Genomic DNA, 144,179 nt, shown 5'->3' on the forward strand with positions numbered 1-144,179 from the left:
AATTTTCGTCGAATGAAGAGGTGATTGCCGAAACTGAGGCCAATTTCGAAGCAAAGAACAAATCATACTAAAACGATGTTATCGAAAAGTTGTAGAGTCGCTATAATCAGTGTATTACACTTAAATAGAACTTTGTTGAATAAAAAAAACGACATTTTCCAAAAAAAAATTCTTTTGCTATGGTATACCTTTTAATTAATATTCTAAAAATTATAAAATTATAAAACTTTTTTGTCTAATTAAAATTAAATGATACTCTGGTCTCACCTATTTGGAATTTGCCACAAGTGAAACCGGCATCTAAAGGGAGTTACTGAATTGAACGTTTAATTCTAAAATATTTTCCGGTGAGGTTTTTTAATTTTTTATAGCCGGCATAACACAAAAATGCTACAATTTTGAGTTTACCACAGCTAACCTTCGAGTTAATAGCTAACCGCCAACAAATAAATATATCACATATTTAAATTCAGATCAACAATGACAACTCATCGCATTAACCACAAACCACATTTAAATCGAACAATTTATATGCACTGTAATTCAAAGAGATACATACGTATATAGACTTATGCACAAAAATATTTCTAATTTCAGTTTTTAAGAAAAAACGGAAATATCCGTGAGTCACCATAATGAATGAATTTCGCTTTCCTACCACAAAATTATTTTTATATTTAAATACAAGTACATACGTATGATATCATTACGAGCATTGCCAGCGCTGCTTTGCATACTTACTGTGGCTTTCATCTTTGTATCTCACTTTATTTTATAACAATTTATTTTGTGGCAACGAAATGCCAAACGCTATAGATTTCGCATTATGATAATTTCCTACCTTCACATTGTGGCACTCTTGCAGAGTAATTGGCTGAAGGTGGAATCAGCTGCATAACGACCGTCCGTGCAGTCATTTATCATTCTTTCGTTACAAATATTAGGGGATCATGATCTGATTGAGAAAATAGCTTTACTAAGGTAGAATGTACGTGGATAATTTTGAGGTATAATTAATTCGATTTTCTTCAAGTTTTCTTATTGCAATTGCTGATTGTAGGTGGTTTTGCAGATTTCTTAATATGTTTGAATAAATTTTAAAATGAAAAACAGTTTTATAATTCAAAATAATTATTTAATATTGTAATTATTATCATCAGTGATATTTCAAATGAAATAGGCGCGTTAAAAATTATTTTGAAAATATTCAAAACATAAATCATTACCATTTTCAATGCAAAAATTATCGAACATTACAGCAATTAACGCATAGATAATAACAATTCGCTTGTCTGTCAATAACTGTACTTAAATGTTTAAAATTAATGAATAAACCGACAAAAGCAATTTACAGAAAAATCACACATATTTACATAAACAAAGTTGCAATTATGTCGACTATTAGCTGACTCATACATGTGTATTCATGTGTATCCGACATACATATGAGTACGTATAGGGTGGGCACGAGGCTGCAGCTCTCTGGGTGGTTACTGAAAATATTTCAAGATTACAAAAAAGTGCAGCGCTTTAGAGTATTATGGCAAAAAGGGATTATTCTTTTATATGAGGATAAGACTATCCAAAACGATATATAAATCTTCAATAGAAGCCACAATACAAAACAAATATCATAACTAAAAGAAAATCTTCTACGAAATAATTATTTTTCTAGGTTGGTATGGTTTATAAGTAATAGGACTGAGCCGCTTAAAAAAAATTATTGAACCAATCGTTACAATTCTTTACAAACATTCAAAATAGGCTCCTTCTGCGTCGATGCAGCGCTGTCAGCGTAATTTCCAAGCATTGAAGGCGTCACGGAAGGCATTCTCCCGAATAGGCTTGAGAGCCGAGGTGCATACTGCTTAGATCCCCTCTGTCGTCTCAAAATGCTGGCCTTTCATCGGCCTTATCAGGCAAGAAAAGAAAAAAATCCGGTGTGCCATATCTGGGCTGTAGGACGCCTGCAGAAGCGTTGGGATGCCGGCCTTGGTTAAGTGCTGTTCACAAGAAAGGCGGTGTGAGCCGGGGCTTTGACGTGGTGCAAATTTCAATCGGCCGCGTTGTCTTGTCGGACCCGATTGAGCCTTCCTTTGAGTCGCTTGAGGACTTCCACGTAAAACTTGGCGTTGACGGTTTGTCCAGGAGGAAAAAATTTATAGTGGGCGATGCCCTTGATGGGAAAAAAGACAATGAGCATCGTGTTCACTTAGGATTTGGATGTGCTGTAACGGACGCTGCATTTTCGGCTTACACCACTCACAGAAACACGTCGAAAATGTTTGTCCTGACTCTCCAAGTGCTCGGAGACAACTGACCAGACGCTCGTTCGTTAGCTAGGAACGCCCTCTACCGAATCTAGTCGGTGTGCGCACGCTCCGAAGTACAGGATCGGCGGAAGAAAATCATTTATGTGTGCGGAAATAAATTTCTGATGGCGAAACGTTTCGAATTTTGGAAAAGGCCTTCGGCGATAATTGTTTTTCGCGAGCTAGTGTTTTTGATTGGTACAAAGTATTCTAAGAGGCCATCAAGAAGAGATCAGGGAAAAGCATTTTGAAATATTATTTGGGCCTAAGAAAAATGAAAGCATGTTTGATTCCAAAATCACTCAAATTTTTCGAAAAACGTCACGTTAACGTTTGTGAAACAATACTTTCCGACTATCAGGATGTCATGAACCCGGACGACCCGGAAACAGACGATTAATCGGCCGAATATGGTGGCAAAGGTGAGCCAAGCCGAAAAACCAAGTCGATTCAGGTCAAAAATCAAGGTTATGTTGACAATTTACTTCAATTATCCAGGTGTGGTGCACTCCGAATTCCTTCCAACTGGCCAATTTTTCAAGAAAGAATACTATTTGCGCGTAGAAAGAGGCCGGAGTTATGGAACGACAACTTTTGGTTATTGCATCACGATATGATCCGTCGCAAGCTGCATTAATTCTTCGTCAAATTTTTAATCAATCAAAATCAGACGAATACGGTGGTTGCTCCGTTTGACTTTTGGCTACTCAGCAAACTCAAACAACCGCTCCAGGGAACCCGTTTTGAGTCAATTGAAGACACTAAATGAGTCTCACTATTTTTCCAATGACAGAATTCGCGTTTTTTATATCATTTTCAATTATAGCCAGTTTGGACAAAATAATAAATTTTGAACGTTTGAATTAAAACACAATTCAATTTCAGATATCAAATAGCCGGTTTTCATGGCGCGATAACGATCGCACACCAAACCGTGTTTTTTTCTGTATGAAATAGCAACTCTTGAATCTCTTCAGGTTTATCTTCGTCCCAAATGCGGAAATTTTTCTTGTTTATATATCCATTGAGCCAGAAATGGACCTCATCGCTGAACAATATTTGGCTCAAAAACGTCGGTTCTTCTTGGAATTTTTCAAGAGCCCATAGAACGAAGCGATGTCTCTTTGGATAATCGAGCGGCTTCAGTTCTTGCACAAGCTGTATTTTGTACGCTTTCGTTCCATACGTCTTCGGCGCCGAATAGACTCTCCACGGTCTTCATGTACTCTTTTTCAGTCGCAAATCTTTCCATGATGAAATGCCAAACAATACTAAACAAAAATAACTTGATAGCTTGACACGACTGTTATCTTTGATGAAACCCGAGGAACATTCTTTTTATGTGTGGCATGGTAATAGTTAATAATTAGAATCGGGTCGGTACTACCCCAACTACCCCAACTGTACTATGTATAGTATAATGATTTTCGTTGTTCTTACATTATTCCTTATGCCGAATATGCCGGCCAGTGTATGAGTTATATATAGCATATGTATATAAATAAGATTTCAATCCACTGGTTGACGTTTTACACCTTAAGGTATTTCCCTGGTTTTGATTCTTGCAAGAGTATAAAATGTTCGGTTAAACACGAACTTAGCCCTTCCTTACTTGTTTTGGTTGGTTTCTCAACTACTGGAACTCTTATGCAAAAAAAAAATTAAATAATTGAAGAAAGGTCATTGACAACTTAATAAAACTTGCGTCAGCTTCTGAGCACCAATCCTAATAAAAATATTCAACAACTATTTTAGTATAGTTTTGTTACAATTTTAACTAAATTCCAACATAATTAATGGATAAGGCTTTAAACATTTTGACGCATATTTAAACCCGTTATGTTATGCTCTGCATCCATACCACAGGCGAGTATCGATGTTGTTCTAGATATGAGACGTCCTATTAATAATCTAAAATACGCGATTTGCTCACGTACACATATTTTCGTAGATAGGACAAAAGGGAGAAAAGTATGAAATTTCAAAATCTCAAGGTCAATAGAATATCAGGTTCAATGCCCGAACATTTACGTGATGTTTGAAGTTCGAATGACACACAACTTTGCTTTGTTTGCTTTCTTTTTTTTTGATAACTTTTTACCTTACACTTCTTTCGTGACATTTATTTATGGTTCAATTTTAGTTAGCAATAAAAGTGGTCTGAAAACTAAAAAAAAAAAATTCCATTCGATTTTAAATGGAATAAAAATTTACATAGCGACTAGTTTCGAGCCTATTGTTTCGCACAAAAGATGAAAGCGAATGAACGAGACCACTTAGCACTCTCGTAGATAGAATGTGGTTACTGTAAATTTAAATAAACTAAAAATAAAAACACAAATGAATTTCATTTCGAATGCAGAAAAAAGACCATAGATATTGTCATAAAGTTTTTTAATTTATTTGAGGTCATATAGCACGTTACACGTGTATTTGCAATTCGGATTTCGAAAATTAAAAAAAAATTAATTTACAAAAGGTTCAGTATTTTTTTAATATGATTATGAGACAATACATACTTGTATATGCAACATCTGATCGAACTTAATCTGGACTGGTCCATTTAATTTTCTCAGTCAGTATTAGTAGTATTTTGGGTGCCGTACTTAATGGGAAAATATTCTATAAGCATCGTGAGATCTTAGAAAATTACGCAAGTAACCTGTTTACAACGATGTTTTTTTTCTATGTTAAGTCAAAAATATCGTGTTAGCATAAAGATGTCAGATCACGGATCAACACAATACATTTGATTCTCACTAGAAGAAGAGGTTGATTTCTCAGGTCATCAAGTCCGAAAATATTTGAAGCTCAGTGCTTGATTTTATTAGAGTATTGGTGCTGGATAACACATTGGAAAGAGAAGAAGGCAATAGATCACAGGTCACAGTACAAACTTCAGATATATATGTATCTATCTCTATTTATGAGTTACCTGAGCCGGGTTATATCCACTTGTAAGTCAGAAAAAGCGCGATTTTTATAAATGTTTCTTAAAGAATCATTTTATCTAATACATAAATGATATGCGATTGCTTTTAAAAAATTTTGAATTCCCTTGATCTTGTAGCCGATCTTCAGGAAAACCTCCTCCCAGAATAAAAAAGTTATTACAATAGGTGAGTACAGGTAATGAAGGACTAGAGATTTTCCTTACCACCTCTAAAAGCGGAGTTTCGAAAAACAGTCTTTAAAGTTTTAGGAGCCAATTAACGGTTTTTTCAATAAGAGCACTGCAAAAGTTTTTTTTAATAAAGCAAAAATATCCCAAACAATTTTTGCTTTATATCAATGAAATTCTTTAATCTTGTGAAAGTACATCGATGCCATTACGTATGGAAGTCGTTTTTTGTTTTTTGCATGGCCACCGCGGGCACGCTTGCAGAAGTCCAGATAGCCGATACTGCTGCATTTCGTATGAAGTTCATAAATCGCCGCTGGCTTGTTGGCATAGACCATAGACTTGGCATAGCTCCAGAAGTAATAGTCTAACGGCGTCGAATCGCACGACCGAGCTGGCCGGCCATTTCGTGAGATAACACATTCACCAAACTTGGTTTTCAATAAATCGATTGTGACATTCGCTGTGTGGCTTGTGGCGCCGTTATGTTGGAACCACATATTGGCCAAGTCCATATCATCCAATTCGAGCTAAAAATATTCGGTTATCATTGAGTGGTAGCGACTCTCATTCACAGTAATGTGCCGGTCTTGATCATCACGGAAGAAGTACGGCCCAATGGCACCGCCGGCCCGTAAGCTGCACCAAACCGTAACTTTTTCGGAATGCTGGTAATTCATGGAGTACGTGTGGATTGCTGCCTAACCAATAACAAATTTGGCTTATTGACGAAGTCATTCAGCTAGAATTGAGTCCCATCACTGAAGATGATTTTTCGTGGAAAATCCGGATCAATTTAAGTTGTTATTCAGCCCAATCCACGAACATACGACGATTCTGGTGGTCAAACGGTTCAGCACTTGCGACTTGTTAGGATGTGGGCGAAGATCTTTTCGTAAAATTCGCCACAACGAAGTCACAGAAATTCCCAACGCTTGAGAACGACGTGTGAGAGACTGATTTGGGTCGTCCTCAATTGATGCGCTAGCGGCCGGAATATTCTCGACACTAAGGGCACTTCTTTGTCTCACTGGCACGGGCACATTTTGTGCTTTGCCTGTGGGTTCAAATTTTTCCACTAGATGCTCAATTGTTGATCCGACAGGACGATTATGAGGACCATAAATTGCACGTAGCGCTCTTAAATTTGAGGCCACTGACTTCGAATTTCGGTAGTAAATTTTAATAATTTCGACTCGTTTTTGGATCGTACATCTTTCCATGATGAAATGGCAAACGTTTCTGAAGAGAAATGGCAAAAGAGCGAGGAAAAATACGGCGTCGTTTGCTGTCCCTATCGGTTTATTTTTGTAGCGTCCCTATTGAAAAACCCGTTATACTAAGTGAAAAAATTCTAACAAATATGCTCATGTCTTCTATACTATTCACCGGACCAACTAGAAATTTGTTGATAATGTTGGTAGTCGAAAAATTCTTTTCGCATTTCTAATCAAACTTCAAGCCATTTTCTTTCAAATTTATGTTCATTCAAAATTTATGCAAAAATAGAAAAATAATTTTTGAAATTCACAAGTGGTTGGAAACCCTTAAACTAATTGAAGAACTATTTATACAGTTACAAAAACAACATTTTATTCCGATTACATATTCTTATGCAAGGTATACGTTTTCTTTGCTTTGTCAAGTTACTTCATTTTTGATAAACGGAAGATTGATTTCTGAAACGAAACTATATTTCGTAGACATATTTTTTATATGTTTACATCCACACATGTGTATATACAACGTACATATTTGTGTAAAAACATACTAAACTTATTTATAGCTTCACAAGCGCACCACTTATTCATAATTGAAGCTGTACCATTAATCAAAGTCAACTTAGTATTCTAATTGGTTGAATTTGTTGACTAATCTCTGCACAAATATCGAAAGCAACAGGTGCGAAGAACATAAATTTTAAAATTGACGTTTGTCCGAAAAAAGGTGTGTAGTAAGCGCGGCATAAAGCTTAACAAGTAAGCCACCCGCAGCAGCGTATTAAAACAGGCAGCATGGTAACGAAGGAGCGGTAGCAGTGTGAGCCATTTCAGACATGTTACGATTAGCCAATGAGAAACAAGATCAGCATCACTCTAGCTGCTGCGGCAATGATCAGTATGCTGGGCATGAAACACGTCAGTTTGTTTGTAATTTGCACATTTTAAATATTAAATAGACACAAATACATATGTATGCCCATTTAGTAGCTCAAGGAAGTATAATAAAATAAGCATCAAGCTATTTTAGCACGCTTCACGACAAATTCCATAATTAATCGGTACTGTTTAGCTTCAAAACCTGAAATTAAATAAGATAAATTGTGAATGTGGTCAATATTTCAATTCTGTATCTACAAAAATGACTTATTAGAGAGCTTTCGGTATTAATTCTAACACGCTGTCGAAATAAAACTCTACGAGGGCGTTCTCGACAACAACTCGATCGACGTTGACACTCGCAAGTTTATTAACTCATTTTTTGTGTCTCAAATAAATAAATTAACATCCGGTTATCAACCGTTGAAAAAAAACTTATATGCATTTCTTAAAAAAAAAACATTATGAAATTGATTTTGAAAAATATTTAAGCATTCAGCTACTGAATTATATAACAAACGCTCCTACAACTACAAAGTTTTTGTGTGAAAAAGACATTTTCAATTTAAAAATTTATTAATCACAATTTGATTTTTTGGCAACAGGCGGAAATAGAAGACGCAACATCCGCATATATACATACATATGTATATACCATTATGTGTGTTACAAAAACCCTTTCGCGGTGGCCATTAATACTTCAATAATGACGTCAGCGTTGACCATAACTAATGGCAAACTGTGAACATCTAATTTCAAAAAATCGTTACTAACTTTTTATTTAAGTAAAATTACTTTTAGCTTAAAACAAATATTTTAAATATAATACTAGTCTCAGGAAATAGCTTCGGTAAAAGTGCTTGTAAAACTATATTAGCTAAGAAAATTGGAAAAAGTTGCTTTTTAGCAAATACACAAACCTTTCAGACAGATTGTATGCTAACTTCAACAAACAGAAATTAATTTATGTTTGGATCAAGAAAAAAATATTTATAAATACAGTTTCATAATTTACTATAAATTTTTTAAACATATTCGTTATAAAAATTTTTAAGTAGTATTTCGACAAACTCAATAAATTAATTATTAAATAATTATTTATTTATAATTAAAAAATGTAATTGTTATGTTAGTGCAAAGCAACTCTGTGGTAAATGCAACCATATGAATGCTTTTTGACAGCTGCCAATTGGTAGCAACACAATCCACCACTCCCAAAAAGAAAATACCAACAGTGCATTAATCAAAACAATTTTTCGGTTTGCAAGCTAAAGCATGCAAAAATCTTCGCATATCGCACGCCAGGACTCACAAGAACAATTGCCGACCACACACTACAAAGTAGTTGTACCATCAATGAAGCGTCGTACATTGGCAGGCACCTGTGGCGTTGGTGTGTTTGTGATTGCATTCGTTGCGATTGTCATCTCATTCGCCACACCCAATTGGCTGGCAAGTGATGACCGGATAACTGGTGCTAAACTGAATCGTCTAGGATTATGGGTACATTGTTTTCGATCACTACCCGATGTGAATGACGATAGTCAACGCCGTTTCTTCGTCGGCTGTCGCTGGGTGTATGACCCCTTCACAACGGGTTACGATGAGATTCGAGGATTTTTACTGCCTGCATTCATGATTGCAACACAATTTTTCTACACACTTGCATTTATTGGAGCGCTAGTATCATGCGTAGGCGTCTTGGTATTCTTCCTCTGCGCTGGACCGGACCAAAAACACTTTGTAACTCTTATAAAGTTAATAGGGTATGTAATGTTGGGCACAGGTGTGAGTGCAGCTATTGCTGTAATTGTTTTTGCTTGTTTTGGAAATCGTAATGGCTGGATGCCGGAACACGCCAACAATTGGTTCGGTTGGTCATTTGTGTTAGCGTGCGTTGGAACAGTATTTTCTTTAGTGACAGGAATTCTATTCCTTACGGAACAAAACGTACAAGCGAAAAAGCGCAAACAATTCAAAGAATCTCAAACACGTTTTGAGTTAGTGCAAGGCAAAGCCTAGTGGTGGAGTCATCTTTCGACAGAGGAACTTAGTTTGCTAATGCACAGGAGCAGTCGCGAAAGAAAACGATTGCGCGGAAAAATTCAACATAGTTCTACAAGTTTTACGAAAGAAGTGTAAAAGTATTTTAAGGATAAAAAAGACACGACTTCAAACATTCTATATTATTTAATCACGAAATCTAAGCATGCAGCAATGCATGTGCCTAAATTCCGTCCATTTAAAGGAAATAACGACCAGTTCTAAGTTAAAAGTTTTTTTTACATATATAACTTCAACTTTTTTGAAGAGCTCGAAGCAATAAAACGCGAAATAATAGTCGTAAGTTTATGCAATTCACACAAGGTTAAATCGTATAGTTATAAAAAGTTCTCATAATTCAGCACAAATGGCCAAAAACGCAGTTGGTACTTATGACATGCATTTACGTACATATTAACTTGCAGTATATTTATAGTCACTTAAGACTGCCTTAAAGAAGAAAAACTTTTGCATTTGTGTCCAACAACGAATTTTAACTAGAATCTCAACTTGCAAATATAATTTTAAAATAAAAAACGAAAATAGCGTTAGCCGTTTGTACTGATTGTGTGTATTTGCACAATTATAATTTGGAAATTCACAGTAGAACGAACCAATTGTAATATGAAAACACATGTAAACAAACATGCAACACAATTGCTTTTAGAACAATACATATCTCTCTATTATCGTCCACGAATATTAAATAACCATGTGCCTTAAGTAAAAATTGTTAAATGTAGTATATGTATCTAAGAATGAAGTAATTAAGAAGTATACGCGAATTGTGTGCGTCGTTCTCCTACAAAAATTGCATAAACTTTCATTGTTTTTTTATGTTTGCACAACATATTCATAGGCATATAATTAAATATAGACATATAGTAAGTAGACGGTTGAATAAGCACAAATCATTTTAATATGTTGCAACACAAAATTGTTAAAGCATTGGAGGCGCACAAAGTAAAAATCGACATATATAGCCTTTTTTGTATATATGTATCAACAAATAGTGCCTTAAAAACAATATTGTACAAATATACAAGTAATTAATACCTAATAATCATTCCAAATTTTCGAAAAACATACCTATGTGTAAATTGTTTTGTATCTTTTAAATCGTAATAGAAAGTTTAAATGTATTTAAATTATTAATGCAGAAAAATTTTACATCTACACAATAAAGCATCCATACGTAGTACATTCTATAATAATATACATATATATACAACTATAATAATATATCATGTTTACGTCTTATAAACCGGCGATGTCACACTTCGAATACGATATCTTCGCAAAGTTTTTTGTCCATTTTAAACTTTATAATTCGCTTCTACTTGATCATTAATAAAGAAAATAAAACTAGTGTTATTGTGTGATTTTTCATTGTTCTTTATATTTCCACTACAAAAAACAATTTACTTGATTTATATGAGAACTTTTAGTGGGAAGTTTATAAACAGCGTGAGATATTAACAGTACACAGATAGTAGGGTAAACATGAATGGTAAGTACATACAACCCTCTTTTTTTAATAGCTGGCTTGTAATTTAAAAATATGTACGTTGGATATTCAAATTTTTGGCCTTATATACTCAAAAGCCTTGGTCCATAAATGACCGAAGTAAGCACTCCCTGTTAAAATCCTGCTTTGGATCGTAGGCTTACAACCCAGGCCAGTTAATTATAATAACAATATTAAAAGCATATTATTGTGTTATTTTTATTATCGAAATCATTTTCTTTAGAATTATGCTTCAAATGTTAAAAATATACACGGCAACTTTTTTCCACACTAGTCTATTCACCTATAGATGTCGCTTTACTGACATTTCATAGAGCTGATTTCATAGCTGCTGCATTTGTTTTGTCCAATTCGATTATTGCAATTAAGAACTACAAAAAATTATGGAATTTCCACCGTGTCCAGCATCTTTAAAACAAATCCAGCATTTCCTGAAGATCGCACAGGAGCATGATTCGCGTGATATTGTTGTGGCGTATTGGGCGCGGCTCTACGCTCTACAAATTGGATTAAAAATTTCAAAGCAGCAACCAGATGAAACCAAATTACTATTGGGTGCGTAAATTTTGTGCAAGGGGTGTAGAGGAGATCAAATATTGACGTAAAAGTGACTCACTTTTGTTTTGATTCTAGCAATAATGGATTGGTTGGAAAATATGAAGAAGCAGCAAACGGAAAATGAAGCAATTACTAACGAGGTAGCGGCACAGGCACATTTAGAAAATTATGCTTTAAAATTATTCCTTTATGCTGATAAACAAGACCGTGACTCAAATTTTGGCAAGTGAGTTCAAGTAGTGCAGTAATATAATTAAGGAAATTTTTAAACAAAGCTTTATTCAATTCAATATTACTTTTATAGAAATGTGGTAAAAGCATTCTACTCCAGTGGTGTTATCTACGATGTACTGCAAACATTTGGTGAACTCTCCGAGGAATCTATACACAATCGGAAATATGCCAAATGGAAGGCAGCATACATTCATAATTGCCTTAAAAATGGCGAGACCCCCATACCCGGTCCAATGCCAGATGGTGATGATGAATTCGCAGCTGAAGGTGGTGCCATAGGTGGAAATGGTGATGGTGGTGGTTCAGCTGATGGTGAAGGTGATCCTGAAATCACTGCTATACCACAAGATCCACCAGCCGAGGAAGAAGTTGGTCCAGCACCGATACCAGATCCTTCACCACCGCAAAGCCCTCCACCTACCGTTGATGAGGTTCTGAATAATCCCAACAAATTACCAAGCCCACCAGTCGATGAAGAGAAACCTGGTGGTTTCGAGCCTTATGTACCGCAAGCGCAGCCAAGTCGAATATACATACCTCCAACACCAGTCGCCGATTTGCAATTAACACCAGAACAAATAATGAAAGCGCAAAAATATACGAAATTCGCTGGCACTGCTCTCAATTTCGATGATGTGAAAACAGCTATTGATAATTTGCAAAAAGCTTTAAAACTTTTAACAACGGGTGAAGATAGTTAAATTATTGCAAAAAAGGTATTACTGCTTTACAATTAATATATACATGTAGTTGTGCTGTGCTTATATGTCATATAGCTAACGAAATTCACTAAATATGTTTATATAATACCGCTGTAGTAAGTACTAAAAACCAATTATTGTATGGAATAAGTTACAAATACTAAAATAAAATTCAAAGCTTTTAATGCTCAATTTTTACTACAAAAAATAGATGTAAGCGAAATGAAGTTAAATAAGCTATTGAATACATTTCTGCTACACAGATTTATAGGGAAGCGTCCATACCATCGCATTTGGACAAATTTTACTAATTTTTATTGTACTTACTGCAAATAACTTCACATTATCACCAAAAAAAATGGTTTTCAGTTTGAAATTTTTATTAAAATTGCGTGCGAATTTCATTTGAAAACAAAAATCGATGAATAAAATTTTAAATGATAGATGAAGTTCCACTACATCACATTTATGAATTAGTTTATTTCAATATTCATTAAATTGTGCGGTTAAAAACGTTCATTATATGATAATTATGTGTATATATTTACTGACAGTGTGTTGAGCACATTTCATGGTAGACTTTTGGATTTACAACGGGTTTTACTTTTAATTTCAAAGAAAACATTAATTTATGATACAAAATGGTGACTGTGCAGTTATGAGAATATTGAATTAGAGATGTTTACGAGATTTCTTATGTATGATGTTATGAATGGTTATTAATGTTTGTCACTTTAATCATTGTTGTAATTGAATTGATTGCTTTGATGTGCAAATTGCACTTATGTGTGTATGTTTATCTTAAGTCTGATGTGATGAGATGTGATGTGCGAGACCTTTTTTCTCATAGATAATTATGCGTTATATTTTATTAAAATGGATTGATTGTGAATATCTGCTTTCTACGATGTCTTATTGAGTTCTTAATCCTGTTTCACGCCATTCGTTTGTGGTTGTGTGGCAGCTGCTAATTCACTGTCTTTCCGACTTGTCTGTAATTTGAATATAATGTTCTAGTGTACAATTCGAATCTCTTTATTTGAGTTTTATATACCTGATACCATACAACAAGTCGTCCGCCTAGCATGAATGTAAATACGAGCGCCGGTCCAGATCGTTCGAATGGATCACTGACCATCCAATGTTGGTAGACACCCAAAATCATTAATAGCAACAGAGTTACATTGGCAGCATTTTTTACTTTATCTGCAATTTCATTTATTCATTTATTTAAAATGTTATTTAATTACTTAAAGTGTTTCGATAAGTCATTATGTATGCGTTTATTTTTAACTTACGATATGGAATAAGTGCCATAGCCAGCCCGCAAGTTATTTCCAGGATACCAACAGTTCGACGATACCACTTCGAGGGCAATTTGAAGCCAAACATTGTGGCCAGCGGAAAAACTTTGGCATATTTAACATATTCTGTTCGCTGTAAAATATAAACAAATACAATACAAATTAACAATAACCTTAAATATTAAAAAAAATATATAAAACTTGATTATTTAAAAACATAATAGTAATAAATTTCTAACTTTTTGTTAACAATTTGAAATTCTATTAAATTTTCTCAACAAAAAACAAGAAAAAAACGTTGACTTCTCGAAGGTATAATACCTCACAGGTGCATATTTTATAGCCAAAAGGGTATAAAATGGTTTGTAAATTGATTTTGATCGCTCAGTCTATATGGCAACTATATGTTATAGTGGATCGATATCAATGGTTTCGACAAATGAGCAGCTTCATATGGAGAAAAATACGTTTGTAAAATTTCGGAAATATATATCAAAAACTGAGGGCCTAGTTTGCTTATATACAGATGGGCAGACAAACATGGTTAAACCGACTCAGCACGTGACGTTTATAATTTTATTTTCGACGTTTCCATTCTGGATGTAAAAACTTCGAGGTAAACTTAATAAATCTTGTTTAGCGTATAAAAAACGAAAATTTCATTATTTAAATGTTGTCACTCTTTGTTTCAACAATTTGTATTTACAATCATTTTACTCAGCACAAAAAAAATACGTATATTTTAAGTTTTAGAGATAACTTGTATATAAATATTTATTTCATGGGCGAATGTGCTTAAAAAGGGCTTAAGAATATCTGGTGTGAAAATTGATGTAATAAAACATATCAGAGAGAGCAAACAAAGTATTTTCGTATATGATTTTTGTTCAAAATTGTTTTTGCCTACACACATGTATTTACGATTTAAATCTGCATACATATGTAGATATGTATATATGTAAAAAATTTTATTATGAAATTTATTAGCGCTTTTCGCTTTCACACTGTAAGAATTGGCATTGCAAAAGACCATCAAAATTTCAAGTTCAAAACAAAATATTTTATATTTCTATGATATGGAGGTATAAGAATATATTTACAAATTATTGCACTTTTTATATTGAAATATGTATTTACGTTAAGAATGTTTTCTCTTTTACATACATATAATTTTATATGTATTCAACGTAAACATTTACAAACGTTACGTATGGATGTACATACACTTATGTAGTTATCTATTGCGTATATTTGTATGAATATTTCACATCTTTGAAATACGTATTTAAATTTATGCCATGTGTTGTTACTTGTGCTTGAGGAAATACTTTTGTTTCAGCAAGTAAAATCGGAAGTATGCATATAAATTCAGACATATGTATATACTTACACATATATACAACGTGTATATTTACAATTTTTTTTACAATGTAGAGAGAGGCGTCATGATAATGACCTCGATTTAGAATCTATGAGGACAGCATTGTTTCTGGGGCTATAAAAACCTGTCATAATTTGCAAAAACAGTTTTTGAAAACTCAAACGAAGAAAAAATGTTTTACATCATATTTTTTATGCATTATGTTATTTTTTTTTCAGAAAAATACTTATTTTGCTTATACTATAAAATTGTATACATATGTACATATGTATATGTACGTCATGGACAAGCGTCACAATTTTGAGCGGAAAATATCGCTAAGGCAGCTGCCAAAAGCAGAAAATGATGAGCTGGTTTCTTCCTCCACATACACCACTTAGATTATAAATAAATAAATTATAAGTAATAAATAAGTTGTATGCGGTTTTTGTATTCAGGATTTTGAAATATATATCCGAAAACTAATATACAAGCAATAATGTAAAATTATTCGTACTTAAATTTGGTGTAAATATTAACAGCTATAAACATTCAATTTTCACCTTTATTATAAACTATGTACATACATATATACAGTATTTGATGCGAAATACATATATATCCATACTGACATTTATCTATTATCCGCTCGTAATTTTCGTTTTGCAATTCCATATTCTTCGATAGCGTTTATTTTGCGGGAAAAAAATGTTTATTTGCTTTATTTCGTGCCGCCAAGTAAAAGTGTTTCAATAAAACTTTGTTTACACAGAAAATTAATTGTACAATTACGTTGAGCGCTTCATGAGTTCAATAACATAAATTAAAGTCGGTGTACTACATGTTTTCGGCTACTTAGAAATTTTCAAGTGCCTCAAACTAGGTAAATAAATAAATGGTTGAGTATATGCTCAGCTGGAAGTTGTATTTCATGATCAATAATAGGGATTATTGGAACATGGAAATGGACAATAAATCAAACAGAAGAGGATTCGCGATTAATGAGCTTAGCGAAAATTTTTAACTCATTCGAATACATTCATGAATATTCACTTATCGCTCAATAAAGCAGAAATATATTTATAAAATATGACATAATAGCCAAATCGCAAAAGTTGTGAGAAACCAAGCTGTGGTATTTAAGTGCTGGACACCAATGTATGATTTAAGAAATTTTATCTTAAAACCTTTGTAATCATAACGAATAAATGATATACCATTTGTTTTCTCAATTTCCGTTTACGATCACGAAATAGTATAGTACAACTCTCTTGTGGAAAACGTAGAAAATAGAGGAAAACATGCTTCATTATTTACATGCATAAAACTTCATAAATCGTCCAGTAAGAATTTTTCAAATTCGGTCACAAGATGAGTTAATTATAAAGTTTTTTTTGTTATGGACAGGTATGATTCTAACGATAAATAGTCGATAGAACGATCATAATGAAGTTATTTTATGGAAACTATTTTTTTCGTGAAGGGTATTTTAGCTTCGAAGTTAATTTGTTTTATTAATCAGACCCAAATATCTTGTCTTTAATTTTTGGAAGGCATTCAAATAGAAAAAATCAATAATTCCTGGTACATCCTTATGGATTGCATATGCAATATACTTTACAAATGTACAGCAGTTTTATGTGTACATCGATAAGCATACAAAATCATATATTAGTATCTCTCAGATATACATAAATACATGTAAGACACATGTATGCATATAATTATGGAGGCTTCATGTATCAACAGAATCATTGATTTTTCATTTAAGAAAAAGATACATGGTTTCACCTATATACATTCTAAGAATACACATACATATGTGTTAACTAAACTTAACTAAATTTCATTTAATGCTTACCAAGTCCTTGAATAGATCCTTGCTAATAGCTGGTGTCAACTTAAGTAATCCCACAAAGATGAAGAATAATCCGAGCAGTATGGAAAGACTCTTCAAAACTATCGTATTCGATGTGGTCATTTTGAGAATTATATGTATAAGTATTTATTTTTCAATAATGTGCTTTTTCTTTACTTAATTTACATATATCTATATAATAGCGTTTTTAAAATTTTCAATCTAATCAACTAAATATACATACAAATGTGTATAAATGACACAAGTTCATTAAATTCAATTTTTTGTTAGCACAAATTTTGCTTATACATACATACATACATATGTATGCATTTGCAAATGTATGTATAAACTGGTGTTGTTGCTATTCCCACAAAGCGCCGCACTGCAAATCCCTTATACACGTAATAAATAGACAACCGTTTGGTCTATTTTTAGTGTTAATCGTTCAAAAATTTTGTTCAAACAAAAATTTCATATATGCTATATTTTCACTTTCTTCTTATTTTGTATTTTAAATACATATTTTATTTTACTCTTATTTGTATTTTTCTTTTGGTGTTTAGACAACAACCGGCCCGGCGCGTTTATTTTTATTGAAACCCACGGCGCTCATGTTCGAAAATGACTGAAACGGTCGGTCAGTCGGTAGCTCGCCAAAAGTGGCAAATTGCTGGTAACGAAACTAAATGTTTCTTGGCTCTACGAAGGGCGGTGGATGGTAATATAGGCAATGCTGTTGACTATATAGACAGACGCTATTGCGGTGGTTGTTTTCTAACGAAGCCATCTTCGTGATGTTTGCAGCTTCCTGTAAATCGATTGACACACATATTCATACACATGCAAAATCGTTAGTGACTGTTTTTGCAGATAATAAGAAAAAAGAAAAATAGTGAACACAAAACATCTTTTATGTGGACAAGCAGATCCTTAGAGTTAAGAAATCATAAATTATAGAAATAAATACAACTAAATTCCTAGACATCTAAAGTATAATGAATTCCGTCAGTACTAGTAGTTAACAACTTCCTTTTCCGTTTTGGAGTCAATGAATGTTATAAATTTGGTAATTAAGAACTTGAGTAATGGACAAACTTATAATGTGTTTCCACTTTTAAACTTTTTAATCCAAATTTAGTTTTTTTGAAAGTTTTAGTTTGTGTTATTTCTATCAAATTTGTGGAATTTATGTAAAGCATTGGTAAATGTGCTGAAGATTTCGATTATAATTTTATATCTAGATTTAAATAATTTTTTAATACTGTTTTTTATTACCAACGTTGCGCAAACACATTTTAGAAATGCATATCTGTATACATGAACCACCAGCTGTTCATTCTGCTAAAATTTGTCGTTGTAAACAATTTGTTCTTAATTACTTTGTGTAAATTTTCCAATTATAACGTTTTTTATTTATTCAGAAATGTCTTTAGTTGCTTACGCGGCCAGCAGTGATGAGGATTCTGACCATTCCGAAGAAGAAGAAGTTTCCTCTTCCCACACTAAAACCAAAGGACGAGTTGTATCGGTGACACCTGTGGTCAATGGTAATCTCGGCACAGGCACAATAAGCGACGACGAAGATGATTATGCGCCAACCGAATATACAGCAATTTCAAAAAGTAAAATATCTCAAAGTCTTTTATTGCCCCAACCAAAAAATATAATTGAAGTTAAAGCACCAGAAGAAGAGTTCGACCTAACGCCAATTTTTGCAAAACTTCCATTACCCAAAAACACCGTTGAAAATAATGCAACTATCGAAGAAGAAGACGATGAATTTTTACATAAAAAGGCGGTAGCACCGTCTGAAGAAGTTAAACCTAAACCTGTGCATGTGGCACCCAGTAAAGGTCCTGTTAAAATTACAATTCCATCATTGAAAGATTTTAGTGACGTTGAAAAAGATATTGCTAGAAAAGGGAAAATCAAACAATTACCCGAAGGACAGAAAAAGTCTAGTTTATTAAGCATGCTACCACAAGCGAAGTCAGAGCAGAATTTTGCTAAGGCTGCTCCTAGCATCGCGTCAAATGATATTACACCTCAGGTGAAAAAAACTCCATCACTTACAAACAACCCATTTATTCCGGATGCTGTAAAAACTCGACGTCCCGCATGTAACACCGAAGGTGTTGATGGTATAAAAAAACCAATAAAGAAGCACAAACCCACCGATAAAGCAAAAATATCTTTGGTCAACTGCAGTGACAGTGACGACAGTGGCGATGAACCCGGTGATTTCTTCTCCCTCAATTCCGAAGACAAACTACCGGAAGTTAGCATTAACGAAATTAATGCTATGGTCGCGGAACGTGCTGTTAAAATGGCAAACGTAACGACAGAATTCTTAAGAAAGTTTTCAGAAAACAAACAGTCTGGGGAAGAAAATGTAGAAGTAGAAAACGAGAGGCGTTTGGCAGAAAAACGAACTGAGCAGCCTGTTTTGGATAAGACTGCTTTGCAAGCACTGACAGGCACTAGTTCCAAACGAAGAAAAAGAGAAGAAAACATACAGGTTGTGGATATCTCAAGCGCCGAAGTACTACCAAGCAGAGAAGAATGGATGCGTACAGCTTTAGCGTCTTCTACTGCCTACCAACCAACTGGTGTTTTAGTTGATGAAGAACCGGTAGCTGGTACTAGGCGAAAACATCAAATCACCTATCTGGCACACAAAGCGAAAGCCAACGAAGCTGAATTACAAGCAATGTGGTCTGCGAATCGTCAAACTCGGAAGGCAACCCAAAGCAAATACGGGTTTTAGAATGTATTCTTTAATTCTTAACTATATTTAGTACATAAATGTGTTAATTTACATTTTTTAAACAAATAGATTGTATAAAAATAAAGTGTAATTTTCACCAAGATTCAATTTTGTTCAGTCGACCAAACACGTAAACAATTGATGCAGAAAGCAGTATCCATATGGGTATCATTGTCACAAATATTGATATCTCCCACTGCGGGTATTCTAAACGCAAACAAATCATAAGCTGAGAAGCGATTTTCAGCAACACACCACAAATGTACCATTGGTAATAAATGAGCAACTCCTTGAGTCGTTTTAAATTTCTCCATTTGCGTATGATTTTTATAACCACGTAAATTATTAATATTCCGTCAAATACCCATAGCGGAATGAAAGTAACAAACCAGCTCCAGTGTGTTCGTGGATCCAATCGGAGACATAGCAAAATGAGGAAGACTAGCACAATGAACCAAGTAAATAATGCACGATGTGCTAAAGTCATTATTACGTTTTATTATGTGTTAATTGCCAACATTATCATATATTTAATAACTTGTTTAGCACTCAGATTATTTTTCAATTGATCAAAATAATTGTTGAGAATCTGAATGGGTGAATAACGTAAACTTATCCGACAGAAACAAAACAAAAATAATTTCTAAGAGTTGCCAATTCAAATATTAATATTAGTTCGAAGAGGTTTTCTTCAACTATAATTTTTAATAAAATTGTATTAATTTAATTTTATAACAAATCATCACCGTATTTATTAATTTAATTTAAAGTATTTTATATTCAAAAATAAAATATTATTTCTTAAATAAAAACCAAAACAGTACGCTAAAAAAATTTATTTTTTTCTTACAGCTGATTCTTGAAATATTGTAATAGATGTAAAACGTTGAGTAGTAGACGATTAATAACTTGACGTGTCACTTTTTCAGCAAAAGTAGAATTTTGCACATATTCCAATAATTTTTATAATTTTACCAAGTATTCAGTATTTTAGTGGAATCACTTGTGACTCTAAAAGTTACTATACTTAATTGCTACATGAAAGCAATATTTTGGAACTTTAAGTAGTTATATTTACGATAAAATCAAAAACACACGACACAGCAAGTAACACAAGAGTAGTGAATCCTAACCATCACTGCTTCGAAAAGTTCGGAACGATTTATATATTCCAAAATGCTGACCAACTTTGAATCAAAGTCAGCACGTGTTAAAGGTTTATCCTTCCACCCAAAACGACCATGGATTCTTGCCAGTTTACACACTGGTGTAATTCAACTTTGGGATTACCGCATGCACACACTGCTTGAGAAATTCGATGAGCACGATGGACCGGTGCGAAGTGTCGCCTTTCATCAACAAATGCCACTCTTTGTATCTGGAGGCGATGATTATAAAATTAAAGTATGGAATTACAAACAACGTCGATGCATTTTCACTCTTTTGGCTCATTTGGACTACGTACGTACAGTTGCATTCCATCATGAATATCCATGGATTTTAAGTTCATCAGACGATCAAACGATTCGCATATGGAACTGGCAATCCAGAAATTGTATTTGTGTGCTTACTGGACATAATCATTATGTTATGAGTGCTCAGTTCCATCCGACAGAAGATCAAATAGTCTCCGCTTCTTTGGATCAAACTGTACGAGTGTGGGATATTTCCGGGCTACGTAAGAAAAATGTTGCCCCTGGACCCGGTGGATTGGAAGACCATTTGAAGGGTCATCCTGGTGCAACCGATCTCTTTGGACAAGCTGATGCTGTTGTCAAACATGTGCTTGAGGGTCACGACCGGGGCGTGAATTGGGCAAGTTTTCATCCCACTTTGCCACTCATTGTTTCAGGCGCTGACGATCGTCTTGTCAAGTTATGGCGTATGAACGAATATAAAGCTTGGGAAGTCGATACATGCCGAGGTCACTACAACAATGTTTCCTGTGTATTATTCCATCCTAGGCAAGATGTAATACTTTCGAACGGAGAAGATCGTAGCATTCGAGTATGGGATATGACAAAGCGCCAATGCTTGTATACTTTCCGACGTGACGGTGAACGTTTTTGGATACTCACAGCTCATCCCACATTAAATCTGTTTGCTGCTGGCCATGATGGCGGTTGGTACACTGAATATAGCAATTTATTATTATGCGCACATTTACATAATTTTTTTTTTCTTATTAGGCATGTTGGTATTCAAATTGGAACGCGAACGTCCAGCCTACGCCGTTCATGGTAACTTACTTTATTATGTGAAGGACCGTTTCCTGCGCAAACTTGATTTCACAACTACTAAAGACACCGTTGTAATGCAATTACGTGGGGGTGCTAAATCACCAGTACACAGCATGTCTTATAATCCTGCATTGAATGCCGTGCTCATTTGCACACGAACCAACAATCTTGAAAATAGCACCTACGATTTATATCAAATACCTAAAGATTCTGAATCTCAGAATGAGACCGAATCAAAACGTTCATCTGGCATCACCGCTATCTGGGTAGCGCGCAATCGTTTCGCTGTACTCGATCGCAATCAACAGTTGGTAATTAAGAACTTCAAAAATGAAGTTACTAAAAAAATTCCAACTTTCTGTGAAGAGATATTTTATGCTGGTACAGGCATGTTATTGATACGTGACCCAGAATATGTTACGCTCTATGAAGTACAACGTTTAGTATCCGTGGGCTGCATTAAATTGGCTAAGTGTCGTTATGTTGTGTGGTCTGCTGACATGTCATTGGTCGCGTTGCTCTGCAAGCACTCTGTGACTATTTGTGACCGTCGTTTGCAATATTTGTGCACAATTCAGGAGAATTGTCGCGTCAAGTCTGGCGCTTGGGATGATTCGGGTGTATTTATTTACACTACAAGCAATCACATAAAATACGCCATTACCAACGGCGATCATGGTATTATTCGCACCCTGGACTTGCCTATTTATTTGACACGTGTTAAAGGCAATCAGGTGTTCTGCCTGGATCGCGAGTGCCGAACACGTGTACTACACATCGATTCAACGGAGTACAAATTCAAGTTGGCGCTCATTAATCGTAAATACGACGAAGTTTTGCATATGGTCCGCAATGCACGACTAGTGGGTCAGAGCATTATTGCCTATCTGCAGCAAAAGGGATATCCCGAAGTTGCGCTACATTTCGTAAAAGATGAGAAAACGCGTTTTGGGCTGGCTTTAGAATGTGGTAATATTGAAATCGCTTTGGAAGCTGCCAAGGCACTAGACGACAAAGACTGTTGGGATCGTCTAGGTCAAGCTGCATTGCTGCAGGTAAGGATACAAATTTATAAATTATATACATACACATACTGTATACAATAAAATTATTATATCCAATTATTTTAGGGAAATCATCAAGTGGTCGAAATGTGCTACCAACGCACAAAGAACTTTGATAAGCTCAGCTTCCTCTATCTAATCACGGGTAATCTGGAAAAGCTTAAGAAAATGAATAAGATCGCAGAAATCCGCAAAGATGTGTCAGCTCAATACCAGGGTGCCTTGCTCCTAGGCGATGTTAAGGAACGTGTAAGCATACTGAAAAATTGCGGACAACTGTCATTGGCCTACCTCACGGCAGCAACTCATGGTTTACAAGAACAAGCAGAGCAGTTGGAAAATGTTATCACACAGGAAGGCAATGAGTTGCCTGTTGTCAACCCAAATGCAACATTATTACAGCCACCGGTACCCATACAGCAAGTAGAAAGCAACTGGCCATTGTTGACTGTCTCAAAGGGCTTCTTTGAGGGTGCAATGATAACACGTGCTGGTACCAGTGCCACAGCTAGACAAGCGCTTAATGCCAATGCTGACGCCGCTGTCTTGGATGATGTTGGCGCAGGTGACGGCTGGGGCGCTGACGCTGATTTGGGTCTCGGTGACGATGGTGATGATGAAATGCATGATGCTTTAGATGAACCCGGCACTGAAGGTGTAGGCGATGAGGGCGCCGGCTGGGATGTTGGCGATGATGATTTGGTGGTACCCGAAGAACTTGCATCGAAAATTAAAGCCTCAGCTTTGGACAACGGTTTCTATGCTGCACCAAATAAAGGGCTTTCGGCCGCACAACATTGGGCTAACCATTCACCACTTGTATTGGACCACGTTAAGTCTGGTTCATTTGAATCGGCATTCCGCTTACTAAATGACCAATTAGGTGTTATTAACTTCAAGCCATTCAAAACCCTCTTTCTGCAGAATTACACATGTGCACGCACCAGTTTTACAGCTATGCCTAATTTGCAGTCATTAACCGCATATCCACTGCGTAACAGCGGCGAGACCAATCCTAAGAATCAACGACCAGCTTTGGGTGTAAAATTAAATGATTTGGTGCAGCGTCTGCAGGCCGGTTACCAATTAACTACAGGCGGCAAATTTACCGAAGCAATCGAGAAATTCCATTCCATATTACTGCACATCCCACTGTTGGTGGTGGAAACGAAGCAAGATATTGCTGAAACCCAGCAATTGTTGAAAATCTGTTCCGAATACATACTCGGTTTAAAGATGGAGACCGAACGCAAAGGTATGCCAAAATCTACGTTGGAGGAGCAGAAGCGACTTTGCGAAATGGCGGCTTACTTTACACACTGCAAACTACAACCTGTCCACCAGATTCTTACGTTGCGCACAGCATTAAATATGTTCTTCAAACTCAAGAACTATAAGACCGCTGCATCATTTGCACGTCGATTGCTTGAGCTGGGACCACGCCCGGAAGTGGCGCAACAAGTGCGCAAAATATTACAAGCATGCGAAGTCAATCCCGTTGATGAACACCAACTGCAATATGAAGAATTCAATCCATTCAATATTTGTGGCATAAGCTATAAGCCGCTGTATCGCGGCAAGCCAGAAGTGACATGTCCCTTCTGTAGTGCTGCTTTCGATCCACAATATAAGGGCAACCTGTGCACGGTCTGCGAAGTGAGTCAAATCGGCAAAGATAGTATTGGCTTACGCATATCGAATTTGCAATTTCGTTAAATGTTAGCAAAAAGTTATTTGTGAATAGATTGCCTATAGTGGCTTTAAGCGGAATGTCAATTGCTGGCAATCAATTCAATAAGTTTAGTTGATAATTTTACACAAATCTATATTACGAAAATGTGTTTTGCCAATTATATTATATTATGTATCTATCTATGTACGTCTTTCATGTAATCCCAAACATGTCATTCAAATGGACCTAACCAAAAAAAAAGTTCAATAAAATTACGTATATTTAAAAATATAACTTGATTTTTAAAATAATAAATGTAATATTTTTCATTGTAAGCTCTAATTTACCGTGCCATTGTTGTAACTGTTCAACCGCAACCTTGTTTAACCACACGTGAGAAAATTTATATAAATAATGAATGTGAATAGGGTTTTTCTAGCAAAATAATTTGGACTATGACTTCGTTGATAGAAGAGTTCCTTCGAATTATGTTTAAAATTTGATAAAGATGTGCGCAAAATTCAAGATCGATATCGCAAAAACTGAGGGACTAGTCGCGTATATATAGACAGATGGAAATTGACTTCGGAAACCTTTGCAATGACGATATAATAACTATCTGTTTCATATACTTGTAGTCTGATGTACATATATTCGCCAACTAGTCAGGAAAACACATGCGAGTATAGTAATACTTTTTTACCAGGTGGAAATTTAATTGATATAAAATTAATACAATTATTAGTATTGGACGTAATACATATTTTGCACAAAATAATACTTAATTTTGAGAAAACCACCATTATTTATGCTTACAATTAACTAATTAGCATATGTAGAATAGAAATTCGGCGTGAATACAACTAAGGGGCTGATAAAGGAGGTTCTTGATTTTAAAAATTAATTTATGTAACTTTTCGGTATATAATAAATTTTACACTTACACAATGCACTCTTTTCTTTTATTTTGCAAAAGAATTAAAAAATTAAACAGAAAGACCCTTCTATATCAGCCTTTACCCCGTATCAGAGTAATTCTATTCTAAAGTTTAGCCCGCTTTTCTTTCTCCCCAAAGTTAACGTCTCCACATACTGGCACCAACTCCAATACCACCTGAGGGTACACCGCGGCGTACAGCTTCCATATCAACTTCTGGTCGGCTATCACGATATGCTCGTTTGGAATCCTCGAATTCGCGAAGCCTCAAATTATATCGTTCGATTTGTTCGCGCAATATTTGATCTTCGTGCATTGCACGTCGTTCATCGAACTCCAGACAGCCCGATCCATCCAAACGTTCCAAATCTAGCCAACCACGAAAACGCACACACACGCCGTTCATTATAAAGTACGATTTTATATAAACCTTTCCATGTTCTTTATCAAAATCGCATTCCTTATCATGTAAATATGGGTTTTGGGTTGCGTTAAAAACCAGTTGTAGATTCGTACCAGATGCCACAAATGAGATTTCAGTATGACCCTCACGACAACCATTGTGGAAACGCATTTGGCGTTCTTCTTGAGCCCGTTCGCGATACCCAGTATAACGGATTTCACTCTCCCGGCTTAAGCGACGGAATAGTTCATCGCTTTCAAATTTTGCCTTTTGGTCGGGCACAACACGCGGCATTTTAAATATGAAACGCGGCCTTTAAAGATAACATTACTGCCAAATTATATATATATATATAATTTTTAATTTCAAACAATTTACCTGGGCTGCTCATAGATGCCTATGGGGTCGTTGTAAATCATGCTGGCCAATGCTGCTTCATTCATTTTCGATAAAGTGATTTAACTCTCTATATATTTGATTATATACGACTATTGTGCTATCTGCTTTTAATTTACGGACCGATATTTAATGATGGATTATTTAAACTTTAATTCTTATACAGTAAAATTAACAGCACTCAATATTTATAGGAACACACATCTAAATCCAAAAATATAGCTGCACATAGTTGTTTTTCGACTTTTCTGTTGTTATACTAACATTTTTGCGGTTTCGTAGGGTTGCATTTTTTCTTACTACAGACTGATACTTTTGTGACGTTCGCTTCTCCACCTATCGAGTTCGAATATTTTTAATAACAATTTAATTCCGATTTATTTATAAATATACGAAATGCGCATCAAAAGTGATGAAAACATTTTTAATATCCCAATTAGTTCCTAATTACGAATCTCATGTCACAAACATTGGTATAAAATGACTCAAAATAAATCGATACTAGAAATTTATGTATACGTTTGTTTGTAATTAAATATCATATTTTGGATCACATTTATTATATTGTGTCTATAAATAATAATAAATATTCATAAATAAATACGCAATACCTAAAATAATCCTCTCATAATTGCATATAAAAAAGATCCCCCTATCGAAATGAGTAAATAACACACTGTCCCTGATTTTGACATTTAGCTTCATTGCACGTGTATTATTTTATGTTTTGTATTATACGCGTAAATAGTGAATAATTTTTTAAAAAGTTTCTATTTAAAAAATTGTATTAATAATTAACAAATGGCGCCAAACACAGCCTCTGCAGTTAGTGTCACGACGCAACCAAAAAATAAAAAAATTGTATTTGGCGACGATGGAGAAGTCTTGGATGAGACCGCTGTTAAAAAACTAAATGCCGAAAAAAAGAAAAAGTTTAAAGTAAGTGATTCGGAACTCGATGTAAAATTTGACGATGAAGGGGCACAAGAATTGCTTGAAGCAGCTGAAGACGAGGATGATTACTTTGCCAAACGCGAAAAGCAGCGTCAAAAAAAGAAAGATGAAAAAGACGAGTTGGACACAAATAAAAAGTGGTTCAATGTGGTAAGTATTTAATAAGTACCTTAAAACTACGTATGTACTTCAATATACTGTTGATTTATTATGTAGTTTCCTGATTATCCTTCATCAGAGGAGGTTCTGGACATGAAAGATCAAGAACAATTGGAATTACACAACATATGCCAGAACGCTTTCGATGCTGAAATGCCAACATTTTTAAAACGTAAATAGTATTATCCTTTTAAAGTACCGAGAATAATACAAATATTTCACCCTTCAATAGATAATGCCTCAGATGCGCGTTGGTTGCAAACTGCTCTACGTAAAGGCACAGCCAAAGATCGAGCCAATGCCGGTGCCTTATTAGTCACAAGTAATCCGTTAGGAAATTTGGAGGCTCTGGGTATTTTAATTGGTTTTACCAAAATGTCGAATAAGTCATCAAACGAAGTGGTCACTATATTGGTTGATTTGTGGAAAAAAGTTTTGCTGCCGCCGCATCGTAAACTGTTATCACTACAAATGCGTGGTGCTGACTGGAAATTGGTGCGCAAAAATACAGAATTAAGCAAAGAGAAACAACAGCGTATATATGCTTACTGGCACTTCGAGAATGAGTTAAAGGAGCACTATTTTGGTGAGTACATACCAAATAAAATTGAGTTAATATTACAATAACAACTTTTTTAGAGTTTCTAAAAAATCTGCAACAGGCATTACAAACGGGTCAAGAACATAATAAAAATGCAGGCATTGTAGCGGCATCGCAATTGTTATCTTTCGCACCAGAAAAAGAACAAATGTTACTAACATTGCTGATCAACAAACTGGGTGACCCCACTGCTAAAATCGCCTCTAAAGCATTGCATCATCTTACAGAAGTTGCCCATCGACATCCCAATATGTGCGGTGTAATTGTTGCCGAATCTGAGAAGCTGCTTTTCCGTAACAACATTTCTGATCGTGCTCAACATTTTGCTCTTTGCTTTCTGGCCAGTATTGCGCCGGCAGGTCGGCCTGAAGTTTGCTCGAAATTAGTAAACGTGTGCTTCGCGCTGTTCAAAGTACTTGTAAAGAAGGGCGCTGTAAATAATCGTACCATGCAAGCAATTTTACGATGCTTACAAAAGGCCATCATAGAGGCAAAACCCGGAGAAGGCTCTACGGAAATACTCAGCAAGGATATGCAAGATACCATCTATCGTCTGGTGCATTTGGCAGACATACACGTTGCAGTACAGACGCTGGGTTTACTTTTACAATTGCTGACTGTGAAAACCGAAAAATCAGACCGTTTCTACAATGCACTCTATAAGAAAATGAATGACTTGGAATTAGTGAATATTGGTGTTAAAACCGCCGCACAATTGCTGCATATCATTCATCGTGCCATACATATAGACTCAAATTTGCCTCGTGCACAAGCGTTTATCAAGCGTTTGCTACAATGTGCGCTCTATATGCCAGCAAACACAGCTGCTGGTTGTCTAATTGTAGTACATAAATTGCTGCGCAGCCGTAAAGAGTTGGCCGGTGGCATAGGTCATTTTGGTAATGACGGAAAATCTGCCAGTGATTTGCCAAAAGCTCTTCAAGTTCACGCTACTGATGCGGAATTGTCCAAATTTGATAGCGACGGTGAGGAAAAGTATGAGGATATCCGCGATGAAGAAGAAGCTGCAGAAAAAATTAAAACCGACGATGCTGAGGAAAATCCCTCGACGACTTCGTCGTGGCATCACGCAAAAGTGGCTTCAACGGCTTCTGAGCAAAAAGTACGTGATATGGCGCCCAACAAATATGATCCATATCACCGGGCGCCTGCCTTTGCCGGCGCAGAGTTTGCATTACGTGATGAATTATTGCTGTTGCGCGAACATTACCATCCCACAATACAAGTATTCGCCGATAATATACTGAACCGTAAGTGTCCACTTCAAACCAAAAATTTATATGAAAAATGTTAGTAATTTCTTTGATTTTCAATTGCAGAAAAGAGAATTGACTATTATGGCGATCCCCTTCGGGATTTCGGTTTACCACATTTTCTGGAACGTTTTGCCTTCAAAAACCCCAAAAAGTTGGATAACCAAAAGGATGAGGCGCCTGTAATATCGCATAAGCGCTATGTGGCGTTCGGAACGCGTGGGAAACCAATAAAAAGTTTGACGAAATCGAACTGCACTGAAGACGAGATGTATATTTTCAATTTCCTTGAACAAAAACGCACACAAGCAGCATCGAATAAAACCAAAAAGAAGGCTGATGATGTTGAGAACGAGGATGATGATGAGCTACTAAAGGAAGGCGAAGTGGGCGATGATGAATTTGAGGAGTATCTTGGCAGTTACTTTGGCAAGAAAGCCAAAGCGGCAGCAGACGCTGAGGATGCTGAAGAAGAAGAGCTGGACTTCTTAAAGGAATTAGGTGGCGAATTGAAGTCACAGGACAAAAGCAAGAAGAAGAAGAAGGGTGCAAACAAAGATGACGATGACGATGCTGTAGAAGACATTGATGCGGATTGGGGCGATGATGATATTGAAGAAACTGATTTCGCCGGTGGCAGTGATGTATCTGACGATGAGGACGGCTCAATTAATGAAAATTATGACGAAGATGAAGATGATGACGATGGTTCAATATCACTAAACGATGAAGATGCGCCAGCTGGTCTTAGTGATGAAGAAGAAGTTGACAGCATGCCGGAGGATATGAGTGGCACAGAAGATGACGATGATGATGATAGCGGGTTTGCTGCTTCGAAGGGCAAAAAATCGCAAAAGCGTACACTAGCTTTGAATGAGAAGAGTTTCGCAAAGAAACTTAAACACAGTGATGGTAAGTAAAATAATAAAAGTATTTGCAATTTTTTATTAAATGGCTCGCTTTTCATTTGCAGATATGAGTTCACTGTTCGCGGCTGCCGATGATTTCGCTGAACTGTTAGAAGAGACGGGTAAGACAAAAGGACAAGGCACTTCGCAAGCAATTTTCAATAAGGATAAATCATCGGCGAAACAATTGAAATGGGAGGAGAAACGACACTCCAACTCGAAATCATACACAAAGCGTTCGAAGAAAGGTGGCGTGAGTAAAAAAAATACTAACAAAAAGAGAAAATAAATAAAATTAGACACTTAGTTCAAGTTGTTAATTTTATAAGAAATCAATAAAACACAATAGTCATAAATTAAATTAAAACGCATTTTTAGCACTGATAAACATTTTAATGGGAAGCGCATAAAGAGGTAAGCGATATAGAATATAGCAACTAAATTATAGTCGGACATGCACGTCTTCACCCCAGTTTTTCATTTGTTATGCCCTGAACAGAGTATATTATGTTTACCATGAAGTTTTAACACTTAGAAGGAAATGTTGGAGATAAAATGATCAGCGTTACGAGCTAACTCAGTTTAGCCATGTCTCTGTATATATCTGAACTAACACCGATATCTTATCGATCTAAAATTTTGCACTCGACCTTTTCTGTTCAAGAAGTTGTTCATCAGAAGCTGTCGGAAACGCCGATATCGGATCACTATAGCATATATGTAGCTGCCATACAAAATAAGCAGTCCAAATCTAGTCCTTGTATGGAAACATTTTAATTTCACGGAATTTTGCAAGAATTATTGCCCAAGGCAGCGGGAACACTGCACCAAACAAATTGGTCGTTATTTCCCAAAAAAATCCCTCTTCTGCATTTTGGAATTAATAAAAGTTTCTTCGAATCAGTTATTTTTGTTGTCGGTGTTAATTTGATATTATTTATAATTTTTTTCTACATGCAATATACATACTTACATACAATTTTATAACAATTTCAATTTGCTTTTATTGTATATAATTTATATATATATATTTCTTAATTTTAACTAATTTACTTTTATAACTAATTTATATTCGACTCAATTGCTTACTAGAAAAAGTTGTTATCAATACTTTGCACTACTTTTATATTTAATACTAAATATATATTATTTTTAACTCTATTGGATCTTAACCGATTTCATGAAATATAGTCATGGTTGCTTATTCTAGTATGAGTATATAGTATATTTTGTTTACCCACATATACTATAAGTACATAGATATATATGTATATATACATACACATAAATAACTAACTATACGTGTACAAGCTCTTTCATATTCGATCATTTCTTCTCTCTCTTTGGCTATCTCTCTTACAACACATAATATTTGTTCAAACTATATAAAAGTTATACATATGTATGTACTTGCACCTAGTTGTATTGCCCTTTTTTCTTGCATGTTTTCCCTCCATATTTGTAGTATGTTTTGAGCTTAATCATACTTATTAGAATTATTATTATATTTTTTTTAGTTTTAAGGCAAAGGAAATTTTTTCAAATCTTAACTTACGATACAAGTTGTTAGTTGTGAATTACTAGCAAACATACCATATTAATACATGTGAAGCAGAGTTAAAAAAATAGTTAAATTTATTTAAAAAAATTAAATTTTAAAAAATATTTTTTTAAATGAATTAAAAATTTTTGTTTTAATATTTTGGGAAACAGAATAAAAAAATTTTAAAGTGGGCTTCGGGATTTTTAAAATGAATGAATGTTTTTTTTTTTTAATATTTCGGGAATCAGAATTAAAAAAAAAATTTTAAAACTGGTTTCGGGAGTTTTAAAATGAATTAAATTTTTTTTAATATGTTGGGAATCAGAATTAAAAATATTTATTAAAATGTGTTTCGGGAGTTCTCAAATGAATTTAAATTTTTTTTTAATATTTTGGGAACCAGCTTAACAAAATGTTAAAATGAGTTCCGGGATATTTTAAATTAAATTTTATTATATTTTTTTTTAATATATTGGGAATCAGAATAAAGAAAATATTCAAATATGCTTCGGGAGTTTTAAAATGAATTTTTTTTTAAATCTTGGGAATTAGAATTTTAAAAGATATTAAGACATGCCTCCGATTTTTTAATGAATTTTTTTTTTCATATTTTGGAAATCAGAATTAAAAAAATATTCAAACGTATTTTAAGAGTTTCAAAATAAATTAAAATTATTTTTAATATTTTGGGAATCAGAATAAAAATGAAATTTCGGGAGTTTTTAATAAATTTAAAAATTTTTTAGTATTATTTTTTTTTAATAATTTGGAAATTAGCATTAAAAAATGTATTAAAACGTGTTCCGGATTTTACGAGGAAATTTTTAAAATTTTGTTTTTTCTTAACATATATTTTTATTATTATTATTTGTAAAGTTTTAATTCTTTTTAACGAATAATATTAATAGTTTCTGGAAAGATTAGAAATGAAAAATTTGCAAAAAATGTAAAAATAATGTTTAAAAATATTTTTTGCAAATATAATTTGAAACATGGAACTTGAGATATAACCTCACTCGTACTTAAGTCATTGAGAGGCCTAGGCCTGTCTTTTTTATTTTGTAATTCCAAAAATCTATAATATAATAATTGAAAAATAAAAAAAAACTGTAATTCCAAGAAAGAAAATTAAAAATATTGAAAAAATAATCCCAAGCTTTGAATTAAAAATGAAAAATAAAAAAGTTTTAGTACCATTTTAATACAGAGCCAGCACAGAACCATCATCTTGAATACTGTTCTTACCGAACAGTGGGTAAACTTACGCACTGAAATTATTATATATGTACATATATATCAGTTTTTAATCCAAGATGTTTGGTATTCAAATTTAGGTTTGCAACTTTTACTGTTTAATTAAAAAATAACATTTTCAAATTGTATTTCCAATTTAGTTTTTAATGAAAAAATTTTGAAACAAAAAACTAGCAACGCTGGCCGTTTATACAAATAAAGCATTATTATTTTAGCCAATTTATAATTTTAAAAATATTTTAAATGATAAATTTCATAAACGTATGTTTTTTATTTCGTATATAATTTATTTTTATTTATTATTTTTTCATTTCTTTTTGATATTAGTATTAAAAAAGTTTGCACAAATGCTGCACTGTGGCATTTTTATTTCTGTTTATTTTGTTATTTTAATTATTTTCCATTTTTGTCTCTGATATAAGGCAACTTTTATTTAAAGGCATCATTAATTTTAAATGTTTTGCTTTACCTTTGTTTACTTAAATACATAGATACATACATAATATAATTGTACATATGTACATATGTTTGTATGCATATCTGTACAAATATTTTTTGTTTTTACACAAAAATTTATTTTTATATTTTTATTCATATTTTTGAAGTTTCACAAAGTTGTATTTTTTTGCTTAAGTCATGTTTTATTAATTATTTTTAAACTCCGATATGCATTTTTATATTCTTAAAAAACTGCGTAATGGTAGTTAAGCTATGCATAATGGTTCTTTGATATCTAATGTTCTTTCGACGTCGGCTTTTTCTCCTCATACATGCATAAAAATGGAAACCTTAAAGGAAATTCAAGTATTCAGTAATCAATAATTCATTTTATTTGTAGGTTATTTGTGGGGACTTTACGGCCTTACTGTATTTACTCTTTAATATTTAAAAAAATATATATTTTCAGATTTACACAGATTTTGATTACTGTTCGTTTTATAAATATTCATATTTTACTTAATTATATTTTTATGCTACTATTTGTTTATATATTATGCATATACTATATCTTATTTTTAATATATAATATATATTTTTAATTTATTTAATTTAATATATTACTGATATATGTATATTCACTGTTTACTTTTATTCATGCAAAGAAAAATTGTAGGCTTGTATTTATATACATTTTTCCCTATAATGGCTGTGTATCCTATTTTGGCAACAATGTAACATAAGGTTATTTTTTTATAAATTTTTAATTTTACACTCAAAAATTTTTTTTATTATTGTATTAAGTGAATAAATCGTAGTTCACTTTAAAAATAAGGTAACTCAAAAAAAATTTTTTTTTATAATTTTATTATTTAACTTTTTTTGATGTACATTTAGTCGAATTCGAATATTTTTTCAGTACTTCTAAAAATTAGAAAAATTAATTCACATTGCACAAAACATTTTCATAGAGCAGAAATAAGCGCAGGGTTGTTTTTGAGAGGTTTTATCCAGCTCTGAATTTCAATAAATCAAAACACATCTAAGTATTAAATTTCATTCGGATATCTCAGAAGCTGACAATTTGACTCTCGGTAAATTTTTTGGTTTTTTTTTGGCTTCCTGTAAATCAGCACGCTTTAATGTATGTATAACGAATGTGTGAATTTGAGAATATTTCACAGCCATTCGGCAAATAATTTTGGAGAAAATAAATAGCCTATTTCTAAGATTTTTTATACCCTGTACAGGGTATATTAAGTTTGTCACGAAGTTTGTAACACCCACATGGAAGCGTCGGAGACCCTATAAAGTATAAATATAAATGATCAGTATGTTGAGCTGAGTCGATTTAGCCATGTCCGTCTGTCTGTCTGTATATATACGAACTAGTCCCACAGTATTTAAGATGTCGTTTTGAAATTTTGCAAACATCATTTTCTCTTCAAGAAGCTGATCATTTGTCGGAACTGCCGATATCGGACCACTATAGCATATAGCTGCCATACAAACTGAACGATCGGAATCAAGTTCCTGTATGGAAAACTTTCGCATTTGACTTGGTATCTACTTTTTATTGTTTTAACTTAGTGTAATCAGTTCCCTAAACTTTAAAGGCGGTTTTCTTGAAAAGATGCTTACAATGTCGATGAGTAAAATTTCGCCGAAACGGCGAAACCGATCGACTTGAAATTTTCACACCACCTTCTTAGATATATTTGTGAGCTAATGATTGAAGCAAAGTTATTTGGAAAAGAAATAAGAATTTTAACTAATTTAAAATACATATCGCGTTGTTTCTGACTTGCAAGTGCATATACCTCTTAATGGTTACTTAGGGTTAGATTATCGAAATATTTTTTCAATTTGCTGCATAAAGCAAAATAAGTACATTTTCACTCCTTTCGTAATATACGAATATGCAGAACACTCGTAGGCAGTCGCGCTTTTTTGTTACCATCTTTTAGGCGCTTTGTAATTTTATGAAAATATATCCACCTTCTAATAAGCATTGAGTTGAAATAACGAAAGATCATATGAAATATTTATAAATACATACTATTAAAGACAAAAGTCAGGCAAACTTAAGCACATAATATGAAAATAAATGAAATAAACACAAGATTAAAATTTTTCAAAACAAAATTTATTATTAAGTAATGCGTTGTAGTTTTTTTCGCGCTTGCAAGTAATTTAAAGTAAAGTAAAATAAAATATATTATTTTTTAATCATTATGCTCATATTAGATATACATATATTGTGTAGTTGAGTAAGATAATTGGCGTTAAAAGTATTTCTTTTAATTAATTAGTTAAATTGTGTTAAATGTAATGCCAACATACTTAAATAGAAGAAAAATTACAAACGAATTTATATATTAAAGCTAAAAACGAACAAATGTAGCTAAATTCAACTTATATGAATATAAACAAAAGTATTCTTGTAACTGAAAAGTTTAATAATAATAATAATATTAATAATAAGCAAATTGAAACAAAAAAATAAACATTATATTACCCTTGGGTAAGTTATTGTTGTTGTAATTCAGTAGTAATATATATGCGTGCATATTTTGGTAATTTCTTTTAATATTTTACTAGAATTTATGCTTAGTATATAAACAAAAACAAAAAAAATTAACTAGACTAAATAAATTTACGTGATTTGAGCTAGGAAATTATTATTTTATGTATGTATATTTACGACCCGTGGACGCAAATACACTGGCTTTGTTAATATTTTAGTTACTTAAAACTGTTTTATATATTTATATTTTTTTTTTAATTTCACTTGCGAGACTCGATTTTTAGACTTCAGAACGATACTTGAAGTGTTCAAAAATTATATTTCTTCTGTGTTTGACTTAACATAAACAGTAATGAAACTATGCATACATAGTTATACATTTGTATGTATTATACAAAGCTTCACATAATAGTGCAAATATTCTGTTATTTTTTATTTTATTTTTCAAAGTACGTATGTAAGGAATAGACATTTAATTGTATTGGTGTTTAGATGCTTGTATTAAGCTGTAAAAAAATTAACTGTGCAAATATATAATAAATGGAAAATGCAGTCAAGCGAACGCGCCAGTTTGTGCCAATTGAGTTATTACAGTTTTAGAGCTTTATATGGATTTGCCAATATTTATTATAACTGATTTAAGCCAAAAAAAAAACTTAATGTGAGCAACTGAATCGTTCGTTTTTTAGCATCAGCGCCATATATAAGGCTTTTATACCTCTTCTCAATGATTTGATCTTTGGGTAGAATTGTGGCATACAGGTGTGTGTTGCGAAATCATATTTGCCGTTTTTAATTCAACAAAAAGTGTAAATTATAAGATTGCAAATTTTCAACAGAGAGTAACAATAAAGTTTACACTTGAAATATATGCTGCTATTTTTTGTTTAATTAATTTTTATGAAGAAATACTTTAAATGTAATTTTTTTCATAGTAAAACTTCACACAACTTTCACTTTGTCATATTTTTATGATTGACAGTTTTACATGGTCAATAAAAATATACATCGACTAAGTTCGAAATAAAAAAAAATGTTAAAATATAAAAGAATATAGAAAAAAATAAAAGATTAAAAAAATTATAACTAATAAAGAATTAATTAAAAATATAATAATTATTAAAAAATTAATTAAAAAAGTAATAAAAAAATGTTAAAAAAAAAAACATAAAAATTAAAAAATAATAGAAATTAAAAAAAGAGCGTTTATTTCTAAAAGTGTATTAATTTATACTCATTGTATACAACAATATGAGCTAGCATTATAAATTCGCAGCATTTTCTGTGGCGTGAACTAAACATATCTTTACTTTTGTTCTCTTTTTAGCTTTCTTATAAAAACATGATTATTTTAAATTTCATATGTAAATGTTGTTTATACGCTTCAACACGCACTAGAATAATAATATTTACAATTTTTATTTAAATTAACTCCATTACATGTTTTGATTTAAGACAACTCGAAAAGTACACTTCACTTAGACTTAGTACATACGTATCTGTTTGGTGAGCATAATTTAAAAAACGTTATAATCGTTTGCTAAATATATTCAATTTTCTCTTTTATTATTAATTTTGTTATGTAATAATGAATATTAATTTTTTGTTTTGGATATACAAACTAATATTACGCATATAATTATGTGTGTCTATTCCGTTTGCTTTGTTTAGTGTTTTTTGTGTTGTAGACACGTAAAACTGTTTGGTTTTGCTAAAATGTTATGTTTCTAATTTTTTTGTTTTATGTTTCACGTATGTATATATACTGCGTATATTTCTAAAATGAGGAGCAAATTGTATACATTTGCTTGTTTTTTAAACATTAATGGAAATTATAGTAAACAAATAGATTTTGTTGTTTTTTTGTTGGCTATGCTGGCGCCATTCATATTATTTAGCGAATTTTCCACTTCAGCTGTTTAGTTTTTTTTTTTGTTTTTATATGCATATTTATAACTTCATTCTGTTTTCGCATTTTATTTTTGGTCTCGTGCAAATATTTCATTGAGATAAAAATTTGTATAAACGCATTCATCTCAATTAACTATTACTAAAAAAATTATGCATTTGTTCCTTATTTATTTAATAGCAGTCATTATCATAACTTTTGTTTTTTTCACGTTTTTTCGGTATTATTATAATTATTTTATTATTATATTTATTGCTCACATCTTTAAATATCGTTTAAATTGAACTATAGGTACAATAAGCTTTCAACGCTGTATTCATTATATTAAATACTAATTACCGTTTTAGTACTTGCAGTAAAATATTATGACAGTTAGTTTATACATACATAAAAAGTAGACACTAGGCGTGTAATAAGAATAGTACTTAAATGCGTTGAGGAGAAAAAACTGGTTCAATGATATTCAAGTAAAAAAATTAAAAAAGAAAAACAATCGAATTTATAATTGAGATTTGTGTAGTTTGTTTTTGTGGTTTTATATTTATAGCTGAGTTTTTACTTCCAAACACTACACTCAGTTGAACTAATTTACCACAATTGAAGCAATGCAACAACTTACCAAACCAATTCGGTTTAAAACGGCGAACTTTAAGGTGTGACTCAATCAGGGTTGCAAATATTGAATTAAAAAAAAAATGGTATTAGCATCTGAATAAATTATTTTTCATTACATTGAAAATATTTATTAAAAATAAGTTTTCAATTTTTAAACACAAATAACGGATTATAGAAAATTAATCCCAAATAACAGGTTGGAAAAAAAATAATCTGAAATACGGTAATTTTAATCGTAAAAATACCGGATTAAAAATTTATTTTTAACCTCAAATGCCAAATTTCAATTTCAATTTTCACTATTAAATTAAAAAATTAAATTTTAAATTTACAATCATGGATTAAAATTTAAATTTTTGATACCGATTTTGGGATTAAAAATAAAAATTCTAATTTTTAATCCAAAAATTTATTTTTGAATTGAAAAACTCACAACCCTGCCCTCAATATAGTGAACGCATAACTAATAACCAATTAAATTCTCAGCAAAAAAACAAATTAATTAACTGTAAATAAAAATTCAAATGCGTATAACCATTTTAAATGACGTTTGCATAATACTAAAGTTTATAGAGCTTTTATACAAAAAAAAAAAACAGTTTTTAACGCATTTAATATGTACTCCTCTTCGTTACACGCAAAGCTGCAATAGCCTATTATTCCCGCTGGCTTTTGAATGAAAACATAACTGAATTTACAAAAATAACTTATAAAGATGTGAAAAGTAAATATGTAGTAATTTTGACCACATCTATAGCCCACTATGAATTCTAGTTCCACCATAATGCGCATAAGATGTGCCAATCATTTGTATACGTGACGTTGACGCAACGTACGTAGCGTGCCAACTGGTACTAAATGAACCGCTGTCGACGGTACAACATCCTTAATGTTATTTTCATGCTTGGCATTCAGACTCCCACTTTGGCTGTTTTTGTGTCGCGCCTGTCTTTCCGTATTAGTCATGGCCTTGAAGGTTGCTTTTGATATGGGTGTAATGATTTCACCATTTTGTTGCTTTGGAAGCATTTCTTTAGTGTCCGTACTGATATTGGCACGCCTATCACTTTGTTCGCCTTCATTGTTTTCCCTTTTTATGTCATGTGTATGTGTATTATTAGCGATTGCCGTGTCCTCTTCCTGTTCCTGAGCTTCACTCGTCTGTGGTGTTTGATATTCATAGTAGCGACGTTCGATTTTGAAATAGCGTAAAGCATTTTGTGTGCTAAATAGCAAAAGCGTGAAAAAGCGATAACGTGCTTTGAAGCGTTGTGCATATTTCGCACGCATTTGCGTTGATACACCGAGCCAGTTGTTTTCATCATCGTATGTGGGCAAGCGTATACTACGTCGGTTGCGGCGTGATCGTATGGTTTTCGATTCGGCTGCTAATGTCAACTCAGGTTTGCTGCTTATGCTGTCTTTTTCAGTACGCTTATTCTCTTCTGCTACGTCAGTGTTTGGCATTAATTCTAATTCATTTTCCTGTTTTACTGTGGCCACTGCTGCTTCTTTACTCCTAGCGCCAGTCTTAGTTTTCTTATTTGCCAATTGCTTACGCGTACGCAATTGTTTTACATTTCGTTGCTTTATTGTATTATTCTTACGTAGATCTTGTGTTTGTTCATTTGTCTCCAACGGTTTGGCCATTTTATTATTATTCGTCTTATTGGTTTCGTTAGCCATATAATTAGTTTTCAGTTCACTAAACGCTTTTTTAGCTTTAGTACCAGCGTTTTTCTTAATTGCACTTATATCTCCATTTGTCTTTTCAACGACTGGTTCAGTCTTCATTGGTGCTGCCACATTTTCTATTGATTGATTCTCGTCAATATCAACTGTAGCAATCTTATTCTGCTCAATCTGTGCTAATAGTATATCAATATAGTTAATTTTACGTTCGATAATTTCGTCTTCGTCGAAACCAGCAAATCCATTCACTTCCACTTCATCCTCTAGCATGCTATCGTTCAGCTCGTCGGCGCTTACAGTCTTTTCGCTAGTAACACACTCAAGTTCAATGAGTTCACCGCACTCAATTTGTTCTCCACTTGCTTCTAGTCCATTCAAACTATTTACACTTAATGTTTGGCGTTCGATCAATGTGTGGTCAGACGATTTACTGCGTCCTAGGCCGCTTGTTGTATCGCCTTCAGACTCGAGACGGTTGTGTGTCGATTGTGTATCGGATTCGTGCGACGAGCTGGCTTGTTGCTGTGCCTGCTGTTGTTGCCATTCATTATAGTTGTCTAGTTCATCGGCTTCCAGCACCGCTGGTTGTTGTTCTTCTATTTCGCCTGCTACTTCCTCCTCCGTCTCAACCATTTCATTTCGTTCAGCACTAACACCCTCAATATCTTCATACACAACATTTGCATCAGCACCATCTACGCTCATATCATAGCCTACGAGTTCATCTACATTCGTCACGACAGCGCATTCTTCCGTCAGCTCGGATACCGCCACTTCCTCATCCCTTTCTGTGTCAACCACTTCCTCCGCATCATCCTCCTCATCAGCAGAGTGTTCAACTTCTTCTGATCGTTGGCGATTCAAACGGCACAGCACCTTTTGTAGTTCATCGAATTTCGCGAACAAGAACTGATGTCCCAGCAATCCCTCAATTGACGCACGTTTCACGGATTCCCGTTGCAAACAGAAGTCTACAATTAGTTGCCTCATTGCAAGTTTGGCATTCTTCCAACGTGGCGTTTTAGTTTGCATTTCACCATCCATTATACGCTGCCTCACGACACGGTCATGAATTTGCTCATTCTGACTACGCCTGAACGGGGGATGACCCATATACATGGCGTATAGTGTTGCGCCGAGACACCACACGTCATAGGCTTTGGAGTACGTTGTGCATTGTGGATCTGTAAGACTTTCTGGCGGTGCATAATCGAGTGTATAACGGGGCACATCTTGCCAAGTGTCGGCCCTGGAGTTGTAGCTGAAACGAACATAAATTATTGGTTGGTTAACATAAAAAAAAATATGTAAGTATGTATCTTCGTAAAAATCATTACAAATATCTTCGTAAACTCACCTGGCGGAACCGAAATCGACCAATTTGATACGTCTCATTTGCGTATCGGTAAATAATATATTTTCCGGTTTTATATCGCCATGTATGAAATTCTTCGAGTGCAAATATTGCACAGCATCACAAATTTGTAGGAAAATATCACAGCATTGTGACTCAGAGAGACCGCCAGACGCATGTACCAACTGTTGCAATTCACCGCCGGCCACATGCTCCATCACAATCCAAATGCTCGAGCCATTACGGTATGTATCAATATATTTACAGATATTCTGATGATTACAAGATCTCAGGGCATCTACTTCGGCAGGGCGATATAATTTCTCAGACACTACTTTAGCCACGTAATTACAATGCTTTTCGGTGTCAGTTAGTGTGTAGCAACTGCCGAAGCTGCCATTGCTCAAAACGCCACCTAATTGAAGCGTGGGCGGACTATTTGTTGGATTCTAAAAAAAAAATTGTGCGTAGTGAATAAATTTGAAATATACGAATTTAAGCATATGGGCCCTTACCACCAACGGATCTTTGCAATACTCAACGTCATAGACGTTTTGCAGCGCTTTGCGCGATTTCAAGTGTTGTGGCGCCACATATGAGTAGCCACGGAACAATCTATGCGTATTAACAGGAACCGGAGCTGGGGAATCAATCACTGGTTGTTTGGTAAATTCCTCGCTGAAATTTTGTGTGTCATCCTCGCTATCTAGATTGGGCTTGAAGGGCGCTTTTCGTCTTTTACTCTTCAACTCATCCCAGTCGATACCTTTGAAGAAGGGATGCTTTTTGATTTCAGCAGCATTTTTACTGTTACCGCCTGAAAATATGTAATTATTTCACATTAAAATTAGAAAAATATTAAATTTAATAAAATCAACTTCAAAATTGAAATTGCGGTTGTTTTTTATTTACCATTGTCTTACTTGTTCAACGCTAACTATACTTTAAGATTATATATGTATTTTAAATTTTAGTTTACATTTTTTTATAAAACTCACCTAAACGCTTCTTGGGATCCTTATGTAGCATTTTCAGTATAAAGTCTTTGACTGTATCATTCAATGTGGCTGGCAGCACTGGGTCGACTTTTTGTATGCGGCGTGAAATGTCGACTTGAGAGTTTTGTTGTTCGACAACGGTAAAAGGCGAGGCGCCAGTGAGCAATTCATATGTGAGCACGCCCACAGACCACCAATCGGCAGCGAGATCATGTCCAGTAGCACCAGCGCGTATGATTTCTACAACGAAGAAATGTATAAAAAAAATGTTTAAAAAACAAAATAGTTTTATGTATTGGTACCTGGTGCCATGTATTCTAATGTGCCACAGAAGCTGTGCGCACGATGATCCGAATCGGGTTCGAATATCTTTGATAAACCAAAATCAGCCAACACTATGTGCCCCTGTCCATCTAGTAAAATATTTTCGAGTTTTATATCGCGGTATATAATACCCAATTTGTGCAGATGCTCCAAAGCGAGCACCACTTCGGCAATGTAAATGCGTACGGTTGCCACCGAAAAATGCTCGGCCGTATAGAGATGCGTAAAGAGTTCGCCGCCACTGACGTAATCTATTAAGCGCAAGTATATAAAATTTAGACAATATTCTTGTTAAGACTGGACAAAAGTGTTATAACAGCTTACCCAAAATTAAATATAATTTCGAATCCGTTTGGAATGCATAATGCATGCCAACTAGGAATGGACTTTGTTGTATAGCCTCGAGAACCTGAAAATATTCAAAAGATATTGAAATGTATTATTTTTTCATATTGATGCAATAAAGGAAGCTTCTTAATAAATACAAATTTTTAAGAGCTGCCAAAAATGTCGGAGTTAAATGATCCGATAATCATCAAATTTCCTGAATCTTCTGCATATAGTTATTCATACAATTTACCACCAGTTTTTCTATTTTTTGCAAGCGAAAACTACCAAATTTGAGTAAATTTATTGCGACCGCTAGTCATTTTAAGGATAATATTTTCTAGCAGTGAATTTGGTTTATATGCTTTATTTATGGAGATTGCCGAAATCACTGCAGCAATGAAGGACCTTATACTGCCTTATTAAATTCTACAACACCTCTACAATATTTTCCTAAATTTTTAAGATGATCCGAGTAATAGTTTCGCCTTGAGAACTTGTGATATTTGAGATATTTTCTCTGAAATTTTAATTTTTTTGTAAAAATATCTGCCAAAAATCTAATTTTAATTTTTTCCTTCGTCCAAGTTCTAAGTTAAGGTTTTAACTAAAACATGTACTTTTTTCAGTTTAGATGGTCCTGTAAGGAGTTATCCTGTCAACGCGGGCGCATCTTTTTTCCGAGGGGTCACCGGAAATGGCGTCGCTATGGCGAGTTTAAAATATTTTTTTCCAAAAAATTCGGAATTTCTTTGTTAATAATGTTTGTTTGTAACAATAAAAAATTCTAATATTTAATTTTTTAAGAGAAAAAAATTTTTGAAAAAAGGTTGTTTTTTACACGAGGAAACTCTTGTAACCATTTCTATAACAACATTCAATATCAGTGATATATCCAGTGCATAACTGTTTCGTTCAATGCTTTAGTTGCAAACTAGTTACTGTTCCAAATGAAATAGTTCACCAATTTACCACCTGTAGATTGCTCTGCATGCTACACACATAAGTAACCGTATTTATTTTGCGACGTGCTTTTGACTCTACAGTATCACGTTGCATGATTTATATATAATAATATGTATGTATATTCATCGAGATGTGTAAATACAAACACATATGGTGCACCTCAGCTGTGTTAATAAACCTCTAAAATATTGAGAAGAATATTTCGTTTTCGTATTGGTAACCAATCGTACACTACATCGGCTGCAATTCTAAATATTCTATTCACGCACGCTCACTCTTTTTTTATGTGCATAAAAGCATGCATATTCTCTATATATTATGTGTGCGTTTTTTGTGTATTTAGTATATATTATATATGTATGTATGTATATGTATATGTATTTTGGATCGAGGTACGTGCGTTTTGTTGTGAATGATGAACGATGTCAACGAAAGCATAACAAAAGCACAACAACAACAACACCGATGTTGCAATTAACAACAACGCACAGTGACCAAGAAAATGTTTGAAGAAAAAACTATAAACATGCATTTATGCTAAAGTACACAATATTCGAAAACACAAAATTTCGAAATGGAATGGAAAAAATTTCAGTTCAAAATATACAACTCGCCAGAAAAAGAGAGCTTGGTTTGAATATAGCACAGTTACGAAACGACTATTAAGGGGCAATGAAAAACTAGAGCTACTTATTTTCAAAAAATAAGTGAGCAATAAGAATATGTTATTTTGAGTTTAATTGACCAAGCTTTTCGCCCTTTTTATTGTGCTTCTCGAAGTTAACAAACAAATCGAGGACTACACACTCTTCAAAGCGGGTTCCTTAAGGATACATTTAGAATTCATGACTTAAAAATGAGAAAAAGCACACTCGTAGCCAATATCAGCATATTTTTTGCAATCAGCTGATTTCGATATGCCCCATTTTCCTTCGAGAAGCTTCTCCAAACTTAATATGTAAGTTTGTATACAAAAATTTACACATACATGCATACATATGCACTTGCATGCATTCAAATTAAATATACAAATTTACACTCCTAAATATCATAGCATATTGAGTACGTTAGCACAGCGTTGATAGCTAGCAATAAAGTGGGAAAGATGTTGTATTTTCAATTCATTCTGCTTTCCATTTTGCTGAATTCGTGCTTTACTTTCACTTCCATCTTTTTATGCCCACTTATTCGTACACTTATGCATGCTTTTATACTGAATTTTAATTTTAAATTCAGCTTTCTTATCTCTTTCAAAGAGAAGTCGCTGGAATTGACATAATAGTACGACTATTTGATTGTCTGTATACTACGAGTATAAGTGTATTCGAGGAATCTTTTCAGCTTTTTATTGAAAACATTGAAATTCTTTTGTAGATTATAAGGCGTCATTTCCGTATGCATATCGGGTAAAATCATAGATTGTTTTTGAGAGTTATTAGCATACAGATAAGCCTCTCAAATGGTAATAATAAATGAGTAATAGAATACTTCGTTCTCTCAAAAAATTGATTATTTTTTGGTAAATATTATGGTAATATTTTTTTTTATACTTCGTTCTTTAAGGTTTATGCCATTAAAAATTACATACTAAATTTTCTAATGAATATTTTAAATGTTTATTCAGTTTCCACCTTCTAAAGGAATACTTCCCATTTTTTCTACATGTTCTAAACTCTAGATTAGCCTAAACGCTTAAGCAACAAGAAATTCAAATTTAGTATTGTTAAGCGTAAAAAAATCCCCATCTAAACAGAATCTCACAAAATTCTGACAGCAAACACAGTGATGATATATTGATGTCAATATAGTGCCCAATAATGTGTCCATCGTATCGTTCGGATTATTATGAAATTCTCAGCACCTTGGTTTTTTCCATCAACACAAGTCGCTTTGATTTGTGTTTTTAACATGTGTCACGTGCATGCATATGTATATATGTACATACATATATGTACATATGTAAGTATGTCTCATCGTGCACAAAGATTCCCGAGTGAGAAGAGCTAATAATATAATACGATGGCTGCAGTGAAAATCTATTGAGCTGCCGATGACATGGCTAAACAATTAATCACAACAGGTAGCGTATTAAATATATGTATATTTTTGTTATTTATCAATAGCTTTGTCGCGTTGCAATAAAGAAAAAACAATTATTACATTTGGAGCCGATGGCCAACGACACCGTGTAAGCGCTGCAATTCTACGTAGATACATACATATGCACATACACATGAATGTAAGTATATAAGGCACTTACATACATATGTACATAGTATATGGTAAACCTTGTTACTTCAGATTCGTGTGGCTCGGCCGACTCAGCGTTTGTTTTAGTAGCTACTGCTATTGGGGCTTATATATTTAGGCATTGTTGTTGCTGTATACTTGGATTATTTTTAGCTTCAATGTGAATTCAACATTTACAAGGACTTGTTTGCATTTCTCGAAATACAAAAACAAAAAAATTAAAAACAAATATACTATATGCAATGTCGGTAACGCATACTTATTAGCGTGCGCTTTCAATTTATTTTTCATTGTTTATATGTAATAATAAAGAAATCAAAACCTCAAAATATGTGTAAGAATATTAATAAGACTTCTAGTGCATAACTATAGGTATGTATTCTTTTCCAACGAACTGTATGCAAAAGAAAGACGAGTGATCAATTACCAAGCAGTTATTTATAAAGTTGGGAATCCCCTTTTTGGATGAACGATACTTGTGCCTTGTGCATACAAAGCATAAACATATAGTGACTTATGTACATACATATGTATGTATGTATGTACATATTTGTATTGTCAATAAATATTTTATAAGAGACAATATGGATGCGGAAATGTGTGAGCTGACAACTTGCCGTTGAAAGGGGATTTTTTGAATTACTAGAAACTAAAATAAACAAAAACTTCAACTTCAGTTTACAAGTTATGTTAAGTTATGGCAACTAAATGTTATAGTGGTCCCATCTGTGAAATTTGTTCGGAGATGTTAGCGTTGCTTTGGAAAATTTCCAGTTTTTGTGAAGATATCTTGTACAATTACAAAGTTTTCCATACAAGGACTTGAGTTTGATCGGTCAGTTTGTATGGAAGCTTAGTATATGCTATAGTGATGCAATATCGGCGGTCGACAAATGAGCAGCTTCTTGAGGAGAAAAGAACATATGCAAAATGTCAGTTCAGTATCTCAAAACTTGAGGGACTAGTTCGCGTATTTTCGGATTGACGCCTATAAGTATACAAGTATATGTACTTATAGGGTATCCGACTTTTCCATCGTGGAGTTAGAAACTTCGTAACAAACTTAATATACTCTGTTCAGGGTATAAACATGTATGTGAAGAGATGTGAGGAACCCGAAAACTAATATTTTCAAAGAAATAGGTTAAGTTTAGAAGAAATTACAGCTTCTCACTAGTATCACCCGAAATCTAGACAATATCGAAATATGTCCATTGAAATTCCAGAAGTACAAGATTTAAAGTGTGATTATTAGCTAGATTCGCAACTCAAGCTTCCACAAATGAAACAAAGTACGTCCGTAATCTTAAATATTTCTGACTCTTAATTTTTAACGCTGAAAACTAGGACAAAATCAAAAGAAGCGCACAATAAATATGTATGTAGTATATGTATAACTATAGATCATCACATACGCAAATGCAAATTTACATATTCAAATATGTGGCCACATACATAGATTTCAATACACCACTTTTGAATATGTAAAAACTATTCCGATATCTACGCAACATCTATCAACACCCATACACGCACATTATGTTTCTAAATAAAAAATGAAAACAAATCACTGAAGCAAAATTTCTGCAAAAGCACAAGTCAGTGAGGGAGTTGGTATGTGTGTCACTTGTTAAGCCAGCAACCACAACTCCAAGCAACCAAAGTGCCGGCCGAAAAACACGTTGCCAACGCGAACAATTTACATACACACACATGCAAGTGTCTAACTCAAGCGCAACCTGGTAATACGAGGACTCCGAAGGTAACGCATCAAACGAAGTGAAAGTGAATCTGTTTTATGTACGAATAACGGTATATAACCACAAATGCTAAGCTTTCTTTGATTTTCTAACTCTCCGCAGTTTCATTTATGGTTGCGCGGTTTGCATTTCACTTTTACTTGGATTGCAATGCTTGTGTGACGGTATACCAATACATACATACATATGCAGTCATAAGTTTGTCGTGCTTTTTAGTGATTTGGTTTGAGTTATTACTTTGTATGATATATGCCATACATACTATATGTATGAATGTATAAAAGGTACATTGGAATTATAAGTAATTTAAATTATTTAAGATAAGATATAATATGAAAAACGGATACTTCGATATACCATCTGATCAAATTTGACACGGATTTACAAAAAATAACATAAAATTTTTACGTCTACATTCCTTAGAATAGCCTTCAAAATAGGTTCCTGAGATAAATCTAGCATACGACCCGGCTAGAATGTCCTTCAGCGAATTTTGTTTTTGGTTTCTGCTTATTTTAAGAGCGCCATTCGATTTTTAATAACCTTATTAAATTTAAAAACACCTCTAGAATATTGTCCTAAATTTTTAAGTTATCCGAGTAATAGTTTCGGATAGATACAGCTTTGAGAACTTGTGCGCTCGAGACTAGCTAGGCTAAGCGCGCAATCTTTAAACTCGTTTTTCTCGAAACTGTGTGATCTTCATGAAATTTTACATATGTAGGTCTTTGAGCTACAATTCTTAAAGACTTGACGAAGGATTTTTTTCGATTACAACTATTTGAAAAGTCGCGAAATTTTCATTTTTTGTAAAAAATATCTTCCAAAAATCCAATTTTAAGGTTTTTTCCTGCGTCCAAGTTCTAAGTTAAGGCTTTAACTAAAAGACGTACTTTTTTCACTTTAGATGATCCTGTAAGAAGTTTCTTTGCCAACGCGGGCGCATCTTTTTCCGAAGGGTCCCGAAAATGGCGTCGCAGTGGCCGAGCTTAAAATATTTTTATTTTTTTTCAAAAATTTCAGAATTTCTTTGTTAATAGTGTATGTTTGTAACAATAAAAAATTCTAATAAAATATTTCATTTTTCATATGAGAAAAAAATTATTGAAAAGGCTGTTGTTTACTTGAGAAAATAAATGTAACCCCATAAGAGGTGTTTGAGATCGTCTGCTATCTCTCTGATGCCAATACAACGGTTTTCAAGCAGTGTTTCTTTAACATTTCCAATTTTATAGTCATTAATAGAGATTAATAGACGTCTCGCATGAGTCTTCGATGTCTTCACGCCTTTCACTGAATGCTTTGTGCCCCTCAAATTCTTGTGTTCGTGATAAAGTTGCGCCTCTAAATGTTTCTCCAATATTTTTAACGATTCCATAGTCGTGATTCCATTGGAAACACAAAATTTCAAGCAAACTCGCAATTCAATTATTTTTCCCGTGGTAAAAATCCCCATTTTTTTAAGTTTTCTTTAATATTCTCTCCTAGGTAGACAGCGTTAAATCACAATCTTACGAGTATAACTTGAGAAGCTTTCTTATTAAATAAATTTTTTGGAAGCGGTTGGACGATATCGCCAAAAAGGGATGAAGCACGATCAAATATCCATCAACGGTCATCCGAAAAAGTCATCTATTCTACTTTATAAATGCAAAAAATTGACGAAGTTACAAAGAAATTATTTGACAGCTAGACACCCAAATACTCATGAAATCGATTTGTATATCTTTACTAGGTTCCTCAGTGTAAGCAAGTACTCATACTCTCCGACGCTCATTAAAAATAATACAGATTGAAGTATGCACTTATATTTGCAACTATGTACCATATAGTATATGGCATGTGTATGTGTTTATATACATACATACATGTATGTATGTACATATGCATCTATAATTATTGCATGAATTATAGTCTGAGGAACGGTGGAATAAAAAAGTACAGCTATACGCAAACATACTTATCTGTGTACAAACAAATTATACATAGGCAACTGAATTGCGAAAATAAAATCGAAGTCGAGATACTCGTCGCTTTATCGGTTGTAGTAAGAAAAATATGTGTGAATGTATATTCATGGTGGATTTACATAATTACATAAGTATAGCAGTCGCATACACACACAAATACATACATACATATGTATATGCACTATTTGTTGGCGCAAGAATTCACAAGTGGTTAAAAGCAGTGCGGGAGGTTATGCGGAAAGCCATCTGTAAATATTTGCCGCCAAGTTGTAGTGTTGCACTGCATTGGTATTAAAGAAATTCCCGGCAAATTGCCGGTGTGCAGGCCAACAGAACACTACAAATCTGGGTTACTGTGTAAGTGGAACGCGACAATCGGAAAAAGAACAAATCAGCTGATATTGGAGCAAATGCGGTTGAACATACTTAGAGGCTCTGTGATAAAAATAATATAATAACAAAATTTTATAAAACAAAAATGTATTTTAAGGGTAATTTTACATTTTAAGCCATTTAAAAAAATATATATGTATTTTTGTGGTAATCAGGCGTTCAAGTGGAAAGATTAAAAGCAAAATTATTAAAATAAAACAAAAAAAACAAAAAATAAATAATTAAATAAATTATATATAAAAAAACAAAACAAATAATAAAGTAACAAATATTCAGATTAATAAAAACATAACATAAAAATTTAAAAAAATATATGTATATTTATGACTTATTTTAATTAAAGCCCGTCTCAAAATAATCAGTAATACTTTCAATTGCTAAAGAGACAAATTCTCAGTGTGTGAAGACTATATACAAAAATACTTATATATTGCGAAAGTTGTACACTATACTATATACTATACTTTTTCTCAAGTGTTAATTTAATTTATAATCAAAAGTCTACAGAACGCCATTAACAAGCTTGAAGTATAATTATCACTGTTATCTGAGTGATCAATTAACTCGTAACTCTCTTATATTCTCTTATCAACGCTTTGTATTAATTTTCGTGCGGATTTCTAATGCTATACAATGCAATACGAGAGCGATAAATACGGTTTTTTATTATTTTTAAAAACCAGACCTTAAAGATACATATGTATATGCGTACGTATTTTATATGTGCTATATAAAAATTTAGAAAGCCTTTACTATATTGTGACAAAAAATTGTCTCCGAACACCTGGAGAGTCAGGACAAACATTTTCACGCGACGTGTTTCTGTGAGTGGTGAAAATGGAAAATGGAGCGTTCATTAGAACAGGGGTACTCGATTTAATTCTGTGTGAAACTCGGTAAATCTGCGACAGAGACGTTTGATATGATCAAGCAGGCTTACCCAGATTTTGGGAAGAGGTCCCTGATGAATGAGCAAATCCAAAGTGAAAACTATGCTCATTGTCTTTTTTGACATCAAAGACATAGTTCACGATGAATTTATTCCTCCTGGACAAACCGTCAACGCCAAGTTTTACGTAGAAGTCCTCAAAAGACCCAACGAAGGGTCAATCGGGTCCGACAAGACATCGCATCCGATTGGCCCTTCTTGTGAACAGCTACCTAACCAAAGCCGGTATCCCAATGCTTCCGCAGCCGCCCTACAGCCCAGATGTGGCCTCCGGACTTTTTTATTTGCCTGAAATGGACGATGGCAAGAATTTTGAGACGACAGAGGGGATCCAAGCAGCATACACCTCGGCTCTCAAGGCTATTCCTGAGAATGACTTCCGTGATGCCTTCAATGCTTGGAAATCACTCTGGCAGTGCTTCCGGACAAACCCTGTAACCTTTTGCAAGTGAAGTCGAGTAGAGGACCTTGACAACATAGTTGAAAACATTAATCAAGTGCCTCATTACTGGTTACGAGACGTGGATTTATAAATATGACGTCGAAACTGTCCGACAATCTAGCAAATGGTGCTTTAAAAATTAGCCGAGCCTAAAAAACCTAAATTCGATGAAGGCACTGAAGACCATGCAAGCCGAGGCTATAACAGCTTGTATTGGCTGAGAAGCAATAATAAAGATTTGTATTAAAATAGCTGAAAATCTATTTTTTGGTCAGTCCGAATGAATATTGATCAACCGGTATTTTTATTTCTTTACACGTGTACATATGATTGTAGATATGTACATGTTTATAAAATATTTGTTTGTATTTAGAAGCTTTATAATTACAGCATTGTTACAAATTTTTCCAGTTTACTGTTGATGCCAGCGGCATGTGCATTTAAGTATGTATGTAGATATATAGCCATATGCATATGTATGTACATACATACATATATTTAAATATATAAATGTTCTGCAAATTAGTTGCTAGTTACGAAGTTAGCACATTACTGTAATTATTACTTGCAAAATAAGTAAAAGCTGTCAACACGGTCGTTTTATTTTCTCCATCGCACATTACGCTACACTCTTGCAGGCGCCAACACAACGACAAAGCTAATCAAAACGAATACGCTACTACATACATATGTATGTATGTATATGTATACAATTATAAAAAATGCCAGCAAAAGTTTGGGAAAATAACGCTCTCAGAGTTCGAGAAGATGCACCAACACAGCCACAGGTCATAACGGCAATGTGAACAAGTTACTTCATCGTTTTTATCGCAACTCTTGCTTATCGCTCATTTGCAGTTTACAGTCTACGTTTTAGACTCGATTCGTAGCTTAAACGTGCTAACTGTTTGTTTGTTAACTTGATTGCTGTTGCTTACTGTTCTCTCAACAGTTTCTTATACATATCTAACTATATCTACAATGAATGTTTAAACTTGTGTATGAATGTTTGTGTGTTTCTACTACATAGACACAATTTTTTATTTCGTAGATTACATCTATTTCTCTTGCTTTGCGCCAACAATCATACTTTTACTTAATACATACAAACGTAGAAATGTATTTTTGTACTTTTTTTGCTGTTATTGTTGTAAATGACTGTTGCTATTGCCGGCGTTCAATGCATGTGTTGGTTATAATTGGGCATATACACAAAAATGTACATACATATGTATGTATGCATTTGTATAAACGCCGCCAGCGGTAAAACTCACCGAAATGTGGGTCAACTTGAAATAATGCCTATCAAAACTTTGTTCCAATGCTTTAACACGTGTCTGTACATACACATAGTATGTATTTAAATATACATATGTATAAGCAAACAAGTGTATACGTATATAACATGTTAACCTTAAAAGCGACAGAACTCAATATCACAGCTTATCAGAATCAGATTAATAGCTTAAATTTATCTACAAGCTTATGTATACATACATATATGAAAATGTATTGATGGATAAGTGTGAGCAAAACAATGTGTTAAGTAAAATAGCATATAAACGTTAAGTATCTGATTATGCTAACACGTTTAGCTATAATTATACATTTATCACTTCATGTTTTCGCAGATCTTTTTTTTTAATATACATATGTACATATGTACATATATGCGCTTGTGGTAGGTGATTAAAATATGTGCAATATTCTTTCTGTTAGATATTTTAATATCTAGAAATATGAGAGTAAACAACACTTTTCAAGGTCCGCATTAATTTTTACAGTAAATGATAGATTACGGTGCCAAAAGGGTCGAAATATCCAACAGACGAAGGCTATTACTTGAGTAACACAAGCCCTCCAACAATAAGTACTTTTGACAATGTGAATTTTAAAAAATGTCATTTGGTGAATTTTAAAAAGTATTCTCCACTCAAAAATTGACAGAGCAAAGTGAGAAATTTTCATAGATACAAATTTGTATGAAGTAAGCTTGGCAGAATTTGTAATAGAGATGCCATTAGCCAATATACCAATGCACAGTAGTTTGCATTCAAAACATTTATCGTTTAGTCAAAGCTAATTAGATTTAGAAAAGAACTTAGGAGGTTATATCCACTACCAAAACTTTAGAAGTGATTTTTCCAAAGCATTGTTTTCAAAGTCGGTGAGGAAAATTTTTCTGAACCGACCGGCCTGTCGACTTCAAATTTTTACTCGATATACATACATATGTATTTGTCAGCTAACAATAGAGCAAAGATTTCTGAAAATATTTTTTTTAAGTCACTCTGAGTACCTTTTTTCTAAAAAAAAAAATGGTCCATAACTCATATTCATCTTTTGTAAGAATATTTTTTTTTGGATTTTAGATAATTTTAAGCAGATTTTTTTTTACCATCAGAGAGCTTTTTTCCGAGGACCTGCTGGAGATCAGTTACAGGGTTAAGGAAATCCAAAATTATTCAAAATGTATCGCCGATTATTAAATTACGCTAAACTCTATAAATATACATATATTATTTTAACTTATTAAATAAAGAATGCCTCTTCAAAAAAAAAATCACGAAAAACATGATTTTTTTGACATGACATGACAACTAAACCGAAGAAAGAACTTAATCCCTTGAAATAATTTTAGTACAAATTGTGAAATACTCAAAGACCAACTGCTTAATCATACATGGCTACACAAACAATTTAAAGAAGTATTTTCTAAAAGTATTCACTCTCCGAAAAACAGAGCTTCAGTGAAAATTGTTACAACATGATGAGAAAGAAGGCGCACTTGCCACACTCATTTCATCTCAACAGTTTGTAAGCATGTACACATGTAGTATACTATATTGCTTGGTAACAGTTTTAGCCAATTGGCGTTTTTATGTGTTCACTTGACTGAAAACGAAGACCATAAGAACCGGCATGTTATCACACAATCACTCATACATACATATGTATAGTATACATCCACCAAGTTGTGAACCTCTACTCTGACGTATGTTGGAGCAGTGTGCCACACTTTTACGTTCAATTATAATAAATACCGGTAAAAGGTAACGGGACTCAATATAACTCAACCGGAATCCAAAGACAACACAAAAATGCGTAAAAAAGCACAAAATCAAAGTAGTGAAAAGCCAAAGTATGGCAAACAAGCAAACCGAAATCACATTAAACCAGAAGAGAAATAAGGAGAAGTAAGCAAAGCTCAAGAATACCCAAGAGAAATGAAGATCGTGTAACTGAAATGGGGAAAGAGTCTTGTTGGCATAACTGGAATTGCCAGCAAAGGCAGTAAAATATGACTGTGCATATATGAAATATTGTACATACATATGTACATATATAAAAAGTAAAACAACGAAAACATGAGCAGCACACAGAATTTGACTTGAAATTTTGGTTTAAAGTACTGTTATAACTTATGTATGTATGTATGTATGTATGTGTGGTAATATATGAAATATGAAAGTACGTATAGAACTAAAAAGTAGAAAGTATATAAGTACATACATACATAGATAAAAATACGCCCATCATACTTTCAATGGACAAATATCGGGAAATTAAACTCTTTCAAATTTGTTGTTTTAATAAAGGTAAACCATTTTGAGGTTATGTTCACTCTTTGAATTCAAAAATGTATACATTTAATAAGAGAATAGACGTACTATAAATGCTTATGAATATTAAAAGTTTGTACATACATATGTTTATACAAATGTTTGTGTAAATCGTGTTAAACAATAATTATAAAATTATCTTCGATTCTGGTTTGCAAAGTTTCCCGTTTACACAAGTACATCTCATTTGTATACCCATTTAAAATTTATTTTTTAAATATATTTTAAGGCAGAGACATTAATATGTAACTGCTGATGAAAGAATCACTTTTTTGAGAAATCATTCCACTTATTTATGTGTTTTTTAAATATTCTTTTATCAACTAATAACGCACTGAGTACATATTTATATAGGTACAATACACTCACTTGTCGTTCGGTTGTGGTATGTTCGGCTGTCTTCTTTTTCTGCACCACTGTATCCTTCTTTAACACCTTCATGGCATACAATGTCATATCATCATCGCCACCAATCTTACGCACGAGAAACACTTTACCGTAAGCTGAAAGAAAAAATATGCAAAATATCAACAAAGTGCATTCGTAGGGCTTGTGTAACACAAAAATACAAAAACAAAAATATAGTAAATATATTTGTATTGTACTGCTAATAATACTATATAATGCTAAGAACTTTACACCGGAAACGTGGGCAATTCGACTGCGTAGGTATATATGTAGCGACAGTGATGGGCAACTAAACATAACTGGTATGTTATGAAGTAATCACTTTTTAGAGACATTTTTTAACCAACCATTTTGATTGATATACTAAATTACTAACAAAAAAGTACACGGAAATTGTAAATAAAACGCAAAATATTTGTCAACGATTTTTCTAGTCCTCGGAACACTTTTGATAAGCACTTTTTGGCATGGCTTTCAGCTACTTCACCGAATTTAGTTTTATCTCTTCGATCGACTGAAAATTTGTTCCACGGAGCGTCAATTTCAGTTTGAAGAACAAGAAAAAATCACACGGAACCAAATCTGGTGAATACGGTGGTTAATCGATGGTATTTATTGCTTCTTTGGCTTTAAATTCGGCCATTATTGTTCTTCTACGCCTCAATACCGCCAAATAGAACTCCCTATAGATCGTCTGCCCCTCCGGAACAAATTCATGACACACCAAACCACGAATATTGAAAAAAAAACAATGAGCATCTATTTGATTTTTGAGCTGCTTTGATGTGGGTTTTTTGGTTTCGGCTCGTTTTTTCCCTTCATTCCGATAATTGCTGACTTGTGTGCATGTCAAACTCATAAAACCATGTCTCATCATGCCATGAATGTGGGATTACGGTACTCTTTTTGAAAAAAATCAGCTTTATCGGGAAAAGTAGAGCAAGAACGTGTTTCATACCCAAAATATCCGCCAAAATCAATCGAACGGACTAGCGAGAGATGTCGAGTTCTCTTGTCTTCTCTCTAGAAATTGCCTGACGATTTTCAAGCACCATATCCTTCAATTTTTAAATATTTTTATCAGTTGAAGAGGTCGAAGGTCGTCCAGAACGAGGCATGTCCCCAACGATTTTTCGGTCTCCCGTTTTTGAAGGCTTTGTACCACTCGTAGGCAATTGATTTTGCCAAAACTGAATCTTCGTAAACCCTTTTCAACATTCGCAATGACTCTGTACTCGAAATTCGGTTAGAAATTCAAAATTTGAGTCAAATTCTTTCTTTGATATTTTTTATCCATTCTACTGAGATGTACCGACTTAAGCAGCTGCTGAAAACGCGCTCATAGCAACTTATTAAAATATTCTAAAATTCATTTTCTAAAATTTCATTTACTCGGAAAATTTTTAAATTACAATTTCGTGGTACTTTATTGTCACAATGTATATTTTATAGTCTCTATGTTTCTTTTTAGGTATTACAAACTTCTTGGCAAACGTAATATGCACTATTTAGGATATAATTAAATAGAAGACTAACGAATTTATTAATCAATTGACACGAGCAGCCATTACCCAAACCAAAGCAATTGAAACACAACTATTTAATTATCCTATGCTGTATCTAACCTCTATTTGCTTCAGCATATTTTCACGCATATACATATGTACATATTTCTATAATTTACACGCCATCAATATGTATGTACGAAAATATGTAGATTGTATGTTGATAACTTACCCCCAGTTCCGAGTACACGTATCAGCTTGAAATGTGACAAATTCACTTTTTCCTCTTCCGTTGCTGTACCTATGAAAAGATAGAAAAAAGTTATGTAATTTAATAAAGGAGTTACACCAAACAATATGTAAGTGAACTGTGAAAAAGGGGGAGATATTTAACATTATAACTTAAGTGTGGTAAATAATCGTATTAAAGTGCGTTGAGTTTGTGTTGTAATCGATAAATTCTATGCTATGCTCAGATGGCAAGATGAAGGCATGTGTAACCGAGGTAGAGAGAACGGAAATGAGTATACAAACAAGTAGCTACAATTAATTATATCAGGATCTAATATAATTAAAATTCTTTCAGTTACACTTTTTTATTTAAAAGAATAATATTTTTCAGTAGGCCCGTATTTAGATTTTTAAACTTCACTTTAAGTCATCACTATAATTTTAGATTTACCCATCTGCACATAGTAAAAGTGTGCGACATCTCTGTGCAAAGAGAGTACCACGCGAACTTACTATTGATACATTGCACCGAGCCTCGAATCTATCAAAACTATGTCGAAATCTCTTCCGAGAAGCCTTACATAGTGTGCGAAAGCTCTGTGCAAAGAGAATGCCGACGAATTTACAATTGATACATTCCACGAGACTCAACTATCGAAATTCCTTCCCCATTTACCACATTCTCTGTATCTGACTTCAAGAGAATATAATAATTCATAATACTGCCAAGTTAGAAGATAAACTAAAAGAGCGATCCTATAAGTAATAAGCCTCAACGCCCGAATGAATCTACACCAGAGACCAAAAAACACTCAGAATGGTAGCATTATCCCGACAAACCTTCTGCGAATACGGCAAAGGCTGCTCTATTAGCCGGAAAAGTGATCTGCACGGCTTTTTGCCATATGGTGAGGCGTGATCTTTATCGACCTAACCTATTTTTTTCGGAGCTTAAAATTCTTGATCTAGTAGCTATTTCTAGCGAACAACAATAAAATATATTAAGAAAATATACTCAGGGGTTCTTGTTGTTCGAATATAAATATTGGAAGATCCATACGAGAATCCTAGATTGATATTTCCAAGAAAGGATTTGATGCACTTTTTTCTTATAAAAGATAAAAAATAAACATAAATTTGCAATGTCTCAACCCTTCTCTACCTACACCACTTTTTCCTACCGACATGCTACCCACTTACACATACATAGATAAACACGCCCAGCCCCAAGTGAGCCTGCAGTGCCAAGTGACTGCTGTTTTTCAATGCTAACGCGTAGGTATCGGGTGATTTTTTAAGAGCTTGATAACTTTTTTTTTAAAAAAACGCATAAAATTTGCAAAATCTCATCGGTTCTTTATTTGAAACGTTAGATTGGTTCAACATTTACTTTTTGAAGATAATTTCATTTAAATGTTGACTCATGTGGTTTCAACAAGATGGCGCTACATGCCACACAGCTCGCGATTCTATGGCCATTTTGAGGGAAAACTTCGGAGAACAATTCATCTCAAGAAATGGACCCGTAAGTTGGCCACCAAGGTCATGCGATTTAACGCCTTTAGACTATTTTTTGTGGGGCTACGTCAAGTCTAAAGTCTACAGAAATAAGCCAGCAACTATTCCAGCTTTGGAAGACAACATTTCCGAAGAAATTCGGGCTATTCCGGCCGAAATGCTCGAAAATTGGACTTTCCGAATGGATCACCTAAGACGCAGCCGCGGTCAACATTTAAATGAAATTATCTTCAAAAAGTAAATGTTATGAACCAATCTAACGTTTCAAATAAAGAACCGATGAGATTTTGCAAATTTTATGCGTTTTTTTTTTTTAAAAAGTTATCAAGCTCTCAAAAAATCACCCGATACTATTATGCACCGATTAAAAATAAAGAAGATATTTTTAGTAATAAATGCATTAAAGCGAGCCGCCATATCCACCATAGAAAGAAATGTCAAGCGACTTGGCTGCGTGTGGGACGAAATGTACAAAGCTTTCATATAAAAATAAAATCTATAAGTATCAAGGTATGTATGTATACGATTGTAAGCGCCTACATTCCACTAAATCCTTTGGAGAAATATACACCAACATAACTACAATGATAGATGGGCCAACAACAAATGCACATGCGTTTATTTATTTATTTATGATAGTCGTCGTCTGCATCGCCAAAGGTCAAATCAAGGCAATTTATTTTTGAAGTATAGTAGGCGAAGAATGTAGGTGCAATGGAAGTGAGCTCAGCACGATATGACTGCTATATGTTTGCTTGTATGTATGTATGTATGCATGCATATACTCGTCAATAGAACTATATACATATACATATGTATATGGTACACAGGCTCGCACATGTTGTTTGTCTCCAACTATTGTGACGTTATCATGAAATTTCGGTGTGTTTGTTGTTGATCAATTGACAGAAAAGTCCACGGCAATGGCTCAAGGACACTGTCTGCATGTGACATTCAACTTGTGAGAGAGAAAACACTGCATGCTCCATATTTTCCACGGCGCGTACAGACAGACAAAACCAAAATAAGTCGACACGTACTTATGTATGCGTATCTGTTATTCACAACTTGTCAATTTGAGGTAAGTAAATATATACATATACGGATGTTAATACATACATATGTATGTTAATGGTTGCTGTCGCAAATTTCGCCGATTAAGAGCCAGAAGCTGGCTTGAGTATGCTTTAACATTTTTACTTTCATTTTCTGACAGTGTACTCAATTTCTATTTTTCACCTTTAAAAGCTTGAGAGTCACGCACACATAAGGATGCAAATTTAGTGATGAAAAATTTGCACAGTAAAACTCATGGTCATTGGTTGATTGGCTGCCGAAGAAACAGCCGAAGTAGTACGGCAATAGCCTTGGCGTGCCGTGAACGGTAAAATGAGTAAGGACGATACAATCGCGTGCATACGAACATCTGAAACATCTGACTCATGCAAAGGTCATTAACATGGAGCCGCAGTAAAGTCAATGTACCACAGATATTATAATTGCTTGCGTCCATTTTTTAGTCAGTAGACTTTAAAGCAGCTTAGTAGGGAAAACAACTTCAAGTTAAACAATCACATAGAACATACATACATATATGAATTTATGTACTATATGAAAGTACACTCAAAATATGCTGGTAAAAAATCTATAACGTAACTTGATATTTTTCTAAAAATTTTAGAACGGAGAATGATTAGTAAAAGCAATGAGAAGTTTGCGAAACGGCACGAAAATGCTTCACAGAAAAACTTAAAACTAATAAAAATATTGATCCTATATCGGCGATTCCGACAAATGAACAGCTTCTTGGGTTGAAAAGAACATGTGCAAAATTTCAGGTCGATATATCAAAAACTAATGGACCAGTTCCCGTAAATAGAGCTAATGTAAAAATGGCTTGTTATAGTAGATTTTCTGTAAAACTTATAGCCGCAATAGCATATAGCTTTTATATACCGACGAAGTGAGAAACTTTAGAAACGGCAAGGAAAAGAACTGTTCCATGAAATCTATTAGGATTATATATCCTGAAACATAAAATATAAACATTATTTAATCGAGCATGTCGCTATTTGGCTAATTGGCTGTCAAAAATTGTCTCTGACAATTAATTGGAGGAATTGAGCCTACGGCCCAAAGCGCAGTACACACACACACAAATTTGGAAACAAAACAATATTAAAATTGACTTTCATAATTAAGCTCCACGTTCTCAACCTTTTAATTCTACTTAGTAAGTAGTATTTAACGAAAATCTTCGCTGTGTTACAGGACGTTGACCTAAGTGCAACATTACGTTCAGCTCGAGGAAGAGAACGAAGGAAATATGAAAGTAATTTGGAGACAGGATTTAATGGGAAATATGTATAAGTGCTATGGTGCACAGGACATATTGCGCTGAAATTGGAGCAACCAAACATAGGCTGATGTTTCCAACTGGTTTCAATTACACTTTTTAAACAGAGTATCATAATGGGTACATAAAAGACACAAGAATACCACCTGCCATGGACGAGCGGGAGATTATCAGACAAATCACTTTGATGAAAGAAATATTTAAGAAGCCAACTGTCATGAAATGACACGGGAAAAGAAGCAGAAAATAATAAAGGCAAAAAGTGAGTGCTTAGAGAAGAAGAAGAGACGAAATACTGGAATATTATCTCCACATGCCTGTTACTGCTTATCTTCCCACCCAACGCCGCAAACAGTTGGAACCATTTATCATTTATGAGATAGAGCGACAGAGAAAAATAACAACTTCGAGAGAATTTGCAAGGTTTAGCAGAAATCTATGGCACTAGGTAATAAATGCATATAGATATTTGGAAGGACCGACTAAAGTTCGCTATGGCTTGGATTATTTTCGTTTGCAAGCCAAATGATTTAACATTAAATTTTACTAACTATTTAATAAAGGATGGTAAGGCCAACTTAATAAAAAAATTGTTTTAAAAATATATAAATTCATGAAAACACACTACCGTTAACTCAAAAGACAGTTCACTGTGATTTTTTGCCCTGATGACTTGTGGATACTAGTGACTTGTTGTTATGTAAAACATACAAATGCAAAAACAAATACATACATATGTGATAGCGCGAACAGTTGCTGCTCTTCGCGTGACTTTACTATTTATATGCATGCGAGTGTAAATATATTTCTGATTGTCTGCTGATTTTGCAACATGTGTGCAAACAGATGACTTTGAGTTGCATGCAAACATTCACATATATATATTTATGTAGTTTCACTATATGTAAAACAACAAAAATAACAAGTGAGTATATTTTGCGACGAGATTCACGTTGCCTTCTCAGGAGGATGGAGCAATGATATATACATGCATAGTTTCGGTGTTTTTGCAAAAAAAAAGATAATATTTATTTTTCTGATTCTCTCGCGAGCGATGCTAAAAACCATCGACCTTAATGGGTGGATCGCAGTTTATATTTAATCTTTTTGTTCTAAAATAAAGTGTTAAAAATTCGAAAAAGTATACTTTATTTTAGGGTTTCCACCGGTACCCGGAATATATACATACATACGTTTTCATTTAATATTTTGAAAGAAAACAGATTCCTATAACCGGATATGAAAAGGTTCCAATGACCAGACACGGACACTATTTTGGTAATCTACATACATATGCTACAGTTCTGTTAGCCAGACAAGAACCCTGTGACGGTGAGTGCCTGGTTAAGAGGAATTTCACTGATTTATAATGCAATTAAGATAATATATAACAGAAAACATATGTACTGCAAATCTTTATTTCAGAAATAATATATTTATGATAGAGTTACCACCTATCGAAAAAAACTCGCAATTATTACTAAATACGTCGGAAGGCCTTCCAAAAAAAAATTTCTTTTATTTTAAAATATTATATTCGAACATAGCAAGGAATAGAGTTGCCACATATCAAAAAAATAAACAAGTAAACATAATATGGCTTTCACCTATTATATTGCGTGATGTATTATTTCACGTTCAATATTCATATGATTGATCTTAACCTACTTCAAAATGTTGTTCAATTATATCACAAGCATAAAAAAAATCGTCTTTAATTAAAAAATTTGTTTTTTTTTCATAAAAACTTTTTATTTACTACTCTTCCATTATTATTTTCCGTGACACCACTCATTTCACTATAAAAAGTTTAATATTCTAAAAAATGAATACAAAAATTCATTAAAACCGGTATTTGAGGTTATAGCTGATCAAATCTTAAGCAAAGCTAATTAGGATTATACATATGTATACACAATAAAAAATTTTCCACTTTTAACCAAGGCGAAATATGTCGTAAAACTTCCAATATAAAAAAATTATTTTACTGTGACAAAATCGGCGCTCTCGCCTCTCTACGAAAAAGATGATTGTGGTGAATTAAAATGCGCATTGTTAGCGACCGCACAGACAGTGATTGGTGGCTAAATGAAACGATTGCTTGCGGTTATTGAACCGCATACATTTTTCTAAATATTGTTTATTGTCTGTATTTGTAAACACTTTCGAAGAACTGGATCGTACACAATAGCACACCCCATAGGACACAAATGAAACGACTTAGCACATTTCAAACAATTTAAGTCGATCCTGTTTTCTAATGTAATTTTTCGTATTCGTAAATAAATTATAAATTCAAAGATTTTAATAGCATGAGCTCGATAAAAGCCAGCATTCATTTCGAGCAATAAATCACATTGTCATATCAAATGAATTATATTAAAAGCACACGTAATATATTAAGTACAATGAAAGCCTTTCGGAAAAAAGTGATATGGATTTCCATAAAAGCATTGCACTCCATTTAGTCGCCGACACACTTCTTGTCTTATTTAAATTGCCAATTATTTACACTTAGAAAAAAAAATTAATCAAAATTATTTGCGGTGGCCTTGTCGAAGTTCATGCACTCGTTCACTTGCACGTTTGACTCTCTTTCTGTATATTGTTTTGACACACTCGCACATTTGGACGCTCTCGTCGTGTCATTGATACCGAATCTTTTAAATATTTCCTTTTTGTGGCTCATCCGCACGGGTTTATTCTAAAATATGTGGGTATTAATATGTGTGTGGGTGTATATTGAGGTATTTGAAGTGTGTATGTTTGTGCGTACATACATATATATTAAATATCCAAATATAGTCAATGAATCAGTTTTTACCGGATAAAGTTTTAATTTTATTTAATGTGTTGTGATAATCAACCAAACAATTTTGTTAAACGAAGTTCTATAAAAGATAAAATATAGTAAGATTTTGTTCATAATTTTAAAATTCTTAATTAATTCTTCAAAATCTATGTCGTCTTTCTCAAAGTAATCGCCTTTTTTAAATTTTCGAAACACTTGTTAAAGTCAATTTCCGGAACAGCCTTCAATGCGCGTAGCGATTCACGTGAAATGTCTTCAATTGACTCAAAAAGGTTTCCCCGGAGCGGTCGTTTGAGTTTGGTGAATAGCCAGAAGTCACACGGAGCTAAACTAGGCGAATACGAAAACTAAAAGTTGTCGGCCCATAATTCCAGCCTCTTTTAAGAATAGCTTCACATCTGTTTCCGGGTTGTAAGCATAGATCCAAGACTCATCGCCAGTAATAATACGTTTTATGACATCCTTTCATTTCTGTTAACATTTTTGTTATTTGATAAACATTATTTTATTTCATTTGAAATATTAATATGATTTTATTACCGACCGCTTTGTCACTTCTTAAACATCGGGAAACTGAGGTTACCGCGTTCGTACATTAGTGTTATAAGTAAGTACATATGACTCGATCATGGCTCAAATGAATCATTATTTGTATATTATTATACACTTAAGAGGGATAGTATAAGAAGAAAACGTCGTTATGCAGAGGCTCTATAAGGCATTTGGGTGAATAGTAAATGAACAGCGTAAACAGCCAAGCCAATTTAGCCAATGTTCGTCTGTATATTCGCACTGGTTTTGGAGATATCGATCTGAAATATTTTATGCGTCAATCATTCTCCACAAAAAATCTTGTTTCTTTATTAATAAAATTTAATTCCAATTTAAATAATAAAATTGTAATATAAATAAATTTTTGGGTTATTTGCAAAAAGTCGGTATACAAAAGTTGTAGACCTTTTCATTATTTACAACAAAAATATTTACTATAAAAAATTGTTAACTCAGTTGATTTAAGATCCCTAAACGTATACTAACGACTATTTATAAGGTTTTTATAGTTTTTGATACCTTCTTTAAATCGAATATCGTTTTACAATGATAAAAATCTCATAATGTAATGGTCAACCACTTGGAAGAGTGCTAGTTGAAAGATATCAGTATTTTATTTGAGAATTGATAATGAATAACTCAACCACAAACAAAACAACAATTTGTATTACAAATTTAGTAATATACATATGTACATGTATGTAAGTACTAGATAGAAATATGTTATCTCAGAGGCAAGGAACGCCTTATCAACTCACTATTTCAAGGTTAAAAAAATAAAAAGACACTTATTTAGTATAATCTATGATGCCTTTTTACTGCCGGTCGCGAGCAGCTAAGCATTAACAGCATTGCTTGAATATTTTCTAAACTAAAAATATTTGTACTCAAACTATACATATGCATGTATGTTTGTATTTAATGTACATAAACCACATTCACATGCATGCAAATATTTATCTACAAAGTTACCACATAAAATACAAAGAGTTGGATTGATAAGAGCAGCAAAACCCGCATTATGTACATATGTCTAAATCCACATATGTACATATTTACATACCATATCTATGCACACTGAAAAGATTATACATAGATATGTATGTATTGGTCTGCTAATGTACATAATGCCACCGTAGAAACAGTGCAACTGGTAAACAAAAACACCAAATTGGCTAAAAATAGAAGGAAATAAAAACCGAATGCAGAAATAGATTTAACCAAGGCATATAAACGTTTGTATATATGTATGTATGTATAAAAATATGCATTCGAAGATGTGTATGTCTATGAACTTATCGAAGAGTGTGAAGAAACAGATGCATGAGTGAGCTTAAAATATCATAAGATAATCTAGTGAGGAATCACAAACAAAGCAAAGTGTATACGAAATAAGAAGTTTACATACGTATCTACATATACCATATGTAAATATGTATAAGATAATAGACATGCGTGAGCGACACGATCACGGAAGAGAAAGTATACATGTATAGATATATAGATATAAGTATGTAAACTTGGTAAAGCATTTATCAAAATACCAAAACTTAAACGAGCCCCAATAGTTTTTTTGCTGTTTGCGTCAAATTTGGTAAGTATACGGATTTTTTAAATTCGGAATATACTTATATCCATATGTACATATGTTCTAGTTGCAACAAGATACGGAAAGCGGGAAAATAGAGGTTCAAATTAAACTTAAGGATTTCAGCGTATCCATTACATGATGTATAAGAAAAAGAACGGACGGTCTTCACAAGCTATGAATCGATTTTTGAAAAAGGAATTTTTAAGATATCAGTAGCAGTATACGAGTATGTTCGGAATTTCCAAAATATTGCGTACGATTTACGATGGAAATTTTAAAACATTTTCTATGAGAGATAAAATAACCCTTTTCACGATAGTAGGGTTAAAGTAAAGGGAAGGGATCCGGATTTTTATCCGGCCAAGAGTTATCAAATCGGCACTATTTCTCATAATTACTTCAGAAATGCCAGGATAAAGCAACCACAACATTATAATTATAATTTTTCTTTCAAAATTTCGAGCAAAAAGGGTTAAGGTGATATCAATGTCTAAATGAACAATGATTGAGATTTTTACACCCTGAACAGGGTATATTAAGTTTTCCACGAAGTTTGTAACACCCAGAAGGAGGCGTCGGAGACCCTATAAAATATATACATACATATATAAATGATCAGTATGTTGAGCTGAGTCGATTTAGCTATGTCCGTCTATCCGTCCGTCCGTCCGTCTGTATAAATACGAACTAATCCCTCAGTTTTTAAGATATCGTTTTGAAATTTTGCAAACGTCATTTCTCTTCAAGAAGCTGCTCATTTGTCGCAACTGCCGATATCGGACCACTATAACATATAGCTGCCATACAAACTGAACGATCGGAATCAAGTGGTTGTATGGAAAACTTTTGCATTTGACAAGATATATTCACGAAATTTGATATACATAGATTATTTTCTATGGCAACAATGTAATCTCCGAAGAAATTGTTCAGATCGGTTAACTATAGCATATAGCTGCCATACAAACTGAATGATCGGAATCAAATGTTGGCATGGGAAACTTCCTCATTTGACGATATATCTTCACGAAATTTGTTACGAGTTATTATTCATAAAAATAATGTTCATAATAATAATGGCTCACTACAGCGTACTATATAACTGCCATACAAACCGAATGACCGGAATTAAGGGCTTGTATGGCAAACTTTGGCATTTGAAGTGATATCTTCACGAAATTTTACATGAATTACTGCTTATGGTAATACTATAATCTCCGAAAAAATTGTTCAGATCGGATTACTATAGCATATAGCTTCCATACAAACTGAACACATAGTTACTAAATGAAATGCACCTGTGAAGGGTATATTAGCTTCGGTGCAGCCGAAGTTAACTTTTTTCTTGTTTAGTCACACCTAGTACATATCTATAGAGATATTTTCAAAATAGTATTACATATAGTTGCAAAAGCAATTAATCTTAGAGTAAGTGTTTGAAAACCATTGTGTGCGGAAATTCTCAATGCACCTCAATCTGTATATATGTATGTATGTATTCACACCAAATTTTCGTTTTTTTAAGTGACGAAATCTATTTTAGAAATATGAATGACGAGAATAGGGGAGCATAATATAAATATGTACATATAGTATACGTATACCTACATATATACGCAAGCTCGTATGTAGAGAGGAAAAGGTTGACAAATGAGGTGCCTTGATGAGTTGTTCAGAGCTGGTCTAATTTGGTTGCAGAGTGCTGTAGAAATATATCGTTTTCACGAAACGCGATCTCTTATACCCTTCATGCTATAAGAAACCCTTCACTTCACGGGGTATTACAGCGAAGTAGTCGAAGTTACCGTGTTTTCTTGTTTTAATTTCGAAATGTGTTAAAAAATTACCAAAAATCTAAGAAAAACATTAATTTATACATATGTAAGCACATACAATATTTGAATTTTTTTAGATAAAAAAAGAGAAAGTTCCATTAAGAAGCCTTAAAAAAAATTTGTTTCTACGCACATAGCCAGACATATACAAAAGAATATCTCTCATTAAAAATAGTGAAAATATTAGTTTGATTGCTTTAAACATAAAATAGGTCACGACACGAATTGGACGCGGTAACTTGTTCCAAATACGTTAGTATATATGTACATATGCATACATGCATAGATAACTTTGTGTACCATTTGCTATATGGCTTATACTTCCGAGTACATACTTAGAATGTAGGTGTGTATGTAATTACGTGTCTGCTTGAACGTGAGCAAACAAATAACAGAAATAGTACTCGAGCACACAACGTAGATAAATTGTTATGTATGTACATACATATGCATCTATGTACGTACATATGTATGTACATACGTCGATCGGTGGGTGTGTTGGGAAATTAGGTTAAGCACGTGGCGACGGTGAGAGTCGGAATCATATAGTAATGAAAATGAAAAGAAACGCCGCGGAATATGCAAAAATAATATTTGTATTGGCTGACGGGCAGGTGTGGCATTTGAGTGTGACGTCTACTGTTGCAAGCGATGACGTATTCATTATTTTGATATTACGACACACTTATCCTATGACGCACCTTACCATGTAGTATACAATGGACGCTCATATTAATTGGGAGTGCGAGTGGTATTTATGTATATCTTTATTGATGTGTCAACAGTGTGAATCATAGTATTTAGCTAAAATGCATGTTTGTGTATGAAATTACATACATACATACATACATATGTAGGGACAAATGTATTGGTTGTCAAGCGGATTTTTTTTCATTTTAGGTGTTGCTCAAGTTGCGGATTAGCATAAGCAAAAACACCTGTTGTTTTGCTTTTCTAAGCATGATTGATTTACTAAAAATTAAAGTACTTACATATACATACATATATGTATGTCTGTATATAATCAAATTAAAATATAAATTTTATTAAAACGGTTATATACACTTGCATGATTTTTTTTGAAGAGGCATTAAATTTAATAATTTAGTGTAATAATATAATCAACGTTTCATTCAAAATTTGGATTCCTTTAAACTCTAAGCCGGTCCGTTCGGGTTACGTAGACCCGACTCTCGTGGCTGTTTTTCATGGTGTTGTCTCGGACCTATTTTTTGAATAAAGAAAACTTGGTTTTCAGATCATGGTGTCGATATAATGGCTTGGCCAGCTCAATCACCAGATCTATAAATGGTTACAACCATTGTAATTAAAAGCGTAAAATTACTAATGCTACAGAATAAATTGGTAGGGCATAATAACTGAAAGGCAAAAAAGACGTAAGACAACAAAACGGATTTTATCCGCCTCAGAGCTGTTATTTTGATTGTTTAACCCAATTTAACCGGAAAATATTAGTAATATTTCATTTCCAGTAGTGCGGAAAAATCCAAAAATAAAAATATGCTATAGAATTATTGAAGAAGAGACTTATGTATGTATAAATTATTATTCATTATAATTTTTCCATAACATAATGAAAGTCAACCTTTTGACTAAATACATATCTATGTACGTACATAATGTAACACACTACTACATTCACACCACTGTATTATTTAAGTGCCCCTCTTGAAATATGTTTTGTCAAGCGACATTGGCATACTCGTGCAACTAACATCCGAATTGCAATGCAAAATTGCATTAAATATGTCAAGGTTACAAGCATGTGCTCCACTTTTGCAATGCTTAGCATATATGTATGTACATACTTACATATGTAAAAGCCGACAACAACACCGCCCGCCTACATAAAAGTGAACAATAGCCAAAAGCAGTCAACATTAAAGCGAGCAACGCACTGACAAACTCGCTACATACCACTTTATACTGCAACTAGATAGCATAAAATGCTACTTCTACTAACGACAACAACAACAATGTACTGTACATACAAACATATGTACTATGTTGATCATAGTTAGCACATACGAATACATAACCTACCATACATTCACAAGTGTATACATATGTACATATATAGATACACAGATAGAGACAAAAACTAAATTCGTTAGAAAATTCTCTATATAACCGAAATAAGATACATTTTGAACGTGGTTTTTAGGGATTTTAATCAGTTGGTTAGTTGAAAGCTTTCAGAATATTGTAAAATCGCTTGAAGGGTGAATAGGACGAGCCTTAACTGGTACTGCAACGATTTTCTATAATAATGAATTGTACATATTTGAGTTAACTTTCCGCCGGGGTACTATATTTTGAAAATAAATATGTACATACATATGTATGTAAGTATTTTTCAATGCCAATGAACACACACGCATCGATAAGAAATCTGTTAGAATGCTCCACAAACTTAAGTGTGTACGTAACATCGAATACGTTCAGACTTGCGTATGCAAGTACATAAATAACTACGTAAATGTAAATACATACAAAGAAATACCGCACGTGACATTGCTTGTTGAAACAGGTTAAAAAAAAATTACATGAAAAAAGAAAAAAAAATGGATAAACAAAATACCACCTGGAAAAGAAATTATTATTATCACTACACTACTAAATAGTTGTTAATTTTTTGTTTAAATTATTTTGATTGTTTTTGCTTTGTCAATCCCAGAACTTCAAAACTTTCCATAATTGGTATCACGTAAAAGTCACTTTTTAAGATAATGTAATTTAAAATTATTTTCTAAATTTTTGTTTGAGTATGTACTACGTGAATATATAAAAATATCTATATATAAGTTGTTTCGTCGTACATACATACATATGGATATGCTGCATTGTCGTTTTTTAATTGCTACATAGACGTGATGACATTAAAATCGCCTTGTGCCACTTAAATACGCCAGCTGCCCGATGCTGACGGCCTATGCGCTTAATTCGCAGAAAATCAAGTGCAAAATTAAAACGAAATATAAAAAAATTCTAACAAATCCATAAATTCGTTAAGTTTTTATAAAAAGAGACGCACTATATATTGCTTAACTTGTATGTACATATGATCACAATTGCTTAATTTTTTAACATATTCTAATTTAATATATCAGCAAACACATCTAATATTTTAGATATCTACCCCCCGACTTCATATCAAATTTGTTAATTACATGATAAACTAAGTAATATGTATACGTAAAATGTACTTACATTTGGTGTGGACTTGTGTAACTTCTTCAATTTCACGTTGCATACGTTCTAATTCCGCATTGTTGTTACCGTTAGCGAGTTCGGCTTTGCGATTGCTTTCCCTATTTTTACTTGACACCTGACCACTGCTACTTGCACCATTGACGCTCATTTGCTGTTGTTGCTGTTGGTGGTGTTGTTGTTCATATTTGTATTTGTTCTGAATGTGCTGTTGTTGTGAATGGGAGGCAGCCAACTGACTATTACTGTTACTGCTACTACTGCCACTAACAATAAGTGTTGGCATTCCACTACTGGCGCCCCCACCATTAGCTTTTCTATTAGCCTTGTCATCGTTATCGCTATCACTGCTGTCGGGCACTTCGATAGTCTCGGCCACTGGTAATGCATTCATCTTTGCAGTAAGTTGCACATAGTAATTATTTTTATTATTATTAATATTATTATTATTGTTGTTACTAGCTGTTGTCTTTTTATTTGACGTCGAGCTACTGACTTGTTGATGTTGCGATTGTTGTTGTTGTTGTTGAGGCATTTGAGGTTGTGCATAACGTTTGCTCGCATTGTTATTGTTATTGATGTAGTATTGGTTGCGTTGATCTTGTTTGTTATTAGTTGTAATTGCACCCTGTCTTGTGTACTTGCTTTGGCTATGTATAGTCATATGAGCGCCAACTGGCAGCGTTGTGGAATTCGCAGTACCCATGTTTACTTTCTGACGCTTGCTTCGTCCACCATTCATGTGCTGCTCGGCAGAAGATTGACGGGTACGCTTGCCACCACCACCACTACCAGTGAAATGTGTATCATCCGTACTCTGTTCATAGAAACCGCTTTCGTGCTCAGCTTGTCGTCGTGTGCCCATCTTTTTAACAGTGGCACTGGCGGTTAAATTCAGGGCTTTGGTACTGCTACCGCCAGTATTGTTGGTATAATAACGACTCATTACGCCAAACACCTTGTAAAATATGCGGTTGTAATGTGTTTGTTTACTTGTATATTGGAAAGATCAGTTTTTGAGTTTTGTATAAATTGTTCTGAATTTGTGGTTAAAGTTTTTATGAATTTAATTTTTCAATTGTGACATTTAATCGTGTTCAACTTTTTGACAGTCGATGGTTATTTTCCAAATGGCAAGCTAGTCGCACTAAAAATATGTATGTACATAAAATCTTCCACGATTGATTTAATTCACAACGAACTTATAAATGTTGGGGAAAATAAAGAGAATCATGTTTCAGTTTTCGATGATAAAAAGATTTTTTGGTAATATTCAAAAGAAGAAAATACGGTGGGAGGGGTATTACGCTAGCGCGTTGAAATGTTTTTAATAGTTACGGTCAACTTGACGCGTACCTTTGCAAGGCAAATACTGCATTAGTTGCCACTGATTTTATAAAAGTATTTGTTGTTGTTAGCACTTTTGCAGTTGTTCCCATTTTTTCAAAACTTCCAGTAATCTGTAAAGAACAATTTAAATAGAGTATAATATGAAGAAATACTTCGATATGTGAATTTTATATACATCTGCCTACATTGTTTATCACATTATTTAACAACTTTGTAAAACATTTAGCTTATTTTACTGAATACTGTTGGAGATTCTTAAATTAAATAAAAATTTCAGCGTTCTAAATTTCAATAGTTTTATGAAATATATAAACATTTTATTTAATAGTGTTTGTCTGCTTGATAATCCGATTATTCGGTTTAAATGCCATACAAAAAGGTAATCAGAGAAGATTGTTTCCAATTGGGGAAGACGTGTCACTTTCTTGTCATTACAAACTCTCTCACTACTTCTTTCGAACTTTTATCAACACAAAACACACATCCAAGCATATATATGCATATAAGCACAAGTGACAACTCCACCCACAGTGTAATTATCCAGCTGCTGTTATTAAAACTCACCTATAATTATTTGAGAAGTTAATCCATACATTCATACTCGCAGTATCAATATTTAGAATTTAGCAAAGATACTTGCTTTTCTTGCCGCTTCTTGCGACTTAACTTTAAGTCCGGGGCACCGATTTTTCACAAAACTAAAGGCTATAAAATATAAATATTCATTTTCACGAAAAGTACATTTATTTAATTATCTCAATAACTTTAATTGCAAGCTACACGCGCCTATTTTGCGCTTTGTCGCTTTCGTCAGATGGCAGCCGTTTGCAAGCGAATTCACCACCTTACCACACACAAAGAAATTAACACCACGCCATTCCAACACATATGCAATATTTTCAAAGCATGGGAGAGTTGTCAAAATGGTGATGACAGCGCAAAAGAGAATAAAAAATAGCAATAAAAAATTAAAAAATGAAAATTTCACTTTATATATTTTTCACTTCGAACTGCACTTCAGTTTAGCTTTTATCAGCCTAAACATTTTTACTTCTTAAACTTGAAATATTTATTATTTTAATATTTAATCCCTTCAAGGAATTTTAAAGCTTTAATTTTACCCAAGCCTTCGTTTATTTTCTTACACTCACTTGCATTATCTATGCACCAAATACGATTTCACCGAACACGAATTCCGACCTTTGCTCAGTAACAAATTTGGCAAACCATGTTTACGCACACGCGATTGAGCTTTTTCGTTAAAGAATATTAAATTAATCTATTTGTTAACAAATTTCCCGATTTTCTTTAAAATTTACACTAACGAAGATGTACGAACTAGACGACGTGACATCCACTCCGACACACTGCGTAGTTATTTTTAAAATGCCTAATGCCTTTTCACCTCACATTCGCTTACTTCTTCGTTGCACACCAACTTCGAATGTCAGCCGAAGCACTGTCAACATATATTCTTTTTCAATGACATTTATCATTTCATTATTTATTTTGCTTCCGGTTAAAAATGTGATCAGCTGATTTTGACAATGAATTACTACAGTAAGCCCCAAAATAGTATTATATGAGTAGTATTATATGTTACAAATTTAGTAACGTACACTCTGACTAATTAATAACAAAAAAGTAATAATAATTGAAAGAATGTTAAATAGGAACCAAAAGCTAAGGAAGTAAATTTAGTTATCTTTTTAACGATAGGTCTGTAGTTATTTTAATTTTCTGACGCCGTATGGTCTATAAATTTTTTTCCAAATTAAATTTTTAGTATTATGTAAACCAAGTAATAGTAAAACCAACAAAACAAATTGTCTTTGAACTTTTCAAAGTTATAATAATTTTTCATTTACCCATTATTTTTTTCTATTCAATATTATTTAATATATTTCTATGTAAATGTGTTAGTATAGATGCATTATTTCTTCAAGAGCTTTTCGTTTCAAATCTGGCACGACACAGTCATCGGCGGCATAGCCTACAGGTAGTAGCAAGAGCAGCTTTTCGTTTTCCGGTCTAGCGAGCAACTTACGGAGGACAAATCCGCAATTCAAGGGAGTAGTAACCAATGAATTCAAACCAGCCGACTGTAATGCGCATAGTAAAATCCCTGTGGCTATTGCTACCGACATCTCATTGTGGTAATGTTGTTTACGCTCGCCATTTGGTAAATAACCATATATTTGCTTGAAAACCAAAATTAAGTAAGGTGCGGAATTCGTTTTGGATCGCCAGAAATAGTCACTGTTACCCCATTAAATGGAACATGTTTCTCTACTTTTAGTGCTGGCACATAGCTGTTAGGGGTAGTGTCATCATGTGCCCTTTTATTTCCTTTGCTATTAAAATCAGCTGAAATTTTCAAATAAGTTTTAATAAGCGATTTATTTTATTATAAGAACATGTTTACCACCCGCATATTCTTCGCCGTCCAACAATGTTTTCCTGTGTTTACTAAATTTATATATTTTCGTATACCTTTGCAATTTACTTATATAGCGCACAAAATTTACAAAAGCTATTACTAATAGCGCGGCCAAGGCAATTTTCCAATTTTTTACCAACCACGAGTTTAAAAACAACGAACTCAATTCCATTTTTCTAATAAGAGCGCGATCTTTACTGTTCACTTGTCCAGTAAATTTCTATTCTAACTTCAAGTAATTCAGCTTAACTACAAACGATTTTCAGAGTTAACACAACCTATTTTGCAAGTATTACTTGTTAATCTAAGTACATTACTAATGCGCTGTAGAGACATACATATTTACATTTTGATACGATTTTTCAAGAGTGTTTATTTAAAAGTAATTACAAGATTATTTGCATACATTTGCAAGAAACAATGTACATATAAGCACTTGGCTGCTGAATAGAGAAATTAATTACAACATTTTTTATTGTGTTATAAAAATTCGTAAAAATTATTCACAAATTGAAGCAATTTATTTTTGTGATAATAGTAATATATGATATACATATAATGATAATAATATAAAACATTAATTTAGGCGAAGAAATATAATCATTTCGTTATTTGGCACACTAACACATGTAACTTAATATTCTAAATCATACAAACAAATAAATATCATTTTGTGTATATAAAGTTTTACGTAATTGTTATGCTTAAATTATTAACTTATAAATAATGTTAGTATCCCAATAGTATTATAATTTCTTTTTATCTTTTTACAGCACATTAAACTCTTTTATAAAAATTTTTCTTTATATGAAACAACCGTCTGCACTTACTTAAAGTCAACCATTATTTTAGCTTTTTTTGGTGAACTTCACGTAGGACATCCAAAATTTTCCATTTAGCTTCAAAGAAAATTTCATCTGAGACATCTTGAAGATCAATTTTTACCATTTCACACAGACTATCCAATTGTTTCGTGTGATTCAATGTTCGTTTAGGCGTATTCTGATTTTCAGCTGCATTGTCTGGATTGGTATCGTTGTTGCAAAGTGATGGTTGATGTGAGCGAGCCTATAATATTCGAAAAAATATGACTAAATTCAAATCTTCAAAAATAAGAAATATTTACCTCGGTAATTTGAGGTTCATCGGGTGTAAAAACAGAAAAAAACTGCGGACAATCTTTTACATCCTCCTCAAGATCGTTATCGACTGTCACAGGGGTTTCATTTATTATGGTCGCTTCTTTACGTTGCGGTGTGAAGCATTTATGACGGTTCAAGTTTGACGTTGAGTTGCCTTTATATATGTATAGGCGCAAACATTTGCGGCAACATACAAAACCATCTAAAATGCTTCCATCCTCTTTTTTTATTTGCGCGAAAACATTCCAGGTTTTGCTTTTACCTTTACGTTTCTCTGACAGTTCATAAACACCATCCTCAATTTTCTGCAAAACACTATCTCGATAATCCATTGATATGCGTTTCTGTGACAGTTCATAAACACCGTCGTCAATTTTCTGCAAAATACTCTCTCGATCCATTGAAATACGTATGTATATTGCTAGTTTTATACGTACAAACGAGCACGCATATATTTTACAAATAAACTTAAATTGAATATAATTGAAGTTATTTGCAACTTAGTTATTTGCACGAAATTTTATTACCGCTTAATATTTCACTTTTAAACTTCAAATCAATTGAAGGAAACTATTGCGTACCTGTACTTGAGCTGGTACTACTCGCGTATAATTTTTTATGTTTACCTCGTACACAACAATCATGATCAACATCGGTCAACATGAGTGTCATTTATCGATAAATTTGCCTTGACAAACTATTACTTTTTTTTAAAGCAAATGTCTCATAGTTGCAATATTCTTGTTTTATAATCATAATCCTCAAAAAAATTCTAATGTTATTTGTTTTGATAAAATTATCGAAGATGTTTTGGAAATCTTAAAATATCTCGTCATAATTAATGTATGTGAAGAATAATCGATTAAAACTCAGCGTTGAGTGTTGCTAATCAATGTGCGATACATTTGGCTAAGATTATAATTTGATAGGCAGTTATATTGAAGTTATAGCTCGCGTATTTTTTATTTTTCTACATAAAATTTTTAAAAATATACAAAATTTGTAAAGTAATTTTTTTATTTCAAGTAATATAAAAACAAATGGATTATATTATGTCCACTTCGTACAGGGAAATGCAACATATATGTACGTTGTATATGTATGTATATATTTGTAAGCAATCATTGTAAGGTAAATTGTGCAAGCAGTGGCACCCGGAAAATGATTTTCTCAAATTAACTGCTAGCAAACAAACTATAACATTTTATAAACCAATTTTTAACTATTTAAAATAGATAAAAACATTTATATTAAATACTATATAAACGTAAGTATTCATCCATTGCTGTTAATGAACTAGTAATTTTTATTTATATATTATAATGCACTCCTTATATGTACATATGTATTCTTGTATGTACATATGCATATATATGCAAGTCAAAAGTATAGAACGGAAACTTTGCAAACCACTAACAAAGAATATAAAAAACGCGGGAGGAGGAAAGCGGAGTGGGTCGGGATTACTGTAGCATATCCTATTGTTTTAAACGTCGTTGTCAAAGAGTACAAAAAGTCGTAATTGTTGTTGTTGTGGCTATTGACGTTGTCCGCTCTACTGTTTGTGCATTTATTAATTGAGAGGCATTTTACATACATATAAACATATGTATGTGGATGCATGCACAGTTGTTCAAAACATTGTATGTCACATTACATGTTAGTAGTACACACGTATGTACATTTGCTTTGGCATAGATAGTTATCTATGCCGACACACTGCATAGTTATTTTGAAAATGCCTAATGTCTTTTCACCTCCCATTCGCATACTTCTTCGTTGCAACTTCGAATGTCAGCCGATGCACTGTCAATATATATATTCTTTTTCAATGACATTTATCATTTCATTCTTTATTTTGCTTCTGGTTAAAAATGTCATCAGCTGATTTTGACAATGAATTGCTACAGTAAGCCACAAAATAGTATTATATGTTTAGTATTATGCAAACCAAATAATAGTAAAAGCAACAAAACAAATTGTCTTTGTACTTTTCAAAGTTATAATAATTTTTTATTTACCCATTATTTTTTTCTGTTCAATATTATTTAACATATTTCTATGTAAATGTGTTAGTATAGATGCATTATTTCTTCAAGAGTTTTTCGTTTCAAATCTGGCACAACACAGTCATCGGCGGCATAGCCTACAGGTAGTAGCAAGAGTAGCTTTTCGTTTTCCGGTCTAGCGAGTAACATACGCAGGGCAAGTCCACAATTCAAGGGAGTAGTAACCAGTGAATTCAAACCAGCCGACTGTAATGCACATAGTAAAATCCCTGTGGCTATTGCTACCGATATCTCATTGTAGTAATGTTGTTTACGCTCGCCATTTGGTAAATAACCATATATTTGCTTGAAAACCAAAATTAAGTAAGGTGCATCCGTAAGATAAGGTTTGATGTGATTTGTACGTAATGGAGTCAAATCGACCGTCCACTGTCGATGCATACGTTGAGCATAATTCATCTCTTCCTCTGTTTCGATTATCTCACGAATACGTTGTTTAATGTTCGGATCACTAATCACACAGAATGTCCATGGTTCGGTGTGTGCACCACTTGGTGCTGTACCAGCAGCGCGTATACATTCCTCGATCAATTCAAGGGGCGGAATTCGTTTAGCGCTATAAGAGCGTACACTTCGACGATTGTTAGCTAATTCATAGAATTGTTTTGGACCGCCAGGAATAGTCACTGTTGCCCCATTAAATGGAACATGTTTCTCTACTTTTAGTGCTGGCACATAGCTGTTGTTAGGGGTAGTGTCATCATGTGCCCTTTTATTCCCTTTGCTATTAAAATCAGCTGAAATTTTCAAATAAGTTTTAATAAGCGATTTATTTTATTATAAGAACATGCTTACCACCCACATATTCTTCGCCGTCCAACAATGTTTTCCTGTGTTTACTAAATTTATATATTTTCGTATACCTTTGCAATTTACTTATATAGCGCACAAAATTTACAAAAGCTATTACTAATAGCGCGGCCAAGGTAATTTTCCAATTTTTTACCAACCACGAGTTTGAAAACAACAAACTCAATTCCATTTTTCTAATGAGAACGCGATCGCTACTGTGCACTTGTCCAGTTAATTTCTATTTAAATTTGTAGTAATTCAGCTTAACCGCAAACGATTTTCAGAGTCAACACAACCTATTTTGCAAGTAGATTACTTGTTGACCTATATACTAATGCGCTGTAGAGACACACATAAGTACATAAATCGTATATTATACACATATTTATATTTTGATAACATTATTCAAGAGCGTTTAAGAGCAAAACGATTTAAGTCATTTCAAGATTAATTGCAAGCACTAAATAGAGAAAATATTAAAATTATGTATGCAAACATATACATGTACATACAAGCACCATATTTGGGTGCAGTATAGAAAAATTAATTAAATTTTTTTGTGTTACAAAAATTCGAAAAAATCATCTATAAATTAAAGGATTTTATTTTTGTAATAAATGAAAACTAATTAGTTATTGGCAAACATAATATAAAACATTAATTTAGGCGAAGATATATTATCATTTCGCTATTTGGCATACTAACACATGTAACTTAATATTCTAAATCATAAAAAAAAAAATAATTTTGTGTATATAAACTTTAACGGAAGTATTATGCTTAAATTATAAACGTATTAACAATGTTAGTACCCCAATATTATTATGAATGTTTTAACTTCTTTACAGTTGCTCATTAAACTCTTTCATAAATGCTTTACTTTATATGTAACATCGCAACCGTCTGGACTTACTTAAAGTCAATCATTATTTTAGCTTTTTTTGGTGAACTTCACGTAGGACATCCAAAATTTTCCATTTAGCTTCAAAGAAAATTTCATCTGAGGCATCTTGAAGATCAATTTTTACCATTTCACACAGACTATCCAATTGTTGCGTGTGCATCAATGTTCGTTTAGGTGTATTCTGATTTTCAACTGCTCTGTATGCATTGGTATCGTTGTTGCAAAGTGATGGTTGATGTGAGTTAGCCTATAATATTCGAAAAAAATATGAGTAAAGTCAAATCTTCAAAAATAAGAAGTATTTACCTCGGGAATTTGAGGATCACCGGGAGTAAAAACAGAAAAAAACTCCTGACATTCTTTTACATCCTCCTCAAGATCGTTTTCATTCCTGACAGGGACTTCATTAGTTAAGGTCTCTTCTCTAGCCTGTGGTGTGCAGCACTTATGACGGTTCAAATTTGACGTTGAGTTGTTACTAAATTTGTACAGGCGCAAACATTTGCGGCAAGATACAAAATCATTTAAAAGCGTTCCATCCTCCTTTTTTATCTGCGCGAAAACATTCCAGGTTTTGCTTTTACCTCTCCGTTTCTCTGACAGTTCATAAACACCATCCTCAATTTTCTGCATAATACTCTCTCGATCCATTGAAATACGTATGTATATTGCTAGTTTTATACGTACAAACGAGCACGCATATATTTTACAAATAAACGTAAATTGAATATAACGAAGTTATTTACAACTTAGTTATTTGCACCAAATTTTATTACTGTTTAAAATTTACTTTTAAACTTCAAATCAATTAAACAAAACTATGGCATGGACTATAGTGTACCTGTACTTGAGCTGGTCTACTCGCGTATAATTTTTTATGTTTACATCGTACACAACGATCATGAATCATATCGGTCAACATGAGTGTGATTTATCGATAAATTTTCCTTTACAAACTATTACTTTTATGTAAAGTAGATGTTTCATGGTTGCAATAATCTTGTTTTATAATCATAATCCTCCAAAAAAAATCTAATGTTATTTGTTTTCATAAAATTATCGAAGATGCTTTGGAAATCTTAAAATATCATGATGAATGTATGTATTTGTGGTAAAATAATAGTCGATTAAAACTCAGCTTTGAGTGTTGCTATATTGAAGTTATAGCTCGTGTATTTTTTATTTCTACATAAAATTTTTATAAATATACAAAATTTATAAAGTATTTTTTTATTTCAAATAATATAAAAACAAATAGATTATATTATGTCCACTTCGTACAGGGAAATGCAACATATACGTCGTCTATGTATGTATATATTTGTAAGCAATCATTGTAAGGTAAATTGTGCAAGCAGTGGTACCCGGAAATTGATTTTCTCAAATAAACTGCTAGCAAACTAACTAGAACATTTTATAAACCAATTTTTAGCTATTTAAAATAGATAAAAACATTTATATTATATACTACATAAGAGTAAGTATTCATCCATTGCTGTCAATGAACTAGTAATTTTTATTTATATATTATAATGCACTCCTTATATGTACATATGTATTCTTGTATGTACATATGCATATATATGCAAGTCAAAAGTATAGAACGGAAACTTTGCAAACCACTAACAAAGAATATAAAAAACGCGGGAGGAGGAAAGCGGAGTGGGTCGGGATTACTGTAGCATATCCTATTGTTTTCAACGTCGTTGTCAAAGAGTACAAAAAGTCGTAAATATTGTTGTTGTGGCTATTGACGTTGCCCGCGCTACTGTTTGTGCATTTATTAATTGAGAGACATATTTACATATAAACATATGTATGTGGACGCATGCACAGTTGTTCAAAACATTGTATGTCACATTACATGTTAGTAGTACACACGTATGTACATCTGCTTTGGCATAGACAAACGGTTGGTGATCCAATGAGTGCGTTCTTGTCGATTTTCCTTTTCCATTATTTTTAGTGTATGGTGGAAACAAATACAGTTCATTTCTAGTCTCTACAGAAATTAAATTAAAGAAAATGTGCAAATGGTAGATATAAAAATAACTTACTAATTCAAGGTTTTTTATAGTGAAAATCAATGTCAAGTGTGCAACCAAATTTTTGCAATATGCCTGCAAATGTTTGTGTGCAACTTTGTATCAGCTAAATGCATAATTTGTTGTACTGCTGATGGTATTGTTTCTTAGGCCTACATATCGACCGGATATAGAAAGCGTCAACTTTGAATATGTACTTATATTTTTAATACCTTAATTTAACACAAAAATATATTTTATTACATATGTATGTTATAAAAAGAATACATTAGTTAAAAAAGAAATCACAACAAAAATGTGCACCAAGTTTGATCGAATTGAATTCTCCGGACCATAAAATCAGTGTATCTATCAACTATTGTTAAAATATTCGTGTTCTAGTATAATACTCATATGAAAAGATTTAAATCTGCAATAACAAAGTATGGTCAGTAGATTCGAGCAATTCATATTTATCAGATTAACAGAAGCATTTCATTAAGCTTATGTCGACGGCATACCTACATACATACATATATGTATAATGGCGATAAAAGCAACAAATGTGCTACAAATCATTGACTTCATGTAGTCACAAATGCAGATATACAGAAATACATACGTGAAAACTACCCAACTCATTGGTAAATCAGTTTACCAACACAAAGTAGGCAAACATTGTATTTATAAGTCAATAAGTCACAATTTAATATAAAAATGAAAATTGTATGTGGTTCTAACAAAATATTATGTGTATTAATTAATTAATTTTTGTTATAGATCCTTATTAACAAGGCAATTCGATGTAACATACATATGCATGCTCAGATGTTATTCGCCGTTTATCAGATGCAACGCTCAACTCTGTGAAAAAATAACCTAACCGCAAAACAATAAATGCAATAAATCAATTGAGTACGGTAAGACGGCTGAATTGTTGATTATTCTGTTTTCATATGCTTAGAAATATAAGAACATATGAACAGAAAGCAAGAAAACGATATAAAAGTGTGCTAAACGAATAGACATAGTGCTAACGCTGCCAAAACATTGGATAGCTTCTATTAATTCAGTATTATTATGCGCTCGTTACGTTAAACATGTGTGTGTTAAATTTTCGTTCGTTATCAGTGATATACTATCTATAATTGTCAGTGCGCACCGATAACACTTCGCGGCTAAAAACGGCTCAGAAATACGATTACATTATAACGCTGACTAAATATCAGTATTTCAACTAACATGGACGAAGTATTTTCATTACATTTAGGAAAACTCGACATATTTGATGGTAAGTTTAATATATTTAATACATAAACTGCTTACCTGTAGTGCTTAATAATATTTCTATTAACACATCCATTTTAATGAATTTATAGTCATATAGTCATACATATATATTTTACATATTTTGTATATATCTAGAAAAGTGTTAGATAAATTTATTGCCAACTGATAACTCATGAAAGTGGCTTTAATTTGCACTCCAATCACATTAGGATGCATGTGAAAATAACTATCTTGCCGAGCATACGAACAATTAGCATTTAATCTCTTTCGTGCCGTTTTTATGGTAATTTTATTAAGTCATGTGCCATCCATACTGTCATCCTCATCGTCTGTAGGTTCATTAAGTATTTTTTGCAGAAATGTTTCGTGTTCCTCTTTCTTTACATTGCCCAATAGCAAACTTTTAAGTGTTTCTACATGTTCCTTTACCTCTTTAATAGAGGCTTCCAACTTAATATTATCATTTTTGAGTCGCTCTACATTGCGCTTACGTTCTGTTGCAGTCTCTTTAGACTTTTGTCGTGTTTTCTTCACTGCCTGTAATTTACACACCATTTAGCAATAATGTATTTTCCATTGAAATTGTTATTTCTATTAAATAATTACATCGTTGTTTCTTTGTCTTTTTTCTCGGTATGCATCATCATCATGTTTGGATGCGTCTGATGTGTTTCCACCGCCACCACTAGTCTTCTTCCTCGCTGGCATTTTATCTTTGGTTATACTATTTTCAATTTGAAAACGTTAAAAGCACTAACCAATATGGACAAAATAATAAATTTACAATCGAATACAAATCACCAACACCAAATGAAAATACGCAGCAAAACTTACAATTGTGAAATACCAGGATGAAAACGTCAAGCCAAAGAGAAATAGCAGAAATAAAGAAAACGTCAAAAAATTTTACAGGGATGCATGCAGTGTATTAACAGTTATGTTCACACACTGAAGGGAGAATATTTGATTTCTTAGGAAATAAATATGTATGTTAATTTTAGTTTTTAATGTAAACTTATTTTAAATGTTTTACGGTGTTTAGGCGACCAGTTAACAAATCGTCTTTAATTCTAAAATTAGATATGTAACTGCTCCTATGGGTTCTTATTTTGTCCTAATTATGTCACTTTTATTTAAAAAATGAGACTGATGAGTAGAAAAAAATCCAATAATTCAGATGTGTTAATACCAAAGTGTAGTTTTATGAGTGGCCTAAGCAAAACAAATGAAATAAATATGGGTTGAATATAAAAAATAATGTTGCACTTAGCTCACATATATATAATATACAAAAGTAAGTATTTATTAAAATATTTACAATTCAAACCATTGTAAGTTTAAATTTTAAATAAATATAATAAATAACAGATGATCATGATGCAGGAGTTTATGAAGCTTCTTCGTCGCTGATTGTACTTGGTTCATTTATGTCATGCAAATATAGCTGAATTCTAATTAATTGTATTTCCCTTTTTTCTTTTTCAATCAGTTCATTTAAATTGTTATTTTCATATTGTAACCTTTGTATATTAATTTTACGTTGTTCTCGTTCATTAACTTTCTTTGATCTGAATTTCTTCACAGCCTATAAAATATATAGAAAGAAAACAAATATATAGAAATATTTTCCGCTTACAGACCTTACCAAGAATCATATAAATAACGTGACAAATATCGAAACAGGCTCTCAGTGGTTCTACCCCATAGATCTTTCTTGTAATATTTAATAATTTCGAGAAGTCGTGCCTAGGTAACAGTCTTCGGCCGGATAAAAATCCATTCTGTTCACTTAGACCCGACTGTCGTGAGATTCTTCTTGTTCATTTTCACTATGTTCATATCCACTGATAGAGCAAGAACTGTCAAGATAGATTCATGGTTTTCATAATATCGTCACTACTGTGAAAATGTGAATGGGTCACAATAAAGACTGGTATTTAAACGTAGCAATTATCAGCATGTGGGTAGGACTGTGTCCAAAGACCCTGTATATAAAAGAAACTTTCGTTGAGTCGGGAAAGATAGGGAGGAAAAGGGGTATCAGGATAAAAAGGTGCCTAATTAAAAATATTTTTGTTTACCGCGCGAATATAAAGTATAAGAAATTGAAAAATTATATCAAGCGGAAGACAGAAAATTGCCCGACTGAGTTGGGCGTGTGAATACTATGAGTAATACCAAAAAATAAGTTTCCGTTGATGAGCAATAATTGCACATGTATGCATATAAACACATAGTATGTGTATGTATGTATAATTCTTGGAAAAAGTATTATATGCATTCGATTCAAATCTCTTACAAATAGTGAATACCACTGAACAATATTAGTTTGAGTAAACATTTCTGTTTGTATATTATAATCAAGAATGCTAGAAATTAGAGACCGCCATAAGGGAAGTGGCCATTTTTAGGACTACTGAAAATGTTTCACTCCTTCCGATTCTTTCGTGCACGGCGTACATTGTCTCTGAAATCTGTCATTTTTGATTATAATACAGATGAAAAAAGGACCTTTCTGTTAATTGCAATTTTTCGTTGGGAAACAATTTCCTTTGAATTTGGCATTTTTACAGACTTATTTATTCAACACTTATTCTTAATTAAGCTAGCAGAGCACTCGTACATGCAAATAGTTTGCAATCTTCTTTCACAATAAATCTAGTTATGACTTGCTGGCAATGCAATTTTCTAGAGATGATTTTCTTTTGACAATCAATATGGCGGACATGGTTGCATTTCCTTTTTCATATAGTTTATTGAAAAAAAAATGTTTTGTAATATTAAAACATTTGGCATATTTTAATCAAATAACAGTGTATTTTATAGTATTGTATAAATATGTATGTATGTTAGGTTTGATGTTAATTTACAACCATGTGGGATTATTTGTCCATTTTAAAAAGGCCTAATAAAGCAAACAAATGGCTAACATGTAATTTTTGCTCTATTTTGCCAATATTTATTATATGCTTCATCCACATCTATATACATATTTTATATTTACTTGTAATTCAAAAGTTCCATAGTTAAATTATTTAAAATGAATTTAGTGGCTTAAATCAATATGACTATTATGCGATAGGTGGCGCGATGTTATAAGATTGGTTTCCGCGCAAGTACTGACTAGCATCCAACAATTCAAATATGTTCGAGTAACGGTAGTTTGTAACAAAAACAATTATACGCCAAATAACCCCACAGTTTTTGAGTTATCGATCTGAAATTTTTGCTTATGCTTTGATATCGAACGTAAGAGCCGTTAGAAAAGGAATGATATGGAATAATATAAAAATTTGTGCGGATGATATATTAGGCCTACAAATGGATCAATTAAAAATTAAGCTATGGGCGTGGTGACACCCACATTTCCGTGCATTAAAAGTGTGATGATCATCAATGTGATTAAGGAAATATCAAAAAGACTGTTTTTTCCGAAGTTAAAGTAATCTGCATCTCGTGTTGCATAGGTGCGACCGGTTACGTTATGTGGCAGTAGAAAGGTAAAATTAAGTTAAAGTCAACTTTTCGTACTAAAAGCTCTGCGCGATTTTGGTTTCTTCAATTCTGTTTTGGGACTTTTAGACTCAAAGATACAGCACGCTCCGGCCGATTGTCGATAGAATCGATAAAATAATGGAAATCGGAGAGTTTGACTGTGGCTATTTAAGCACATTTTCCATTGTCCAAGAGCCAAGCATAGCACAAAAAAATTTTTTGTACCATTTAAATAAGTCTCGATACAAAAAGAATCTCGATCACGCAAGTTAACGCAAAAAAAAACTTAAGGAACTGAGCTTCCATCTGCGAATCGCTGCTGAAGCTTAGTTACTACAACGTCAAGCGAAAATATTTGTCGTCGAATCGCCCTGAGATGGCACAAATGATGACCCTGGCAGGATAAATAGTTAGGAAGGGGTTGTTATATGTTTGGCGTGATTAGCAGGGAATCATCTACCACGAGCTGCTTCACAACCCTTAGTTGGGATCTGTGCTGTCAAGAATCATTTTTTCTAAATTCACATTTGACACAAATCGGATCATTCTTCTTTTTCTTTAATGGCGTAGACACCGCTAACGCGGTATAGACGAGTTTACAACAGCCCACCAATCGTTTCTTCGAGGTACCCAGGTAGAGTCAGTTCCTTCTCGACCTGATCTCTCCAACGGCGTGGAGGTCTTTCTCTTCGTTTCGTTATCTACGACTTCAATGTTATGACAGTCAACAGTGACGTAGGAGCCAAGTCGCGATTGAGACGACTGTTCGTTTGATGACAGCAGAAAGCAGAACTATCGGTGCGGATGTTGAAGCCAATAATATCAATATCATCGGCGTACGCCAGCAGTTGTACATCTAGAAGATCGTTTAAGCTCTGCGCTTCGAATTTTTCTTCTTTTCATTGGTATCGTTTATTACGTAACGGGTTCCAAACCCAGCGCGCTACACTGGAGAGGGATGGTTTGCCTTCTCACTTTAGCTCGCCTTCAAACGGATGCTATTTAGCTACCCAAGGGATACTTGATCTAAGACCGGAAGTCGTGAACTGCTTGAGAAATATGTATGTCGTTTCTGGCCACTTCTAAGTGAATGGCGCTCAGAGAACTCTTCTTACTTGGTTCCATCTTCGAATCGGATCATTTTAACTATGGTGAATAAATCCTTCAATTATACATATGCACATACAGAAGTGATATTTTTAGCTGTTGATTTTTGGCAGACAAAAATAAAGCTTGAAAGTTAGGGTTATAGCAGGAATCTGTGAGTGGGAGCTTTGTCGGGTTACGCTATTAATCCGCTTTACCCATCAAGGACTTGTTATTTTTTTGACCTTCTAACGTCTGTTTACCAAACTAACGGATCGAATCAATGTACACTGTAGCAGAAAATATACTCTGAATTTATTAAGTCAATACGCACACTTAACGCATGTAATTAAATCACGAAGATACACATGCATGCACTTATATGTAGATCTATTTGCACCTGCCAGGAAGAGGGTTGGTGAAATTACTACAATCAGCAGGTTCTAAAAGCAAAACAGGTGCACATCTGCAGTTCCTCTGTGTTTGTACGCATGCGCAATTGTTAGAATGGCAAAAGGGAGCTGAGTAAAGCATCTTTGCGACCGGATGCGGCAGTAAATATTAATTATTTCCAGCTGGCAACCCCACATTCACCACTGGCCACTCTACACTGTGCGACCACCGCCAACCACCTCGTCGCCTATTTGTTCCTATGCGTGTGTGTCGGTTGGTAAGCCCAAAACTTGCTTTGTCCTAGCTAACTTTTCATAATCATTTGTCAATCCGGTCGTGATAGTGGCGCTGATCTCATTCACTAGCCGCCGATGATATTATCTCGGGTGACTTTGGAAAAATTCCACAAACACTGAATATCTTCTCACCGCTTGCTGAGATGCGTTGTTGTATTGTTTTAGTTGTTGTATGGGTTGGGTAGCGTGTCCCCTCCCCACTTAAGTGCAAATTATGGGCTGACAGTTCCGCCAGGTGCGAGCGGTTATTTGTCTTCGATTTGCCTTGAAAATCTGGTTGTACTAAGCTGGTGCTCCCGGTGTTGCGCCGCCACCGTTGAGCAGTTGTTATGGCCCCCGGATTTATTTTGTAATCATAAACTTAATTTTCATTGCCTCCCTTCGGTGATAAAATGCGACTGTGAATGCGCGCTTTTATTGGCTTAGCTGACCAGCGAATGCGTCAACTTGATTTTGCTAGCCCTCACTTGTTTCGACTTGTTCAACATATGATTGCAGACATTTGTGTTTAGTAGAAAAAACCCTGCAAGAAAAACTTGGGTACTGTCTGTCATGGAACCTAGAATATGTAAGGTCGGATAGTTCTGAAGGTTTTGAGAAAATACTTGCCGATTTGACATTGAGTTGAGTGTGGTTTCTTAAAAAGTAATTTCGATCTTTGATAGTCACCACCAGCCAATTTCTTCTCCACCTGGTCTATCCAACGGAGAGAAGATCTTCTTCTTCCTCTGCTTCCCCCGGCGGGTACTGCGTCGAACACTATCGGAGCCGCAGTGTTTTCTTCCATTCGGACGACATGACCTAGCCAGCGTAGCCTCTGTCTTTTGATTCACTGAATTATATAGATGTCGTCGTATATCTCGTACAGTTCATCATACCATCGACTGCGGTATTCGCCGTTGGCAATGCGCAAAAGGGCCATAAATCTTCCGCAAAACCTTTTTCTCGAAAACTCGTAACGCCGACTCATCAGATGTTGTCATCGTCCTTGCCTCTGCACCATAGAGAAGGACGGGGATGATGACTGATTTGTAGTGATTGGTCTTTGCTTGTCGAGAGAGGACTTTATTTCTTAATTGCTTACTCAGTGCGAAGTAGCACCTGTTGGCAAGAGTTATTCTGCCTTGGCTTTCGAAGCTGACGTTGTTGTTTCTATTAATGCTGGTTCAAAAGTAGACGGTATCATCTACGACTTCGAAGTTATGACTGTTAACAGTGACGTGGGAGCCACGACGGTATGTTTGATTACAGGAAATATTTCGTCTTACCCTCGTTCCAGTCCCATTTGCTTCGCTTCCTTATCCAGTCTGGTAAAACAGAACTAAAGGCGTGGTTGTTGAGGCTAATGATAACAATATCATCGGCGTACTTCAGCAGCGCTACACTCTTATAGAAGATGGTACGTTCTCTATTTAGTTCTGCAACTCGATTTATTTTCTTCAGCAGTAGATTGAAGAAGTCGCACGATAGGGAGTCATCAAATCTCGTTTGGTGTCAAACGGCTCAGAGAAGTCTTTCCCGATCCTTATGGAGCTTGTGGCATTGCTCAATGACAGTTTACACAGCCGCATTAGTTTTGAGGGGATACCAAATTAGACATAGCGGCATAAAGGTACATTTTTCCGTGCTGTCAAAAGCAGCACTGAAATCGACGACGAGGTGGTGTATGCCGCTCCTATTTTCACGGGTCTTTGCCAAGATGTGGCGCATGATGAATATCCGAATATTCCTACAGGAATTTATTTATTCTGAAGCTGCACTAGTCCACCGTCAATGTAGGCTTAAATACCCACATATGTGCCTACAAAGTCGTATTTATGCAAGAAGACAATCGAACACACACATCTGTATGTATGCAAGTCGGCTATCTACTTGCTTCCAACCAGTCCTGGAATTGTTGTTTGTCATGCCATTGCCGACGCCACTTTAGTGCTGAGCACATCAAGTTATCATCATCACCATTTTCCGCCTCGAGTTTCAACTATTAATTACCTCTTTGCTTTGCAGAGTTGTTAATAAGCAAGTTTGTCGGTTATTTGCAATTTCTCAGATAGTTGAAGCAGATTACAGCTCTTTTTAGATGCGGCACGTTTCGTGGCCGGCAGAAGTAGCAACAGATTTTCTGACTTTTATTTAATGTAATTAAGTTTTATTTCCACATTAATACGAACATAACGACAAACATCAATTTGTTTGCGTGCGTGTGTGTGTGTATGTGACACCTGTTCTTTGTTATGCTCGACTTATTTGCAGAATGAAAACCGACTTTTTTGGTTGGCTCTTCGGGAAGAAATACAAATTACATGGAAAAATGTTTGCAATGCAAATTTCATTTCTTACTTCAAAAGTGTTTCTGCGTTCATTTATTGACACACGTGCCTCAAATCATAGCTTACACACAAAATATTGACAGCAACAAAACGTTGCATTTACACTTTTGTGGAGGCATCAACGGCGTTGATCGTTTGGCGCCACCGAAATTGTGATAATGTGAAAACAAAAGGCAAATTTACTGTCATGCTTGGGGCAAGTGCTGCCCACTTTCGAGTAAATAACCGCTTACAATGCATCGAGACACTGTTTGTTTTGCAACATTGCTGTTTCTTGTGCACAAGTGCGGAGATATACAAGCGTGTGCATAAAACCAAGGGATTTGCATCTGCCATTCACTTTTTTGCTTGAGATCTGCGCGATTTTGTTGATGTATAAGTTGAATATCGTCATCTGTTCGAATTTGATCCGGACTGTCAAGAATACTTACATTTTCACGTATTTTAATATAAATCTCTATTTCGCCTTCAAAATAGGCTCCTGAGCCAACTCAAGCATGTCAACGCGTGATTCAATAGTCCATACATTAGTTGTAAGCCTCGGTTCACTTTTGGAGCACCATTCGCTAGATTATTGGACAGTTTCGAGACCATATTCATAAATCCACGTGTAAGGTGCTAAGCTACGCTGTCATGCATCTCTTTTGCAACCTCTACTCGACATCGTTTTTACAATACTTAGGTCTTTTGGTATGAGTCTGGCACGAATATGATTCATGCCCAAAATATTAATTAAAATGTGTTATATCGATGCATAAGAGATGTTGAGTTTCTCTGCTATCTCTCTGATGCAAATATTATGATTTGCAGGCACTGCTGCTTTAACTTTTTGAAATTATCCCCACTTACAGCGGCGGATGTAGAACTCACATGAGGAAGTATTCGATGACTTCACGACCTTGGCTGTCGTGATAAAGTAGACTCTTCAAAAAACTTCTGCTACATTTTGTACGAAAAATCTAAACTTTGTTTTATGGTAAAAATCGCTTGACAAACTTTTTGTTGCATCAAAACAAATTTTATCAATCAATATCAAAAAAATCAGTAAAATATCGGGCGGCGGATAAGATTTGGGAATCTCCGCATTTAACCTCCCACCCCCCGTGGATTCGCCTATGTATATATGTAAATATACAGTATGTCAAGAAACTCTTTACACACTAAAAAAAACATATTTGGAAGGGTGGCATAAAATTCCGTTGGAATATGATCTACAAAAGCTGGTCAGTTCCATGAAAAATCGCACTAGATTCGTAGTTGAAGCTAAGGGGGGTCATACTAAGTATTAAAATTAGTTTAAGATAGTAAAAGTTGTTAAATATATTCATTACACTGTAGCTTAAGTACTTTGTGTAAAGAGTTTCTTGACAGTGTCAAAAATGTGTAAACTCATATTTTGTTGTTTTAAAATTTTCCCTCTTGTTGTATTGTTTTTATTTTTGTGCATACTAATTTAAAATTTGCTAAATAATACATAGTTCTGCATTAAAAAAATATTGAAAAAAAATAACTAAAGGCGTTATTTTTGCATGCAAAGTCAAAAAATTTGTTTTTTTTTTTCAGTGTGTAAAGAGTTTCTTAACATACTGTATATGCATAGTAATGCTTAAGTTATCATTTCTATAAGTAGACGACTTTATTTGGTCTCTACGTGCAAAATAATATTTCTTTCAAGAGTTGAAGCACTGGAGCTATCATGATTATTAAAAACAATAACAATTTGGGTTTCGTTAAATTTTGGTAAATCAAAGATGATTCTTCCAAAAACATAATAATACCAAATTGCCTACTTTCACTACGCTTGCTTTGATTTTATTTCTTCATTTATTTTTTTAGTCTTTGCCTCCGAATATTGTGTGTGTTTTGAGGAAATTCGATAGCAATCAAAACTTAATAGCTGCGTGCTACTGTTGGAAATGATGTCATTATTGAATTTGAACTGGCGAACACGACAACCAATAGAAGGGTCCAGGACTCTCTTTGGATTAGCCGAAACAGTAGCCGAAGAGGCTAAATTACGGGATATCTACAAATAAGTTTGTGCAGGAAATATAAGACTTTTTGCGAAACCAGCATGCAGCTACGAACTGCAAGCTAACCAAAATCCAAAGTGCACCTGCCACCGAAATTTTTAAATTGCCACCAACAAGGCACAAGACAAAGGCTGATGCATGTGTGCTGACAATTTGCACTCGGTTGAGATCGTGCTAATTTGTTGTGTTGGGAGGACAAAAAAAAATCATTGCAATTTGATATTTTCAAAATTATTTGATGTCTCACTTTTCGGACAGCTGAGGTGAAGCGTAAAGAAAGAAAGAAAGCTTTCGCCAAGTGTTCTATTTGGTTTCAGGTTACACGGGCAGCACTTATAACTTGCGCATGCCTCTTATATGCAAGGCATCTGTTTATGGACGAAGCAGGCTTCAAACCAATTAAATGCTTAGTGTTATTTAAAAATTTATATTTAATTGGCTACACATTAAGCGACGAATGAGCACAGATTAAAAACTCATTAGGAGCGACAAGTGATTAACAAACCCAAAAAAGGGTACACACACATATACACATGCATACATAAAGTTATAAAAAATGAGATGGCACTAAAATCAAGTTAAAGAGCATTAAAATACCTGGAGGCCAAATTGCAGGTTTCACATAACGGCAGAGGCACATGAAAAATTGCTGAAGGATCCCGGCAACGGAGAATGTGTAATGGTGCACTGGCGGGTTGTCTGGGTTCCAACGTGCTTACTGATTGCAAGTGCAGGCCATCAAAGTGGAATTTAAATTTCTTTATTCCCAGTCTTCTTTTCACCTTCTCCTCCTCTTCAACGTTTAATTCTCAAATGTGGTCAATTTAAATTAACGATCCGCGTAAATGCTCATCGTTTAACACGAATTGAAGTTAAGCAGAAAATTAACGGAATCGGCTGTATATTAAATTTGTTATATAAGGATTTCGGACTTAGTGGCTTTCATAGTTTTAAGGCATTGGAAGTAAACTCTGAATACTTAATATCTGACTTTAATATTATGTAATTTTGTAAACTTGGGTATCTTCGTAATCTTACGATCTCCCCATTGTCCGGTCATGAAGAAGTTTGAATAGCCGAAGGATTGCGGGCCGAGCTATTCAAATACGGCGGCAAAGAACTGATAAGGAGCATGAATCAGCTTTTTTGTAGAATGTAGTCGCGCGAAGGATGCCCGACGATTGGAATTTAAGTGTGTGTGTGGAGCGTATTGTGTGAAAGATTAAAGCCCATTGTCAACAAATTGATTTGACCTTATCAGTGTAGGCTTAGGCCTGGAAAATCAACAATTGACCAAATATTCACCATACGCCAAATCTAGGAAACGATCCGAGATTATTGGCACACACCACTTCTTCTCCATTTCAAAGCTGCTCTTGACAGCTGACTTTATGCCACTATGTCTGAATTTGATAACCCCGCAAAACTAATACGAGGGTATACACTAACATTGAGCAATACCAAAACATCCTTCAGAATCGGGAAGGACCTGTCCGAGCGGTTCGATATCAAACGTGGTTTTAGACAAGGCGACTAGCTATCATTCGACTTCTTTCATCTACTACTTCAAGCTGTAAAGCTGAATCGAGAAGGCACAATATTTGATAAGATTGTACAGTTGCTGGCGTACGCCGAAGACATAGGGTTTGTCCGGAATAATAGGACTGCGTCGATTTAAAAAATGTATTGAACCATTCTTTACAATTCTTTAAAAACTTTCAAAATATGCTCGATTTCCAAGCGCGATTTCCAAGCATTGAAGGCGTCACGGAAAGAAATCTCCGGAATAGCCTTGAGAGCCGAGGTGCATGCTGCTTGGATCCCCTTTCATCGGTCTTTACAGACAAGAAAACCAAAAAAAAAAATCTGGGGGACCTGTGATTACGTTATACAAAAATTGGTGGTCACTTTCACACATGTTCAAATTTTCTTGGCACACTTCTACTCGCCGCATTTTCTGGTCGTCAGTAAGCACTTTTGGGACCATTTTCGCGCACACCTTGCACATATTGAAGTGCTCCGCCACAATGTCATGAACTAATAATGAATAATATATAATAATTTTAATAAATTTAACAGCTGGGCAATTCAACAAATACTTAGGCGACGGTCTGAGTTCAAAACTTTGCGTACACGAGTCACATTGTCGGTGTTTGTCGAAATCGCAGGTCTCCCAGCACGGTCTTCATCAGCGACTCCTTCCCGGCCTTTCAAAAAGGCCTGGTACCACCGAAACACATCACTTCTGGCTAAAGCAACATCTGGCTAAGCCTGCTTGATCATATCAAAGGTTTCTCTCGCTGACTTACCAAGTTTCACACAGAATTTAATCGCGTACCTCTGCTCTAACGGAAGCTGCATTTTCGGTTATCACAAAAACACGTCGCGCGAAAATGTTTGTCCCGACTCTCCAGGTGCTCGGCGACAACTGACCAGCCGCTTGTTCGTTAGCTAGGAACGCCCTTTACCGAATCCAGTCGGTGCGCGCACGCTCCGAAGTACAGTCGCGGCGGAAGAAAATCAGTTCTATTACTTTCCGGACAAACTTTGTATGCTATAGTAGCCCGATCTGAACTATTTGTTTGAAGATTATAGCGTTGCCTTGGGTAATTTATTTATGTAAAATTTCGTGAAAATATTTTGTCAAATAAAAAAGTTGTCCATACAGGGTCTTGATTTGGAACGTTTAGTTTGTAAAACAGCTATATGCTATAGAGGTCCAATATCGGCGACTCTGACAAATCGAGCGGCTTCTTGGAGAGAAAAGGACATAAGAAAAATTCTAGATCGATATCTCAAAAACTGAGGGACTAGTTCATGTAGAAATAGACAGATAGACGGATAGACGGATAGACAGACAGACGGATCGACATGGCTAAATCGTTTTAGCTCATCAAGCTGATAATTTATATATATGAACTTTATAGCGTCTCCGTGGTTTATTTTTGGGTGTTACAAGTTTCGTGGCAAACTTAATATAGCCTGTTCGGCGTCCCATCTTAGTGGGAGCATCAGGGAATTACAAGCATCTGAGTGTTCGTCTACCTCGAACCATACTATTTGCAAATACGTAGCGAACAAAAGATAGCTAGCGAAGCGTAAAAATAGATGTGATCATCTCGCGCATATCCGATAACAATAACGAACACCAAAAACAAGGAAAATTGGCAAGAAGGCTACGTGCCGAGTTAATCCGTTGATCCGTTGCTGCGAAGGTGTCTCGATCCTTTGCATTGTTTCGCCGTTTTTTTTTTAGACTCATTCTCTCTTAAAGTAATTTTTGAAAGGCTAGCTTCGCTTCATTTATTTATTATTCTTTTTTTTTGCCGCTGTCTTCTTCGCATTGTTGCAGCCAGCGGCCTTTGTTAGCATAAGACAAGTGCGTGGGCCTTGATTATGTGGCAAATTTTGTACGCGCTCAACTACGCCAGCACTTAGTTAAAGTTATAGGCAGACAATCAGCCAGCAGCTGCAATCGCCGCGCACTTTCATGAACAACAGCAGCAACAACAACATGCCGGAATTCTAAACAATTGTTGTAACAAGGCACAGCGATTTTGCAGCAGCGAGATGATTGTGCTTTACTTGTTCTCCTTGTTGTTTACCTGCAATTCTTTAAATTTGCAATGTGCAACTTGCAACTTACAGCATTGCGCAAAAATTAACGAACCACAAAATGCGGCGACATCTGCGCCCGACAATCAACGTTGAATGCATCGCCCATTCGCTGTTGGTTGTAACGGAGGCAGCGGCAGCGGTAGCTTCTGGGGAGCCACCTTCTATGAATTCTACATTATTATTATTGCAACTATTGTTGTTGTTGCCGTTGCTGTTGGGTGTTTTTTGGTGTTGGAGATGTTGCAGCTGCAAGCTGCAAATGCTTTCCGTCCGACAATGCAGCCACAACATGCTTTGTCTATAAATGTAGAATTCTTCAATGTTGTCGGTTGGCGTATTCTCTTGTTATTATTGTTGCTGTTATTGCTGTTGCAGCAGTTATTTAGCCGGCATCATAGAGTTTGGTAGCTTATGGCGTTGCACTGAAATTGTTGTCATTTCCGGAGGCGTAGAAGGTGGCCGCACCAAGCCAACAAAGTCCTGTGTCTGTTCTTGGCTTTGCCTGCCGCTTCAGCCTTTCGGTTGGTGAGAATACGCTGGGAGCGTGGCTTGCGGCATTGCGTTTGCTGCAAGGCGCCGGAGCTTTTACTGTGGCAGCTGCGTTGTTAATGTTTTTTTTCGGTCTCACACTGTACAATTACTTGCCTGTTGTGAGAAATAATCACGCATTGCCATTTGCGGAGGCTGCAATAATGCGCCTTCGCGCTGCCGCCCGCCTATGGACAAATGTTCGGCGCGGTACGTAATCGGCGCCAAGCGATTATATTGTGTGGGCCGCCGTGGCAGTTTGCGCAGGTGTTCTACAGACGGGAAGGCGCCATAACCAATACAATCATACTAGAATTTCTTTGGTGTATATATGCATATATGTATTTGTATATATGTGTGTGTGCGCATGATTGCAATCAATATCAGTTAACATCGTTTTCTAGGCTTGTTAAGTGCTTGAAAGCAAATGCCATAATATTAACGTTGGTCAGTGTCAAGTGCGTTTAGAGTTGTTTTAGTGCATTCAACCATTATATGTATATGTATATATAAATATTTTAAAAAGTAAAGAAATGATACAGATAAGTTTTATTGGTACCGGAATTTTCAGAATAATGGCTCAACAGCTTGTATTGATCAACTCAATACATTTTAGTTAATATTTTGGCTATAAATAGTGATCAGTAAAATGTTTGAAGAAAAAAAATTAAAAATATTTCAAGATACAGACGATCTTTGACGGCGCTAAAAAGTTCTTCTACTTCTCTACCTCTTGACAAAAGCTAATTTTACCCAAAATTTGGTCGTTTCCAGCCTGCCAAAGTTCAATTTTAGATCAGATTAAAAAACTTGTTGGTCACTGTGTAGAGAACTATATAGAAAGCATAAAGAAAAAGTAAGGAAGGCTAAGTTCGGGTGTCACCGAACATTTTATACCCTCGCATGATAAAGTGATAATCGAGATTTCATAATCCGTCATTTACATATTTTTCAAATACCGTATTTGTGTAAAGTTTTATTCCGCTATCATCATTGGTTCCTAATGTATGTATATACTCGTATTATACAGAAAAGGCATCAGATGGAATTCAAAATAGCGTTATATTGGAAGAAGGCGCGGTTGTGAACCGATTTCACCCATATTTCGTACATGTCATCAGGGTGTTAAGGAAATATTATATACCGAATTTCATTGAAATCGGTCTAGTAGTTCCTGAGATATGATTTTTGGTCCATAAGTGGGCGAGGCCACGCCCATTTTCAATGGGTGCAGCTTCCTTCTGCAATTTCTTCCGTAAAATTTAGTGTTACTGACGTTTTTTGTTAGTCGCTTAACGCACTTTTAGTGATTTTCAACATAACCTTTGTATAGGAGGTGGGCGTGGTTATTATCCGATTTCTTCCATTTTTGAACTGTATATGGAAATGCCTGAAGGAAACGACTCTGTAGAGTTTGGTTGACATAGCTATAGTAGTTTTCGAGATATGTACAAAAAACTTAGTAGGGGGCGGGGCCACGCCCACTTTTCCAAAAAAATTACGTTCAAATATGCCCCTCCCTAATGCGATCCTTTGTGCCAAATTTGTGGCTTAGTTATGACACTTTATAGGTTTTCGGTTTCCGCCATTTTGTGGGCGTGGCAGTTGGCCGATTTTGCCCATCTTCGAACTTAACCTTCTTATGGAACCAAGGAATACGTGTACCAAGTTTTATCATGATATCTCAATTTTTACTCAAGTTACAGCTTGCAACGGACGGACGGACAGACAGACATCCGATATCGACTCTACTAATTATAAAAACTTTGGTATATGTAACCCTATATCTGACTCTTTTAGTTTTAGGACTTACAAACAACCGTTATGTGAACAAAACTATAATACTCTCCTAACATTAATTGCGATTAAAAAATGGTTTTCCACCTTTAATTGTTTGATTTCCTCTGCTTCTGGAGTATTTCGTCCATTCGGACGACATGATCTAGCCAGCGTAGCCGCTGTCTCTGTCAATGTCGTCGGATAACTCATACAGCTCAACTTTCGAATACGATATTGCCAATGCGCAAAGGACCATAAATCTTCCGCAGAACCTTTCTCTCGAGAACTCGTAACACCGACTCATCAGCTATAGTCATCGTCTATGGCTGTACACCAAATAGTGGGGCGGTGATGATGAGTAACTTGTAGAGTTTGGTCTTTTTGCTCGCTAGACGGGCGGCAACTGAGGAAGGGAGGAGCAGAATTCGCTGATTCGGCTATTATGCTTAATATGTTTGCAGTGGTCGTCATCAAAAGGTCCCTCATCCGAGGCTGTTTTCTTTTTTTCCGTGGGTGTTTTCTTTTACATGGCGCATCTCAAACCCAGCGCAAACCCTGAGAAGGGTTGTTTCGCCTTCTCACTTTAGCTCGCCTTCAAACGGATGTTTTTTGGCTACCAAGAGGATACTTGGTTTAAGACCGGAAGTCGTGAGCTGCTTGGGCCACATGTAAAAGAATCGTTTCTGGCCACTTCTAAGTGAATGGCGCTCAGAGAACTTTCCTCACTTGCGTGAACTTCCGCATATGGCTCCAAACTCCCACACTAGGGGGCACAAATGGTGTCAAATGGTAGGCAGAGCATGTTTGTAGACCGATTAAAATCATATTAATATACATAATTGTAATAAGTGCCTCAAGAAGGACCGACGAAAAGATAAACATTCGAAATTCAAATAATCTCGTTATTCTCAACATTTTGAAATATGTATGTATCTCTATCAGTTTTAAGTGTAGAAACAACCTTTCCAATCATAAAATCATTATATTCAGTCAAATGAGTCACAAGTGCTTCAAAATTAATATAAGTGTACTCTTATGTTGAGAACTTCGTAATGTGATCTCGAAAATTGTAGAGTTATAAATTAAATATCAAAAAATATATGCCCCACATTTCTTATCACTCAACCATTTCATTTTCAACTATTATTCACTATTCAAGATCGTTGAAATATTGAGTTTTGACATCGATGCGGAAGAAAGTCGTTTAGTAACTGAGCTTTGCATATGTTGTTCACTGATAATGCACCTGAAGTCGATACCAAAGTGATAATGATAAAATATAATATAATATGTTTGCCATATCACATGTAACCAGCAAATCGAATGTAGTTCTGAAAATATTTTGAAGATAAGAATTATTTTCGAAACCAGTATCGCTCTACTGCACGCACCTACCTTATCACTACATATTTTAAGTTTGCGTTTACCTTGTCGGCTCACTACAAAAGTTCGCAAATTAACTGTAATCACGCTTCTGGCACTTTATGGTGGAGACCAGCACATAAACACTGCTTTTACAGCAGCTATGTATTTAGGAAACTTGATATCGGCAGACTTCATACAAAAGCGGCGTCAGTTGAAAAACGTTAAGTGGTGATTATCGAATATGAATATGGCCGGCTAGGTAACGGTGAAACAATTAAAAGCGTTAATGCTGCAGCAATTGCCAGCTTGACTAAAAACGCAATAAAAACGTTAACTCACGCTGCCGGCGATCCATCCGCCTAGGGTCAGAGGTTAAAACGTGAGAGCCGGCCAAGCTGTTAATTTAAATATGTGGCATAAGTGGCAAGTCAAAAGGCTAAATGCTTTGATACAAAGTGGATACCTGCTTTAATTGGAATTTTATAATTTGGCGGTAATAAAAAAAAACAACTCAAAATGATAATTGTAAAAGAAAGAGCCACGCAAGGTTTGAAGAAGATGCCGAAAATGACAAAAATATGCCGCCTAAATGCCTTCAACGCCGCGTTGTGCCAATAAATTTGCAAGCGAACACCTTTCGGCTGATTATGAGCCGAGTGTTGAGGATTTTTGAGGATTTGCAAAGCAATAAAAAAACGAGCCACAATTTTAATGAGTTCCAAATTACAAAAAAAAAAAACAAAATACAAAGGCTGATAGAATAAGAAAATATTCAGTCAGAATAAATGAAAGCGAATGCGGTAAAAAGCGGCCACAAAAGATGTCCAACAGCGCCTGCGCGTATGCTAATGGACCTTTTATAATGTGTTTTTTTTGTAAGAAAATAAAATTTTTAGTAATTTTTTATGATTATTTTATCGGAGCAAATATTTTTTAACAACAACGAATTGCCGAAATAGCACCTGCAGGCAAGCAAAGGCAGCAATAAATGGCAAGTCAATCGCTGGTATGCATGTTTGGCTGTGTTTGTGTGTGCGTTGTCGTTGTGGACATGCATTTGCACTCGCATCATAAAAATCGGCAAAACCCTTTTTGGCGCATTTTCAATTTCAGCCTCCTTTTCTCAATCAATTTCGCATTTTTTTGGTTGCCAAAAAATCGTCGTGTTTCTGGCATAGCTGCTGTCGGCAGCTGAACGCCCAAGGCAGCCTCTTATATATACATATGTGTATGTCTATGCCGCTGTGTTACTTGTTTGCCATTCAAAGCGCCTTAATTAAGCGGAGGCTGTGTGTTGGCGTTGGCTGGCAAGAGGATGCGCCGCCAATCCGGCAGAGAGATTGGCAATTTATGCCGACAGCCCACGCAGCTACTTCACCTTCATTTGCGCGTTCGCCGTGCGTTTTGCATACTTACTTAGCTGCGGCTTATACTATCTCCGCTTCGGTTGAGTAATAATTTTATTTATTTGCTTTTTTTATTTTTTGTGCGATCAATTTTAGCCACTTTAGAGGCCGTAAGCATCCTTCGTCAGCATTAACTGTCGAATAATGAAAATTAATAAAATTGTTATTTGTTTGCTTGCAGCCATGCAACCTGTGCATTGAGTATATTTAGTATATATAAGTATATGTGAAAAAACAATGCGGCATTGCGTTTCGACGCATTCAGCCGCTTTCGGCATGCCAACTTAATTTGATCATGCGCCGCGGGGGTTAAGCTCAAATTATGCACAAATACATATGTATTAAGCATATGCACATATATAGTTATCCTCTTATTCGAAGTTAGGCAAATTTCTGCTTTTGCTGCTCATTTTAAAACCAATAATGAATTAGTGCGATTGCTTATTGTGTTGAAGCGCAGTTTTGATCCCTTGGCAAAGGTGCAGATTTTACGACTTTCGGGCAATAATGCGCAGCTTGGCGTGTTCAGGCTTTAAATGCACTTTTTTATTAAGCCTTAACGAATTCGTATAAAAAGGCATTGTTCTTTTGGTCTCAATTAGTAGGATTTAGTTAAAGCTTTAAAGGCATAAGCGCTGTGGAGTTCTTTGAAAATCCTTTTATATAGCCACTAATGGCTTTAGAATAAAACCTAAATTAATTTAGTGTTGAAAAATGAAACGTTAAGCCGTTTTTAAGCCTTATATCCGTCTTAGTTAAAACTTGGCCGTCGCTTTCAGTGTGTGTGGAATATAATTAAGTTGAAATTTGGTATCACGCCACTTTTCTTTTTTTATGACAGAGAAAGGGTTAAAGTTGTTGACAAAAGTTGTCAGAAAACACCCTTCATTCAAATTCTGCATGGCCCTTTAAATCATTTTTGTTTTTGTTGACTTGTAAACTTAACTTTCCTCATTTCATATTTTTATAATCTTGCAAGTTGCAACATGTTGTTACTGAGTATAATAGTTTTGTTCCTCTAATGGTTGTTTGTATCTCCCAAAACAGATAGAGATCTATATAGAGTTATATATGACATAGGTATATAAAAGTTCCTGATAAGGAGACGAGTTGAATACCTTCTGGGTATTACTACGTGGCAAATTTAATGTACCCTATCCAGGTTATTAATATTAATACAAAAATAGAAGAAAAAAATTATAAAAAAATATTTAAAAACAAATTAATACTTCTATATTTTCAATCATAAAAAGAAAATAATTATAATATTTCGCAAATAGCTGCAAATTTTTTCATATTAAAAATAGTTTAATCCAAAAAAATAAAACAAAATTAAAACTTATTAAATTTATAAGTTGTCTTCTCTTGTCCATGATAAATTGTGTGAAGATATCTTGAATTTACAAATTTACTCCAAATAATGTGAGCCAAGTTCCCTTTGGTGCCTTGTTGAAGCCAAATGTAAAAAAAGGTTATGAACTTGGCTCAATGTAAAGAAAAGGGTTGCAGACTTTATAAAATGTAAACAAAGGGGTCAGTGACCTCGGCAAAATGTAAACAAGAGGGACTTTTTTCTCAAAATGTAAATAAACGGGTAATTTACCTCATAATGTAGTGGTTGTTGACTTGACTGAATGTCTAAATGCAAATGAAGGGATAATTGACCTCGAGAAATTATAAACAAAAGGGTCATTGAACTCTTAATGTAAAGTAAAGGTCACTGATCCCTAAAAATATAACCAAAACGGTCATTGGCCCTTTAAACAAAATAGTATTTTACCCTATAATATAAAGAAAGCTTGTTGACTTGGTTAAATGTAAACAAAATGGTCATTGTCTTCATGTCCTTAACAAAGTGAACATTGGCCTGATAATTAAAAAAAAGAAAGAATGTTGCTTTGACTAAGGGTAAACCAAGGTAGTGGACTTCGCCAAATGGAAAAAAAGGTTTGTTGAAAATGTAAACAAAGAGTTTATTGAAATCGGCAAAATGTAAACAAAAGTGTTATTGTTATGTTCATTTTTTCAAGAAACTGCTCATTACTCGGAAGTTGTCATACAAAGTTATCGGTCAAAATTAAGTCTTACTGCAATCTATGAATGTATTGTTCAGATCGGACCACTATACCCAATAGCTGCATACGAACTGATCGATAAATATAAAGATAAAGATCGGTTTACACCATTTTATGCCATATGAAATGCTCCTTTTAAGGGTATTAGAGCTTCAATGCAGCCGAAGTTAACGTTTTTTCTAGTTTAATATAAAGTTTTGCTACACCTGAAGTTATTCCACCTCCTTTGCTCCTTCCAAGTTGCAAGTGTATAAAATTACTTTTTTCTAATTACTTGTTTTATAACGAATTAAAAACAAATTCTTTCATTTGTAGAATTTCAAAATTCATTCCCTTCACGACACAACCTTAATTTTCCCCAAAATTTCAAAAATTGTCTTAACAACTACAAAAGACTTAGGAAACGAACTTGATCGAGAGTTGTAAGTGTAATTCGAAGACACTATGCTCATGCTGTACTTAAGCCGTGCTATGAGCTTTTGCGTATATACTAGACCCCCACCTTATTTGATGTAGACAGAATATTTTTGTAAGTTATTAAACATTTCTTAACATTTTCAAAAACGAAAATAAATAAATAAATAATAAATAAAGCATTTTGTTTACTTGAATTTTTGCGTTGAACTACAGGGTCCGGTACTCGAAGTGTAACCAATTAAAACAGCCATAAATTCGGTTTGGAAAAATATTTTTATTTATTTTAAAGTACAAAATGTGTGAAAATAATCATAAATTCAGGACCAATTCACTTTTGCTCGATATGACCACCTTTTGCCTTAACTATGCCTTGAGACGGTCAAAAAACGAATCGCAAGCTGCCCGAATGTGACTTGCCGGTATTTTGGCCCACTCACGGACAATGGCTTTCTTCAGCATCTCGAGACTGGTGTATGCTCAATTGGAAAAATTTTTTCGTCAGAAAACACAATGTTCGGAATTTGACCGCTTTCGGCCAAGCGAAGCAACTGCTTTGCTCTCTCAAGTCTTACTTGTTGCTGCTTCGATGTGAGATCATGGGCCTTTTGAAACTTGTAAGGCTTGACCTTGAGCTCATTTTTCAATATGCGTCGGATGCTGCGGTCGGATATTTTCAGTTCTTTAGCCATTTGATTGGCACTTCGTCATGGATTTCGCTCAAGTCGCTTCTTCACTTTTCGAATCATCTCACGTGACGTTGCAATCTTTTGACGACCACCTCCATGGCGTTTTGCGATGCTACCAGTATCATTGTAACGAGTGAAGGTGCGACAAACAAAAACTTTATTTACATTAAGCTGTTTGAGCTCACGAACAATTGCTGGCTGTGATTTTCCAGCTAAATATAAAGCAATCGCACTATTACGTTTGAATTCTATCGCTGATCACTTTTTTTGCGTTCACTTTTGGCAAAACGCTTTTGTACACTTGTGAACAATACTCCAAACTGTCATTTAGCAAATTTATAAACAGTGCGATAGCTGCGCGAACGGTCTGAAGTTGGTTAGACTTCGAGTGCCGGACCCTGTATGTTCATTTAATGCGTCGGTGAAACGCAAGAAAAAAATCATACGGAGCCAAATCTGGTAAATACGATGGCTGAGCGATGGTATTTATTGCGTTTTTGGCTTCTTACGCAAACGCCTCAATACGGCCAACTAGAACTCATTTTTGACCGCCTGCCCCACCGGAACAAATTCATGATACCCCAAACAACGAACATCGAAAAAAATGAGCATCACCATGATTTTTCAACGGCTTAAGCGTGGTTTTTTGGTTTCGGCTTGTTTTTCCCCTCTATGCCGATGATTTTGACTTTTTGCATGTCAAACTCATACACCCATGTCTCATCTGCAGTTATAATGCTCTCCATGAATGTGTGATTGGAATTCGCATAATCAAGGATATCCCAAGAAACCTATTTACGGTACTCTTATTGAAAAAAGTCAACTTTATCGGGGCGAGTCGAGCAATAATGCTTTTCATATCCATAATATTCAACAAAATCATTCGAACGGTCTCGCTTGAAATGTCGAGCGCTCTTGCCATCTCTGTAACACTTGCCTGCCGATTTTCAAGCACCTATCCTATCCCCTTTTATATCTTCATTTTCATTCATGAAGAGGTCGGAGGTTGTCCAGAACGATGCATGTTTTCTAAGATCCGTCTTTGAAGGCTTTGTACCACTCATAGACTTGTGCTTTTGATAAAACTGAATCGCCGCAAGGCTTTTCCTATATTCGCAACGACTTTGCGCACCAGATTTGGTTAAAACACAAAATTTGAGACAAATTCTTTGTACGATATTTTTATGCATTGTAAAAATCGCAACTGAGGTGTACCGACTTAAGCAGCTGCTAAAAACAAAATGGTTGACAGATCATATTTGGCATACCCGGGGAATTTAATTACAATTACTGGGTGCTTTTTTGTCTTAATAATAATATATTTATAGGATCTTCAACGTTTCCTTCTGAGTATTACATATTAATATATCCTGTTCAGAGCTTATAACTACAAACTTTAAGGTGGAGAACCGACAAAAAAATATTCGTTTTTTATTGACCCACCCTGGTAATATATGTATATATTCATATGTATGCTAAAATTTCCGTCGACAGCATTTCCAAAAAAGAATATGCGCCCACGTCATCGAAATCGACGAAACCGAAATGCCACATTTACACGGCATTAACCACTTGTAAGTGGCTACACTTTGACTTGATGTGTGTATTTGTATACAAATTGTTGCAGCAACATTCTCACATTGCCACCGCATGCCAAACTATGCTAGTATCTGATGACTAGTTTAGTAACAATGCCACATGGCAAATGCTTGCAACAATTAAATGCGCTGTCAATGCTCAATAATTTGCCAATGAGCGAAAAAATTCAAAACCCTATTCAGTTGTCAAATATCGCAAGCACAAGCTCTGCAAAAGCAACAAACACAGCGTCAAAGCGTCAATGGCAAATGCCGACAATAAACAGTTACAAACCGGCACAAACACACGCACACAGATGCAAACATGTCAGTGAAATATGTGTGTGATATATAGTTGTAGGCACAAAGGCACAATCAGAGCGCAATTATCTCGACAAGCAAAAACAACAAAGCGCAAACATGTGGCGTTGCCAACCGGCAGCCGGCTGCTGGTGCGCCAACGGTGATAGTGTTAGTGTTGGTGGTGGCAGCAAGTTCGTGAGCAGAGCAGGCAATTGTTGCTGACAGCTAAGTGCTGCGCGCACACTAATATGGCACCGCAAATGCAATTAAACAACCAAACAACAATAGCAACAAGCACAAGAGCTGCCACGATGGTCAATGCAATGCAACAATGGCAGCAGCGACGGTGGTAGCAACAGCGGCGACAAGTCATTTGGCAAATGTGCAGAGCTCAAATATGCCGCCACCGTGCAGCAACAAAGCGGTATGAGTTAGCAAATGTTGTTGTTACAACGTATGTTGTTGTTTTCATGTTGCTGTCGTCACATTGCCATAGCAAAGTCGCCAAAAGTGGGCAACAACGGAAAATGTTGCGTCGCCGCCTAGCCGGCATTTGGGCAGCGGCGAAGAAAACAACAACAAACAATAAAATATACAATAATAAACAGAAAAAGGTTCAAATATCGACAGCGAGGAAACAAGATAAGCGCTGCTATGCAACAACTATTATGCATATGCATGCAAGTATGTAAATATGTATGTGTGTGTTTGCAAGTATGCAGCAATGCTCGCCTTTTATGTCAGTGCACATGCTTGCGGCATGCCACCAACGGCAATCACTTCGGCATTGTCAATAGCGCACGTTCGGAAGGAATTAATTAATTTTCAGTGACGTCATGGCAGCCATACTTAGTCGTGTGGCGTCGTTGTTGCTGACAATGTTGTGCCGACGCTTGCGAAGATGGCAGATTGCGTGCAACATACTCGTAATTTAGTGGTTAAGGTAAAGAAGTCATTGCCTGAGCAGTTTGATGAACTGTTGGACAAATGTGCGATAGATTTTTTGTTGTCATTTGAAAAAGGTAAAAAATCTAATAAAGGCACTGGATTGTACCTATCGTGCACACAAGCACGAGTGGTTTTTCAATTTTTAGTTTTGGACCCATTATTGAAAAAGAAGGCCCTTAATATGTTTTCAATTTATAAAAAACTGGTAAACATATAACCTACCATCTGACCAAATTTGACTCGGACTGATCCATTTAAACTGTAAGCGCAACCCGACTCCGTACAAATACAAGACAAGACGTGGTTTTTTTTAATATGACGTCGAAACTGTTAAAAAATCTACCAAATAGCCGAAACCGAAAAAACCAGGTCAAAGTCGAACAAAAATTTGGTGATGGTGATGTTCTCATTTTCATGTGGTTTGGCTTGATTATCAAATTACTTGAACATTTTGAGGCGTCTACGTGACTGTGACTGACTTTTGACAAAACACGAGCAACCAGAGCCACCCTTCTTCGCAAGATTTGGCTCTCAGTCACTTTTATCTGTTTTCAAAAAAAAAAAAAGCCTCATCGGTGAACGCGTCATGAGTCCATTGAAGGTTAAAAGTTAAAGATAATGTTAAAAATTTTGTCGATATCGGTCGGATAGGTCCTGAGGTATGAGTTGCACCGAAATGTGGGTGGTGCCATGATTTTTGACCCCGCCTCCTATAAAGTCCTGTTATATAGATGTAATAATTTATAATCTAGATATCTAAAAAATAAGAATTATCGCGTTTTTAATGAAACCACTTATATGGGAGGAAAATACCTTTATATTTGTAAGTTTTATGAGGCCTAGGGCAAGTTTTCAAAAAATTTTTTGCCGATATATGCGGTATAAAGTCAACTGGAAGTTTGAAAATCTTTCTATTAGATATATGCGGACTACAGAAATTATTAATCCGATTCAAACCATATTGACATATCGTCATACTATTATCAAAAAAGGATTCTCTCCGAATATCTCTAATATATCTCACAAGTTGACGGATATTTTCGATAAAAAAACTCGCAATTGGAACTTTGATCCATCTTTGATTACCTGGGCTTCCGATTTTGGATCATAAGGTGACCCACTTTAATCACACTATTCGGGCAAAGTTTTATCCCAATAAATTCATTCGTGACTGATTTGCTTGCTGGAAAGTGAAAGCATCAGATGGAATTTAAAACTTTATTATATGAAACGTAGGCGTGGTTGTAGTCCGATTTCAATCGTTTTCACACGGAAACTTAGGATTATTAAAATAATGTAATATACCAAATTTGGTTAATATCAGCGGAATAGGTCCTGAGGTATGGGTTTTCACCGAATTTTTGACCTCGCCCCCCATAAAGTTCTCTTGTATCATCTTATGAATACGTTTTTAATAGTGTTTAATGGAAACATTATATGGGGAGAGGTCATTCATTTTCACACTGTCGTTAAAGGTTATTATAGGATATATTTTGAACAAATTTGGATATTGTACCTTAAGTGGTTTAGGAGATATGTATATTAAAGCTCTTAAAGAGACTTATGGCACTTTATAGATTTTCATTTAATGTTGTTTTGTGGGCATGTCCGACTATGCTCATCTACGAGCTCGTCAGAGGACAGTCATTCGGAATGTAACTCGTCTCATCATCCTGATCATTTATATATACATAACTCTACATCTAACTCAATTATTATACATTACTATACTCTGTACCAACATGTTACAAGACTATATTACTATATGATCAATATTTACGTAGTTGAGTGGTTCGGCTTGGTGATCTCCAGGAAGTGCTGGGTCCAAAAAAATTAATTCGACAAAGCGAGGTTTGCAGTCAATAGCTACCAGTCATAATCTATGCAACAGATCGGTTCCTTGGCCACTAGCATTAAATGGTGTTAAATAGATGAGATCCATTGTGCCCTATATGGTGTTATTTTAAAGTTCATAAAATCGCGATCTTGAACTGAAATTTTTAGTAAGAATATCATATGGGATTATGCTCTTACCCGAATTTTTTCATATATTTACGTCCATTTTGTACTGAAACTTTATGGTCGATGTCTTCAAATAAGAAAAATATTCCGTTTTTCGAAGAACCTTAACTTTCGAAGAACTTGAAAATTTTAGCAACACAACATTCTTAAACTTTTTGGTTTTCCATTAGTCAAGTATATTATAGTATATCTAAACTACCATACAACTTGGCAAGTGGAGCTGCGATTGGGATTGCTATAAATTGTCTTCAATTTGTCGGATTTACTTTTTAATTAAAATATCGATTTGTCAGAAAAAAAATAAAAATTTTTGAGATGCTCTCTCTAATTATTAAAGATCTGCACAGTGATATTATTTTTTTATTGGTTACATAAATGGTTTTAGAATTTGTGAGCGAATTAAACATTTGATTAATTGTTATGTATCACTAAAGACATGTAATTACGTATCAGTTTACTTTTAACTTTTACAGGGGTATCAATAAAAATCGATATTACCATATATCGGCGACATACCTTCACTTACAATTTCAACACCTTATTAACCTTACAACCGAGTCGTTGCAAAACCACTAATTAATTGATCGTTTTAATGTCGCATTACGTTAGCTAATTACTTGTCGGCTTCGTTTTGCTACATATTCCGTAACCTGATTGCCGTTTTGCCGCGGGCAATGCACCGTTATCATAACTAACGACTTGGCATTTAATCATGCTGTTGTGGGCCATACTATAAACGCGATTGTAGTTTCAATAAAAGGGCATTCGAGATGCAGGAAGGCGTGGCTTGGGTTGTATTTAAATTATTTGTACCGATTTTGGCGCCTTGCCACAAAGGTACCGTAAGGTTAATTTGAATCTTTGCAAATGTGGGTGTGTTTATTTGCGTGTCACGTTGGCATGTGCCACTAACAAGTGTGAACACCATAAAAAACACTGTATACTTATATAATTACATATGTGTCTATATTATATATAAGTACCTATGTAAATGTAGAATATTTGCCTGAGGTAATTTGCATTTTTATTCACCGCATGGCGTCCACAATTAATTTATGCTTGTCACTTTGAAAAATTAGTGGATATTACCGTTATTCGTGGCTTCACACATTTTTAATTGGCGCATAGTTTATTGTCGCCGTTCGTTGACGGTTTTAATGTTATTGTTGAGTTTGGCATGGCTTGAACTCATAGATAAACGAGCGTTATTCAACACCTTGCAAAATTTATGGTTGATTGTTGTAAAATTCTGTCTCGCTATTTGCATACCAACAATGTACCGGTATGTTACACATTTGCTTATATAAATATGTATGTAGCTTGGTTGCTTAATAAGGCATTTAAAAACATGTACACGTTCCTATTATATGGATAGTAATTCGATATCATTGACACTTGGCTGACTATAAAAGAGTTTAATTAAATGCTATTTAAAGGAGCTGGTTAATATTGCAAATTAATTGCGCGAGAGACTGCAATTTATGTATATTTTATACGAGGAGTTGTTATTATCAGCTGCATTCGTTTTGTCAACCGTTAGCGAGCAGCGAATCGAAAACACTTTAACAGCTGTTCAAACAAAATGGCATTACTTAGAGCAACTTTGCGCTAATATGCTCTCCTACACATACGCGTATGTATTTCGTTTCTCTCTTCGTAGATATACTTTTTTATTATTCCTTGTTTTAATTTAAGTGTATTTAATTTACCCACCGAAAAGAGTAAAAAACACCTTTTTTTCTTCTAGAGAAATTATAATTTATATTTATGCAATTTTATTTAATCTCGAAAAGCTTGAATTTCACAATATTTAAAAGAAACGAATAAAAAACGACGAACAGCGCAAAGGTCGTCGTTTCCGTGCTATCGTGATATCGAAAAAGAGGCCGGAATATTGCCATTCATTCTTTTGTTGATGTTAGTGTGGAGTGTTGACCAGCTGTGGGATCCACGTTGTCATTGTGGATGTTGTATAGTGTGTGGGTGTTGGTGTGTGGTGTAGTCATGTGGAATGTGAGTTGTGGGTTGTGAGATGGTGAATACGGTTTGTCAGTGTTGTGCGTCTGAATAATGTTGTGTGCTAGTGTGGTGTGTTATTTAGACAAAGTCTTAAGTTATAAAAATCAATAAACAATTATTGTTTAATAAAACATTTTGTATAGTAATTTTTGACATTAAATACGTGGGAGGGTATGTCACGAGAATACAAAACTTCCCCAGTTGCGTCTATGCTTTGCGAGATTATGTCAGTTCTACATGCCAAATGCAGACAGGCCCCAATGCATTTGGTCCTACCGTTAGATGCGTGGATGCCCTTTCTTCTCGAACCGGAACTGTTTTTTGCTGGAGCATGATCTTTCATGCTTAAGACATGGTCCAACCAGTCCAGTCATTGGATTTTTATGTGCCTAACTATATCCGCGTATAGTGCCTACAATTTGTTTTTCTATCTTCTTCGGTATCCAACACTCAAGCGGACGGCTGCAAATATCTTGCAGAAAACAGTTCTCACGAATGTTCCAAGTGCTTTCTCATATAAGCTTGCGCGGATAGGGTAACGGCAATGTAAGACTTATAGAGCATAATTTTTGTACGTCGAGGAGGGGTGTCTTATAATTGCCTACCGATCCTTGGTGAATTTCGCAAGGATACTAAAGTAAACAATCGCAGTAGTATGACTTGTCTAAAACGAAACTTGGAAGCAAAAAGAGATTATATCAGTTTAAATAGGTATCTGCGTACTCTCTTTTATTAAATACAGCTTGTTTTCTAAAGAGAAAAAGCGAATCAATGACTGCCCGCCAATAAAACTAAATAATAATGTTAAAAGTGATCCTCAAAATGAATTTGAGGTCTGCGAATTCATTTATTTATTAGAATATTCCATATGTTTGGAGGATAGAGTCCTGTGCAGAAATTCACGCAAGCGAGGAAAGTTCTCTGAGTGCCATTCACTTGAGAGTGGCCAGAAACGATTATTTTACATATGGCTCAAGAAAAGAACATCCGTTTTAAGGGGAACTAAAGTTAGAAGGCGAACCATCCCTCTACAGGGTTGCGCGCTGGGTTTGGGGCCCGTACGTAAAAAGCGCCCCCAATGAAAAGGAAAAAAAAACAGGACGAGAGACCCCCTTTTGATGACGACCATGCAAACGCATTAAGGATTACGATTTAAGGGCATGCCTCTGGAATGTCCGGTCCCTTAATTGGGAAAGGGCCGCTGCCCAGCTGGTTGATGTGGGATTCGTGGTGAAAGAGGGACTCCGAATCTTAAAATTCACCCCGGTAGATGAACGCCTAGCCATAATCCGCATCATAACGAGTTCTTCAACATATCGCTGATTTGCCCTTGGAATGGGCGTTTGAAATATGCTTACCTAAACTCTTCAACTTCAACATACTCCTAAATAAAAAAAATCGAGTTTGCCTAGTTAAGAAAATTTACGTGAAACCACAATCTTATTGATTCTGTTACCCTATACTATATGTTTGTTTCTTTTCAATGACTCCTCCATTATTTTGGCTTGAAGATCTAACGAAACTTCTTAGATAAGCAATATTAAATACATAATTTTATTGTTGGCCCTAAAGAGTATTAGAAAGATGGTAGTCTCCCCCCAGAATACTTTGGAGAGCGCGCCCCCCTTTTTTTCAATTTTTAAAATTTTAACACCTTTAAAAAGCTGGTTTGTTTATACTTGCTCACTGTATATTTCGATATCATTAAGTTACATAGTTTCTTCTCTCTGAATCCAAATTTATTGCAAAGTCATGGTAATGTAAATCCCATTTAAGCTACAAGAAACACTCTACTCATAATCCAATAGATCATGTTTGCTTTGGCGTTTCCAATTCAAGGGAAATAAACGTTTCCACACCTCATAGCGATGCGTATTCAGACCCTCGCGCAGTACAATTTCCTCGCCAATATCCAAATAGTGCTGACGCTTGAAGCTAAAAGCGCGCCAACGTATATCGCGCAATTTTTCGTCACTCTGCTTGTTGGGATCGCTAATGAAAAATAAGGAATTTTTTATTTAAGAAAATGGCTAAGTAACACATGCTGACACACCCTTTATAAGCGAATGCTGTGAACATTCTCGTTAGCTTATCGACAATTTGATATTCTCTATCGTCCTCGGTGAACATGCGGCTAACAGAGGGTTCCACAAATAAATACATTAGATCATCGTGATGCACAACACCTACAAAGAAAAAGAAGAATGCATCACTTAACAGATTCAAATTTACTGCTTGCATGCATACCATAGGGTTTATTAGTTGGGTAGTAAATATGACTGCGTTGGCCCTGAAAACTGAAGCGATAGTAATAGACTTTAGTCGAACGCGCCGCCAAATGTACAAAGCGATGGACGCCGAAACCCGTTAGAGCATCAGAGAAAAGCTGCAATGGATTTTTATTCAAGAAAATAATAATGCACATAAACTTAATTGCACATACCTCCACCATTGGTTGTAGTGTGCCGGCGTACTCTAAGGACTCCCTGCCGAAATAAGCGTTCTTCAACTCCATACTAATATTCTGCGAACGAGGACTGTTGGCGCTGTATAGGAAACAAATCGGTGCAATTTGCTCAAAATTATGTGCTAAGGTCTTCAGGAGACGTGGGCTCTCAAGAATCGCTAAAAAGATAATGGAAATAAATTAAACCATAATTGCTTGAAACCCTACACACATATTGCCTGTCCAGCGAACTCATCTTTTGTCATGCCGGTTATGATGGGTATTTTCATGAAATTGCCATTCTGGTAGGATCTGACTGGATCCTCTGTGAGAAAGCGTTCCTGACCATAATCCGGTTCGATAACAGGTTTCCATAATATGAGCGGATTGTTGCGTCCGAACTCGAACATATGCGGCAAAGTGTTGGCGTACTCCAGATAGTGTTTCTAGAAATGTAAAGTTTTATTAGTTTTTTTTAAAAATCGGGCCACGTACCGAATTCAAACAACTCATCATATCCGTTAAATTTTCGGTGGTGCAATGCAGCAAGGCCGCTTGACGTACAGCCAAGTTCAACTGTTCGACCGGTAATGGCCACTGTCCCGTTACTGCACCACTCATAACGATTGCTTTATGAAAAAGATTCTTGGACATCGGCGAAACCATATGCAGTGTAATACTTATAGCACCAGCACCATAGCCCAGCAGAGTTACAGAGTTGGGATCACCGCCAAAACGTGATATATGTAATTTCACCCAACGCAGTAGCATCACCTGGTCCTTCAGACCCATATTGCCCAACGCCTCCTCCGTACCGGTGCTCATGAAGCCAAGCGAACCCAGCCGATAGTTGAATGTAACGAGTAAAATATTACGATCCATAAAATATTGTGGTCCAGCGAAGTTTTTACTTTGTCCGGAGAGCGCATAGAAACCGCCCGGATGTATAAATACAATAACCGGCTTTTTCACATTCGGTTCGTTCTCTGTAGGCAAATCACGTGTATAGATATTGACACGCAAACAATCCTCCGAAACATCATCGCTGTAAAGGCCGGGCTGCGGACAACGCGGCCCGTCGAAAGTTGCATCAAAAATGTCAAACCACTGATCTACTGGCTCGGGCGGTTTGAAGCGCAAAGCACCCACGGGTGGCTTGGCGTAGGGTATGCCACGAAATGCATAAAAATTACGACCGATTTGCGAGGGCAACAGTGTGCCACGTATTTTACCCAACGCTGTGGTGAGCACCATGTCGGATAGCTCACGATCGAGTCCCTCTGCTGTGTTGTTATCTTCACCATTGGCGCCAGTTGCAAGCGCCAGCACTGTGAGCAATGCACCGAATGCAGTCAAACTGCGCAGGCAAAGTAAGTTCCACATTGCAACACTTTGGAAAGTTCCACAAAACTGAGTCCCATCCGTGGCAGCGTGCCCCTTTTATAGGTGCAACCGCTGGTGGGCATTTGATTTTGTTGCACATTCGAAATTGATTATCATTGCCAATTGCGTGGGTGAAGTTTTACAAATGATCTGCACCATCCAGAGAATGTCCGTTGACCACACGCATGCGTTCGGCGCGATTGGGAGTGTTCTAATGGCACAGCGCACTCTCTGTGGCGAATGTTGCAATGCCAGTTCTTAGTAATGTTGGCCATTGTATGCCGGAAGACGAGTCACGTACGATTTTTGTTGAATTAATGAAATCGCCATTAACCGGGTCAACCGAACACATTTGCAATTTGGAATTAAGTTCATAAGATATTGTACAATTTCTAGTTTAGTTTTTATATGTTACACAACGTTGGAATTGGAACAGCATTGCATTAATCCTGTTGATTCGAGATACTTGTTTTAGAAGTTTTCTTTTTGGTTTTCTTAGCGATGTGTTCTGTAAATCTGCATTTAACCTCTTTAATAAATTAAATTTTGTACTGAAATTTTAGATAGCTCATTTGATTGAACTACGAACCGATACCTTCGAAGCCGCAAGGGTATTGACTAGAAATTCTGTAATTGTTTGTTATTTTAATGATACAATGGCATCATCATCCCCAAGATCAGATTGAAATTTATGTTACTTCGAAGCCCCTACTATAATATCTATGGGGAAGTCAACAATGCCAAAATTAAATTCAGTAGTTAAGTAAAGCTAAGTCTCAAAAATGAAAAATATTGTTCATATCGTCACCTAAAATGCATAAAGACGTATCATCAAAAAAAATCAAAATTGATTTTTTATTGCACGATTCACCACAACATATTACACATACTTATGTTCTCAGCAACATTTGGAGTGTTTTACAAACAACAAAGTGTATTTTGTGCATCGATTCATCACTATGGATGAGACTTGGGTCTAACACCATGATCCTAAATCAAAACAAGAGACTAAAGAGTGGTGTGAACTTGGTTGTTCGGCTTCGAAACGAGTTCGTGTCCGAAAATCGGCCAAGAAGGTTAAGGCATCAAGCTTTTGGGATGCGAAAGGAATTTTGTTTGTGGATTACTTGCAAACTGGTAAAACAATTAATTCTGAATATTATGACAACCTTTTGGACCAGTTTGAGGAAAAAATTCGTGAAAAAAGACCCGGTTTGCAGAAGAAAAAAATCATTTTTCATCAGAACAATGCACCGTGTCACAAGAGCATTTCGGCAATGGCTAAAATCCATGAATTAAAGATTGAATTGTTGGTGTATTCACCATATTCACCAAATTTGACCCACAGCGACTTCCATTTGTTTTCAGAACTTTAAAAAATTTATACGCGGCAAGCGTTTTTCATCAAATGAAGAGATCATAAAGGCTGTTGAAGCGTCTTTTGCAGACCTTCCGGATTCTCACTTCAGGGATGGGATCCACAGATTCGAGGATCGTTGGAGCAAGATTATACTGAATAATAAAGTGTATTTTGAATCATAAAATTGTGTTTTTCTTATTAAACTACAAAACTTATTAAACAACCTGGTAGCATACAATTTTCAGCTTCCGCTGTCAGACATAACCAATATATAACCACTTTATAACCAAAATTTAAATTTAGTTTCAATATGAGTGGTTCGTATTATAACGTCTTTCCTTCGCATGTAAACATTTGCATTTTTGGTGACGATATGAACCTTTTACTCTATACTGTTCAGATAACTTGAAGGGGAACTTTACTTACTAAATTTATAAAATGCATTTCATAGTAAGCCTATTCAACACCTAATGTTCAATTGATTGAAATGTTTAGACAACAGTTTTCACATTTGGCGATCCCCTTAACTTTTTCCAACCTACGTCCAAAAGATTGTAGCATGATAAATTTTTATTTATCGGGATTTAATCCTAGCATACCAGCCATATGTCCTGTGGACCTCAGCTAGACTTCGGCGAGGTCTTTGTGCGTTATGCTAAGTTTTCCTCAAGCTATTCATCTGAAACCACCGAAATTATGGGCGAGCAACTATCGGTTTCTTCATCACGATAATACACCTTGTCATCAGTATTGCATTGGTTCCTCGAGGCTGTTGGTCAACACCTTGAGACACAATTGGAGTTAAAAACCAAATATATGAAGGTCTTAAAGGCTATACCGGAAAAAGCCATTCTGACGGTTTCGAGGACTGGAATAAGTGCGTTTTATCGTATGGAGATTAGTTTGAAGGGGATGAAGAATTAATAAAGAATTTACATTTTATTAACAAATTCCCCTTCCTTTTTTACCACAGCAGTATCGCTCTACATACATAGCTTTCTGCAGTTATCTTGCCGAGATCGAATAAGCTCATATAACCAGAGTTATTGGCTCATTAAACATAATTAGAGAGATTAAAGTTTAAAGTCACAACTAAAGAGCCTTTATCTTAAAAAACCAAAAACGGGTGTCCTTCCTAGAACTCCAAGCCAAAACACTTATTTAAGTTTATAACCATGCATGGTATATACTACATATACCTAATGGCTTCAATTCAGAACAATGAAAGAGCAAAAAAGTGTCGGCATTCAACTTAAATTTCCACCTTTTTGATGTTTTTTCACTTCTTTGTTTTTGTTTTTTCTTTTTGTGCTTTTTAACGAAAGTGGAGAGGCGGCATTATCTGCTTAATCAAAAGGACACCCGAACTGCGCTTCTTAAATCTTAAATATACACCAATTTAGTGTGAAATCCGACAAATCAAGTCAGGTAAATTATGCGGCAGTTTGTCTGCAGCCAAAAGCGGAAGAAAACGCATAAGATATAAACAGATAAGAAATGAAACAAGCTTTTGTCTTTTGAAGAATATATGCGTGCAATTCTTTTCCTTATAAAAATAAAAAAAAACAACAAGGCAGACATAATAAAAGCTCTTTGAAAAGGACCCAACATAAATAGAAGGCTTTCAACATTCATATAATTCAACAATAGCTTTCTATTCGATTATAGAAATCTTTGTTCGTTTGTACGTTAAGGAGCTAGAAGTGGTTTCAGTGGAAGTTTAGCACATTAGTTCCACGAAACAATATAAGTGTTTACCTAATTATTAGCTTGAGTTAGATTTCTTGGTTTACGAAAACTTGAACTCAGTGTCACAGTGGGTAATTTGCCAATTTTCAATAGAATATTTAAGGTGCGGATATATACTGTTCAGTGTTTGACATAAGGCAACCTTTTTAGTTGCCGGACCTCTGCAGTATATTTAAAATATCTCAAGCTGATGTCTTTGCTATTGCGAAAGCCGCGGAGCTGGCCTCTAATGCAGCTGCAAGCAGTGCCAGAGTCAACATCTACGTAGACAGTCAAGCAATCAAGGCAGTAACTTCATATCGTATATCGGCCAAAAGTGTCGTGGGAATCGGGGCAGCAGTGGAAAGTATTGCCAGAGGTAAGCAGCTTGTGCCAGGACACTAAAGCATCCAGGACAATGAAAAAGTGGATGAGATTGCCAAGAATGTAGTACGGCTAGCAACCGAAAACGTGATAAACATTGGGAAACTCCTGCATTGTCTATATGGCGATCCCGACAGAAGCATTGTAAATTAAAACCCGATGAAATGAGCTACCTTTGTGTAAAACTGCAAAAATCATGTGGAAAAACAGTATATCGGAAGTACACAAAATTCTAATTGTCACTCGATAGAAGAGACTGTAGGAAGATGATGGGAATACTAACTGGCCACTGGTTGGTGGTGGCACACGACGGCAGGATGGGGATGACACATCGAGAAGACTGTAGGAAATGTCTAGAGCAAGGCACTAGAGAAACAATGGAGCATATCTTGCGCACTTGTTCCGCATTGGCAAGACTACTACGGTGAAGCATCTGGAGTCTCCACAGTATGATACACTGGATGAGGTACCAACAGTGAAGCCGCAGAGTTTGTTAAAATTCCCCAAGCATTCTAAAGGATAACTATTCCTTTTGTACCTAGCAATTGAACTCCATCTCGTAACCTAAAGGACCAAGAGTGGTCTATGCTTGGCTTATTAGGCCAAAAAATGCGAGAATAAGCTCGATTTCAAGCTAGATTAATGTAAAACAACGAGTCTAGTCCTACGGGAATGTAGTGAGAGCAAATTTTTCTTACGATAATAGCGCCAGCAGCCGGTAAGGCAAAGTATTTGTCGGATAGTTCGAGTGTCTTGTGGATACAATATGCTAGAATATGATGATGATGATTTTAAGTGATTTGATTTAGTTTATTTATATTAGAAATAAATTTCCTGGCTTTGTATTACCAATGAAGAGCATGAATTTCACCTTAATATTTGATTGTAATGCAAATCCACATACACTCTAGTAGAAATTAAAAAATCATGCTTTTTTCTGAGATAAACTCAGTGGATAGCTTTCGAAAAATGCAATAACAAAAACAAAAAAAAAACGAAAAATACCATCGACAAAAATCGTCCCACTGTATATTTAAGTGTTGGCATTTTGTAGTGCAAACAAGACAAACGACCGGCGATATTTATATGCTCAAAGGAAATGATGACGATGATTATTTCTGCGCTTTGAACCCCATAATTTACAAAAGCACAACCATACTTCATGCGCGCGCAGATGAATAAGGATAATTGCAGGACTGAGAAGGTGTGACAGCTTCGTCGCGTCTTGAATGTGCGCTCGTATGTAACTGTGAATGCGATTGCGATAATCCTGCGTTGCACAGCGCGAGTGAGCGTCCAATGGCTGACACTGGACTGTGGGCGTGCTGTTGCCACATGTTGTGGCGTGTAAATTGCTGGCATAAAACATGAAAAATAACAAAAGTTTGCGATTAAAGGCACGAGCTTACGAATCTGAGGATAATCATTAAATATTTGACAAATTGCTTGTCGTTTCGCGTTGCCTCGCTGCTGCGGCGCAGCCAAATCGGCATAACAATGTGAAAAATTTAATCATTTATTGCATTCGTTTTTGTTGTTTTTGTTTTGGGTGCACGCATGCGCTGTGTATGTAATTACTGTCAAGGCAGGTGTTGCCACCGCAATTACAACGAGCAACAGCGGCGGCAGCGAGTGTCGGCATGAGAGGCAGCGTCAGCGTCGCGGTCACACATTTTCAACATTTCCGATTCATATCGAAACGCTTAATTGAAACATGCAACAAGCGGGCAATGGCAACAACAACAACTATATTTGCAATGCAATCGAAACACACATACACATATACAAACAAACACAGTGCAATGGACAATGGACAGTCATCAAACTGAGCAACGGGGCAGTGACAAGCGTTCTGACACACCTCCCAATAGAATTTTATACCGCAATCAGCTTACGTTGCCACCAACAACATAACTACAACAACAGCAGCAATTATTTTGCCGGTGCAACATATATATTTACAGTTGCGATCGCTGATAGTTGAGCGGTTTGCGCAAACAAATCGAACGATTGACGGGAAAAATTCTATTAAAGCGCCAGCGAGTGGACGGACGGACTGGCGGGCAGTGCTGTGATTCATATCGTTGCAATAAAGGCGTGGCGCAAGAAAATACCAACAATTGGAGAGCGGATTGCGGATTGCGGATTACGGCACAACAATAACCGTAAATGCTTAGCTATCCTGACAGCAATACCAAGACGACGACAACAACAACAATAATACAAGCATGGGTATCGCACCAACAATTCTGGTGGACAAAACAGCATTTAAATCACTGTCAAACGGTTGCAAATGTTTTCAACAATTGCCCACTGAGCAACACTTTTGCTATGCCTTCAAGCATGCTGTTGTTGTTGCTTTCATTTATTTTTGCTGCAAAGTCCAAACACGCACACATTTGCATCGATGTGTGTACTGATTGCATATGCTCGCCTGCCCCACATTGTGACTTGCCACAATTACGTGTCTCACCGAATTTGTTTAGATGCCCATTGGCAATTTTATGAGCCGATGAATTATTGTAATGACTCTGAGCCACTCAAATTTGTGCGCCTTTAGGCCACTTACTATGCATACGCATACATATATGTGTGCATGTGTGTGCAAAATCGGAAAGCTATACCAGCATACATACAAGTTGATGGCATTTTTATTCACATTCGTCACATAAATTTTGTTGCTTACAATCGAAACACTCGTACTGATTGTTATTTATAGCAGCGCTGACCTTAAAATGTTCCGTGTGTGTGTGTGTGCTTTTAGCCTCTTTAACTTTTTAGCACAAAAAATTCGTAAATAATTTGGAAAGTTGCCTGTTTGCTACGAAATTTCTTTTACAGTAATATTTATACTAGCAGAAACAATGAGAGGATTCAAAGGCAGCGCAGCAAATAAAAGACTTAAGACACGAACTTGTTCAAATATTAGTGCCTTAAAGTTCATATCGTCACCTAAAATACAAAATAACGTAACAACATTTTCGAAAATTTACAGTGGCGTGAATGAAACACTAAATAAAATGGAACAAGAGTGAAAACAATTTTTTGATATTGGTTAGTACTGGTTCATATATGAGCGCAGAACCTGAAAATGTTGGACATATGTAATATTATGTATGTAATTTGAAGTTGTGAATCGTAATCAATAGGATACTCAATTTCGATTTTTTTGAAGATACGTTACTTTGCATTTTAAGTGACGATATGGAGCATTAAAATATTTTCTTGAACTATGAAAAATCTTTAATTTAAATTTTATATAATTATTTCGTCCATACAAGCCATACATTAAGTTTTTGATGAAAGTTGGCTTATTCGTGGCATCATCAGAAGGTTGGTAGATTTGCAGTCGCAGTAAGGAGGAATCTGTGATTTGATAATGTTTAAAAATTAGGCGTGGGGTCCCCCATATTAAGTTTCATATGTATATTTCACAAACCACTAAAGATTTATCACTTAAAATTTTCTCGTGAGCCTTCTTTGACAGTGATCGCTTTTAACGGATGAATTTGGAAAATAACTTCGTAAGATGTGAAATTCAACCCTTTGACGTACTTATTTAATGAGTCATCGCACTTTTTTAATATAACCGTTATATTATTCGCAATATGAACACAGCACAGGAGGATTTCTAAGAAGTCGGTGTCAAAATTGGACGCGGCACCACCCACCTTTAGGTGAAATTCTATAACTACTCGACCAATTTCTGATATTCTTCTGCTACAGTCTGAAAATGGACTATAACCCATGTATACAAAATTGAACATCAATCTAATTTTTTTATTTTGCATTATATCAATCAAGGAACGATTTCAAAATATAATCCAAGTAGTGCCTTTAATGTATTCTTTATTTCTAAAAGTTGTAGAAATTTTACCATAACTTTTAAAGCTCTCAGATACCGAATATACATATGTATATGTTTATGGAAGTTTTCGATTACCTTCATGTTGTTAAACATGAAACTTATCAATCTTTGTCGTGCGCGTTTGTTTTTTTTTTACCTGAGACGCAATTATTTGTTAGTTAAATATTGCAGCTAAAAGAAAATTCGCTGCGGATCTAAGGTTCCCAGAATCGATCAATTGAATTAGTCCTTAAATGCATTTACTCACTGAAAATAAGACTATTTCGAAAGCGACAGCAAAGATTTTTATTAATAAACCTAAAAGTGTGCTATTTCAACAGTACCCCCTCCAGTTATATAATGATATATGTGTGTAGGTTTCATATTATTTAGTAATAAATAAAAATATAAAATAATATATGACTATTTATTTTCATATATGAAGCTGCAGATGAATAATAATATTTGATATCTAAAAACTTTATCCCTATTAAGGGTTTCCTCAAGTAAAAAACAGTTTTTTTTTCAAAAATGTTTTCTCATATAAAAAATGAAATATTTTATTAGAATTTTTTATTGTTACAAACATACACTATTAACAAAGAAATTCTGAAATTTTTGGAAAAATATTTTAAACTCGGCTATTGCCAGGCCATTTCTGGTGACACCTCGGAAAAAAGATGAGCCCACGTTAGCAGGATAACTCCTTACAGGATCATCTAAAGTGAAAAATACATGTTTTAGTTAAAACCTTAACTTAGAACTTTGACGAAGTAAAAAAATGAAAACTGCATTTTTGGCAGACATTTTTACAAAAAAACTAAAATTTCAGTGAAAATTTCGCTACATTTTTTTTCAAATAGTTGTAATCGAAATATAAATTCTTTGTACAAGTTTTTAAGAATTGAATCTCAAAGACCTGTTAAAATTTCATGAAGATCGGTTGAGTAGTTCCCGAGAAATCTCGCAAACACAGCTTCGAGAAAAACGCATTTAAAGCTTTAAGTGACAATATAGCTGACCTTAAGCGCACAAGTTCTCAAGACTGTATTTCCGTAACTATTACTCGGATCAACTTGAAAATACAGGTGAATATTTTAGAGATGTTGTAGAATTTAATAAGATAAAAATTTTGTTTGTTTTTTGCCCGCAAACCCATGTAACCCCTTAATAAAAAAATGTTTTGTAATCTTGACTATTTCCACTACTATTAATGTCATTGTTTCCTTTTTATAAATTTCTTTTATTAAAAGCTGTGCTGAATTATTCAAGCATGCAATAACAGAAAATGCTCAATCAAGATAAAAAAATTAGGATTAAGGAGTTTTAAAGTAATACTTTTATATGAAAAGTAGACAAAATGTAAGTGAGTTCATCCAATCAGCATCAGGATATATTATAAATATCTAGGCTTCATGAATAATATTATTGTATATTCATTATGCCTGACATTGTTGTTTTCATAAAGTGCATCCATTTGATTTATTCTTTGTAATATCTTAATTTTATAATAATAAAATAAATATTTAGGAGTTTAGACCAATCAATAGCCCCCAAAATATGCATAACCTTGATCTTTGAGTGTATAAGAAATTTTAAATTCGACGTTTTCATACAAACGTAAGACTTGTCAGTAAAATACGTGTATTTTTAGCTTCACAATAATCTGTCAAAAACTGTTAAATTTGTTTCCGAAATAAAACAGTAAATTATTTATAAACAAAAAAGTGCTAATTTCGTTTTTTATAGCATAAAAAGGAAAAAGTTCTTTATAGCAGCTATGTACTATAGTCTATTCTGAGCAATTTTTTTTTGAAGATTGTAACGTTACCTTGGAGAATCAACAATAAGAAGGCTTCAATAATTTGAGTCCACTAACCCAGAGACAAATTTATTTTTCAATAAACTTAAAATATATGCAATATGTTAAAAGGCAAATACTAGATCTCACAAATACTCGACAACTTAAAAGCTTTATTTTTATTTTTATTGTTATTTAATTCATATTTTAAATACAGTGCTCAATGCATTTGCATTCAACTTGACTTACAACACCTTCAAATGCTCACTAAATGGCTATTAAAATGTACTTACATTTAAATAATTAATTAAACCATGCATAGCAATTTTGCAGAGCACAGCACAGCAGCAGCGGACAACATCTGCAAAGGTGTGCAACGCGCGGATTGCGTGCAACAAGCGAGTTAACTTTAATGGCACTTAAAACAGGCACTAAATTCTGCTTGTGGCACGTAAATCAAATGTGCGAAATTTCACATTCCAAAGCGATACGAATCGACGACGACGAAACGATGCCATTTGCAGTGCGGCTGTCTGCCTACCTACCTACACACATATGCATGGTACACAGTGAGTTGGCAATGCGCGACAGTGTCATTAATGGAATTCGTTCACGCCTGCTGGCCGCGCACTCGCTGGTTCGCAGATTAGTTGCACCAATGACTTCAAAATTTACCACTGATTTGCAAGCAAAAGATTTATGGCGATTTGCATAATGACTTCTGCAACAACACAGGCATATATTATATATATATGTACATATGTTACTTGTATATAAATTGATGTATATGGCGGTGTATGTATATGGCATACGTACATATGTGGTAGTGTTTTTATGAGTGTGTGTATGTTGGTTGTGAATGCGGTGGCACATACGGCGGCAACAACTTGCAACAGTTTACACAATTTTGTAATTTATTGAGTTGCAACCGAAATCGAAATGTATATAATTAAAAAATCGACATGTGAGCAAAGGAAAAAATAAATATTGCACAAAAAAGCATGCAAAATGAATTAAATTCGCAACTTTTATGGGTACTTAAAATAAAATTGGTGTGAATTTATTACAAACGCAAATTTTTTCAACGTCAATTCTTGTTTCAGCTGTTGTTGTTGTAGATAAGTTTGCGTGCCGCAGCTGATAATCATCTTGATGCTGCGTTCTTTACTCCACAACTACTTTCATAAGATTTTTGCTTAGCCAGAAGTTAGTGACCATGATAAGCAGTTGATATAACAACAACACTAAATACATAATAATAATAAAATAAAACAAATGTAAATATTTTTGAAAATAGTCACCAAAAATTTTAAGTTGATCGGACAAATACTAGTTTTGGGGATATGAGGGTATTATTTAATTTAGTTTAATTGGCCACCAAAGTTTTATATGCGTTTTTCACGAAACGATGTTTTCAGAATCCGTGGTGTTCTCCGCAACGGCTGGACCGGCTTAAAATTTTCATATGACTTTCTTATCTGTCAGGTAATGATAAAAGGAGGGGTGTAATGGGGGTATAGTTATACTTTTGGGTAGGACTATACCTAAATCTTACTCTTGCGCCCTCGTTGCGCATCCTGGAAACCCGTGTGGAGCCTAGGGTAACGGCTAAAAGAGAGGTAGCCTCAGCGGAGCCACTCCGACATATTCGGTTTAAGGGTTCGCTGAAGTCTAATTGCAGCGTCAGTTCACCAGAGGTGCGGCTGCAAGCGGGTGTCGGTATTGAAACAAACGGCTCACTAATGAAATGTGTATAAAGCTTTATACTACTCTCCTAGCGAGGCTGTGTACTGGGTTTGGGATCCGAGACGTAGAAACCACTTCCAATGAAAAGGAAATAAAATCCTCGGATGAAAAACCCCACTTTTGATGAGGAGAAAGTCTCAGTCTCGAGTCTTGGCATTCATTCCGATGGATGAGCGTCTAGCAACAATCTCCATCAGATCCCGACTGAAGAGAAGGATGATATGACCAAAGATGCGGTTAATGAGCGGCTGGAGCGCGCTTATGCTAACTGCCCTCGCCACAATGTAAAAACTGTTGTCTGTGGTAGTAGATTCCAGCACACGAAAATTCATCAAGCTGTCTCCAGATCGTAAAGCCAGCAACCAGATCGATCATGTTGTGATAGATGGATGACACGTTTCCAGTGTCCTTGACGTTTGTACGCTCCTAGGACCTAACATCAACTCGGACCACTGTCTGGTTATTGCGAAGATACGTACCCGCCTCTCTATAGCAAAGCACGCCTCTCATCAAACACAGGGCGTTCCCTGACGTCGAGAAGGTATCTCGAATTGGCGTCAAACAGCGAAAAGAAAAAACGGAATACATATAAGAAGTATACATATTTTTTTAATAAATTCGATATTTAAGATATCTTAAATGTAAACTTTCAAAAAAATTTTTTTTTGCAAAATATAGATTTTGACTAGAATTCATCTGCATTTAAGATAATTTTAAGCAGAAAAATCTTGCATATCGCCAGACTCCTTCACTCGAAGGTCCTCCTGGTGATTGACTACGAGACGAAGGGAATCCAATTGTGTTTAAGTAAATCGCCGATTTGGAAGTATTTTTTTATTTATCAAATAAAATATAAATTAAAAAATTTTTTTTGACTCAAGTGAATATAAACCCTTAACTAATAATATATATATGCGAGAATTAGTGAATTCCAACGTAGTCCAGTAAAAAGTCTTACATATATTGACGTATATTTGATTTACATATGTGTATATATTAAATATACATATATATTCTTTCATAAGTACGTGTGTGCCACTTTCTTGTTCGCACATTCGTCGTATCTGCCGTTAAACATCAGCAACATAAGCAAAGTACACATGCAAATAACGTTATTGTTGTTGTTGCTGTTTTGCGCCTGCAATTCATCTTCGGCTCGTTATTGCATTGAATTTTATTTCTCCATTTTCGTCTTCGATTTAACTCATTGATTTGCCGACGCGATTTCAATTCCACTTCGACGCCAACTTTGCATAATTAATTTCATTTGCACATGCAACCAAGACACAGCGCCTCCAAACTGCAAACGGCGAAGTGTTAATAATGCAGCAGCTGCGCATGCGCAATGCGAGTAAACCTCACCAGCGCCTTGCGCGCCCACCAAAGGCCAGCTCATGCACACATACACACACATTTTTACATGCGTTGCAGTGTTTGTTGCTGCTGTTGTTGTTTCTGACTGGCAAACAGTCAGGCAACACTCGCATGTTGTTGGTTGTTGTTGTTGCCGTCTCAAGATGTCGTGCCCGTGATTTGTTTTGAGAAATGTTGGCAATTTTTCTCTTTCGATTCACTTCAAATTTAAATAAATTAAACAAATTTGTGTTTTGATTAATTTGTTGTTGCTGTTGTGACTCGCTGATGGAGTGTTCAGGTGCGTGCGATTTGTTCGCATATCGCATGACATAAGGTATTCGCACGACTGCCAGTGTTGATGTGAAGCGATTTTTCAAAATGCTCAAGTACAAAAATGCATTAAGCATTTTTTCATTGCATGTGTTTGTTTTGTTAGAAAAATATAGTGTAGTATGCAATATAATAATGAAATTTTATGAAGGAGTGCATGAATAGCAATTCCTGAACTATTTCTATATCACTATCGTAGTGATATATGTAGTATTAGAAAGTATCCTGAACCAAGGTTCGATCTCTGCTCTGAAGTACATCGATATGCACAACGAACCCTCGAATGAATTTCTATCCTCAAAAAGCTTTCCTTAAAATCCATTCACCTTACCAATATGCTTAGTACCTCTCAAATTTGTAGAAAAACTCGACCAAATAACTAGTAAAGCGCTAATTTCTAATTATTTTTTGTAAGTAATTATTTCAGAGATAGTTGCCACCCCTCCTTTTGTGCTGTGTTCATAATTACTTAGAGTATATTTTAAGTAAACTCTGAAACTTTTAGATCTTTTCACAGAACACAGTCCCAGCGTTTCTTGGCTCTATTATAATATATTGCAGAAAGAAAATGAGACTCTTCAGTGAAATTCATTTGAAAGATCTAGAAGTGGTTGGTTTTATCATAATGTAATAGCAGTAGCCTACTTGGACCCCCAAAATATACTATAATTTTACTTTCACCTTCAATTGGACTATATCGTGGGTAACAATTTTTTCGACTGGAAGAAGCCATCTGATAAAATTTGACTCGGACTGGTCTATTTAAAATGCGCGCGCAGCTGAAATAGTAAAAAAAAAACTTTTATTGAACAACGAAAGTCAACCATCCACCTCTGTTAATGGCGAAAACATCGAAAAATTTAAAGAAACAGTGCTAGAAAATCGTTGTGTTGGCATCAGAGGGATAGCAGAGGATCTCTGCATCTAGTATTGAACGACACAACACATTTTGGTTAATGTTTTAGATATGAAAAGTGTAAATGCTAGACTAGTACCTGAAGACCCAATTCTTTTGCAAATATGACGTCGAGTAGAGGCCGCAAATCTGTTCGGCAACCAAGTTGAAGAACCAATAACCATCAAACGCAAAAGGTATTCGGGCGAACCTAGCATCTCTTTTGGCGATCGAAAATGATCGATTCCATTACAGCCACGTCCATGAAAAGCAAGCCAAGCACTTTCAACAAAGCAACATCCCACAAAACTATTTTGGGAAATGTTTTATATACCCTCTAACATCACTAATCTATCCGATCTGACTAAATTTATCTTTATCTTTCCAACACTTAAGCTCTAGTGCTGATTCTACAAGTATTGATCTCCTACGAGCTCGGCAAGCGCTGGTCAACAACCAGAACTTGAGTGGCTGCAAGATACGTATTACTGGCTCACAACAAACGGCAATTAGTCCTCTGAGCTAATTGCTTTTAGGAAAGTCAACCGCACTGCAATTGTAGGTGTTCTAACTGGAAACGGTCCGATAGACTCAAAAGCAGTGCGGCTGAATATTTTGTTGAATGTTTTTTTGACATTGAAATATCTCGGAAAGCAAATCTTCAGCAAACTAAGTGAAGTGGTGCAGATTAATATTAATTGCTTTAACAAATTTCTGGTAAGCTCAAAATGGTTCGTCGATTTATGGTGATCTGGTGATCCATTTGTAAAGAGTTTCTGGTAATTCTGGTTTTAGGTTTTGCTGCCATTTCCGCGACGATCAACGCTACGGTCTAACCTCACCTCTATCCTCTCAAGATTGAAAGTTTTCCTCAGCGCTGAGAACTTGCAAATCCTCTCACCATATTCCTTGGGGGTCACTGCACTATTCGTAGATCACATTTAATCCAAAGCTCACCAAAATTGTCATAGTCAATGTTTGCATTATGCGCACATCAGCTCATAAAAATAGTATGCTTAAAGAGAATATTAAAGCACTTTATATATAACTTTTTTCCAGGAAATATAGTATGAAGCGATCAATTCTTTTATGTCAAAACTCTATTCAAGGAACTATCAATCAGCTTTTCGGAAAAATTCTATATTTCTGACACCAACAACTTTAGGGCAGAATATGCTGGTACCCCCTACAAGTACTCCTTCTACTCACAACAATTCCCTACCTCATTTGATTAAGTAATTTAAGATAAAACAAAATTCGTAAAAAATAATAATTTTCACTTTACTTTAAACAAGTATTATGAATCAATTGTAATAATTTATTTAAATAGCGTCATTTAACAAATTCATTTGCCATTTGCTAACCAACAATTTGCATCAACAAGCAACATGTTTTATAGGCCAATAAAGGCCGCTCAGATTTCAAGCCGAATGCTGTGCGACGCGCATATGTCTACGCTGCCTGCAGTGGCGAGAGCGCGCCAGGCGACGGCGCATGGGCACGAGCAAATGCTACCATGCCACCACCGAACCAAGAGGCACCGAAAGCTTTCAAGTGAGCCGCGGTAATACATAAATTAGTGGCAAAAGCAGCAAATGTGATTAAAAACCAATTGGCGGGGCATAAAATCAGAGCAGGCAGCAAGAAGCCACAATAAATAGGCAAAGAAAAAGTGCGAATAACTATGTATGCAACGCTAAGAGCGTCTATGGCAGAGTAGACTCGCTGTGTCGTGCAATTGGTGCAGGAAGCAAGCGCCGGCAACTTTGTAAGCCACTAGCTGTGTACAGGTATGTTTTTTTTTGCGAACGGGTCTCTGGGTGCACACGAGCTGTTGTGCTGCCAGTTTGTTGGTGCGCATGCGCGCTCACTGGAAAGATTTGTGGCCTGACAGGTGAAAATAATAGACCGACGCTTTAAATTATCCGGCTGCAAGGTAAGGCAATAGAGTGTTAGAGCTAGAGCGGGAAGTTGGTTGCTGATTGGGTGCAAAAAATGTAGAGTAGGCGCGCAGGGAGAGGTGACAGGGTGCATTGAGTTTATGGCGGATTAGTGAAGAGGTGAAGTTGACCTGGTTTGGGTGGGTAGTTTGACTGTAGTAGACCGCACGGAGGGGCGGCAAGTCAAGCTACTGTGCGCCATGCAGCTGCGGGAGCTTCTGCGCGGTGAAGTTCGTAAAATCAGTGATTGTAGTTATGTCAAGGAAGCATGTGGTTCATATGTATGTATATTATATATGCGCTGTTGTCTCTCGCCACTTCGACTGTTTGTCTGTTTGTCGTGGCAAAATAAATGGATTTACATTTGCGGAAATTATAAAACGATTTGTTTCAATACCATTTGAAAATCTACACAAGCAACAACAACGAAGCGCGAAGTGCAGCAGCTGCAAATGCATTGCGGCGCGTCACGGCATCTTTCCAAGTCAGCCGCAAATGTATGTGATTTGTGAACGCGCACTTGTGGCAAGTACTCACTAAGACAGATGGTTACTTAGCACATGCATTTAGCACACCACTAAGAGATTTTGCGGCGTCTGACGCCCGTTGCCCGACGACGCCGTTCCGCAACTTAACGCCACATTCCGACGCTCGTCGTCGGCCACATACCGCTGCGTTCGTCTGCAACATGTTAAGTAATCAATTGCCATGAATTCCAGCATTTGGCAGTCAATATTTGTTGCCGCCATGCAAGTGGCAAAGCAAGTGCTTAGCGGTGTGGCAATGGCCGTAACAATGCCGGCAACACTTGCAACAACGACGACAATGAGTATGACGACACGTCAGAGACGCCATCAACGTCGTCAATGCTTTATTGCTGCATTGCCAATTTGGTCATAAATATGTGTGTTTGTGCAATTTTTGTTGTTGCTTTATTTGTGTGCATGCGCCGTGGCCTCGGCTCCACTTGTGGCAGCGTCATCTGTCTCTTACCACGCTGCACGCTTGTGTGTTGGCGCACACGTGTGCTCAGCCGCTCTTTTGTCGGAGCGTTCGTATGCTTCTTGCCACTTTTGTTGTTTGTTGTTTTTAGTACGTGCACTTCCTTGAGTCACCAAGCAATTGCTGTGTGAGTTTATTTCTTTTAATTTGTAGTGCTTGCCATTTTTTTCGCTGCAACTGCACGTGTAACATTTCTTCGGTCGTTCGTTTGCAACTTTTTTCCTTCTGGCTCCTGTCATTATTGTTATCGGCATCATCGCCGTCGTCGTCGTGGTCGTCGCCGCTGCGTTGCAAGTGTCCCGCAGCATAATGCGCTTAATAAACCATGAATCACTGTCCGTTGTCGGGACATGCCAGCGCACTGATGGCGGATTTCAGCTACGGTGGACTAAAGCTTCCATTCTCATGTCCCAAAATGTTTCTATATTTTGCCTGCTGCTTTTGTCACCACATTTCTTACGAAAATTTATAATAATTCACTTAGTGTAATCCTCTCTAATCGAAATTTGAGAGAGTAGTCTGAATTGTTTACTCAAAAAAAACGTATATCATCCGATTAGTTGATAATATCTTTAATATACACTTATAAAACTCTGTCCGAAGAATACCGAAACATCACTGAGCTTGCTTTTTAACCCACCCGCCTGATGGAAACTTAAAGCAGGCGATCCGGTTAATTACCACTGATCACTTTGGGCGTAGAATCACGAGTTTAGTAGAAAAATCTCTCTTTCTGAGGAAGGGCTACTCCATCTTGTTAAAAGAGATGCAATTGGTGGTCGAATAATACGATTGTAAGATCGTTGAAAGAACGGATCTTCAAAACTTGACAGTTTGGTGTATATTTCGAAAGCTTCTTAGACCTATTTTGCTTTAAAATCTTCTTCGCTATTTGGCGCCAATTGGAGATTCGAAATGCAGCCAGATCCTTCTCCACCTGATCTCTACAACGGAGTTTTGCTTCCACCAGCGGGTACTGAATCGAAAACCTTCAAAGATGGAGCTAGTCAGCGCAGCCGCTGTCTCTTGTTTCGCTGAACTAAGTTAATTAGCCGCATATCACGTACAGCTCATCGTTCCATCGACTGCTGTATTCACCATTGCCAATACACAAAGGACCATAAGTCTTCCGCAGAAAGGTTTCTCTCGAAAACTCGTAACGTTGACTCATCAGAAGATGTCATTGTCCTTGCCTCCGCATTTAGCAGGACAGGAATGATGAGGAACTTGTAAAAGTCCTTGTTTGTCGAGAGAGTCTTTGAAGAAGCACCTGTAATGAGTTATTCTGAGTTGGATTTCGATGACATTGTTGTCGTTGTTAAAACTGGTTCCAAGATAGATGAAATTATCTACGACGTCAAAGAGTGACGTAAGAGCCAAGTCAACATCAAAACTTTTAATAATGACAGTTCACATTTGGACCTCCCATATGGTGAATATCTTGAAAATCATTAGTGCTGATTTCAGAACAATCCAGTCACATAGCTCATGGAAGCTGTGATAAAAACGTATTCCAATATTATTAAAAAGTCTGTTCCTTCGAGGATCTCTAGGTCGAGGGACCCGATAACAATAGCTGCAGTTTAAATTTTATTTAAATTAGTGAGTGCGGGAGTTAATATTGTCAGTTTTAAAGATATTCCTAGGCTAAATTCGCTAGGCTATGCAGCTCTATAATCGTGAGCTCACTTTTAATAAATTAATTCCAAGAAAAGTAAAAAATACAATAGCTTCCTCGTATTAAGTTCAATCTTCGCCACATTGCCACACTGTCACTGTCGACATCGCGGATTTATGCTCTTAACGCGACGCGACAAAAGCTTCAAGCTACATTGATTTTGTCACGACCAGTAATAAGCCGAAACACGTGGAACGCAATTGCAACAATGAGGCACGTCTGCACATACAAACATAACCTTAAATGCCACCATACACAATGCGACGCATATTGATGTTGGATCCTGCGTTGCGCGGACCCTAACGGCCTTCCTTGCGCACATTCGCTTCCTTCGCGTGATCGGCTCACCTTTGGCCCTAAACGTCTGCAACACTTTGCCCTTTGCGGTTTTCGATTTCATGGTGCGCGTGTATAGAAATTGTACATTTTCGTAGTAATTATTGTAAACGTTCGCTGTTGTTCTTGTTTTTGCGTGTGTAATCGGCAACAACGCGACCAATTCAATGCCGTGCTTCGTAACGCAATGCACACGAGTATTGAATGGAGTCAAATCGAGTCAAGTCAAGTCAAGTGAAGTGAAGTCGTGGACGTGGAGATGCGCTCATGTTGCAAGTGTGTATGTGTGTGTGTGTTCGCCAAGTGCTAAAGAACCCTTTTATAGTGTCTGCCGCTGCGCGTTATCTTTGTTGGCATTGCTGCTTCCAGCGTTGTCCAAACAAAATGTTCGCCACATTGGCACAACGGCCGTGCCGCGCTTATGTTGCATGTTGTTGTTACTCCTCTTACTCACTTCTACCTCGGCAATTGCCTGTTGCTTGTTGCACTTATTGTGGTTGTTGCAATATTGTCAAGTGTGTTTGTTGCCGACGCTATTGGTACGTGAGGCTATCAACATTCTCAGGTGCGCCAAGTGTTTTTTAACCCTGTTGGCCCATAATTCTGAGGTAAAAGGCAGCGCCCGAGCTCCAACTCTATACATTTACACACATTAGTACCTGGTGGAGTTGCCTACCTACCTTTGTGTATTTGCTTTTCTCCTTTTCTTTTCCTTCAGTTGTTTTGCTTGCTCCGCGCCAATTGGTTTGACTGTTGTTGCGCTGCCAAGTCAATATCGCCAACGTCATCGACAACGGCAACGTTTGGTTTATTACCGCCAGAGCTCAGTTCGGCTCGGCTTGGAGCGACTTGACTTGGTTCGGTTTCGGTTTGGCAGCGCTCGTCTTGAATTGACTTGACTCTTTCGCCCATTCTTGGTCTTTGTCAAGGGCAAAGTCAGCCACTTTAACTGCTTGCGTCGCGCAACAATGCCAGCAACACGGCCACTGACAATATCAATACCTTCATTGGCATCAGCATCAAGAGCGAAACTTCACTGTCAAGTGTTGACCACAGAAAAAATAAATTTCTCACGATCCATGCAGGGACACATAATAAATAAAATAAGTGCGCGAACGCGAATGGTTTCTGTGTGGTTACACGTGATTATTCCAAACATGTGTATTTTTCCTTTTTTCTTCAATTTCTTCAAATCAATTTCAGTAAATTGCGCAGTAGTTGAGTTTCTTTATTTTATTATGTTTTATTACCAGAGGCATAAACTTGCCAACCTTTGCCTTAAATGTTATGTTGAATGCAATGTGGCTTATTGTTGTGCAATAGTAACTTTGTAACGGTAGTTGTAAATAATATATCATTAAGGATCAAACAAATTTAATTTGAAGTATGAGATTGGTGCGTTAAAAAATGGTCAGATGTGGATAATAAAGTACATTAGAAAAGTTTCTTTTCTTCAATAGATATCTGAAAGTCATTTGGGCTGCACTGAGCGGATCTTTGTAGGGTGGCTGGTATCTTCCCAAGTTTCACACCTTCAAACACAAATAATTTGTGAAGCCTCATTTTGCTGACAAACCATGTGTTTCTGAGAGAAAGCAGACAGCTTACTTTGCAATGTGTCGGTCGACCATAACATAAGCGAGGGGGGAACAAAAAATGTAGGAAACTTGAGGAACTTGCCGACGGAGGTACTGCTCGAAAATTCTCAGAAAAGATGCGAAGAATAACGGAAGGTTTCAAGACCAGGGCATACTCTTGATCTAGTGTTGAACGCAATCTGTTCAAAAGGCCGTGGAATAAGTCTCCTTAATATCACATATAAGGTCGAGCGTAGTGTGTGAAAAACTGAAGCCCATCGTCAACCAACTGATTCCATCTTGTCAGTGTGGCTATAGACCTGGTAAATTTGCTTCGACCAGATTTTTACCATGCGCCAAATCTTGGAAAAGGCCCATGAAATGAAGACCAGCATACATCATCTCTTCATCCAATTTAAAGCCGCCTTCGACAGCACGAAAAGGAACGGGAAAGGAATACGGCTATGTAAGCTGACGTTGTGTAACACCAAAAGCTCCGTCAGATCGGGAAAGGCCTCTACAAATGTAACAAGCGATGTTTCAGGCAAGGTGGCTCCCTATCGTGTGGCTTTCTCTACCTATTGCTGGAGAAAATAATAAGAGCTGAAGAGTAAGTAGAGTAGGTAGAATCTTCTATAAGTGTGTACAGCTGCTGTCGTACTCACGCCCTAAGTTCTACTTTCTCCAGACTGGATAAGGAAGCGAAGCATATGGCTCTGGTTGTGAACGAGGACAAGTCGAAGTACCTCCTGTCATCAAACAAACAGCCTTCGAATTGGCGACTTGGCTCGCATGTCACCGTTGACAGTCATAACTTTAAAGTCGTAAATAATTTCGTCTATTTCGGAACCAGTATTAACATCAGCAACAATGTCAGCCTCGAAATTTATATCATAAGTTTCATAATATTCTAGTGATATTACTCAATAGTACTTCAATTGAAAATGGTTTCCAAAAACATCACAACTCCTGGCACAGTTCCCACAAATCAGTTCTAATCCTCATTATTATTTCAATGAAGTTCAGCTTGATGTGTAAATATATGAGAGTAGAACCTGTGTCCCGCATTCAATTTCACACGTTCACAAAGGTTTCCGGTTTCTTTTGAAAGAGAATTCACAAGCTCGCGATAGTGACGAGGCAAGTGAGAACCTAATTTGTAAATAAATCAATGCACAATGACATTGTTTATGGGCACAAAGACTTATTTATATTATCTGGCTTGTAATTGCGTATTCATTGAGTTTATAAATAGTGTGGCAACAAAAGGCTTTGCTAAAAAAATTAATAATAATAAGAATGGTGTGTGGCAGAAGTGTGAGAATAAATAGCAATACTGAGTACTGGAGGAGTGAAGCGGTAGTTGAAATAATAATTTTATTGTGGTTGACTGGTTAATTATTTCTAGAGATATCTACATACATATGTATATAAAATGTAATGTAGTGGCAAGTATACACAGAGCGGTGCTTATATTCTGCTCTACTTCTAATCTTGATATTATAACGGGGTTTTCAATAAGAACGCAAAAGTTTTTTTTAAGTAAAACAAAAAACGGTTTGGGATATCAATGAAATTCTTTATTCCTAGGAAAGTTCATTCAATGCCATTTTGTATATGTAGAACTCGATTTCTTTTGCATGGCCACTACGGGCACGCTTGCAGAAGTCCAGACGCTTAACCACATTTTCGGCGGTTTTCAAGCATAAATCGGCCAATACTGCTGCAAAATCATGTTCAATATTCGTACGAAGTTCATCAATCGTCGCAAGCTTTTTGGCATAGACTATAGGCTTGACGCATCCCCACAAGAAATAGTCCAACGGCGTCAAATCTCACGACCGAGGCGGCCAGTTCACTGGGCAATTTCGTGAGATAACACGTTCATCAAACTTGGTTTTCAATAAAACGATTGTGACATTCGCTGTCTGGCTTTTGGCGCCGTCTTGTTGGAACCACATATTGTTCAAATCCATATTATCCAATTCGGGCCAAAAATATTCGGTTATCATTGAGCGGTACCGATTCCTAATCACAGTAACGTGTCGATCTTGATCATCACGAAAGAAGTACGGTCCAATGACGCCGCCGACCCATAAACGGCACCAACCCGTAATTTTTCGGGATGCAATGGTGACTCATTGAGTGCTTGTGGATTGCTGCCTGACCAGTAACGCATATTTTGATTATTGACAAAGCCATTCAGCCAGAAATGATCCTCAACGCTTAAAATGATTTTTCGATGAAACTCGCGATCATTTTCAAGTTGTTGCTCAGCCAAATTCACGAACATACCATGATTCCGGTGGTCAAGCGGCTTCAGTTCTTGCGTCAATTTGATCTTGTAAGGACGTAGCCCAAAATCTTTTTGCACAACGACATCACAGAGATGCCCAACGCTTGAGAACGACATGTGAAAGACTGATTTGGATCTCCCTCAATTGATGCGTTAGCGGCAGCAATATTTCTGACACTACGGACATTTCTCTGCCTCACTGGCACGAGAACATTTTCTACTGTGGATTCAAATTTTTCCACTAGACTCTCAATTGTTGATCTGACAGGACGATTATAACGACCATAAATTGGACGTAGCGCTTTTAAAGTTGAGATCACAGACTCCGAATTTAGGTAGTACATTTTAATAATTTCGACTCGTTGTTGGATCAAATATCTTCCCATGATGAAATGGTAAACCTTACTGAAGAGAAATGTCAAAAGAGCGGGAAAAAATATAGCGTCGTTTGCTGTCTCTATCGGTCTACTTTTGTAGTGCCCGATTGAAAAACTCTATACGAACGGACCTCGAAGTCGAGAACTTGTCTTCAAATGAATAATGAATATTTATGTCAAACTTTTCTTTTGACCATAACCCATTTGGTATAAAAGAATTTATATTATAAGTCTATGTGATCGGAGAAATAATACATTTTATTTTTAAGATTAACACAAATAATTCAAATCGAGAAGAAAAAAGTATTTTATTAACATACTACCATCATTCTATCTACACGTTAGATAAGTGCATGTATGGTATGTTTCTTATAGACCCTGAAACTTTCAGAAAAGATTGAGATTTTTGGAAATTTGCCATATGTCTTGAAAATAAAATTTATTTAGAAAAGGAAAGATAGAAAGGCTATGAAAATGGGAAATATTTATGGATTATATTTAAGGACACTTAGGCAAAAATATTTTAAACCAGAGTTGCCATCTTTTAAGAAGAGAAAACTAAGCAACTTGCAAAGCCTTTCCAAACCAAATACCATATTGATAAATTTTTTAACAGTAAAAGACTTAGAACACAGCTTCCACCGACAGTGAGAACTAAAACGACTTTAAATTAGGATTGCCATCTGTTAGCACTAAGAAAAAGAAAAACTTTTCAAAGCACTATATTCATAATCTTTCCTTTCTCATGGCAACTCCAGCCAAGTTTTTCTTTAATATAAACTATTTCTAAAACAAAAAAATCTCACAAGAAGCTTCAAACACATTGCCTTTAATAAAACTTGTCATGTCGGCTCCATATTTGGCTTCTACGTAGCTTACAAATGTCAAATGCATTCTCATATCACACAACGTTAAACCAGCGGTTGTTATTAAATTAGAAGAAAATGAGCTATCAGCAATCAGTTTTCCACCCAAGAATGCACAAAAACCAACAGTGAAGTGAGCGGAGGCTACAAACCCAATGGGCAGCTCATTTACCCTAAATTATCCACCATTTAAGGCGATGGCTAGACAGGTCGTTTGGCTATCTTACAAGCGCAGTTACACACGAGCGCATACATGGTGCTTACGAGGCGGCTTTGTGGCGCATATCTACAAGCATCTTGCACATAACAGGGCATTGCATGTTTGTAAGTATTTAATAATTTCGATAGCAAAATACCGCACACCAGCTTCTAGCCGCATTCGACAACTATGTATGCTATCTGACTGCTTGTTTGCCCATTTTTGGCCACTGGAAATTGACAATATGTACCTGCCCGTTCCCGTGTAGCGCACAGCTGCAGAGTTCGCTTGGAAGGATGTGAAAGATGCGCCAATACATACAGCCAATGGCAGAACGCCAGAAAGCTTTCGCGTGATCAACGAGCACCAGACTTCATACAAAACTTAAAAAGAAAAGTAAAAGTATACAAGCTTGGCAGCACTGAAGAATATTCTTAGTCGGTACTCGTATAAGTAAATTATTCCTATGTTTAACTATATACTGAGGTATCGTACTACCAAGTTAGATAAGTATTTTCAGCGCTAAAAATATTTGTTAATGAGGCAAAGCTTAAATTCAAGTTGGGGTATAAAATTTTTACAGATAAAATATTTAAAATATTAGTTATTTAGAGGAATGCCTGCCGAAGAGGAGCATAAGAGCTCGAGATCTGAATCAAAAGCACTATGTTGACTAATCTCGGCATAAAGTATGTGGTTTCAATACGATAGATTGTGTGAGCATTTATTGTATGAAAAGAGTGAGAAAGAGACGTTTTTTACATAGAATTTATAGTTAACCTAGTTAAAGTTCTCAGCTCAGCAAACCCGTAATTCTATCGATTGCATTATACCTATAATATACTGTGATTTACAAACCACCTCGATTTGTCAAGCGATCTGTAGATGTCAGTGAACGGAGGACTTCTCGCAGGTTCTACATCAAGAACCTACGAAGGATTGTATGCCGTCGGGTTGCCTCTCGTATATTATCAATGACCAAGTAAGCATGTGTCATTCAATTCAAAGTGAATTCTATGATAAGCTTTTTTGTAATGCTTGATCGACTAATGCCTACTGACTCTGATATATTCCTTCCAGGTATATTCAGAAGATGTTCTGGTTTTTCATCAGTTAGGCTTTTGGTTGTGGAAGTTTAGCTATTTTTGAAATATTCAAAGCCGCACATCATAGACTTACAACATTGGGCTCATCCAGGCAGATTTCGGGTTAACCAATCGTTGCAATTCTTTAAAAACCTTCAAAATAGGCTCCTTCTGCGTCGATGCATCGCTGCCAGCGCGATTTCCAAGCATTGAAGGCGTCACGGAAGGCATTCTCCGGAATAGCTTTGAGAGCCGAGGTGCATGCTGTCCAAATATCTATGACTCGTCACCTGACCGAAAATCGGTGGTCACTTGCACACATGCTCAAATTTTCCTGGCACAATTTATGATCGTCAGTGAGCACTTTTGGGACCATCTACGCATGCTCAAGTCCTCCGTCACAATGTCTTGAACCACAGATTTTGATAAATTTAACATCTGGGCAATTAAACGAAGACTTAGTCGACGGTCTGAGTTCAAAACTTTGCGCACACGAGACACATTGTCGGTGTTTGTTGAAGTCGCAGGTCTCGCAGCACGGTCTTCACCAGTGAGCTCTTTCCGACCCTCCAAAAAGGCCTGGTGCTACCGAAACACACCACTTCTTGCTGGGTAAGCCTTCTTGATCATGACAAACGTCTCTGTCGCAGATTTTCCGAGCTGCATTTTCGACTTGCACCACTCACAGAAACACGTCGCGCGAAATGTTTGTTCTGACTCTTCAGGTACTCGGAGACAACTGCACGCTCGTTCATTAGCTAAGAATACCGTCTACCAAATCCAGTCAGTGCGCGTACGCTCCGAAGTAAAGTTGCGGTGGAAGAAAATCAGTCCTATTACTTTCTGGACAAACCCTGTATACATATAATGCTTTCTCTAAACGATTTCTTTTTATTTGTAAAAATCGAAATATTCTTCAATAGATAGATTAAGCATAAAAACTCTTTTAAAATAAATAACCTGCAACGGCTAGTTAACCAAATGTCTACTAAAAGCACACACTTTCGTGGCTTAATTGCCTCCCAGGACTCCAGACCTGCACTTGAGCTTGTGAATATACCCGTTGGCCTTGTATGTCTAGTTAAGTTGTTAGATGTTTCTCCCAACAAGCGCTCAAAGATAATACGAATTACTGCTTCTTTAACGCCCAACTCTATCTCATCTACCGACATTAACTCGACGAGCGCCTTCAATTAAATGCATAAATACATAGCTGCTAACGGGCGGCACACCAGACTGCCAAGAAGCCGGCCAGGTAAGCTATTCGCTTCATTAGCTCGCGCGCAGACTCAGACTCGACTGCAACATTTAGCACTCTCTTATGCAAACGTACATACTTACATATACATATGTATGTATATATGAAGATTAAGAATTACTATTTTTTCTCTACTTACACTTTATTGTCTATTACTTGGCAGTCTGCCGGCCCATGGCCTATGTCACGCCATGATTCTAATCATAAGTCACATGTCGTTGTTGTCTACGCGATGGCAAGGCAGTCAGTTGGCTGCGGGGTCGGCGGGTGCGACGAGTCTGTAATGATTGCACTGAATCTCGCTTTATTTCACTTCATTCTTAATCTTCTTCAGTACCACTTTTTTTAGATTTTTTTAGTATCGTGTCGTAGCTCTGCTTGCAACAAGCCACGTTAATTGGACATCATCGTTGTTGGGGCGCACATACATAGGTACATATTTGCAGCGCATTTCAATGGTGAATCTCCGCCAGCTTACAACAGTGATTCTTGCAAATATGGTAGAGACATAGCGCACAATACTGGAATTTGAACGAGCACTGCATTTGTAGCGAATCTTCCCGTTGCAACAGAAGACTAGACTTGGTCACAGCATGGGAGCGGTTGTTGTTGGCGAGCATTTTGTTGAATTTGATCAAGAAGAAGTTCATTTCTTCACTTATTTGGTAGTGGTAGCTTGGTATGAGACAAGAATCTGACAACAATCAGTAGCAGCAGTTGCCACTATATACATACATATGTACATGTATTCATTCAAGAAAAAAAGGAAAAAGTGGTATATTAAAATGAATTAAGAATTCGGTACCCACCATGCGGGACTTTGCCACTGACGGTATGACAGTCCCAACTCAGTGCTGCTCCTTGCCCTAGCATTCTTATCTGTTCATTCTACTGTCAGCACACTATCTACTCGTTGCCTCTTCCAGCCAAAAAAATATGGGCACAGCTGTTTAAACCGCGGTCACGGCCCATCAACAGAGTTCACAGTAATACAATATGGCAGCCAGGTCGCTTTTTACTTCGCGGGTGCCAACGACATCGCTCAAAGCAAGTACTTACATATAATTTAGTGGGTAAAGTAGACTTATATAGTAAAAAGGTAGCTTTATAACTCTGTGAGGTAAGATATAAGTTTTCTAAAGCCATCTGATTTTTAAAGAATAAGCTTTTACCTTAAGATTATTTAATTACAATTTCTGAAAAGCATAGTTCCAATGTCGATAAAACCTTTTCCTGATCACACAGATGAAATTTGAACCCATTTTATGGAATACGAACTTTATAAAAAGTTTTCAGCAGATTTAGTACAATCATAATGAAATATTGGCAACCTTTTCTTAACCACCTCTACTTGGTTCCGGCGGACAAAAGCGTATGTTACTGGGAACTGAGTGAGCCATGGAGATTTCTCAACTGTTGGGTGTATGGAATCAGAACGATCTCATAGTTTTAATCAAACATGAACTGTAAGCAAGACGGAAATATACTCAACAAGTCTGAATGTTTGCTAATGTGAGATCGGGGTCGTCTATTAGAGCTCTTGCGAAGTTTCAGGTTGTATTAAGCATGTCGTGGCGGTGGGAGGAAGTGCGCGTCTACTACAAAAGATGAATAGACTACAAGGTGAGGTTCTGTCTCCTCAGCAACCAGCACATCTTCTAGCCCAGAATGGAAAGAAATAAGTCTATTGAATTACTTGCTCTTAGTAAGGTGCATCTTGCCCCAACGATGGGAGTTCAAACTGGACACGGTTCTAATGGTATCCTTGCGTTGAGACTAAAGCTTTTGAAGGTAAGCCGCCAAAGTTGTATAGAAGAATGTAAGGTGGAAATATCGTGAAATTTTTTCTCCACTGTCCAGCCTTTGCAGGACTGAGATTTAAACATGTCGACAGTCATACTATGGCGAGCCATGAGCGATAGCCGAAGTTGATATTAGCTGCCTCAACAAAAGTCTCGTAGACTCAAGGCGCTTTCTCGATCTACGGCGGTCTTTTTTAGTTCTGGTCATCACAAGGGATAGGTGTTTCTAGC

At 35.4% G+C, this 144,179-nt stretch overlaps 13 protein-coding genes and 1 long non-coding RNA gene across 44 annotated transcripts; 6 read left to right on the forward strand and 8 right to left on the reverse strand.

The window, feature by feature from the left end:
- The first annotated feature begins 8,717 nt into the window (after positions 1–8,717).
- On the forward strand, positions 8,718–10,949 carry LOC126762191 (transmembrane protein 182). Its single transcript, XM_050478750.1, has one exon. The coding sequence runs from the start codon at positions 8,808–8,810 to the stop codon at positions 9,552–9,554; it is 747 nt and encodes a 248-aa protein (XP_050334707.1). The 5' UTR covers positions 8,718–8,807; the 3' UTR covers positions 9,555–10,949.
- Positions 10,950–11,408: 459 nt separating this feature from the next.
- LOC126762190 (vacuolar protein sorting-associated protein VTA1 homolog) lies at positions 11,409–12,781 on the forward strand. Its single transcript, XM_050478749.1, has 3 exons — positions 11,409–11,658; positions 11,737–11,887; positions 11,966–12,781. Exons 1-3 carry the CDS (start codon positions 11,487–11,489, stop codon positions 12,594–12,596), a joined length of 954 nt encoding a protein of 317 aa, XP_050334706.1. The 5' UTR covers positions 11,409–11,486; the 3' UTR covers positions 12,597–12,781.
- A 177-nt stretch (positions 12,782–12,958) lies between these two features.
- On the reverse strand, positions 12,959–17,720 carry LOC126762194 (novel acetylcholine receptor chaperone). The gene is made up of 4 exons (XM_050478754.1): positions 17,122–17,720; positions 13,895–14,033; positions 13,651–13,802; positions 12,959–13,588 (listed from the first exon to the last, which is right to left on the reverse strand). Exons 1-4 carry the CDS (start codon positions 17,239–17,241, stop codon positions 13,520–13,522), a joined length of 480 nt encoding a protein of 159 aa, XP_050334711.1. The 5' UTR covers positions 17,242–17,720; the 3' UTR covers positions 12,959–13,519.
- An 822-nt stretch (positions 17,721–18,542) lies between these two features.
- LOC126762189 (uncharacterized) lies at positions 18,543–19,973 on the forward strand. The gene has a single exon (XM_050478748.1). The coding sequence runs from the start codon at positions 18,545–18,547 to the stop codon at positions 19,886–19,888; it is 1,344 nt and encodes a 447-aa protein (XP_050334705.1). The 5' UTR covers positions 18,543–18,544; the 3' UTR covers positions 19,889–19,973.
- On the reverse strand, positions 19,883–20,526 carry LOC126762195 (transmembrane protein 60). Its single transcript, XM_050478755.1, has one exon. It carries the CDS (start codon positions 20,373–20,375, stop codon positions 19,983–19,985), a length of 393 nt encoding a protein of 130 aa, XP_050334712.1. The 5' UTR covers positions 20,376–20,526; the 3' UTR covers positions 19,883–19,982.
- A 261-nt stretch (positions 20,527–20,787) lies between these two features.
- On the forward strand, positions 20,788–25,158 carry LOC126762182 (coatomer subunit alpha). The gene is made up of 3 exons (XM_050478737.1): positions 20,788–22,010; positions 22,078–23,183; positions 23,259–25,158. The coding sequence occupies exons 1-3, from the start codon at positions 21,065–21,067 to the stop codon at positions 24,906–24,908; spliced, it is 3,702 nt and encodes a 1,233-aa protein (XP_050334694.1). The 5' UTR covers positions 20,788–21,064; the 3' UTR covers positions 24,909–25,158.
- Positions 25,159–25,548: 390 nt separating this feature from the next.
- Positions 25,549–26,845, reverse strand: LOC126762193 (protein big brother). Its single transcript, XM_050478753.1, has 2 exons — positions 26,583–26,845; positions 25,549–26,517 (listed from the first exon to the last, which is right to left on the reverse strand). The coding sequence occupies exons 1-2, from the start codon at positions 26,645–26,647 to the stop codon at positions 25,941–25,943; spliced, it is 642 nt and encodes a 213-aa protein (XP_050334710.1). The 5' UTR covers positions 26,648–26,845; the 3' UTR covers positions 25,549–25,940.
- A 466-nt stretch (positions 26,846–27,311) lies between these two features.
- Positions 27,312–30,863, forward strand: LOC126762183 (uncharacterized protein F23B12.7). Its single transcript, XM_050478738.1, has 6 exons — positions 27,312–27,704; positions 27,771–27,885; positions 27,946–28,299; positions 28,353–29,585; positions 29,655–30,500; positions 30,562–30,863. The coding sequence occupies exons 1-6, from the start codon at positions 27,402–27,404 to the stop codon at positions 30,783–30,785; spliced, it is 3,075 nt and encodes a 1,024-aa protein (XP_050334695.1). The 5' UTR covers positions 27,312–27,401; the 3' UTR covers positions 30,786–30,863.
- A 6,586-nt stretch (positions 30,864–37,449) lies between these two features.
- Positions 37,450–74,604, reverse strand: LOC126762180 (chromosomal serine/threonine-protein kinase JIL-1). Of its 12 annotated transcripts, none has more exons than XM_050478733.1 (12): positions 74,371–74,604; positions 73,784–74,063; positions 73,226–73,329; positions 71,870–73,016; positions 57,976–58,044; positions 56,200–56,333; positions 43,475–43,559; positions 43,129–43,401; positions 42,827–43,066; positions 42,344–42,645; positions 41,832–42,277; positions 37,450–41,735 (listed from the first exon to the last, which is right to left on the reverse strand). In XM_050478733.1, exons 4-12 carry the CDS (start codon positions 72,813–72,815, stop codon positions 39,587–39,589), a joined length of 4,644 nt encoding a protein of 1,547 aa, XP_050334690.1. In that variant the 5' UTR covers positions 72,816–73,016; positions 73,226–73,329; positions 73,784–74,063; positions 74,371–74,604; the 3' UTR covers positions 37,450–39,586. The 12 variants fall into 12 exon arrangements, with proteins under 12 accessions (XP_050334690.1, XP_050334689.1, XP_050334688.1 ...); XM_050478732.1 differs by having other exon boundaries at positions 71,870–73,070; XM_050478731.1 differs by having other exon boundaries at positions 71,870–73,329; positions 73,784–73,917.
- Positions 74,605–77,626: 3,022 nt separating this feature from the next.
- On the forward strand, positions 77,627–85,138 carry LOC126761011 (uncharacterized). Of its 20 annotated transcripts, XR_007667288.1 has the most exons (4): positions 82,501–82,602; positions 82,762–82,804; positions 83,371–83,881; positions 84,570–85,138. It is a non-coding gene; the product is annotated as an uncharacterized LOC126761011 (long non-coding RNA). The 20 variants fall into 20 exon arrangements; XR_007667304.1 differs by lacking the exons at positions 82,501–82,602; positions 82,762–82,804 and adding an exon at positions 77,627–77,644; XR_007667289.1 differs by lacking the exons at positions 82,501–82,602; positions 82,762–82,804 and adding an exon at positions 77,850–77,932.
- Positions 78,781–80,023, reverse strand: LOC126761008 (iodotyrosine deiodinase). Its single transcript, XM_050476870.1, has 2 exons — positions 79,666–80,023; positions 78,781–79,607 (listed from the first exon to the last, which is right to left on the reverse strand). The coding sequence occupies exons 1-2, from the start codon at positions 79,850–79,852 to the stop codon at positions 78,874–78,876; spliced, it is 921 nt and encodes a 306-aa protein (XP_050332827.1). The 5' UTR covers positions 79,853–80,023; the 3' UTR covers positions 78,781–78,873.
- LOC126761009 (uncharacterized) lies at positions 80,308–81,395 on the reverse strand. The gene is made up of 2 exons (XM_050476871.1): positions 80,873–81,395; positions 80,308–80,813 (listed from the first exon to the last, which is right to left on the reverse strand). Exons 1-2 carry the CDS (start codon positions 81,215–81,217, stop codon positions 80,589–80,591), a joined length of 570 nt encoding a protein of 189 aa, XP_050332828.1. The 5' UTR covers positions 81,218–81,395; the 3' UTR covers positions 80,308–80,588.
- LOC126761010 (CCAAT/enhancer-binding protein gamma) lies at positions 83,953–84,588 on the reverse strand. Its single transcript, XM_050476872.1, has 2 exons — positions 84,487–84,588; positions 83,953–84,417 (listed from the first exon to the last, which is right to left on the reverse strand). The coding sequence occupies exons 1-2, from the start codon at positions 84,586–84,588 to the stop codon at positions 84,178–84,180; spliced, it is 342 nt and encodes a 113-aa protein (XP_050332829.1). The 3' UTR covers positions 83,953–84,177.
- Positions 85,139–114,046: 28,908 nt separating the features above from the next.
- On the reverse strand, positions 114,047–116,085 carry LOC126762064 (juvenile hormone esterase). Its single transcript, XM_050478548.1, has 6 exons — positions 115,198–116,085; positions 114,935–115,148; positions 114,700–114,881; positions 114,504–114,642; positions 114,310–114,442; positions 114,047–114,248 (listed from the first exon to the last, which is right to left on the reverse strand). Exons 1-6 carry the CDS (start codon positions 116,083–116,085, stop codon positions 114,047–114,049), a joined length of 1,758 nt encoding a protein of 585 aa, XP_050334505.1.
- Between the last annotated feature and the right edge of the window lie 28,094 nt (positions 116,086–144,179).

Source organism: Bactrocera neohumeralis, chromosome 6, assembly GCF_024586455.1.
Source record: "Bactrocera neohumeralis isolate Rockhampton chromosome 6, APGP_CSIRO_Bneo_wtdbg2-racon-allhic-juicebox.fasta_v2, whole genome shotgun sequence".
Lineage (NCBI taxonomy): Eukaryota > Metazoa > Arthropoda > Insecta > Diptera > Tephritidae > Bactrocera > Bactrocera neohumeralis.

Excerpts from the sequence above, each read along its gene's own strand:
- LOC126762191 (XM_050478750.1), top strand. The coding sequence starts at position 8,808 with ATGCAAAAATCTTCGCATATCGCACGCCAGGACTCACAAGAACAATTG.
- LOC126762190 (XM_050478749.1), top strand. The coding sequence starts at position 11,487 with ATGGAATTTCCACCGTGTCCAGCATCTTTAAAACAAATCCAGCATTTC. Across the intron at positions 11,659-11,736 it reads TGAAACCAAATTACTATTGG|CAATAATGGATTGGTTGGAA; the intron begins GTGCGTAAATTT and ends TTTTGATTCTAG. Across the intron at positions 11,888-11,965 it reads CGTGACTCAAATTTTGGCAA|AAATGTGGTAAAAGCATTCT; the intron begins GTGAGTTCAAGT and ends TTACTTTTATAG.
- LOC126762194 (XM_050478754.1), bottom strand. The coding sequence starts at position 17,241 with ATGACCACATCGAATACGATAGTTTTGAAGAGTCTTTCCATACTGCTC. Across the intron at positions 14,034-17,121 it reads AGGATCTATTCAAGGACTTG|CGAACAGAATATGTTAAATA; the intron begins GTAAGCATTAAA and ends TATATTTTACAG. Across the intron at positions 13,589-13,650 it reads GACTTGTTGTATGGTATCAG|ACAAGTCGGAAAGACAGTGA; the intron begins GTATATAAAACT and ends TTCAAATTACAG.
- LOC126762189 (XM_050478748.1), top strand. The coding sequence starts at position 18,545 with ATGTCTTTAGTTGCTTACGCGGCCAGCAGTGATGAGGATTCTGACCAT.
- LOC126762195 (XM_050478755.1), bottom strand. The coding sequence starts at position 20,375 with ATGACTTTAGCACATCGTGCATTATTTACTTGGTTCATTGTGCTAGTC.
- LOC126762182 (XM_050478737.1), top strand. The coding sequence starts at position 21,065 with ATGCTGACCAACTTTGAATCAAAGTCAGCACGTGTTAAAGGTTTATCC. Across the intron at positions 22,011-22,077 it reads TGCTGCTGGCCATGATGGCG|GCATGTTGGTATTCAAATTG; the intron begins GTTGGTACACTG and ends TTTTCTTATTAG. Across the intron at positions 23,184-23,258 it reads GTCAAGCTGCATTGCTGCAG|GGAAATCATCAAGTGGTCGA; the intron begins GTAAGGATACAA and ends CAATTATTTTAG.
- LOC126762193 (XM_050478753.1), bottom strand. The coding sequence starts at position 26,647 with ATGAATGAAGCAGCATTGGCCAGCATGATTTACAACGACCCCATAGGC. Across the intron at positions 26,518-26,582 it reads GGCATCTATGAGCAGCCCAG|GCCGCGTTTCATATTTAAAA; the intron begins GTAAATTGTTTG and ends TTATCTTTAAAG.
- LOC126762183 (XM_050478738.1), top strand. The coding sequence starts at position 27,402 with ATGGCGCCAAACACAGCCTCTGCAGTTAGTGTCACGACGCAACCAAAA. Across the intron at positions 27,886-27,945 it reads AATGCCAACATTTTTAAAAC|ATAATGCCTCAGATGCGCGT; the intron begins GTAAATAGTATT and ends ACCCTTCAATAG. Across the intron at positions 28,300-28,352 it reads GTTAAAGGAGCACTATTTTG|AGTTTCTAAAAAATCTGCAA; the intron begins GTGAGTACATAC and ends CAACTTTTTTAG.
- LOC126762180 (XM_050478736.1), bottom strand. The coding sequence starts at position 72,815 with ATGAGTCGTTATTATACCAACAATACTGGCGGTAGCAGTACCAAAGCC. Across the intron at positions 58,045-71,869 it reads TACACAAGTCCACACCAAAT|GTACAGCAACGGAAGAGGAA; the intron begins GTAAGTACATTT and ends ATCTTTTCATAG. Across the intron at positions 43,560-56,199 it reads ATACCACAACCGAACGACAA|GTTCTCGAGGCTATACAACA; the intron begins GTGAGTGTATTG and ends GAATATTTTCAG.
- LOC126761008 (XM_050476870.1), bottom strand. The coding sequence starts at position 79,852 with ATGGAATTGAGTTTGTTGTTTTCAAACTCGTGGTTGGTAAAAAATTGG. Across the intron at positions 79,608-79,665 it reads CGGCGAAGAATATGTGGGTG|CTGATTTTAATAGCAAAGGG; the intron begins GTAAGCATGTTC and ends TGAAAATTTCAG.
- LOC126761009 (XM_050476871.1), bottom strand. The coding sequence starts at position 81,217 with ATGGATCGAGAGAGTATTATGCAGAAAATTGAGGATGGTGTTTATGAA. Across the intron at positions 80,814-80,872 it reads GTGATCCTCAAATTCCCGAG|GCTAACTCACATCAACCATC; the intron begins GTAAATACTTCT and ends CGAATATTATAG.
- LOC126761010 (XM_050476872.1), bottom strand. The coding sequence starts at position 84,588 with ATGCCAGCGAGGAAGAAGACTAGTGGTGGCGGTGGAAACACATCAGAC. Across the intron at positions 84,418-84,486 it reads AAAGACAAAGAAACAACGAT|GCAGTGAAGAAAACACGACA; the intron begins GTAATTATTTAA and ends TGTAAATTACAG.
- LOC126762064 (XM_050478548.1), bottom strand. The coding sequence starts at position 116,085 with ATGTGGAACTTACTTTGCCTGCGCAGTTTGACTGCATTCGGTGCATTG. Across the intron at positions 115,149-115,197 it reads TGATGAGTTGTTTGAATTCG|AAACACTATCTGGAGTACGC; the intron begins GTACGTGGCCCG and ends TTACATTTCTAG. Across the intron at positions 114,249-114,309 it reads ACAGCATTCGCTTATAAAGG|CGATCCCAACAAGCAGAGTG; the intron begins GTGTGTCAGCAT and ends ATTTTTCATTAG.